This window comes from Salvelinus alpinus, chromosome 4 (genome assembly GCF_045679555.1).
Source record: "Salvelinus alpinus chromosome 4, SLU_Salpinus.1, whole genome shotgun sequence".
Taxonomy (NCBI): domain Eukaryota; kingdom Metazoa; phylum Chordata; class Actinopteri; order Salmoniformes; family Salmonidae; genus Salvelinus; species Salvelinus alpinus.
The window spans coordinates 51,017,686-51,161,864 of NC_092089.1; the positions used below are offsets into that span (position 1 = coordinate 51,017,686).

The 144,179-nt window shown below is 41.7% G+C and overlaps 3 protein-coding genes, 1 long non-coding RNA gene and 1 pseudogene across 6 annotated transcripts; all 5 read right to left on the minus strand.

The window, feature by feature from the left end:
- Nucleotides 1–6,823: 6,823 nt before the first annotated feature.
- LOC139573884 (protein OSCP1-like) lies at nt 6,824–17,626 on the minus strand. 2 transcript variants are annotated; one of them, XM_071397844.1, is made up of 10 exons: nt 17,355–17,626; nt 15,738–15,892; nt 14,892–15,029; nt 14,720–14,800; nt 14,072–14,175; nt 13,382–13,510; nt 13,073–13,142; nt 12,592–12,731; nt 10,319–10,382; nt 6,824–9,906 (listed from the first exon to the last, which is right to left on the minus strand). In XM_071397844.1, exons 1-10 carry the CDS (start codon nt 17,464–17,466, stop codon nt 9,781–9,783), a joined length of 1,119 nt encoding a protein of 372 aa, XP_071253945.1. In that variant the 5' UTR covers nt 17,467–17,626; the 3' UTR covers nt 6,824–9,780. The 2 variants fall into 2 exon arrangements, with proteins under 2 accessions (XP_071253945.1, XP_071253944.1); XM_071397843.1 differs by having other exon boundaries at nt 14,892–15,059.
- A 107-nt stretch (nt 17,627–17,733) lies between these two features.
- Nucleotides 17,734–19,847, minus strand: LOC139573887 (cornifelin-like). Its single transcript, XM_071397848.1, has 4 exons — nt 19,341–19,847; nt 18,591–18,738; nt 18,300–18,436; nt 17,734–18,043 (listed from the first exon to the last, which is right to left on the minus strand). The coding sequence occupies exons 2-4, from the start codon at nt 18,700–18,702 to the stop codon at nt 17,945–17,947; spliced, it is 348 nt and encodes a 115-aa protein (XP_071253949.1). The 5' UTR covers nt 18,703–18,738; nt 19,341–19,847; the 3' UTR covers nt 17,734–17,944.
- Nucleotides 19,848–19,867: 20 nt separating this feature from the next.
- LOC139573886 (small ribosomal subunit protein uS15m-like) lies at nt 19,868–36,532 on the minus strand. Of its 2 annotated transcripts, none has more exons than XM_071397846.1 (9): nt 36,202–36,532; nt 22,975–23,040; nt 22,849–22,894; nt 22,296–22,325; nt 22,010–22,058; nt 21,757–21,841; nt 21,590–21,648; nt 20,692–20,883; nt 19,868–20,405 (listed from the first exon to the last, which is right to left on the minus strand). In XM_071397846.1, the coding sequence occupies exons 1-9, from the start codon at nt 36,257–36,259 to the stop codon at nt 20,295–20,297; spliced, it is 696 nt and encodes a 231-aa protein (XP_071253947.1). In that variant the 5' UTR covers nt 36,260–36,532; the 3' UTR covers nt 19,868–20,294. The 2 variants fall into 2 exon arrangements, with proteins under 2 accessions (XP_071253947.1, XP_071253946.1); XM_071397845.1 differs by lacking the exon at nt 36,202–36,532 and adding an exon at nt 24,561–25,071.
- A 1,913-nt stretch (nt 36,533–38,445) lies between these two features.
- LOC139572610 (granulocyte colony-stimulating factor receptor-like) lies at nt 38,446–47,002 on the minus strand (annotated as a pseudogene).
- A 17,117-nt stretch (nt 47,003–64,119) lies between these two features.
- LOC139573888 (uncharacterized) lies at nt 64,120–65,484 on the minus strand. Its single transcript, XR_011674665.1, has 3 exons — nt 65,307–65,484; nt 65,179–65,232; nt 64,120–65,081 (listed from the first exon to the last, which is right to left on the minus strand). It is a non-coding gene; the product is annotated as an uncharacterized lncRNA (long non-coding RNA).
- Between the last annotated feature and the right edge of the window lie 78,695 nt (nt 65,485–144,179).

Here is a 144,179-nt window from a genome sequence, read left to right on the forward strand (position 1 = left end):
GTATCCATTCATAACTAATCAGTGGCAACAAAAAGTCCAGCATTACACTCCATTCACATGCTGTGATATCTTGGTGCCTTAGTGAAATTCTAACGTTATATCCTTGATTGCTAACAATTCCTCCATTCACGAGAAAGGATCTAGCAAGGGAGAGGAATGTCCCTTGAGAATGAAATAGGCTACAATAACTTTATACTCATTATCCTCATCTCTACTCAGATGGATAACAGGCTTTTGGTTTAATTCCCAAACATATCTACACCTTCATTGTAATGCATGCCTATCGTATGTATCGCACATATTGTACGAGATAATTGGAGTATTACACAGTTATACATACAGTACATGTATTTGATTGATTAGCAATCTTAGAAGCATAAATGAAAGGTGTAGATCCACTCTGAAAAAATAATAGTTCCATGAGTCTGAAATGTGCTCCCTTTCCTCCCTGACCTGTTATGCTGACTAACATGTCTTTTGGCCCCAAAAAATAATCCTTCTACAAGCAGATTCTCCCATGCTGATCCAAATTTAGCATCCCTCTTTTGGAACAATAATCCCTCCCCCATCTACTAGTTTCGATCCAGTGGGTAGGTACAGGGGGATATAAAGGGTACAAAGTGATTTGGGCTGCACTAGTCTTCCTGTGTTGACTCAGCACAGCGTATGCCCCTGGCCACATGAAACACTTGTCAGCCTGTGTGGTTAACAGTGTCCAGCCCACAGCTTTTGATGAGGAAACTGTGAATCATACCTTAAGTGAGCTTAGAGGTAGAGCGGGACATACCATATCATTCTAGTGTTCTATTTAATTCTGTGGGAAGTCACCCTGCCTTGTAAGAGTGCAATTTGCATCCATGGATATGGCACATTCTCTCTTTACATACTTTAATTAGAACATGAAACATAGGGAATGATTGGTTTAGGAATATAATGTATATTTTTCTTGGTTTGTTTGTTATTTAACCCTTGTTTAAGAAAATAAGCAGACTGAGAAGACATTCTCATTTACGTGAACAACCTGGAGATGAGTAGCAGAGGAGAGGGAGTGCTTCAGTGACTTTGTTTTCCAAAGAAACCATGCCCTTGGGTAAGGCGCTGGTCTGACGTCTCTCTCCCCAGCAGACTGTTAGGAAGGCCTCACCTGAATCCCCCACCCACAGGTCCATTCAGCACAGCCATGTCTCAGCATGTTTTGACTGCTTGGTATGCACTGATCTTGTGTCTCTCTCTCTGTGTGTGTGTGTGTGTGAGTGTGAGTGAGTGATTGAAAGAGAGAATGTGTGGGTAGTAGTTGACTGAGGGAGAGGGTTCTTCAGAGACATGCCCAGACTATCTGTTTCTCTTTGACTTGAGGAGGCACTCAATTAACCCAAACCCATGCAGGTACAGCATTGTGCTGTTTCCATTGCAATCTTAATTGTAGGTGCAGACAAGGAGGGAGTTGAGGCCAAATTTGGGATGGGTGAGATTTGGACAGTGTTTGTGTCAAATATTAGGTTTGTATGTTATGATGGCTAATCCCATAATCCTGTGATGTTTTTATAGAGACGAGTTGACTACAGTCTTTCGTGACAGATTTGTTTCTGGGTGCCAATATTATGAGTTGACTGACTTTAGATGGGCAATGTGGGTGTCTTTATGCAAAGGTAAATGAGTGATAAAGTCACAACCCAGGGAGTGGGAGTAGACTTGTCACCCCTGTAACGAGAACAACTTTTTCAGTATTGCTCGATTCAAAACTAATTAAAAAATAATGTATCAGCAGTGTGTGGGCAAGGAGGTCACAGTGTGGGCGAGAATAAACTAGATGACAAGAAATGAGGAGCAATATTCTCCTCTCTCTTGCCTTGAAAATTACATGGAGGGATTGAATGAATGTGCTGAATCATGATTTTGCCTCAAGGCAAACTGTTTGTACTCTGAAGGTAACGAAAACTCCTGATTTTTAAAAAAACTCTTTCTGCACTCGCATACTGCTAGTCAAGCAGTATAGACATGACTAAATGCAAAAAGTTATAAAGCAACAGCTCCCTCTAGCGACAGGACTCCTCTACTACAACAACAAATGTAACCTTTATTTAACTAGGCCTAACTAAGTCAGGTTAAGAACAATATTCTTATTTACAATGACGGCCAAACACGGACGACCCTGGGCCAATTGTGCGTCGCCAATAGCGGACGGTTATGATACAGCCTGGATTTGAGCCATGGTGTCTGTAGTGACGCCTCTAGCACTGAGATGCAGTGCTTTAGACCGCTGCGCCACTAGGGAGTCCCATTAGTACCCAAACAGCTGTAGAGAAGCACTCTATTGCATCATCAAGGGCACATTAAAGGGCCAATCCACAATTGAAACAATAACAAAGAAGCCACCCCACCTGCTTTGGTAAAAAGCTGAGGAATGGGCCAGGAGAAATTTAGAATCAATGGGTATATATAATCAATTTATAAGTCCAACACTGGATGTATCAACTGCAGATTGCCCCTTTAAATATACATGAACACAGTACATTAATTAAACAATGCTAATGAGAGTTTCATATTTATTTACTTTTCAATCTATGTATTATGACATTTCTCTCTCATATATACAGTGGGGAGAACAAGTATTTGAAACACTGCCGATTTTGCAGGTATTCCTACTTACAAAGCATGTAGAGGTCTGTAATTCTTATCATAGGTACACTTCAACTGTGAGAGACGGAATCTAAAACAAAAATACAGAAAATCACATTGTATGATTTTTAAGCAATTAATTTGCATTTTATTGCATGACATAAGTATTTGATCACCTACCAACCAGTAAGAATTCCGGCTCTCACAGACCTGTTAGTTTTTCTTTAAGAAGCCCTCCTGTTCTCCACTCATTACCTGTATTAACTGCACCTGTTTGAACTCGTTACCTGTATAAAAGACACCTGTCCACACACTCAATCAAACAGACTCCAACCTCTCCACAATGGCCAAGACAAGAGAGCTGTGTAAGGACATCAGGGATACAATTGTAGACCTGCACAAGGCTGGGATGGGCTACAGGACAATAGGCAAGCAGCTTGGTGAGAAGGCAACAACTGTTGGCGCAATTATTAGAAAATGGAAGAAGTTCAAGATGACGGTCAATCACCCTCGGTCTGGGGCTCCATGCAAGATCTCACCTCGTGGGGCATCAATGATCATGAGGAAGGTGAGGGATCAGCCCAGAACTACACGGCATGACCTGGTCAATGACCTTAAGAGAGCTGGGACCACAGTCTCAAAGAAAACCATTAGTAACACACTACGCCGTCATGGATTAAAATCCTGCAGCGCACGCAAGGTCCCCCTGCTCAAGCCAGCGCATGTCCAGGCCCGTCTGAAGTTTGCCAATGACCATCTGGATGATCCAGAGGAGGAATGGGAGAAGGTCATGTGGTCTGATGAGACAAAAATAGAGCTTTTTGCTCTAAACTCCACTCGCCGTGTTTGGAGGAAGAAGAAGGATGAGTACAACCCCAAGAACACCATTCCAACCGTGAAGCATAGAGGTGGAAACATCATTCTTTGGGGATGCTTTTCTGCAAAGGGGACAGGACGACTGCACCGTATTGAGGGGAGGATGGATAGGGTCACGTATCGCGAGATCTTGGCCAACAACCTCCTTCCCTCAGTAAGAGCATTGAAGATGGGTCGTGGCTGGGTCTTCCAGCATGACAACGACCCGAAACACACAGCCAGGGCAACTAAGGAGTGGCTCCGTAAGAAGCATCTCAAGGTCCTGGAGTGGCCTAGCCAGTCTCCAGACCTGAACCCAATAGAAAATCTTTGGAGGGAGCAGAAAGTCCGTATTGCCCAGCGACAGCCCCGAAACCTGAAGGATCTGGAGAAGGTCTGTATGGAGGAGTGGGACAAAATCCCTGCTGCAGTGTGTGCAAACCTGGTCAAGAACTACAGGAAATGTATGATCTCTGTAATTGCAAACAAATGTTTCTGTACCAAATATTAAGTTCTGCTTTTCTGATGTATCAAATACTTATGTCATGCAATAAAATGCAAATGAATTACTTAAAAATCATACAATGTGATTTTCTGGATTTTTGTTTTAGATTCCGTCTCTCACAGTTGAAGTGTACCTATGATAAAAATTACAGACCTCTACATGCTTTGTAAGTAGGAAAACCTGCAAAATCGGCAGTGTGTCAAATACTTGTTCTCCCCACTGTATATATTATACACACATACAGCTGAAGTCGGAAGATTATACACTTTAGCCAAATACATTTAAACTCAGTTTTTCACAATTCCTGACATTTAATCCAAGTAAATATTCCCTGTCTTAGGTCAGTTAGGATCACCACTTTATTTTAAGAATGTGAAATGTCAGAATAATAGTAGAGAGAATGATTTATTTCAGCTTTTATTTCTTTCATCACATTCCCAGGGGGTCAGAAGTTTACATACCCTCAACTAGTATTTGGTAGCATTGCCTTCAAATTGTTTAACTTGGGTCAAACGTTTCGGGTAGCCATCCACAAGCTTCCCACAATAAGTTGAGTGAATTTTGGCCCATTCCTCCTGACAGAGCTGGTGTAACTGAGTCAGGTTTGTAGGCCTCCTTGCTCGCACTCGCTTTTTCAGTTCTGCCCACAATCTTTTTATAGGATTGAGGTCTGGGCTTTGTGATTGCCACTCCAATACCTTGACTTTGTTGTCCTTAAGCCGTTTTGCCACAACTTTGGAACAATGCTTGGGGTCATTGTCCATTTGCCACCAAACTTTAACTTCCAGACTGATGTCTGGAGATGTTGCTTCAATATAGCCACACCATTTTCCTCCCTCATGTTGCCATCTATTTTGTGAAGTGCACCAGTCCCTCCTGCAGCAAAGCACCCCCACAACATGATGCTGCCACCCCCATGGGATTGTGTTCTTCGGCTTGCAAGCCTCACCCCTTTCTCCTTCAAACATAACGATGGTCATTATGGCCAAACAGTTCTATTTTTGTTTCATCAGACCAGAGGACATTTCTCCAAAAAGTACGATCTTTGTCCCCATGTGCAGTTGCAAACCGTAGTCTGACTTTTTTATGGCGGTTTTGGAGCAGTGGCTTCTTCCTTGATGAGCGGCCTTTCTGGTTATGTCGATATAGGACTCGTTTTACTGTGGATATAGATACTTTTGTACCGGTTTCCTCCAGCATCTTCACAAGGTCCTTTGCTGTTGTTCTGGGATTCATTTGCACTTTTTGCACCAAAGTACGTTAATCTCTAGGAGACAGAACGCGTCTCCTTCCTGAGCGGTATGATGGCTGCGTGGACCCATGGTGTTTATTCTTGCATACTATGTCTTGTACAGATGAACGTGGTACCTTCAGGCGTTTGAGAATTGCTCCTAAGGATGAACCAGACTTGGGGATGTTTACAATTTTTTTTCTGAGGTCTTGGCTGATTTCTTTTGATTTTCCCATGATGTCAAGCAAAGAGGCACTGAGTTTGAAGGTAGGCCTTGAAATACATCCACAGGTACACCTCCAATTATGTCAATTAGCCTATCAGAATCTTCTAAAGCCATGACAATTTTCTCGAATTTTCCAAGCTGTTTAAAGTCAAAGTCAACTTAGTGTATGTAAACTTCTGACCCACTGGAATTGTGATACAGTGAATTATAAGTGAAATAATCTGTCTGCAAACAATTGTTGGAAAAAGTACTTGTGTCATGCACAAAGTAGATGTCCTAACCAACTTGACAAAACTATAGAAATGTGTGGAGTGGTTGAAAAACGAGTCTTAATGACTCCAAACTAAGTGTATGTAAACTTCCGAATTCAACTGTATATATATTTTTTTGAATCTTTAATATTGCACCAGAAAAAAAAATACATGTACACCTCATGATAAATAAATAATTCCATAAATATACATCTTGGACCATCTGTCATATTGCATTAAAGAATCAGCTGTTTCGATACATTGTGGTTACATTAGTGTTGTGTCACACTTTCTCCATTAACCCATATCATCCCATTTGATGGTGACATATTGCAAAAATTCACATACAATATATTTACAAATAATTTGTCTTCCGTTATTTGAAGACACAAAAAGGTCACCCTAAACATACTGTATATATTTATCCCATACCAAAAAATAAAATCTAGGTACAGTAGAACTTTCAAATGACAAGTGCACTAGAGTTTCTTTCAGTTCCACCAGTCTCTTTAGGTCAGGGGTGTCAAACTAAATCCCTAGAAGGTCGTGTGTTTGCTGTTTTTTGTAATTTTCTTTCAATGTGTGTCAAGTTAAAGCCTTGAGAACTAGATGAGAGGAGCGAAAACCCGCATACACAAAGCGCTCCAGGAATTGAGTTTGACACCCTCTAGTTTAGGTCGTGTTCATTATTTAATTACTCAGTCAGACAGAGTAAATCAGATTATCAAAATTGTAAATACTGTATTACAGCAGATATGTGATAGAGAAAACAGCATTATATTAACATCACGCGGTGATAAATTAAATGTATTTTTTATTTTATTTAACTAGGCAAGTCAGTTAAGAACAAATTCTTATTTACAATGACTGCCTAGGAACAGAGGGTTAACTGCCTTGTACAGGGGCAGAACGACAGATTTTTACCTTGTAAGCTCGGGGATTCGATCTAGCAACCTTTCGGTTACTGGCCCAACACTCTAACCACTAGGCTACCTGCCGCCCCGAAGAGAAAGTTACTATTTATCTGGGAGGAAAAGTAACAAGAAATATTGTTTAACGTGACATTCACGGAATGTCAACTTTAAATACATTGATTGAAGCGGGCTCAGCAGAGCAGAAACCATTGAATGAATTGGAACAAATAGGTCCCAACGACTCCATTTGATGTTTCAGTGCGACCAAATACAACAGTTCTGTACTATCTGTAACTAAAAATAAAAAAACTTGAGATTACCACCATAAAAGCACAAAATACAAAATCAACCAGGTTATTAGGTACACCACCCAGTTCACAAAAATGGATCGCTCTTACAGACAGTGAGTCTGGTGGCCTGCTATATGAAGCAGACAGACAGGCATCGAGTTACTGTTAGATTGAACGTTAGAATGGGCAAAACGAGTGACCTAAGCGACTTTGAGCGTGGTATCATCATCGGTGCCAGGTGTGCCGTATCCAGGATCTCAGAAACGTCCGCCCTCCTGGGCATTTCATGCGCGACAGTGTCTAGGGTTTACCAAGAATGGTGCAACAAACTAAAAACAGCAGTCCTGTGGGTGAAAAACAGCAGTCCTGTGGGTGAAAAACAGCTCACTGATGAGAGGGGTCAAAGGAGAATGGCAAGAATTGTTCAAGGTAACAGGTGGGCCACAAACAGACATACAGTGAGGGAAAAAAGTATTTGATCCCCTGCTGATTTTGTACGTTTGCCCACTGACAAAGAAATGATCAGTCTATAATTTTTATGGTAGGTTTATTTGAACAGTGAGAGACAGAATATCAACAAAAAAATCCAGAAAAACGCATGTCAAAAATGTTATGAATTGATTTGCATTTTAATGAGGGAAATAAGTATTTGACCCCTCTGCAAAACATGACTTAGTACTTGGTGGCAAAACCCTTGTTGGCAATCAGAGGTCAGACGTTTCTTGTAGTTGGCCACCAGGTTTGCACACATCTCAGGAGGGATTTTGTCCCACTCCTCTTTGCAGATCTTCTTTAAGTCATTAAGGTTTTGAGGCTGACGTTTGGCAACTCGAACCTTCAGCTCCCTCCACAGATTTTCTATGGGATTAAGGTCTGGATACTGGCTAGGCCACTCCAGGACCTTAATGTGCTTCTTCTTGAGCCACTCCTTTGTTGCCTTGGCCGTGTGTTTTGGGTCATTGTCATGCTGGAATACCCATCCACGACCCATTTTCAATACCCTGGCTGAGGGAAGGAGGTTTTCACCCAAGATTTGACGGTACATGGCCCCGTCCATCGTCCCTTTGATGCGGTGAAGTTGTCCTGTCCCTTTAGCAGAAAAACACCCCCAAAGCATAATGTTTCCACCTCCATGTTTGACGGTGGGGATGGTTTCTTGGGGTCATAGGCAGCATTCCTCCTCCTCCAAACACGGCAAGTTGGGTTGATGCCAAAGAACTCCATTTTGGTCTCATCTGACCACAACACGTTCACCCAGTTGTCCTCTGAATCATTCAGATGTTCATTGGCAAACTTCAGACGGGCATGTATATGTGCTTTCTTGAGCAGGGGGACCTTGCGGGCGCTGCAGGATTTCAGTCCTTCACGGCATAGTGTGTTACCAATTGTTTTCTTGATGACTATGGTCCCAGCTGCCTTGAGATCATTGACAAGATCCTCCTGTGTAGTTCTGGGCTGATTCCTCACCGTTCTCATGATCATTGCAACTTCACGAGGTGAGATCTTGCATGGAGCCCCAGGCTGAGGGAGATTGACAGGTCTTTTGTGTTTCTTCCATTTGCGAATAATCACAGAAACTGTTGTCACCTTCTCACCAAGCTGCTTGGCGATGGTCTTGTAGCCCATTCCAGCCTTGTGTAGGTCTACAATCTTGTCCCTGACATCCTTGGAGAGCTCTTTGGTCTTGGCCATGGTGGAGAGTTTGGAATCTGATTGATTGATTGCTTCTGTGGACAGGTATCTTTTATACAGGTAAGAAACTGAGATTAGGAGCACTCCCTTTAAGAGTGTGCTCCTAATCTCCGTTTGTTACCTGTATGAAAGACACCTGGGAGCCAGAAATCTTTTTGATTGAGAAGGGGTCAAATACTTATTTCCCTCATTAAAATGCAAATCAATTTATAACGTTTTTGACATGCATTTTTCTGGATATTTTTGTTGTTATTCTGTCTCTCACTGTTCAAATAAACCTACCATTAAAATTATAGACTGATAATATCTTTGTCAGTGGGCAAACGTACAAAATCAGCAGGGGATCAAATACTTTTTTCCCTCACTGTAACAGAGCAGTACAACAGTGACGTGGCGAAGGGCATCTCTGAACGCCGAACGGCATCTCTGTGCACAACGCACAACTTGTCGATCCTTGTCACGGATGGGCTATTGCAGCAGACAACACCGGGTTCCACTCCTATAAGCTGAAAACAAAAAGAAGCGGCGGCTCCAGTGGGCACGCGATCACCAACACTGGACTACTGAGGAGTGGAAAAACATTGGCTGGTCCGACGAATCGCATTTCCTGATGCGTCATATTGATGGCAGAGTCAGGATTTGGCATAAGCAGCATGAGTCCATGGCCCCATCCTGCCTGGTGTCAACGGTACAGGGCGGTGGTGGTGTAATGGTGTGGGGAATATTTTCCTGGCACAAGTTAGGTCCTTTGATACCAGTTGATCAACATTTGAATGCCAGAGCGTATCTAAACATTGTTGCTAAACAGGTGCATCACTTCATGGCTACTGAGGGGTCCAACCCGGTACAAGATGGGTGTACCTAAAAAACTGGCCACTGAGTGTATATTCAAGCTTATGATGTTTCCCAACTCTCTCTTTTGCAAAATGCACAGTCTTGCAGAGAGTTTACAGTTGGTCCTTGCTGAACAAATTAATTGACCTGCTCACGTCACATCAGCATCGAAAAGCTCGACAGACAAACAAAGATGAGGTTTGTGTTGTGTGTGCTTTTGTTAGACAGCTGCCATATTTGCAGAGTGAGACAGACGGCACAGCACAGCAGAGCAGACAAGACACTGTCCTACAGTAGAACACACCGTTCCTAACCAACTCAGCCTTGAGCCCTGCCCTCGGATTCTGGTAACCACGGTAACTGTCACAGCCCGTCCATCATGGCCAGAAGGTCATCCCCTTTACTGCTGGCACTCAATGGGCACAGCTCGCCAGCCTCCTCCGTGAAGTCCCCCATGATCTTGACCAGCTCTGCATTGGCTTGATGGTTCTGAAAGAGAAGGCAAGCCACCAATGGCAGATCTGAAAGGTCTCGTTTGGGGAGGGGCTTATGTTTGATTACGGTACATCGTGTTCGACTGGCCCATCATGACCCTAGTGCATGTCAGATAACCTACAATCCTTAGCCTGTCAATTACAGAAGCTATTCAAACTGGGCAGCATGTCTGATCATTGGTTGTTCGTAAGTGCTAAGAGATGACTGCACGGAGGGAGTAAGTCTCCTGTGACAGGTTTTCATGGGGGACCATTTTGACGGTTACACCACAGCATGTACAGTAGGACAGTCTCAATCTATGAAATGCTTCCATATCATCCCTTCAAGTTACATAAAAGCATGTTATATGGTTGAATATTTATCTAGCCTCTGTGACAGAAAGAATACAGGTTAGAATTAACTTTACCTTAGACGCTTGGATTTTTATGACGTCATATGAAAACTCGTTTGGTCTCGATATCAAGGCCTCCCTGGAAGACAAATCGCCATTATTGTTAAAGGCCCAGTGCAGTGAAAAACATGATTTTTTCCCCTGTGTTTTAGACACTACATGACCGAAAGTACACGGACACCTGCTCATCTAACATCCCCTTCCAAAATTATGGGCAATAATATGGAGTTTGTCCCCCCTTTGCTGCTATAACAGTCTTATGGGATGGCTTTCCACTAGATGTTGGAACATTGCAGCGGGTCACTGAGGTCGGGCACTGATGTTGGGCGATTAGTCCTGGCTCGCAGCCGGCGTTCTAATTCACCACAAAGGTGTTCGATGGGGTTGACATCAGGACTCTGTGCAGGCCAGTCAAGTTCTTCCACACCGATCTCAACAAATCATTTCTGTATGGACCTCGCTTTGTGCACGGGGGCATTGTCATGCTGAAACAGGAAAGGGCCTTCCCCAAACTGTTGCCAAAGTTTGAAGCACAGAATCGTCTAGAATGTCATTGAATGCTGTAGCGTTAAGATTTCCCTTTACTGGAACTAAGGGGCCAAGCCCGAATGAAAAACAGCCCCAGACCATTATTCCCCCTCCACCAAACTTTACAGTTGGCACTATGCATTGGGGCAGGTAGCGTTCTCCTGGCATCCGCCAAACCCAAATTCGTCCGTCAGACTGCCAGATTGTGAAGCATTACTCATCAGTAAGGAACACGTTTCCACTGCTTCAGAGTCCAATGGCGGCGAGCTTTACACCACTCCAGCTGACGCTTGGCATCGCGCATGGTGAAATTAGGTTTCATGAAGAACAGTTCTTGTGCTGACGTTGCTTCCAGAAGCAGTTTGGATCTCGGTAGTGAGTGTTGCGACTGAGGACAAACTATTTTTACACACTAAGCGCTTCAGCACTTGGCGGTCCTGTTCTGTGAGATTGTGTGGCCTACTACTTCGTGGCTGAATCGTTGCTGCTCCTAAACATTTCATCTTCACAATAACAGCACTTACAGTTGACCGTGGCAGCTTTAGCAGGGCAGAAATGTGACGAACTGAGTTGTTGGAAAGGTGGCATCCAATGACGTTGCCACTTTAAAAGTCACTGAGCTCTTCAGTAAGGCCATTCTACTGCCAATGTTTGTCTATGGAGATTGCATGGCCGTGTGCTCGATTTTGTAATCCTGTCAGCCACGGTATGTGGCTGAAATAGCCAAATCCACTAATTTGAAGGGTGTCCACATACCATTTGTATACATTTCCACAGTAATATTGTAAAAATTACGATAATGCCCTTTTAGTGGAAGAGCCATTTGAAAAGACTGGCTGAAATATCAGCTTGTTTTGATGGGATGGAGTTTTGGATTGCCTGGTGACATCACCAAGCGTAAATGAGTTAATAGACCAATAAGAAAGACAGTTCATAACCTCTCTGCCAATAATAGCTAGTTTTCAGTTTCCCCTCCCCACTCAGACCACTCCCAGACAGTCCGAGAATTTGCTCTGCTAAGAAGCTCGTTTTTTTTTTTTTAAGTACTTAATTGTAAGCCAGAAACAATTTGATATTGAGATGAAAACGGCTACACTGGACCTTTAACACTGATACTGATTCTTAACAATGACAGTGATTTTTAACACTAGTCTAATTTAACATAATTCAAAAATCAGGTTCAGTTCGTTTCATCATGTTGTGAGGAGTACTGTTGTAATTCCTTTTTGAATGTTTTTTTATTTACCCCCCCCACCCCAATTTTGTGACATCCAATTGGTAGTTACAGTCTTGTCCCATTGCTGCAACTCCCATACGGAATCGGGAGAGGCGAAGGTCGAGAGCCATGCGTCCTCCAAAATAACAACTCGCCAAGCCGCACTGCTTCTTGACACGCTGCTCGCTTAACCTGGAAGCCAGCTGCACCAATGTGTCGGAGGAAACATGTCAGTGTGTGTGCGCCTGGCCCACCACAGGAGTCGCTAGAGCGCGATGGGACAAGGACAACCCGGACGGTCAAACCTTCCCCAAACGACGCTGGGCCAATTTTGCACAGCCTCATGGGTCTCCCGGTCGCGGCCGGCTGCGACACAGCCCGGTATCGAACCCGGATCTGTAGTGACACCACTAGCACTGCGATGCAGTGCCTTAGACCACTGCGTCACTTGGGAGGCCCGATACTGTTGTAATTCCATATTTAAATGTATCCACAATGACACATAAATACAACAAAACAATGCTCATAACATAAGAGGACTTACTCTTCTTCCTCATCGGTGGTAAAGAGGTTGACTCGGAAGCCACTGTCTGCATTTCCTGGTTTCTGGACTTCCATACCCCCCATTAACCTGGCCAACATGTTCAGCTCCTCTTTGGCCAGGGGGTTTGGAGCTGTGTTGATCTGTATACACAGTGAAGGTGCGCATAATCATTAACATAAACACATGAATTGCATGATTTAGCTGTTTAGGTCATTTCCCATTGAATTTAAGGCTGGTTTCCATTACATTTAAGGCTTAATTACAGATGAAGCTTAGTCCGACTTGGACAAATTGTCCTTACTATAGCCTAATCAATGATGAAATATCACAGATATCAATACTATTTTGACCCTTTGTCAAAATATTATATTGTAGGACATACAGTAACATGACATTTATGAGCAAAAATGCAAGGCCTTGCAGGATAAATGCCTGTAAGAAAATAAATACAACATAGTGATTAAGCAAAATTCCAACTCACCGACTTTTGTTGTGCAGAGTTTTTGGATGTCCCTGACATGTGTGTTTCTACCGGACGGCTTACACTGTACCTGTGGGTAAACAGAAGCCAAGCACTTGACAAGCTGAAATACAATGTACCATCACGGGGGAGGCAAATAAACCTGTCACTGTGTAAATTATTCACAAAAAAATTTGCAGTGACTTTGAGCTACCATGTTGATTTAGGCCTACAGTATTTGACCATTGACCACAGTAGAGAATTTAGTAGTCTCAGTGGGGGTAAGTGCAGAAACGTCAATGGTTGTCAATAGTGTGGAGCAGCACATACATGTTAGTGCCCAGCTTGATGACCCTCTCTCCAAACATCTCAAAGGAGCCCTCGCGGAGAACACTGGTGTAGTTCCCACCGTTACGGAACTGCAGTCTCTTCACCTCTTCGCCATTGCAGCTGAACATTCTGATGGTAACAAAAAAATACTTTTAACATCATGAGGCAACTGATCATTTCCTAAAGATAATTTCCCAGAAGACACGTCTAAAAATACAAAGAGGATACTGTTCAAGATGGACCTTGTCTCAGACGTTTAGCTAAGGGGTTGCAATGTACTTGTAACAGAGTGGTCACTAGTCTGACATCATCTGTCTACACTTTCACATTGTTCAATCTCAAAATTCGCCACGTGAGCTTAAGTTCACGTGAATTAAGCACAGCTGCACTCGATCCCTTGGCAAATAGAGCTGTGCTAAAAGCAAGCTTTTCTAAATTTAGATAGCTGCTCATTCAACACCCTCAGTAATGCAATTACCTGCAGATACGCAGGTCTAAATTAAGCCGACGTCTGCAAAAGGAAAGCAAGTAGATGCCATCAAAAAGCACAAAACACAGTAAAGAAAACAAAAACAATGGATACTGCCATATTCAACGCATCTAATAAAATTGAGATTTTGCTCTATTGCAACAAACTTGGCTTGGTTGGATTCCATGTTATTTGGGTGTGAACAATTATAGCTGTGGTACCTGATAAGTCCTGGGATGTGTGTTCCGTGGGGCACAGGACCTGAGATCGGGAGGACAAAACGTCCGTTGGAATTCTGCACTTTGTCTTTGAGGAAGATGGACACCTGCAAATGCAGGTGAGCAAAACGTAGTGATAATTGTGTAACACTTTGTATAATCTGTCATGGACAGACAACTAAAACATAAATGACACCATAGATCTGTCCTGATACAACGGGATGTGTGAGATAACGAGCAGCATTAGTTCCGGTGCTTTTGACAAATCAAGATTTTGCAGGTGTTAGCATCTGACCAATTACGCAAGAATTTAGTTCAGGGTTAACCGAGATTACACTGTGTATAATTCATTATGATGGGGTTATAATGCATTGTAAAGGGATAGTTCACCCAAATTACAAAATGAAATACTGGTTTCCTTACTTTGTAAGCAGTCTATGGACAAGTTATTACAGCAATTCATCCTTTGGTTTAGCTTCCTGGTTTAGCACTGTTTTCAAATGCTAACGTTTTAGCAGTTGACACAAAGTCATGCTACTATTAACATTTTTAATCTCTGAAACCCATCAAAAGATGCCACACTCCCCCTTCCCAACACACTCATCCTCTGTTGAAAAAGTTAGACAAACTTCTGCGAGATCATGAACTCACCCTTATGTGCATGTCTTGAAAGAAGATGAGGAGCGTTTGCCGGATGAGCTGAAATTCGCCACTAGACAAGGGTGTGTACATCTATAAATAAGAACACAAAACATGCAGTGAATAAGAGATCACACTGAACACTCAGCGGAGGTTTGAGCAATTGAAGGGAAGTTTATTGTACCTCTGTGAGCTGTCTGTATGTCTCGTCAACCTGGCTGAGAATGCTTGGGGTGTCCTTCACAAAATCCTTGATGGCATCCATATGGTTGAAGGACACAAGGAGGATATCTTTGGCCCGCGGGCAGAGGAGCACCTGGTACTTGAAGGCCATGGTCATCAAGTCATACAGCTGTGTGCATGAACAACAGTCATATGGATGATGATGGGTTACTGTTATGCTCAAAAATATCTGCTGCCAGTTCATAATGTACACCAGATGGAGCCCTCAGCATACTTGCACAAACTAGGATTATGCTCTGCAGGTGGATTTATGCAACATTTAGGTTTATAACCAGAATTAATACTTCAAAATGCTGAAGATATTATGTTTGATAGCCTATATAAAACCACTTTATAACCAACAGATAGAACTCTTCAAAAATAGTCAAGCAATGATGGTGCAATAAATGATGAAAGCTTTAAAACCCCATGTAGACCTATATTTTTTAAGTGACTTGGGCAATTTCACCAAGTACCTAGGAGTAAGACAATTAAAGTGTCACTGGGTACAGAGGATGTGATTCTGAGAATGTAATGATAAAAATTGTAATGTCGTCATGACAGCTACTCAGCTGTTAGATAAACCCCTTTCTCAGAAAGGGGATAACAACTCGATGGCCTTTCACTTCCGATAAAGGGTCCTTTAAAATCAGGGATGAAACGGACGAAAACAGACTGAAACACGGAGAGATTACACATCCTTGTCCAATAAGGAACACCTATTTTTGTTTTCTGTTGTAAAACCTTTTGAAATGTTTTGCTACAGCGTGTCCTGAACATGAACCAGGTGACACAATTCCATCCATACCTTGTCCATGCTGGCCTGGTTGAGTCTCATGATGGAGGCATGGGCCAGTCGGTCAAACACGGTCCTGAGGGTCTTCTTGGAGTACAGCTCCTGTGGCTTGAACAGCTCCTCCAAAAACGTTTTATTGAACATGGTGGTGATGATGTCATTCATAACTGGCAGAGTGAGGGCACAAGGTTGAGGTCAGGTCACAAGTAGGGAACTGGAATAATGTCGGTCTGTAAAGTTAGACTCATCAAGATGGCATCATCAACATAAACATTAGGTCTTTCCAACTTAAAGACATTAGATTTTTTTTCCCACAAACAACCAAATCTGCTAAGACTGTCATTATTGGCTCTTCCTAACGTAGGCATGCAAATTGGAAAGAGCCCATGATATAACACAGTCTTGATATAACACAGTCTTGATAGAACTGGGTCCATGTTCAACAAGTGTCTCTGAGTAAGAGTACTGATCTAGGATCAGGTCCCCCTGTCCATTAATTATAATCTAAAAGGCAAAACGGATCCTGGATCAGCACTCCTACTCAGATGTATTATGAATCCGAGCCCTGGTTTTAACTGTTGATGTTTGTAAATGTGAAGTCACCGCCTTGTTTATGATTATGACAACTGGGGTGTATTCATTACGGAAACTGTTAAACCAAACAGAAGCAAACTGAGCAAACAGAATGAAACGGGGAAGGACCTACCTGAATTTGTCCAATAGAAACTGGGTGAGTGTAATTTGTGGAACGTTTCAACAGGAATCTGTTCCAAAAACTTTGGAAAGTACATGGTTTGCCAACAAGCAAAGCATACAAAGTAGCATGATCAGTTCACCTAGCTAATTAGCTGCCGAAAAACGTAATTAAATAGCCCACTCCCTACAACTTTGTATGCTTTGTTTGTTGGCAACCTTGTTATGAAGTTTTTGGAACAGATTCCTGTTGGAACGTTCCACAAATTATACCCACCCATAGAAACTCTCGTTTGCTTTTCCCGTTAGGAGTAAGCGGTTTTGCAACAGAATCGGCGTAATGATTACACACCTGGCAGAGTCTACCTTTAAAATCAAGAAGTCCCGTGCTCAAAGGAGTCTACCTTTAAGTAAGCAGATGTGCATTCTATAGGCAAGGTTTAATGTCCACCTATTCCCAATTGCCCTAAGAAAGCAACAGCCTTTTAAACCATCAGCAGCTTGCAAAGTTATTTGATTGGGAGGTAGAAACCGGATTTCTCTGTAATAAAGCCCATGGCTGAAATCTCTACAATCTTGGGGGCAGAGTGAATGAATATCTCTGGGCAAAGATTTCATCCAGATTGTTCTACCAATGCAATACTCTGTTGGTTTCCTTGAAGGACTCAAAGCAGAGCATGTAGGTCTAGAGATGCATTGCATGTGAAACATCAAAATACCTCTCCTTCTGTCATCCTCTATCCAATCAGCTACAAGTACAATGAAGAATTTGCAGGTTAAGACAAATGAATGTACTCCAAATAATGGCAAGCAGTTTGTGAACATGACAAGGTCAGTGACTCACCTGTTGGTCAGGTAACTAGTTGAATTCTAGCCTAATACAACCAGACAGCTAAGCTAGCTAACGTTAGCTGGTTAGCTAACTATAAATGTTACCTTTCTTGGCTTTGTCAGCTGGAATATTCTGAGCTCTTAGGCGTTGATCCAAGATGTAGAGCATTTCTCCACCGAGATTAATAAAAAGCAGGGGTAGCGTCCTCGAAGACATATTTGTCGTATTGTGCTGGATAGCTAGCTAGCGAAATATCCCCTTTCTGTCTTGTTTAAGCGTATGTAAGCTTCCACTTGGTTGCCAGGTCACGAAGAAAAAGCACCAATCGGGTAGAACGTAAGCTAACGTGCAAATATTTGTTATTTTTTTGTTCACATCAGGAATTGAGACGTAACGGTTCATGATAATTTATACCTCAGTGTTATGAACGTCCCTGATACATCAGCCTGTAAATCATCCTGAAAAGGACAACATGACATTGGAAACAAGAAAAAACTGAACTTTATTGTACATATGATGTTCATACATGGTGCTATGAATTCTTTGCGCAGTACTGTTTGAGGGTAGGGGGTCAAATTTAATCAATACACAAGTTAAAATGTACATAGTATAACAATGACGATTTGTATCAACAATATGTGACATGAGGTTAATTTAACTTCCACTTGAAAATGTCTTCAATTGACTGTACAAGTCAAACGTCCCCATTCCTGATGCGAATTTCACGGGCCATCCTGCACATCTCAAAGAATCCACAGCAACAGGTCATCAACGCATCATTGCATATCGTCCCCTGTAAGAAAATATGATGAGAATGAATCAACCAAATATTTGACAGTTCAAGTTCCTCAAGCTAGGGAAAACCACTAGGCTAATTTGTCAATATGTGTACTGATGAAATGGTTCCTTCCTGTCTTTCATAATAAAAGGGTTAGACTGGCTGGGACAGGAATGAGTTGCAGTTCTCCCTATTGTGCATTAAAATGACATACTGAATGCATGAATGCCTCACCATTCCTAATTTCTTTAGGCTCCTAAGGGTAACATACCTGAATCCCATAGGTCAATCTCATGTGTGTCCTCATGGCTGTCATGCCTCCTGGAACACAGGCCAGGCATGCGTTCTCGCCATACTTGTTAGCTGTGTAGCAACTCAATGCTAGTGGGCAGATGAAGCCCAAGGCACCTGTATGACAAAATTTTACCTTATTGTAAAATCCAAAAAACAGGAAACACATTTTACTTGAAACACTTGACAACCATTAAACCCTATGGTATGGAACCAGATAGGCCTACTTAGTGATGATATTTAAGGTCTTATTATTTGTCTCAATACTCACAGACTAGGATGTCACTGCAGCAGGAGCACAGCCCAGTGCTCCACTCGCCTGTCTGCACATTTGTCCCATAAGAGCCAGCTCCTGGCTGGTGGGTGATGACTGGGTTCGACATGTCAATCAAATGGGGTCAGCTTCAGTCACCTAAAAACTAACCACATCCAACAGTGAGCACAGTGGTTGAAGTTTGATCATTTCCCCAATACAGCTATAAAACAAAACTAGCAGTATGTAAACTGTTGTGGGATGGGAAATGTTCATTGTTGTTTTTTTCCTTCCTTCGAGATAATTGCATATAGGAAGGTTCACATAAAAGTTCCATACACTGGTACTCAAGTAATTTTCTTTGGTACTCAAGTTTATACACAGGTCCATTCATACCCTGAACCACCGTCTTACTTCATATACTGCAACCCTATTATGTATTGCAATAGGTTTTAATATAATTGCATATGTAAAATGGGATATTGTTGTATTGGCATTTCAGTAAAGACTAATAATAACTGTTATATAACTTAGCTATCATCACAATTGTACAAGGACAAGACAAGGTGTTAAGACTCTGAGAAACTACTTCAAATACTTTGTATACTCTGGTGTACAAATATGCCAAATGTTATAGATGTACATCATTTTTTAGTGTTTATCAGAAAGATGTAAACCTGAACATTCTAGGTAGTTTATTGATAAGTAGTTACTCTATTGTAGCTTTTTCTATATACGTGAGAGCAGAGGAAAGAGCATGTCACTCACCTATCTTGTCTCCAGCTCTGAGCATCTCCAGATCTGAGTCGATACACTTTAACAGGAAGTTGTGATACTAAAGCTGTGAACAAGCGCTGGTTACACACTCCTACTATATTTCTCAAGACAACTCTCAACAGTAGTGCAAACACAAAAATGCACAGTAGAACAGTTAAGCTGTTTAATAACCTCACCATTCCTCAGAATTATAGGTTTCAAGGTCAATTCACAGGTGACAGATTGTGAGTATAACCTTGGTTTAACATATGAGGTCGATAAACACCCAATATCTGATGTTCTGTCAGTTCTCGTAAACACGAGCTATGTTCAGGGAAGTCATCATATGATTAATCTTGCACTTCAGTTTCAACCACAGGGCGTAATGTTCTTATTTCTCATATCTTTCATTAGTATTTTAATCAGCATCAAGTAGTGTTTTATCCCTTTCAATTGGGGTAGTTACACATCACCAAACAAGTGACTATACGTGATCAAAGTGAAACACGCAACAAACAAAAAAAGAGAGCAAACAAATCTATTGTATAATTTATTTTATTAAATTAAATGATTAATTGTGGGTTTATTTGATAGTTTCAGGTCACATATCCTGAGCACATAGATATTGCCCACACCAAAACCACATATCTGCGTCACTGCATTTATTGGGCCAAATGTGGTTTGATGATGCATCAACATGCATTGGGGACAGGAAGAATGAAGACTTAGTGTACTACAAGCAATACGTTATTAATGTTTCTTATTACAGTATAGCAATACATGGGAAAATTTATTTTACATGGCCTGGTGGCATTGGTGGGTGGAGATTTCTCTTTAGGACAAATGGAATAGTCAAAAAAGAGCAAACGCCACCCACCTGAGGCACTGTGCCATGCAAAACTAATTTGCCCATTGAGCGCAAGACTGAATGCATCGAGTAAGACAGACATTGGATATTGTAGTAGTTTATTGGGTTCCTGTAGCTGCTGTCTTGGCTGGTTCTGCCAGTTTTGGGGAGGGGGTCTGCTTAATTTTCTTCCTTTGCTCCAGTTTCTGTTTCTGCACCTCTTTGAATACCTAAGAAAGGACACAGTCATATAAACCTACGGCAAAAAGTCCAACAACAATGACAGCAAAATTATAAAAGTCTTCAACTTTGCCTTGACTTTTACATTAAGTCATGCATTAGACTATTGGTAAAAACCATGGTTCAACACCCTGTATACAGCAGAAAGATTAACAAGAAAATTGCTAGTCTGGTCCCAGATCTGTTTGTGCCGTCTTGCTAACCATACAGTACAAACCACTCTGGGACCAAGCTAGAAAATTGCACTAAATAAGAGAATGGAGTTTTGTTGTGTACCTTTATGCACAGGGCCTTCTTGGCCAGCCAGCGTCGGGTGGCATGTCTGTAGTACTCCGGGGGGAAAGTGTAGGTGATGCCCAGCTGCTGGCAGACATGTTCAAAGGCGTCGTAGCGCGTCACCCTGAGGTGCTTGAGCAGCTTCTTCCTGCGGTCAATGGCCATGAGCATCCATCGCTTGTTCGCTTTGTCCTGATACAAAGACGGGGGCCCAAAACACAGTCCGAGGTCAAATGGAGAAAAAAATATGCGTAAAGCGATAACAATATTTAAGGCTTGATTCAAACCGTGGGGCTGAAGAGCGGCACTGTAGCGCGATTGAAATGTAAAGGTAATTTCCGATTGAGCTAACTAATGCAGTGTTCACTGTGAATGACGTCTCCGCAAACACGGGAACATTGCCTTTACATTTCTATTGTGCTGTAACGCAGCTCTTCAGGACTACAGATTGAATCGAACACCTAGTCTGGGAACATGTCTTTTACATAATAGAGGAGTTGCTTTTCTTATTAAAAATAGCATAGTGATTTTGAGACTGTCAAAACCAAACTGTCTAAAAGTGAGATACAGTACAGTGACAGACTGCCAAACCTTGGCTTTAACATTTTAACATTGCTAAAGGATAGTTATATTTTGCAATATGTCTGCAAAAATGTTGGATACAATGTTACGTGTATACGTTGTGACAGTAGATTCCTAGCATGCAGCAGCACCACTACTACTCTGTCAAATGTCATGGTGGGTGTACGCACTACACAGGAAATCCTGTTGACAAACCTCACACCAGACAGGGAGGGGACCGGAAATTAAACGTGTGGAAATAATATGCATTCACGTCATGGTTACTATAGGGACTTAAAATGACACAGTCTTGCATTTAGCCTTCAACCATACACACCTTAGTATGTTTGTGCAGGTGCTCCTGGTAGTTTCGGATTTTGGAGGTCAAAATGGCCACTAAAAAGGTCAAGAAAGGGGTTAAGAAGTGAACAAACGATTGCTGAAATAAGGTGATTCCTCAGAGGAAAAGCACGGTTGTTCACTAGGTCCAAAACAGGAACCTACCCTTGACTTCTGTAGAGCTGCGGTCAGCTTCATCCCTCCGGACTTTTGCAATCAGCTGCTCCGTTTTCAATCTCAACTTTTCGCTCTGGTGACACGAAACATGGTGGTTTGATTATGCAATATCCAGCATAGGTATAGAAAAATGGTCGTATCATAATGTAAACTATAGCAACTAACAGAGGTATACACAAACTGTAGTTACTCTTATGTAGTTATTCTTATGAGCACAATGAGAAAGGTGAAAAGAACATACATGGCTTGCTAGTTCCAGTGTCAGAAGTCTTTTGACCAGGTCATCAGCTCTGTAAACACATGATAACAGATCAGCATTAGTAAGAGATGTACTGTATAGTAGAGGTATAGTACAAACGCTGAGTATGCCTATATATTGTACAAATAAAGACATAGAATAACTATTTTAAACAGCATCATCTCATTGCTGTAGTTGTTTGGACATGGGAGAGTTGAACATACATGAGCCATGTCTGCATGACATAAAATACATTTAATTTAAGTCTGGACAAATGAAATGCACATACGTTTGAGCGAGTGGAACAGCGGCATATTCCATTTTCTTCCAGTTCTTTCACGTCACCCCGCTCCTCCGCTCTCTCCACTGGCTTCCAGTTGAAGCTCGCATCCGCTACAAGACCATGGTGCTTGCCTACGGAGCTGTGAGGGGAACGGCACCTCCGTACCTTCAGGCTCTGATCAGGCCCTACACCCAAACAAGGGCACTGCGTTCATCCACCTCTGGCCTGCTCGCCTCCCTACCTCTGAGGAAGTACAGTTCCCGCTCAGCCCAGTCAAAACTGTTCGCTGCTCTGGCACCCCAATGGTGGAACAAACTCCCTCACGACGCCAGGTCAGCGGAGTCAATCACCACCTTCCGGAGACACCTGAAACCCCACCTCTTTAAGGAATACCTAGGATAGGATAAAGTAATCCTTCTAACCCCCCCCCCCTTAAAAGAGTTAGATGCACTATTGTAAAGTGGTTGTTCCACTGGATATCATAAGGTGAATGCACCAATTTGTAAGTCGCTCTGGATAAGAGCGTCTGCTAAATGACTTAAATGTAAATGTAAATGTAATTTTCAGCATTGTCGGAGGAAGATCACTCAACTGACTTTGCATCACTGATGGAAATAAACTTAGACAGTAAATATCAAACATCCAAGTGGTCTTAGATCAAATAGTTGACCTAGGTCCTCCATACCTGGCTTCTTCTTTCTTATGGCACGGGTATAGTTTCTCCCAGGCTGAATGGTGAAACTCCCAATACCTGGTAAGAATTAAACAAATGATCAAACAATACATAATTACTCTTAGTCGATTGCTTTATGAACCATAGGATGGTGCCAGATATATGCCTGCAACTACACTGAGTGCACAAAACATTAAGAACACCTGTTCTTTCCATGGCATAGACTGACCAGGTGAATGCTATGATCCCTTATTGATGTCACTTGTTAAATTCAATTCAATCAGTGTAGATGAAGGGGAGGAGACAGGTTAAAAAATGATTTGTAAGCCTTGAAACGATTGAGACATGGATTGTGTATGTGTACCATTCGGAGGGTGAATGGGCAAGACAAAATATTTAAGTGCCTTTGAACGAGGTATGGTAGTATGTGCTAGGTGCAATGGTTTGTGTCAAGAACTGCAATGCATGCTCAACAGTTTTCTGTGTGTAGAATGGTCCACCACCCCAAGAACATCCAGACAACTTGACACAACTGTGGGAAGCATTGGACTCAACATGGGCCAGCAATCCTGTGGAACGCTTTTAGACACAGTCTACGCCCCAAACGAATTGAGGCTATTCTGAGGGTAAAAGGGGCGGAGGTAGTGCAGCTCAATATTAGGAAGATGTTCTTAATGTTTTGTACACTCAGTGTATGTGCCTGCATGAGAAAGTGTCTGTAAGCATGTTCAGCAGCAACATGTTTTGCAGTAAGAGTTAGGATGTCTTACTGTAAAGGTACTTGTTTTGATGTTGGCCTACATTTTGTGAACTGTCGTGCAGAGATCATAGAAACAAGAGTGGAGTGTCATGTTCTGTATACATGATCAAGAATGGTAGAGTGAGAAAAGCTGCTGCAGACACATTGCAGGGGGCCTGTGGGGAAAATAACTCTGGTTCCCACATCCTCTTCATAAAAACCACTTACTAGCAGACTGACTGATTACATGATGAGAAACGTATTAGTCATATGTCTGGGTTAAAATGGCATTAGCTTCGCACCAGTCTGGTTACAAATGATTCCATTCATTTCAGCTGTTTAGACAGGTAGCTACTAGCTAACGTTATCACTACATTAGTATACAATAATGATCTATTTTTATGAAACCATATAGCTAGCCTAGTTAGTATACACAGGATGATAAGGACAATGGAGTAGTGATTGATGTCCCTATACAAAGCCTGTGTCACTGTATACACAAAGAGAATAACTCTTGTGTACCTGTCTATAAATGTTGTTGTTGTCCTTGTTGTGATTAGCTATCTGTACACTAGATATCCTAGATAATTGCTGCAGTGCCCTCTCCTGGCCTACCCAAGGAAGAACTGTACTCGTTACATGACTAATGGAAAAGCACTTTTTTACGAGGTGTTAAGATGATAAGTGGGTTTTCACACAAAATCTACCCATTCCGTATTTTTCAGTAATGGTTCATTGATTCTTGCTCCGCATGTGCAGCTAGCTAGTTGACATGCATGCGAGCAAGTGCAGAAAATGAACAGGCGCGCGCATCGACAAGACGTTTCATTCCGGTATATATATATATATATTTATTTACCTGTCAATACAGTCTCATTGTTGCTGTGTGAAGGCCCTGTGATGACAGAGGTTGACGTCCCATGTTTCAATGGGAGAGACGCACAGGTTCCTTTCAGCCTGGATAAAACACCACATTCTCGCAGAACGACAGATGTCGATTTAAGAGCACTTCTTAAAGCCATACTTGATAACATGGCTGATTCAGAGATTATTTGATATGTATGTCAGGTATTAATGGTCAAAATGTAACGAGTAAACAACATTTGTCCCCTACATGAGGATCGCCATTTTGATTAGACAGAACTAATCAGACGGAGAAGTCGATTCGGGAAATGAGAAGGATGCTTGAATAATCTTTCGAGGTCCTGCACACTCATCCTATTTCCCTAGTAAAAATAGCATTTGAATGACCAAAACATCACCCATAATATTTTCATGCTATTAAAATGCTCAGAATTGAAGAAATTGTACATTTTCTCTCATCTCAAACTATCAGGAAGCCCGACAGAACAGGCTGAGTGAGCAGGGTTGCCATGTCTGCAGTTTTCCCGAAAATGGGCTACTTTGAAAACTGCGGGGGGGGGGGGAAATGCATTGGTCGCGGGTTGCAGGTTTTTGGGCTACTTCTAAATTGCACCGTGGCATCTCTTTACATTTTTGTTTTTATTAATTTCACACTGCTACTGCTTACTATCATGCAATGAGGCAGGCTGCTACTGAGTCAGGGAGGGCCGAACGGTTGTGTGTTTTAAGCACATTCGTTTGTGTTGAGAGAGCGCTGCAGCAATCAGACATGACACGTGATGTGAGAACAACTAACTAATTAACTAGCTACATACTTTCCCCTCATAATTGTTGTTTGCCTCATTCGTTGTATCCTGACCGCCCCCCAGTCCTACACTCTTAGAAAAAATGGTTATTTGGGGTAACATATATAATCGTTTTGCTTCTTTGGACGACATTAAAGAACACTACTAAAAAGGTGCTATATACCAAGTGAAGGCAAAGAACCTTGAAGGTTATATCCATACCCGAGTGTAATGTGGATTTTAGCAAACAACGGCTAAGCTAACACAGTCACACCAAACTCTGAAATGACAGCGAACTAGCTCCCTTTTCATTTCTTTTAGCGGTTTTGCATTGACATTCATATCTATAATAATGATGCTGTTGCATGATTTCGCCTGGTCATTAAAGTGGCTAGTTGACGTTCGACATGTCAACTCTCTATGGCAAGAGGGAGATCGAATTCGCATTTGGCAACATTGTTGCCGAGGTCAGTGGCAAACAGCAAGGTTCATATAAACCTGTGCTCTTGCAAACTAAATGCTAGCTAGAAGCAAGAGGAAATAATGTGTTGACAAGTTTACACTCTTAGGGTGCGTTTGTAAATTCACTCTGGCTATCTACTCCGATTCAGAGCACTCTCATCTGAGTTTGCTTGAGTGCAGAATAACTGATGAATTTACGAACGCACAACACCCGTTGAATATGACCGTTATCAGTAAACGTAGTCAAAAAAACACAATTCATTTGTTGCCAGCAGCACAGTTAGTCACCAACGCTCCACATAACATGAAAATAGACCAACCAGCTCTGCTAGGGGGAGTAAAATGGTCAGAGTGAGGTGTTCTCTCGTTTGTGTATGGAAGTAGCTAGCGAGGTAGCCAACTTTAGCCAGTTAGCTTGGGTGCTTGACTACCTTTGTGAGGTCAGAACACTTGGATTAACCCTACTGTACGCCTAGCTTCCAGTGTACAGTCGTGGCCAAAAGTTAATTTTAACTGCCATTCTGTTTCAAAAATCAACTGCCATTCCAGCATGATGATGCAAGAGGATGGTGGTTGAAGTTGAAAATAGCCTACCAATAAGCAAATTCTGAAATTATAAAGGTAAGCAAAGTTTATTGTTTAATTCAAATATATGCAGTCAAAGTCATATGATAAACTATAGCTAGGCTAGATAGAAAAAGTTTATTAGAATTTGAGCACCGTTTGTACGCTACCATAGCTAGCTAGCTACACATGAAAAAGCTAGGCGACTTTAATCAGTCACTTTACAAGCTAGCTAGCCAACTCTTACAAATAAACATAATTTTTTATTATGGAATATGCCAAATAGTCAATGTCAGGCTGGGTCTGTAGCTCTATTAGCTTTTTACTTTTATTTTGGGATTTAAGTATGGAGTCAGATGAGGGGACTATGTTTCATGAAGCCATTAGAAGACTGTTGCTGACCTCTGTTGAATGTACATGATGGGCAGTGGGCTGACTGAGAGGAGGTATGCATCTAAATTATTTATAATACATTATGTATAATAAGTCTTGGTGATTCAATAGCCTACTTAATCATTGCATGACTTTTAACATGCTATCCACAGTATGTTTTGCTCAATCTGGCAGTAACCAACTATCATAGGCAGAGGATCTCTCTTTTGGCTGCTGCTGACAACACCAGCATGTAAGTTGTTCTTCTACACCATAAAAATTACAGTGCCTTCGGAAAGTATTCAGACCCCTTGACCTTTTTCAAATTTGGTTACGTTACAGCCTTATTCTAAAATGTATTCAATTGTTTTTTTCCCCTCATCAATCTACAAACAATACCCCATAATGACAAAGCAAAAACAGGTTTTTATAAATGTTTGCTAATTCATATATATACACTAACGTTCAAAAGTTTGGGGTCACTTAGAAATGTCCTTGTTTTTGAAAGAAATGTACATTTTTGTTCCATTAAAATAACATAAAATCGATCAGAAATACAGTGTAGACATTGTTAATGTTGTAAATTACTATTGTAGCTGGAAACGGGTGATTTTTTAATGGAATATCTACATAGGCCCATTATCAGCAACAATCACTCCTGTGTTACAATGGCACATTGCGTTAGCTAATCCAAGTTTATCATTTTAAAAGGCTAATTGATCATTAGAAAACCCTTTTGCAATTATGTTAGCACAGCTGAAATCTATTGTTCTGCTTAAAGAAGCAATAAAACAGCCCATATTTAGACTATTTGAGTATCTGGAGCATCAGCATTTGTGGGTTCGATTACAGGCTCAAAATGGCCACAAACAAAGCACTTTCTTCTGAAACTCGTCAGTCTATTCGTTCTGAGAAATGAAGGCTATTCCGTGCGAGAAATTGCCAAGAAACTGAAGATCTCGTACAACACTGTGTACTACTCCCTTCACAGAACAGCGCAAACTGTCTCTAACCAGAATAGAAAGAAGAGTGGGAGGCCCCGGTGCACAACTGAGCAAGAGGACAAGTACATTAGAGTGTCTAGTTTGAGAAACAGACGCCTCACAAGTCCTCAACTGGCAGCTTCATTAAATAGTACCCGCAAACACCAGTCTCAACTTCAACAGTGAAGAGGCGACTCTGGGATGCTGGCCTTCGAGGCAGAGTTGCAAAGAAAAAGCCATATCTCAGACTGGCCAAAAAAAGAAAGGATTAAGATTGGCAAAAGAACACAGACACTGGACAGAGGAATTCTGCCGAGAAGGCCAGCATCCCGGAGTCGCCTCTTCACTGTTGACGTTGTGACTCGTGTTTAGCGTGTACTATTTAATGAAGCTGCCAGTTGAGGACTTGTGAGGCATCTGCATAGCAAATGGTCTGAGGTATGTCTGTTTTTTATTTTTAATACATTTACAAAAATGTCTAAAAAACTGTTTTTACTTTGTCATTATGGGGTATACTGTGTAGATTGCGGATTATGTTTATTTATTTAATCAATTTTAGAATAAGGCTGTAACGTAACAAAATGTGGAAAAGTCAAGTGGTCTGAATGCTTTCCAAAGGCAATGTATGTCTGCATAGAATTTCGTCTTCATTTTGGAAGATTAACTCATTTTTTCTTTTTCTCAGGAACCAGCTTAAACAACAACCCACACTGTACTGTTCCATAAAGACATCAGGGTTTCCACACATGAAGCAAGCGATAGCACCCTTTGGGTTCTTTAAGGAACCTTTTTTTCTAAGAGTGTACCAATCTTTACTAGAGCCATCACAGCAAGGGAGAGAAACTGAGAAATCCCAAAGTATCCCTTTAAGGGCACCACATTGTGTCTGGTAGGGTTCAAACAGACTGGGACAGTTCTGGGAGGATAAATCCAAAATTCATACTAGGCGTACTGTACATACCATTTTCAAGCAATGAGGCTAATGCAACAGATCAGAACGTTTAGCTTAACATGTTGATAAACTATTATTTCTTTACATTATAGGCGCATTAATCGTAACAATGCGCACACGGCAGTAGGCTACGCTCAAATGTTCCAAAATGCAATTAGCGGGAACACATAATTCTAAAAAGTGCACCACACATGCTAGTGGTTTCATGTGACAGATATGAAAATATATGCTCGAAATCTAAAAAGAGGGGAGATCTAAAGATGCAGCAACTAGCATTGGTTGCTGATATGACTAGGATTGTGTCTTTGCCTGCTGGACAATGAAAGAAAGTTGATCTGAAAACCAATAGAACAATAGAAAATGCCAGTTGCAATGTCATGAGGAAGTTCCCTCAACATATGGTCTGATTTTGGCTAGGCTACTTTGAAACAAGGTAAGACATGCCTCAGAAAACAAAATAAAGCATCCAGGTTTTAAACAATTCAGTTTATGGTTAAATAGTTTCAAAATGTATGCGGTGCGCAACAGCATTGGCCTTTCTTTCGCTCTTCTGACCATTTGATCTGAAAAACCTGTGCCTCGAGTTTGTCAACAGAATCAAGCCTTTAGACTTTAATATTAGTTATCCTGCATTATAATTGTCAAACATGACTGTTGTTTAGCCTATTGATGTATCTAAAAGTATTATCAAAGTTTTGCTACATTTTCCAGCGCCTCCCTCATGTCAGTCAGCATCGGTGTGGACATGAGAGGCTGTAGCCAATATGCATATAACCTAGATTACACTTTTTTAAATGTAGACAAATTATTGATGCACATTCATGCAAAATAGATTTAAATATTATTCCATTGTTGGCTATTTTAAAGGATTAGATTTTTTTAAATGTGAATTTCTGGCTCAGTTGACAGCCCCATTTATATATTTCAGTAGTAGGCTAATCTTATTAGATTTTTACATCACTGTGAATGACCTAGGTCCTATGAGTTGACCCATGTTGGCATATCAAAGAAATACTGTATATATTTTAATGGTTGGTTCATATTCAGTTTGGGACGGTTTAAATTGCACTTCGGGACGATTCTGGGACAGTGATGTAAATAGTTAGTCTCAAGCTTTGTATGTAGCTAGCTAGCTATCTAACATTGGCCAGAAAGTTGAAGTCAGAGGAGAGAGAGCAGCGCAGAGGTGAGGACATAGAGGAACTGATTAACTCAATTACTGACTATCAAATTTTAATAGTAGTGAATGATTGATTAATAGTAGAATTAAACTCTCTTGATGTACTGGATGCATGATGGACCTCCTTTCTCTCTTTCCTTTCCTTCTTGCTCCAGAAGGATGGTTATGATTTTTTTTTTTTTTAAGAAAAGCAAACAGTTGGGGCTTTTCGATTTTTATACTCCAGTTGAAAATGCGATTATTTTAGAGTAATGTGACTTCTATTAACACTATTTCAGAATTTTTAACATTATTAACACCATTTCACAATAATGCTTTCTGAAAAAAACGTAAACATTTATTATCAATCACTTCTGTTGTTCAGATTAATAACTTAGACATGACCTGCCTCACTGAAACATTTCACAGAGAGGGTGACTTTTACCATCTTAATAAAGCAGTTCCGCCTGAATACAAAGGGTGCCAGGTAGCCTAGTGGTTAGAGCGTTGGGCCAGTAACCAAAACAATGCTGGCTTGAATACCTGAGCCAACAAGGTGAAAAATCTGTTGATGTGCCTTTGAACAAGGCCCTTACCCCTCATTTGTTTCAGGGGTGTTGTTCTACTATGGCTGACACTTTTTGAAAAGGTGCGGTGGAGGCCTTACTGTTTTATACAGAGAGTTCTTTATTTTAAACCCATTGACTATTGCTGATTTTCAGTCTTTTGAGTGCCTTGCTTTTAAACGTAAACAAACAAATCCTCTCACTGTTATTCTGTGGAAACTTAAACCATTACTCTTTCAGGAACACACCCAGTCCACCTTTGAGTCTGAGCTGCAGTGAGCTGGCCCTCGATGACATGGTCAATCTGTGTAACAGCATCCTTGCAACTGAAAAAATATGTGAAGTAACATTACAATGCTCGTCTCCTTGATTCACTGATTAACTGTGCAGACTGAAGACTCATGGAGGAAGGATGGCCTGACTGTCCACCTACTGGCCTATAAAGACCACCAGGAAACCTACTCTGCTTCCTTAAAAGCAGCTCAACCAGCTTTCTACTCTGTCACGATTGACAATAAAATGTAACCCCAGAACCATGTTTTCTACCATCAACTGCCTTTTCAACCCTGCAAACTCATGCTCTCCTGCAGCCTCATCTGAGCAGTGCAATCGCTTCTCAGATTTTTTCAAGACAAAGATTGACACTATCAGGACAAACATCATGGCCTCTAAGATGGCCTGCACCCCACACCCTGAGCCCCCAGCCCAGACTGCCCCTACTTTCAGCAACTTTACAGAAGTCACATCCACCGTTGTGCAGTCAATCTCTAAAATGAAGGTCATCACATGCTCCCTTGACCCTATCCCTACATCTCTACTCAACAGCTGCTCATCATCTTATGTTTGTCACTACCCTGATCAACAAGTCCCTGCTGACCAGAGAGGTACCATCGATCTTCAAAAAAGCTGCAGTCACCCCCTTACTGAAGAAACCCAACCTTGACCAGAACATCCTATCCAACTACAGGCCTATCTCCGACCTTCCCTTCCTATCCAATAGGAAGAACTACATCACTATTGGAGAGTCCAGATCGGAGGAGTCTGCAGTCACATGCGGCATCCTATAAGTGCTGGAGCCTATCCTGTTTTTAATTTACATGCTCCCTCTGGGACATTTCCTTCCTAACATCAACTTCCAATGCTACACTGACGATACCCAGGTCTACATTAGCACCAAACCGGACACCATCTCTGCCCTAGTAAAACTCTGCCTAGAGGACATCAGGGCAGGGATGAAAGAGAACTTCCTCCAGTTGAATAGTAGCAAGACTGAAGTTGTGCTGGAAACATCTGCCTTACAATCAACGGCCAGGCCATCCACCTGTCCTCTGTCATCTCTAACCTAGGAGTCAAGTTTGATCCCTCTCCGTCCTTCAATGCCCACATAAAACAAATATGTAAAACATTGTCCGGGTCATACCGTCACTCTCCCAGCCAGATGCAGAGAAACTCATTCACGCCTAGTGGTTAGAGCGTTGGACTAGTAACCGAAAGGTTGCAAGATCGAATCCCCGAGCTGACAAGGTAAAAATCTGTCGTTCTGCCCCTGAACAAGGCAGTTAACCCACTGTTCCTAGGCCGTCATTGAAAATAAGAATTTGTTCTCAACTGACTTGCCTAGTTAAATAAAGGTAACATATATATTTTTTAATCTTCTCTTGAAACGACTACGGCATTGAGCTTTTCGTGGGCCTCCCAGCCAAATCACTACAGAGGCTCCAACTAATCCAGAACAGTGCTGCCAGGGTCCTGACCAGGACCAAGTCAGACCACATTACCCCAATCCTGGCCCAACACCACTAACTACATAATCGACTTAAAAATGATCATGGTTGTATTTAAAGCCTTGAATGGATTGAGCTACACCTACATCAGTGATCTCATCTCAATTAGCGAGCCACCTTGCACTCTCTGCTCCAGCCACTCCCTACTGCTTAATTAAAGTCCCCAAGACACATTTCCGAACTATGGGGACCGAGCCTTCTGCTCCCTTACCCCTCGGCCTATGCAATGCTTTCACTGACCATCTGAGAGCCGCTCCATCACTCAGAACTTAAAACCAACTTCTACAGACTGTCTTTTTCTTAGTCCCAGTCTCAATCTAAAATGGATTTAGCATCTAGCCTACTATTGCTATTTTACCTGGCTTGATTCTAAATGAATGTTTTTTTTCCCTCAGTAGAGCTTTGAGATAACTCAGTAATGAAAAGCGCTATACAAATTAAATACATTTTTATTATTATTATATTCATGAGCTCGCCTCTATATTAGGCGGTGTGACTCTATACCTGGCGGTGTGAAATGACTGCACGGAAAATCGTCAAAGACCCCAACCATCCAAGCCATAGACTATTTTCTCTGCTTCCGCACGGCAAGAAATACCAGTGCATCAAGTCTGACACCCACAGGCTCTTGAACAGCTTCTATACCCAAGCAATACAACTGATAAATAGCTAACAAAATAGCTACATGGACCGAGTTTACCTTGTATCTTTATTGACCTTTTATTTCAGTGTTTGCACTGTCTCTATGCACACTCACAGGGCCGTACATACACACACTGTCACTCCAACACACACACAAACTCCATCATTTTCTCACTCACACATAATATGCACATACATTTATACTGACTCTACACACCCACAAGATGCTGCTACTCTGTTTATCTTACATCCTGTTGCCTAGTCACCTTACCTCTATACTTATCTACCTCCATGCACATGTAAATATGATATTGGAACAGACTTTTTACATTTTTCCTGTATATGGTATGCTTTCTTACTTTATTGTGTATTTCAATTATTAATATTTTTATTTTCTAGTAATACATTGTTATTAATTATTGCATTGTTGTTGTTTTGAGTTTGCAAGAAAGGCATTTCACTGTAGTTGTGCATGTGACATTAAAAATTGAAACTGGCAGCTCTTTGAACACCCTTGTGGTCGTTGCCAAGTAACAAGGTTAACAATGGGCCACATGTAATTCTGAGCCTAAATAGTATGCCTCAACCCATTTTCTCTGCAAAATGCTCTCATGGTCAACAGAGCTGATTATGGATTGTTGGACATCAGACTAACAGCAGCAATACACAATTGCATTTCTATTGTTTTGTAACTAATTACAGAATACAGTTAGTTCAATGATACACTTGTTCGCAATAATTAGTAAAGCCCGAGTCTGCTTAGAATAGGGATCAACTATATTCAGCCGCCTGCCGGTTTTCTTCTTGAGGGGATGGTGGGGGGCTGGAACATAATTACAAATCATTTGTAGACTAAAAATTGACTACAAGAAGCCCAAACTAATATATTGTTTGACTAAAACAATAATTTCAAACCTTACTTACATTTTTATACGATTACGTGTCTCTCTATTATGCATGGGCAGTGGTTTAAGAAGTTGGGGGAACTTAACTTGGCTCCTCCCCCAGAAGATTTTGGTGCATCTAACGCTAATTTCCTGCATTTCTACACAATCCAATATGGCGTCTCTATTTAGAACAAAAAGTAAGAAAAAATGCCCAGTCATCAAGCTTGGTAAGAGATCATTATTAAATATGTTTAACCCTTTGACACGTACCAACAAACAGGTGTAATCATTCTTGGTATACTCAGAGGACCATTATTAGCATGTTTTAACCACTCCTATATAAATGGTAGATTATCGGACATGCAACAAGAAGGTCTGATATCATTATTACTGAAACAGGACCCAAGTGGTATATATAACGATCCAGTCCATTTAAAAAAAATCGAAGGCCTCTTGCACTTCAGTGTTGTGATGCAAAAATCCGAGCAAAATGCTTGGCACATAGAATTAAAAAAGTATTGTCAGATATTATTCATCCTAATCAGACAGTTTTTTTTTACATGGACGATACATTGGAGGTAATATAAGACAAGTACTGGAAACAATAGAATGCTATGAAATATCGGGGACACCAGGCCTGGTTTTCATAGCTGATTTTGAAAAGGCAGTTGATAACGTACGACTGGAGTTTATATATAAATGCCTCAAATATTTCAATTTTGGGGAATCTCTTATAAAATGGGTTAAAGTTATGTATAGTAACCCTAGGTGTAAAATAGTAAATAATGGCTACATCTCAGAAAGTTGTAAACTATCTAGAAGAGTAAAACAAGGTTGTCCACTATCAGCATATCTATTTATTATTGTCATCGAAATGTTAGCTGTTAAAATTAGATCCAACAATAATATTAGGGATTAAAAATCCGTGGCTTAAAAAGGTGTCATTGTACGCTGATGATTCAGGTTTTCTTTTAAAACCACAATTAGAATCTCTCCACGGCCTCATAGAGGATGTAGATACTTTTGCTATCCTCTCTGGATTAACAAATTATGATAAGTGTACTATATTACTGTCACGTTCGTCATAAGGAGTGGACCAAAATGCAGCGTGGTATGTTTCCATCCCTTTTATTCGGAAGAGAAAACTCAAATAACAAAACAATAAAGCGAACAAACGAAATGTGAAGCTCAGATTAGTGCTCACAGGCAACTATACCTAGACAAGATCCCACAAAGCACAATGGGAAAATGGCTACCTAAATATGATCCCCAATCAGAGACAACGATAAACAGCTGCCTCTGATTGGGAACCATACTAGGCCAACAGACATATAATTCACCTAGATAACCCACCCTTAAATCACACCCCGACCAAACCAGCATAGAGAATAAAATAATAAATGGTTCACTCATCTTTCAAGTAAACTTCCCGGAAGTGAATGAAGGGAAGTGAATGATCATAGACGACACACCCCCTTCAACATGCATATGGAAAACAGACCGAACTCATCTTGTCTCCTCTTATTATCTTTGGTTGACTCAAAGAAAAAAAAACATGGTGGCTCGCACCAATTACCCATCTGCGGATTACTTATTCAATTATTTTGATCAATGGGGAGCTCACCCGTGATGTGATGAATTGTAAATAGTAATTGCTATTAGATAATTCATATTGTTGTTTCTGTCAGCTGAGAGTTAGCTAAATATGACCGCTTGTGTTACGTAAATCTTTCCTTAGTTAGCTCTAGGACTAACGTAGCCTACATTTTCCGGTTTGGATGATTGTGTTATGCTGCTGCTACTTCTGTGAACGTCTGAACGTTGCACCCAAAAATTAACTGGTTACTTTCAGGACATAACTTTTTTCTTTAGGGGTGGATCAGCTTAATATTGCGGAAAGATTGTTACTTCCATCAATGTAATTGTCTGCACCATTTCCAATCCCCCATATATTTTTTGGGTAAATATATATATTTCCATATACATACACGTACATGCACATATGCATACATATACACATATATACATACACATACCTATATAGCAGGCTGGCTGAATATGTCCCCTTTTGTGTTTTACACCTCCAGCGGAGGAATGACATGTCTTAGTGCATGTAATTCAGTTTCACTGACGTACAGTACATTCGTTATCCGCAGCAATTTATGTCTGAGATGATACGGACATGATTGGGCATTCAAACATATCTGTATCCATTCATCATCATCAATAGCTTCTACCAGGTTTTCCTCACATCTTTGTTTTACATGTTTAGTGTCATCGAGAAAAGCCTCTATTAACCCTTGATACAGTTTGGAAATCAAGGTTTTTGTAAGTCGCTCTGGATAAGAGCGTCTGCTAAATGACTTAAATGTAAATGTAAGGTTGGATGTTTGTTAGACTACCTTAAAATAGCATCTGGCTTGTCCAGTGTTTGTTGCACAGAGAGAATAAAGTGTTGTATCGGCAAAAATGTACCTCACCTCTGTCACATACTGGTCTTCCCTGGCTGCCTGACCCTGCTGAGACTCCTGTCACCATCTGATCTTCTTAAAATGAGGCATGACAAACAATGACCTTGGTGTACATTTATACATTATATTATCCAAGAATAGAATCAATGGTTCAATAATTGAAATGACCAGATCCCAGAGTGTAGCTTTAAGCTTTAAATGCTGTCCTGTAGCTGCTGTAGGTCTACACATCAATTCCAGATGGAACTTTGTATCATTCACTGATATTATTAATATCCTGCAAAATTCTCCTGAGCTTCGTAGACTGGTCTTCCCTGGCTGTCTGTTCCTGCTTAGATATGATGAGGTTAGTGTTGTGTACTGACTGCACTAGAGGGCTACATCCCGCGGGAACTGCGGTCCCGACAGAGATCATTGCGGCGCGATCTGCATTTTTCATGCTGCGGACAGGAGCGGGCGGTCAGACAGATGACTTTGGGATGAAAATATTGTTGTTGTCCCAAAGCTTATTTGGAAACGTTAGTCTACCTACTGCATTAAAAGGACATATTTTTCGCATTACTCACACACTCAGAATTCGCTGCTTCAACTTCAGTAGCCTACCTCTTCTAGTTGGGCATGAGGGTTCAAGTGCTCCTAGTACGTGTGGTCTAACTGAAATAGAATATGCTGCCTACATGGGCGGAGAATCACGTGGCAGTTAACATGAATATGAAATTAACTTAAATACGATTAGACTGTAGTCTACTACAGTGTCTGTAAATAAATATTGATAATGGAAAGGTGTGGAGGGTGCTCAACCAATGTGAGTCGAAGTACAATAAAAAAAATGTAATCATTGAAAAGGAAAGAGCACAACATGCATATAGGTTAGGCTACTATTGGGAACGAGCGTTGTGCCTTTTCATTTTCAATCCATTTTTATTACCCATTTATTTGTCTTTGCCTGCAAATCGGCCTCCTAAAAGATAGGCAATTTCCAATAGACCTATGCAAAACGTAGCAAGTGTTGCTGTCGGTCATTCTTGCTGCTTTCAGTTCAGTAGCCATACCTGCAAGATCAGGTGCGCGTGTGGTCTCAAATAGAGTAGGCTATAGCCTATGCATGGGTGGATAAGCACGGAGCAGTTATCTTTCCAAGGAAATGTACTTCCTAAATAGGCCTATGATTAGGCTATAGTTTACTCCATTTCCTAGAAATAGGCCTAAATATTTATTTCCCATATTTCTTCGTCTGAAAATCTTCCCACTCCTAAAAGGTAGGCTTTATAAATAGCTCAAGAGAAAGTGCAAGTCTCTCCAACTCTGCTCTCTTCAAACCTCATGTAGCATATTGGCTGATATAGCCCTGTAATACAATATAAGGGCCATGTGAGAACTTCTGTTAATTTAACCTCTTTCTTAAGTTATTTTTGCTCATTTGATATTGCCTATAGGGCGCAAAATTGCTGAGACCATGGCTGGGTTTGGGACCAGTTCTTCTGGTAGGGGGTGGGAATTGGACTGAAAGCCAGCAGGTGCAGGTGGGAGTGGGATGACGAGATTGTTCCACAGACCTCTACTGTGCACCATGGCAGTGAAGCATTTAATGCAAGAGCTGTTTGTTACTGTGTCAGTGTGAAAAGTAGATCATTAGCTAGGGAAACTGACAGATCAGTGACGTTTCATTGCCAAACTAAAAAAAACTCACATTGCACTGAAAAAACATGCCTTCCCACTCTTTTGTATCACATTGCAATGATAGAATTGGGGGGGGACAAAAATTATATTTCAGAATGTGGGGGGGGACATGACCCCCCTGTCCCCAGTGAAAGTTGCACCCCTGTGCATGGGAATACTTGGGAAAAGATTTTCAAATTAAAATCACATGGAGCTGATTTTTTGGTGTTTTTACAGTCTTATGTCCAACAATGAAAATGCAAAACAATGTAATAAAAAATATGTTTTTTTGCTCAGACTGGGGGAGCCAAATATAATCAACCATGGCCCAAATTTGGCACACGGGCCGCCAGTTGGGGGATCCCTGCCTTAGAAGCTTAGACAAAGGAATGTATATGAAAACAGCATACAATAACTGTACAGGACAAGTTATTGGTGCTTCTGTATTAGCATTAGAAATTACAATATGTTTAGAGTTGTATGTATTGATCAGACATTTATTTGATTTACAACAGACCAGAAGAGACAAAATATTGATCAACATGAATATCCTTCGAAGAGAAAAAGAAACATGCATCTCCTTGGTCAAACCACAGAAACATTAAATAGAATAGATGCATAAATGCCCCCAAAAATTGTAAACCTTGTACTTAGGGATTACCAACACACACTGAATACATACTTTGTCATGATAATCCTAATACTGCACCTGTATTGAATCCAATGTGGTCCACCTCTTGATGCTGCTGTTGGCAGGGTCACGGATCTTGGGCCAAAAGCACATTTTCAACCTTCAGATGGGAACAGAAACTTGTATTGTTTTTAAATAGCACAAACACACAAGTATTTACTGACATGAAGTCAATGTTGAGTTCTCACCGTTCATGTGTTGAGAAGCAGACCAGAACTGAGATAATGATGAGCAATGACAGCCCACCACCAGAGGAAATAACTCTCAAGATGATAGCAAAGGCATCTGAAAATATACTGTATGTATTTAGATTTAGGACTTATGTTTTAGACAATTTCCTGATACAGTATCTGACCTCACATAGGGTGGAGCGCCATGAGTTTGGCAAGCGAGACTAGTCCTCAAATAACACTGCATATTACTTTTATTTAAAAGCACTTTCCTCTTATTGACAAAATTCTAATACCAACCCATTGGTTCAGTTTTGAGGGTAACCTCTGATCCGTTCAGACTCCCGCCACCTGTGCTAACCATAATAAAGGCTTTGTATGAGGATGAAGGGTTGAGCTCTCTTAGAACCACCCTCCTCTTTCCCAGCTCAGCAGTCACAACTGTAAAAGAGGGACACAGCAACTGCAGTTTGAGGTTACATGTTCATTTATTTAACCAGGCGAGTCAGTTGGGAATAAACACTGGCAACACTTTATTTGGATAGTCCATCTGTAGATGCTCCACTAACTATCTAACTTTAACCCTAGCTCTAACCCTAACCTTAACCATTATCCTAACCCTAAACTTAACCCTTACCCTAACCCTTATTCTAAACCTAACCATAACCTTAGAAAGCAGTTGCTTATCAACAGCAAGTTTGTTGATAGTATGACCATCTGTAGAGCATCTAGACTATCCATATACAGTGTGACCTAAATACTTATTTACAATGACAGCCTGGCAAAATAAGGCTTTTTTATGAACTTTCAGTCATCTATAGCTGTATCATCAACAGCATCACAATAAGCATCTTTCCACCTTTGGTGTTTCCCTGCTCATCCCAGTAGAAGACCTGGTAGCTCTGCACAATCCCATTCCTCTGGCATAGTGGAATTTCCTCCCAGGTAAGCTCAATAAGAGATTTGGGGCGGCAGATGGGGCTGCCAGAAACAACAGGGAACATTGAGGACTATATGGATTAAATGGCAATAAAAGAAGTGGCGATTACCATATCAATTATATAATGTCATAAACCTAATAGTGTTCCGATTTGTTGGTATTGTCATGCTGACAAAGAGATATAATGTCGGTGTTTGATATAAATAGAATAGATTAAGCTTATTTTAATGGTGGTAGCAGTATGCGGAGGTGTCATTTGCTCTATGTCTCCAATAGAGGGAAGCATTGTACCACCTTTCATCGGTATGTTTTGCAGCCGATTCGCACCTCATTGACTCAAACAAAGCCTGCAACACCTCCTTTGATATTGTAAAGATCTTACAAAGTCCAAGGTGTAAGGGTTGGTATTTACCGACTCACCCTTTTGTCTAGAGTACGCCTCGACGGTCTGAGGAAGGCCAATCCCGTCCTTATACCTAGGATACGCAGAGATCCCATAGGGATTGTATGGCTCGATGCTCTCTGGAGACAAGGAGAAAGAGATAACAGTGGATCCAAGTGCTTAAGCTCATAGCATGTGGACAAAATCCCGCAAAGAAAAACGTCTGCACAAATCAACTCAAACAACAAACGAGAGAACACACTCACAAGCTGATACCGTAGATGCAATTCAATGAAAACGTTACTGTCCCTGCAGATAAACTAATTGTGCAGCCAGGAGAATTGTATATAAAAGAAGTACATAGTCCTCCAACAAAGTCTAACACAGAACTAGAGACACATGACAGGTGAATGAAACCACAGTATGTGTGTATACCTTATAACTGACATAAGCCATACCTGATATTAGAGTGCTGGATTGATTCCTGTCAATGTGGTCAAACAAGATGAGGGAAGGGTCCATTTTCCACAATGGCCTCCACTCCACCACATAGCCTGTGACACTGGATGCATGTATGCTTGTCCACTGGACCAGTAGTGATCTCTCATCATGAGGAAGGACATTGACGTCAGAGACTGCTGCCAGAACTGGGGACAGATGCAGATATTTACCATACAATATGTCACAGGTAAGCTTAAAGTCCCAAATGACATCACATTCCCTGAATAGTGCACATAGGACTCAAAAGTAGTGCACTGTATAGGGAATAGGGTGTTTGGGACGCTGACATAACACACAGAACACCTTCTGCTTATACATAAATTCTGATTTCTGAATTGACCCCTAGCCTAGATCAGAGGATTGCATAGGTGGAAGAAATATGGTGACATTTCCACCCAGCCAATCAGATAAAGCTATTACCATAATGCTGATATATATATGCAATCCTCTCAAATCTACAGGAGTGCCTAGGGTGTAGGGGTTGATTTGGAATTCAGCAACAGGGATATTTAGTTTACGCTCTGTACTGAAAGTGCTCCATCTTGAAAAATGTACTATTGTACTACTGACATACCATTGGGATTTTACAGTGGACAGTGGACTAATGAACAAAATGCTAAAAGATTGTGTATAAAGAGATATTTTACACAATCGAACTAATAATACAGCTTTACCCCTGTGTTGAAACACTTCCACCTCAGTAGGGCTGGATGTCCCCGCAGCGTTCCCAGCACTGAGGAACACTTTCCTTACCCCCTGGGAAGCTGGAAAACACAGTGGCTATCCAATGTGACGCACAACTGTCCCTTTTTCGTGGGTTGTCTCTGGCGCGAGACAACATAGGACAGGATCTTGCCATTGGCATGGAACTGCTTCGATGGCTACAAAAGGAAGAAAGGAGATGGATGAGGAAAGGCAAGTTGTGTACCACTATCACAGGAAATATGAACGTTTGTGATGTGTCAAATTTGAGTGTGTTCTGTGTGTTGTTCTTACCTTCCAAAACAAGTATACACTGAGATGTTTCTGCCTCTGCTCCCTAGAGACCTTCATCCAAGAGTCGAGTCATCCAGTGGGAGCTGAAGAGAAGCAGAAGTGTCCATTTTGAAACTCATCAAATGTTTGTGCCTCTCAGTTGTGTGAGGAGAAGAGGAGAGTTCTTCCAGACTAGACAGGTGTCGGCTAGAAATTCACTTCCAAAGAGCTAGTAAAATACATAGTCAATACATACATTCTACCAGAGCTGTAAAAAGTGGGATAGAAAATGTGGGACATTTCATTAGCATAGAGTGAAAAGTAAGCCCAATGAACTGAAGAATAAGAAATAGATTAAAAGATTTGTACCATGGGAGTGATAAATGACGTTACATTAAACAGAATTGATGCAGGACATACCCCTCTCAAGCGTGACTGCAGTATTGCTGTTACTCCATTCGCTCCATGGACTCTGGTGATACCTGACCCGTATCTGGATGTGGTACTCTGTCCCGTGGAGCAGACGACACACCTCCATGGGTCTCTGGCGCATTAAGCGGGGCACTGGGACCTAACACACATGCGCGCGCGCACGCACGCACACACACACAAACATACATACACACGCAAACACACACACTCACAGTAATGTAATCATTTTTAGGGTTACCTAGTACAGTTGGTATGATAATTTATTGTTAATGTTGTTAAATCATAAAAATGTTGTTCAAATGTTTGCAATATGTGGACACTTAGGAAATGGACATTCTCTTACTGGTTTGCTGTTTGCTGTTTTCAGTCGCACCTCCAAGGTCACAATGGTCACCCACGCTTGCTGTTCAGAGAGACCCCAGCTGAGCCTTAGGCAGCCATACGTGTTTGGCTCTGCTTGGACCTTCAGAACTTTTGGAGGGTCAAACTTGGCTGCAATATGAGAGTTATATTAGAACCCCTATGATGTGAATAGCTTCATCTCAATACAATGCCACAAAGTACTTGAACATACGGTTCTGTATTTTAGGTTTAAAGAATACAGTGAGCTTCAGAATAACTGTCTTTACAGTGTCTGTATTAGGACAGCTTCAGAGTCACAAGTGACACCAAGTCCGTGTGACTGAGACTGTCCTAATATGGACACCATATCCTGTAAATCACAGCCCAAATCACTACTTCCTTACCTGACTCCATTGGCTCCAGAAGCAAAGGTGTTGAGGTGGCTTGACCCAAGGCATTCACCGCCTTGACATATATTTCTATCTCTGAGAAGAGAACAAAAGCGGTACGTGGTATACTGTAGTGATGTACCCCTGGCGCCAGCACGTACGTGTCGCTCTCCGGTAAATCCCTGTTTAGATTAAGAAATAATACAACTTCTTGAGCAAATAACAGTTATGCATCTTCCACTTTAAGTTCTTTGGATAACCTCCACACCTATGCATAGTGATATTAGTAGGTTGCCACAGAAAGCATCTTGGAAGTAACATCTAAACTGGTTCTCTTTGGATAACCTCCACACCTATGCAGGCATTTATAGTACAGTGACCCTAAGGGGCAAAGTAGCTAGATTGTCCAAGAAAGCATTTAATAAATAGCATCGTAATTACAATATACATTTACATTTGACATGTAAATTAAAAAAATACAACAGATTCACTTGTTCTCCACCAATAGCCACTTGTTACCTGATCTCAGTGTAAAGAGTGTACTGTGTGGGCAGGTGGGTGTCCTGTCCTGGGTCCCATTGGCATGAGAGGGTTTCCAGTTTGGTAAGGTTAGTCAGGCAGCTAAGGTTTTGTGGTGCTGGGGGTGGAACTATAGAAAAAACAATTATTGGGGTGAGCAAAACAATGTTAAAGTTAGTTGGCGCTCACCCCTCAGAGCCTGGGGGGTTCCTGCCTTTCTAGGGAGTTTTTCTTAGCCACCGTGCTTCTACATCTTATTGCATGCTGTTTGGGGTTTTAGACTGGGTTTCTGTATAAGCACTTTGTGACATCTGCTGATTTAAAAAGAGCCTTAAAATTACATTTAATTTGATTTTGGAACAGCAAATGATAAAATCTTCAGAACTACATTACAGAACTGTTTTTATCAGTTCAGGTTTTTATTCTTTATCTGAGGTGAAGCGTATGTTTAAAACATGTAAAGGTAGACTCAGCGACATGAAGTAGATGCAGAAAGTAAACAGCATTGTGGGTCAATTTCCGTAATAACTAAGAGGCTCAACTTCACAGCTGTTTTGGTCCTGTGGCTACCACGCTGTAACAGCGTGAGGTGAACTTGTGCATATGCGCAGATACTGTGTGTGACCGTGTGAGAGCGAAGTCTTGCATCACGCTCATCTCAATATCCGCTGAGTCTACCTTTAAAAACATTTTAATTTATTCTTATTTTATGCTCAGTATACTTAGATTTCTCAGGGAGGTATGGCACTGCAAGACAGACCTGCATTTTTTCATTCCAACATTTAATTTTTTTTAATGAAATAAAGAAATGTCATTCTTTACCATGGTCCCATCTGTAATCTTTTTATGTGGGGTAAGAGATATCCCTTACTATGAATGATAATGTAGCTATGGTAAACTATACATACAGCACACCACTGAACAGGGATAAACAAACAAAGAAACAAAGAAAGAAACAAAGAAAGAAAAAATCTCTCTCACATCCAGCTCTTATCTCCACTGCTCCTACTATCTGACACGGGAAGGTGTGGAGGACACAGCACGTGATAATACCACTGGTGTCTGTGAAGCTAGGTATAAACACTGTTGAGTTCCAGCCACTCTGATTGGCCACAGAATATAAAACTGTGGAGATCCAGCCACTTTCATTGGCCGCTGCAGTGTTTCTACCACTCTCATTGGCTGCTGCAGAACTGCTGGGAATAAGGCGTTGGTTGAGGTGCCAGACAATGTGAACGGCTTGTCCCTTTATGAGGGGGCAGTCATCTCTGATGACGCAAGAGGCAGTCACCGGTGACCCCAAGGCCACCACAGGGGTGGAAGTGTGTACCCGCACAGATGGAAACGTGTGAACCTCTGTCAGGAAAGGACAGAGAGCCAAGAGCAGATCAATTCATCAGCAACATTGAGGGAGGTGGAAAAATTTCTCTTTAAGCCACCAAATAAATGACCATATTTCTTGCCTATATTCCCATGTCTCAGTGAAACTCAAATTACATCGATTTTTTCAAGATTTACATTTCAAAACAACATTTTTAAGACAATGGGATGTGAAGTGTCTATTCTATCGTCTTTGCTACTGCTGGCAAGGTGTTGCCATTTAGAGAAGGTTATTTATTACAAAGACAGCACACACCTTCTTTCGTTCCATTCACAAATGCCAGCAGCAGCGTGGCAAACATTGTAATCCAGGCTGATGCCATGGTGATACAAACCTGTGAGAGGGGAAGATGTGAAATGAGTGATTTTGAAGAAGGGTGAAAGTACATTCCATTCAATGGAATCAAAACAACATTTGAAATTCCGGTGCTTTTATTGATGGACAACAGTGTATAAATAGCAATGGAAACGATAATGACTATATTTTTTCAAACCTGAACATACTGTTTGACACTACAAGCTGACATGAGTGAAGATGCGTCATACACAACTGACACACGGAAATTACGAGGGAAAAAAATATTAGGCAGCTGTCTATAACGAACAAACAAACAAACAAACAAACACTGGGATACTCACAATTCTACAGTCATAGGAAATGTGTTAATGACTTAAAGACTTTGATTCTAAAGTCTAAAGATGAGAGTGCACCAGTCACCAATGGCAAGATGGCCATCAGCTGATTCCCTCAGGTCATGCTTGTGTCTCTATATGTTTTGTGAGGAAAAAGAGAGGATGGCTATTTCCTGTCTGTCATGTGGGACTGTCCCCTTCTGGGAGTTGACTGGGGGCTGCTGGGTTGTATTCAGGTACACTCTACATTTGGGACGCACCCTTATGTAGTGGATGCATGATGCGAGGCCATTGAAGTCTTCTTCTATTTACTGCTTATCAGCTGTCTGCATACAGGCCTCCACTTCGCTTTTCCTCCTTTGCAGTATTTCGCCTTATTATTATTGCAGGGCGCTAATTGCCTTCGGCTCTTAAATGTGCCTTGCTGCCTTGAGAGAAAGAGAAAGTGACAGAGAGAGAGAGAGAGAGTGACAGACAGAGCGTGTGTGAGAGAGAGAACGAGAGAGTGAGAGCAAGATGGACAGAAAAAAAGTTATTACATTTGAACGCAAATGAGAATGCCAATTTCCTATTTTCCATTAAAGGAAAGCAGGGTTATGATATATTTTCCTTCTATAGGCTAACTTATCAGTGTAATACAAATGTCAGAATGTTCAATAAACAAGCTTGATTTATGTAAATGTTTGAGTACCTTTAGATGCCATGGTTATAGGCATTCCATAGAATGGTTGGATTTTATAATGTCGTTTATGGGGTGGACTTTTATGCCTTAAAAGGTTGTTTCCCAAACTACCTATAATGACACATTATTCTCACAAAAGCATCTTACTGTTTCAGAGTGATTTTGACACCCTTTTGTTGTGTAATGGATGTGTGATAAAGATATAATAGAGTCAAGAACAATATTAAAATTTTGTTCTATACCTTGTTCCTCTGTCTCTCCTTAAACGGGTTATTCTCTTAAGCCATTGTGGTAAATGTTACAACAGTCCCTCTTTCTCAATTAGGCAATATTCTCTAACAGGGTAACAAAGTTAAAGCTATGACTATTTCTCTGCAAATCTTCAATTGCACTTTTAGTTAATTTGGTGAACAGATCAGAGATATGTACAAATCCTCATTTGACAATCTGTCCTTTAATTATTTTCCATTAGATGTATCTTCTTTGCTGGAACGTGATCTGAGACAGTAGACCTCTCAATCAGTAATAATTTGTCATAAAAACAAAAGAGCAGAAAGAGGAAGCAAATCTATTTCACATCGTCTTTAGCATATATTCACAGAACATAAACATATTATACCTATCCCAGAATGAGAGATATAGTTTTTTCCATTAATATTCCGAAAGAGTATAAGTAGTATGAGTGCAGATAGTGATCAGCTAGTAGTGCCAAAATTGTTGTATAATTGTTACATTAAAACTGAAGAGGTCATGACGTCAGGTTGGATTCAAAACATTTCAAGTTAGATACAAATACTGATGATATAATACACTAAATCATATTCAATTACCAATAAGTAAATCATTTGACATATCCACACAGTTGAACAGGGAGATTCAATTTCCTAATTGGAGCTTCCCAAACTCACTCACTCACCAATAAGAGATATTGTGATCTATTCCCCCCTCTCTTCTGTTAGATTCAGGTGAATCAGAAGGAAAGGCTTGGTAGGTAGAGTGATTCAGAGATAAAGAAAATCAATTAGAGAGCAACACCACTCACTACACAGCCTCAGCACCCAGAAAGACTTTCATCAGACTCTGGTGTAGATAGGATCAGATGGAACAGTGGCGGAATGGAGCTCAGGTTCCAGGGTCACTTGAGTTGAACAGCCAGCCACATCCTTATTTTGAATTCACCATATACAGGAAAGATAACATGACGTGGGGTGGTGGGGCCCATAACAGTAGAGATAGGGAAGTCAAGTTAAACGTCTTGAGATTGCTCATGAAGTTATCTTGGAAACGCAGAAGAAAAATCTCACGTAATTGAGTCAGATGCTTGATGTTACGTGCGTTTGTCCACAAGAGATTAATACATTTGTCAAACTATTTGAAATAAAGATTTTTATTATATTTTAAGTTTGAGTATTTCAGATTTTCACATTTGGAGCATCATAGGTGTCAATTGTCACTGTCCTCTTCAAAGAAAGACAAGCTAATCCAACTCTTGTGGAGGACAACATTTACATTTTAGAGCTGGAAAGTAAAGACTGTCAAATTGATATTATTGATTATTATGCTATCTACAGATATCCATGCATTACTTGAGAATGGTTTAGTTTTGAGCTCTTTCATAGAGCATTCTGTAAAATGTAGGCATAAAAAAGCACCTCTTAAAGCTTTCTCTGAAGGCAACCATTTTGGGGACCATGCAGTCTTTTTGAAGAAATGTTTGGGGTGTGGTCGAGTGTTCTGAGAAGGTATGTTTGTTCATCTGTATCACTGTTTGTTTATCTAAGTTTGGCAATATTCCAAAATGTTTGCTTTATTAAGTTATGCCACTTCAATAATGTATTTTGTTTGCAGTATATTCTGAGTGTTTGGAGAGATGTTGTTCAGGCTCCAAGCATCATATTGAACCTGCCTTCCTAAGCCTAAGGTGATTGTTTTCCGTTGTGTATTCAAATTACAAAACTATGTGCGTAATTAAATGTAGTGGCGGACTGAGAACAGAATCGTCCCCGGCATTTCTAACACACCAGACCAATTTTATTCTTGAAGGCCCCACATCAGCCCCCCCCTGGGGCACACCTCTATTAATCTCAAGAAAGCTAGACTTGTGATTGTCAGTATATACACACATTGTGTTCTGTCAAAAAGATAGTTCCTAAACCAATTTACTGCCCCTTCACTGAGACCAATGTTTCTGAGTCTAGCTAGCAACAATTCATGGTTAACTTAATCAAAGGCCTTTGTTAAATCCACAAACTTAGCAGCACAATGTTGCTTTTTATCAAGTGCATTAATGATGTTATTTGCCACTGCCGTAGCTGGAGCTGCGGTGCTGTGCCCCGATCTAAAGCCAGACTGAACCCTGCTCAGTATGTTCTTTTTAATTAAGAAGTTTAACTGTGAGATCAATAGGGATTCATCGACTTTGGCCAGGATAGGGAGTTTAGAGATAGGACAATTGTTATTAGCTTCTGAGGGATCTCCACCCTTTAGCAGTGGGAGGACATACGCTGATTTCCAAATGCTGGGTTTGGAATTGGTCAAGAGACTCAAGTTGAAAATATGAGCCACAGGTTCAGTAATAATACCAGCTGCTGTCTTTAAGAGGTAGGGGTCCAGGTTGTCTGGACCTGCAGACTTTTTAGTGTCTATAGCCTTTAGTTCTTTATAGAACTCAGTATAAGAAACAGGCTCAAAGTTAAAATGGTTCACATGAGGGCCTATGAGCCTAGGCCCCACCATTATCAAAAACTGAACCAGCAGATATGATGTGTTTTTTAAAAACCATACAATATCGGCTTTATCCTTCACTTAACTAGAATCCATCATTAAAATGGTCAGGAAGGTCAAAGGATACATTAGAACCTGACACTCATTTGATTAGCACCCAGAACTTGGTAGGGTTGTTTAGGTTCTCTGTGACTGCATTTAAATAGTACTCTGATTTGGACTTCCTGATCAATCCTGTGCCTTTGTTTATTAGCGCTCTGAAGGAGGCCCAGTCAACAGGAACATTTGTATGTCTAGCTTGAGCCTAAGAGATATCTCGTTCTAATTAATTCTGCCAAGTTATCTGAAAACCAGGGATTGTCCCTTCCATTGATTCTAAATTTCCTCACAGGGGCATGCTTATCACAAATCGACACACAATTCATATAAAAACTGTCCCAGGTAGTGTCAACATCGGGAATCAGACTTACTCTGTCAATATTATGGTACAGATCATGTAAGAACGCTTGCTCATCAAACTGTCTAAAATGTATTTTAAAAATATAACGGGGTTTGGCTTTGGTCATTTTTGTATTTCTAACAGAAGCAATTGCACAGTGATCCCTGACATCATTACAGAATATCCCAGTCGATGTGTATTTGTGAGGGGTATTCGTTAGAATAATGTCCAATAGTGTTGATTTGTTAGGTGCTCTGCGATTCAGTCTTGTAGGCTCATTAATTAATTGAGCGAGATTCAGAGAGTCACACAGTTCTTTAAAAGAGTCCGATACAGATGTAAGCATGTCCCAGTTCAAATCTCCTAAAATAATGAATTCAGAGTAATATAGCTTGTGCAGGTCATCAGAAAGAGAGTTAAGTGCTTCTCCCGAAGCCGATGGCGGTATGTAGCATCCGACTACAGTGATGTGGGCGTCCTTATATATGTTCACTTCAGCCGCAAGCAATTCAAATGTTTGGCTTTGGTAATCCAGAGAATTTCAGAGGTGTTAAACTCGAATTGCGCACACACAAGCGCATGCCCGAGCAGGCGGGAGAAGGTGAGATCAGATGGGAACATTCTAGCCAATGATCTTTTGTAGAAAGATCTCTCCTTGTTCGGGCGGCGTTCGGCGGTCGACGTCACCGGCTTTCTAGCCATCGCCGCTCCATTTTTTATTTATCCATTTGTTTTGTCTTGTTCCCTGCACACCTGGTTTTCATTCCCCAATCACACTACATGTATTTATTCCTCTGTTCCCCCTCATGTCTTTGTGTGAGATTGTTTTGTGTTACGTGTCTATTTTGACGTGATATACTGGTAAGCGTTTATTCCGTGTTTTATTTCACGAGGTATGTTTATTTGTTTGTACATATCATTAAGACTGTTTGCGCATTTGCACTTTTGCCAATTGGCTGGAGGTTTCGACGCAGTGGCGTCCGTCTGTTGGTTTCTCCTGCCTAAATGAAGTGTGCGCCTGTTCACAACTCTCTGCTCTCCTGCACCTGACTCCGCTCCCAGTACGCACATCATTGACACTTTACCAAATTTGACACTCTCTCATTGCCCCCCATACAATAACTTCTCACTTGGTCTTCTTAACGCTACAGTATAAGCTTCCTCTCGCTTTGCCTCTTCCTCTCTGGTATGGCCTGGACAAAGGCTGCTATATTTGCTCCCAAAGAGAAACATTTAAAGACAAATAGGAATGAGGTATAATAACTATTGACTGGCTATTAAAGGCATTCGCTCTTCCTCTTTGTCACATTAAGACAATATTTTTCATAAAGAAACATGGCTTCAGATTCCAGTTGTCATGATGTTGCCTGCTTGGGTACTGCAAACCCCATCCCCCTCTCCCTGCCTCTCCCTTTCCACCACAACCCATGCGGTGATCACAGAGAGATGTCGTAAATTCCTGAGAATCTCCCCACCACAAACAGTATTAGACAGAGGGTAAACTTTCAGTACAAAGGAATTCTCTTCCACCTCACAGAACTTGAGGTACGAACATATTTCATATTCCTGCAAAAGTATAAAGATCGGTGGAAGAGTCCAGCTATGAACCGGTCCATTTGTCCCCATGTGGGAAACTCAGGAGAGACGGGTTGGCCACATTACCATACCGCTGTTTATATAATAACCTCAGATATGAGGTTTACACCTGTTTGTTGTATAAAATGAATGAGTGAGTATGATACTGTTTGTATAAGTGTGTAATATGATTTTGAACTGTTTAATGAAGGAAAATACAACTCCCTGTTGTATTTGAACTAAATCCAAGGACCGCCCCTGAGCCAGTTGGGTCAGAGACCATGGGACCACCCCTCTCTGCTATCTGAATAAAAGCCAACTTTTAAGAAATTACCCCAGACCATGTTTCTCTCAATCACGAGAGGACAAAGGTTGCAGACCAGCTTACCTCGATAAAGAGAGGGCCAAGGTTTGAGACCAGACTGCTGAATCTTTTAACCATCCCACGTGGTTAAACTCTTAGACTATCGATACCGACAGAATAAGAACAAGTCTTTGATATTAATTACTAGTCTGCAGCTAGGAATTCGGTATCATTGAACGCGAAGAAAGACAACCGCCGAAACATCCATTCTATAACGAATGACACTCTGAACAATCCACAACCGAGACAGAACTTCACTCCAACCAAAACGAACTTCTCTCCAACGACCAAGGCGACACACACACTGAACGTAACTATATATATATTGATTGCAATTGTTCCCGAATGAGTGAGCGTTCATGTGTAAGGATTAGCATGTCAATTGTTATAATTATGGACTCTGTAGTGAATTCTTAGTCGAACGCAACTTTCCCTTTGTGTAACAGTCGCCATGCCGGTTTAGCCCACTAGGGCATATTTTCTCCTATCATTTCATGTAACTATTTTAAGTTTGTTTGTTTGTTTATGCATTTCTGTGAATTAATTAGTTAGTAATAAATAAATGATTTAAGACAATTGATGTATGGATGACTCATAGTGAAGACTGGGTTCGTGCAGATCAACGATTTACGACGTTTGGAATGAGACTGACGTAAGGTAGAGTAAATAAATCATTAAATAGAAGACCATTGATCAGATATGAAAATATCTGAAAGGTTATATTGGGAAATTATAACTTTGTAATCTAATAACTTTCCCTGGTGCCCTCGAATTCATAGTTAATTAATTACGTTATTACTCAAGTGATCGCGTAATCCCTAATTATAGGAATCTATGATAAAAACTAGAAGTCTTCAATTTAACGATAGCAAAGACACGACACAGTAATATTGTACAGAACACCAAAATCTCAACTCTGACAGAAACCTAAACATTTTGAAATCCGTTCATATGCAAAGTTTTATTGGAAACATTTTCCATATATAACTATTTAGCAAAAACATTAAAATGGAACGTATAGTGCATGAGACTATGTTGCATATCTACAGTTCCCTTATCTAGGAACAACATAAGAGTTCAATATGACCTCCCATTCTTGAGTTTCCTCCATTAAGTGTCAAATACACCACTGTCTTCTCCAATGTGTAGTGGCCCCTCTCTATCTGTCTAACCTTTTGTTGCTTTGCTAATAGAAACAGCTCTTAAATATGATTGTAAACTGTGCCTTGACCCTCAAGGGCACTCAGAGCAAGTCACTGTGTCACTGTTTATTAGCTTATTAAATTGTTACATTATTTTGTGTCGGTGGCCTCGGTTTCAAATATAGAGTCTTACCCACTCAACTTTTCATCTAACTACCATATCCCCACTCTCCCGCTCTCCTGCGTCCTCAGAAACCATAATGAAACCTAACTGTTAATCAGAGGGCGCCAGAGAGAGAATTGCAGGAACGCATAACCAAGTCATTGGGTGAAAATCAACAGAGAAAAGAGAAGTAGACACTAATTAAAAAATGCATTAACTGATTATCGTGCAGTTGACATATTTTGCGTGATCATTTTCTTTAATCGGTGTTAATGAACGGATTGCTCTCAATCTATTGGGTATTACATGTTACACCTCAGTGAGCAGTAAAATTAGCTCGGGGCCCCGAGTGAACACGGGCTGAGGATGAAACGTCTTCGCTTGATTGGGATTCCTGTGTATGTACTGTATTTTACTGCTCACTGACTGTCTCTCCCCTTTAGCGTCTGATGCAAATGAACAAATTAGACATTGCAGGGGAAATATTCGGCACCGTATATTTTCCAGGACCCTTTTCTGGTGAAATACATGGAGTGTACAACACATCCCTGTGTAATGCTTTCGACACCTTGTAGAGTCCATGCCCCAATGAATTGAGACTGTTCTGAGGGCAGAAGAGGGTCCAACTCAATTTTAGGACAGTGTTCCTAATGTTTTGTACACTCAGTGTATATTGGTTTTATTTATTTGTATTTATTTATTTAACCTTTACTTAACCAAGCAAGTCAGTTAAGAAAAAAATCTTATTTACGATGACAACCTACCCTGGGGCAATTGTGCGCCGCCTTATGGTACTCCCGATCGGATGTGATGCAGCCTGGATACAAACCAGGGACTGCAGTGATACCTCTTGCACTGAGATGCAGTGCCTTAGACCGCTGCGCCACTCGGGAGCCCAAATAGATACATGTACATCAAAGCTCTTATTGCAACGGGTAATGAACCCATAATGTATTCAAGATAAACCCATTCACATGTGAAGCTCCCCTCATGGATTTACCTATACATTTTTACTATACAACAACTACAATATGTGATTCACTTGTTTGACATCAAAACATATTTTGTCCCCCCGAACCCTGCTGCTTGGCTGGCATAGTGTTTTTGAACTGGCAGTAGTTAGAGGAAACAGGACTGTGGCTGCATGCACTTCGTAGGGGAGGGTGAGAGAGAGGGAGGGAGGGTCAGACAGGCTCAGACTCACGGTCCTGCTCCTTACATGCATCCAATCCACTCGTATCTAGTACCTGTCAAACGCTGGCCGCAAAATGGAATTGACTATTGATTTCCCCCTTACCACAGGTCAGTGGCGCTGGCAGCCTAGTGGGCTCACAGAGAGAGGCTGCTGTGGGAGGGAGGACAGGAGGAGGAAAGAGGGGACGAGGGAGGTAGGGAGTGAGGGATGGATAGGGGATAGAGGGGATAACCACAGTCTTATTAACCACACTGTGCCTCCTGGGATTGCGTGTTAAGAAGATAATTACGTTTGAAGAGATGTTTGAGGGTTTGTCGACATGATCCAGGAAAGGCGCATTTAAAGAGTCAACTATGTTAGAGAATGTTGCCCAAAACCAGAGCAACAATGACTGATTACAATGCAAAACTGACTTCAAATGTTCAGATAAAAAACATGGGAATAGAAACAGGCCAAATTGTATTTTTGCTGTATAGAGGAGGAGGGTGAAGAAACTAGGGGTGAACCAGATTTATACTGGGTGTGGCAAATCACACCTCCATCTCCTTGTTTCAGCATTTTTCCATCGCACAGTCTCACCTTGGCTCCCAGTTGTGTACCTATAGGTGAACAGAAAGCCTGATATAGACCACATACTGTATAAAGTAATGCTTGAACGCACACAGGGAAGGATGGTTGGACACATACATACACACACTGGAGCTTTCACCCCTAGATGAGTACACCAATGCTGACAATGTGCCAGACCTGAACTTCACTTTCCCAGCTTCAAACTGGACCGCTCTCTTCAAAATGATGTGGAGAGACCAACAACATGAAGAGGGTAGCTGGAATATAATTATATACTGAGTATACAAAAAGCTAACTCTCTCTCCTCTGCTCTCATCCTTCTAGACCTATCGGCTGCCTTCGATACTGTGAACCATCAGATCCTCCTCTCCACCCTCTCCGAGTTGGGCATCTCCGGCGCGGCCCACGCTTGGATTGCGTCCTACCTGACAGGTCGCTCCTACCAGGTGGCGTGGCGAGAATCTGTCTCCTCACCACGTGCTCTCACCACTGGTGTCCCCCAGGGCTCTGTTCTAGGCCCTCTCCTATTCTCGCTATACACCAAGTCACTTGGCTCTGTCATAACCTCACATGGTCTCTCCTATCATTGCTATGCAGACGACACACAACTAATCTTCTCCTTTCCCCCTTCTGATGACCAGGTGGCGAATCGCATCTCTGCATGTCTGGCAGACATATCAGTGTGGATGACGGATCACCACCTCAAGCTGAACCTCGGCAAGACGGAGCTGCTCTTCCTCCCGGGGAAGGACTGCCCGTTCCATGATCTCGCCATCACGGTTGACAACTCCATTGTGTCCTCCTCCCAGAGCGCTAAGAACCTTGGCGTGATCCTGGACAACACCCTGTCGTTCTCAACTAACATCAAGGCGGTGGCCCGTTCCTGTAGGTTCATGCTCTACAACATCCGCAGAGTACGACCCTGCCTCACACAGGAAGCGGCGCAGGTCCTAATCCAGGCACTTGTCATCTCCCGTCTGGATTACTGCAACTCGCTGTTGGCTGGGCTCCCTGCCTGTGCCATTAAACCCCTACAACTCATCCAGAACGCCGCAGCCCGTCTGGTGTTCAACCTTCCCAAGTTCTCTCACGTCACCCCGCTCCTCCGCTCTCTCCACTGGCTTCCAGTTGAAGCTCGCATCCGCTACAAGACCATGGTGCTTGCCTACGGAGCTGTGAGGGGAACGGCACCTCAGTACCTCCAGGCTCTGATCAGGCCCTACACCCAAACAAGGGCACTGCGTTCATCCACCTCTGGCCTGCTCGCCTCCCTACCACTGAGGAAGTACAGTTCCCACTCAGCCCAGTCAAAACTGTTCGCTGCTCTGGCCCCCCAATGGTGGAACAAACTCCCTCACGACGCCAGGACAGCGGAGTCAATCACCACCTTCCGGAGACACCTGAAACCCCACCTCTTTAAGGAATACCTAGGATAGGATAAAGTAATCCTTCTCACCCCCCCCCCCCTTAAAAGATTTAGATGCACTATTGTAAAGTGGCTGTTCCACTGGATGTCATAAGGTGAATGCACCAATTTGTAAGTCGCTCTGGATAAGAGCGTCTGCTAAATGACTTAAATGTAAATGTAAAAATTAAGAACACCTGCTCTTTCCATGACAGACTGAGCAGGTGAATCCAGGTGAAAGCTATAATCCCTTATTGATGTCACTTGTTAAATCCACTTCAATCAGTGTAGTTGAAGGAGACAGATTAAAGAAGGATTTTTAAGCCTTGAGACAATTGAGACATGGATTGTATACGTGTGCCATTAAGAGGGTGAATGGGCTGGACACAAAATGTAAGTACATTTGAATGGGGTATGGTAGTAGGTGCCAGGTGCACCAGTTTATGTCAAGAACTGCAATGCTGCTGAGTTTTTCACTCTCAACAGTTTCACGTGTGTATCAAGAATGGTCCACCACCTAAACGACATCCAGCCAACTTGACACAACTGTGGTAAATTCCGGGTTGGAGCGAGCGGTCGCATTCGCACTTTGGTCCGCAGGTAGTATAACTTTTCATTACATTTCATTACATTTCATTATAGTACAACGGTTTGATTTGTCTAATCTTAGCAATTTCTTCTTAGCTAGCTACATAGCCGTCTTTGTATCAAAGATAATTGCGTAATTATCGTATTTCGTCGTCCTAACGCAGTCTACACTGCTATCTGCCCAGCAGCTAGCCAGCTAGCAAACGTCCACCGTCTACCGAATAGCAGCACTGTAGCAACTATTACACTCAACTGAACGACTTGATTAGTGTAGTGTTAGCTAGCTACATAGTTGTCTTTGCTGTCTTCGTATCCAAGATAATTGTGTAGTTTAGAGTGTGTAGTTTTAGAGTGATTATCTTAATTTACCGAGGTTAGCTAGCCAGCTATTTGTCGTCCTTAACGTAGGAGACACTGCTAGCTAGCCAACGTCTACCGAATAGAACTTCCGCACTCAACAACCCGGTCGCACTCCGCTTCGCTCCACAGGTAGTATCACATTTTCATTTCATTTCATTACAGTACAACGGTTTGATTTGTTTGATCGTAGCTAGCTACATAGCTAGCTACATAGCCGTCTTTGTATCAAAGATAATTGTGTAGTCTAGAGCGATTTTCTAGGTTAGCTAGCCAGCTATTGTCGTTCTTTTAACGCAACGTAACGTAATCAACACTGCTAGCTAGCCAGCTAGCCCCCGAATAGCAGCACTGTAGAAACTATTACACTCAACGGAACGACTTGACTAGTGTAGTGTCAACAACGCAGCCACTGCCAGCTAGCCTACAAAGTCAACAACGCAGCCACTGCCAGCTAGCCTACTTCAGCAGTACTGTATCATCTTAATCATTTTAGTCAATAAGATTCTTGCTACGTAAGCTTAACTTTCTGAACATTCGAGACGCGTAGTCCACTTGTCATTCCAATCTCCTTTGCATTAGCGTAGTCTCTTCTGTAGCCTGTCAACTATGTGTCTGTCTATCCCTGTTCTCTCTTCTCTGCACAGACCATACAAACGCTCCACACCGCGTGGCCGCGGCCACCCTAATCTGGTGGTCCCAGCGCGCACGACCCACGTGGAGTTCCAGGTCTCCGGTAGCCTCTGGAACTGCCGATCTGCGGCCAACAAGGCAGAGTTCATCTCAGCCTATGTCTCCCTCCAGTCCCTCGACTTCTTGGCACTGACGGAAACATGGATCACCACAGATAACACTGCTACTCCTACTGCTCTCTCTTCGTCCGCCCACGTGTTCTCGCACACCCCGAGAGCTTCTGGTCAGCGGGGTGGTGGCACCGGGATCCTCATCTCTCCCAAGTGGTCATTCTCTCTTTCTCCCCTTACCCATCTGTCTATCGCCTCCTTTGAATTCCATGCTGTCACAGTTACCAGCCCTTTCAAGCTTAACATCCTTATCATTTATCGCCCTCCAGGTTCCCTCGGAGAGTTCATCAATGAGCTTGATGCCTTGATAAGCTCCTTTCCTGAGGACGGCTCACCTCTCACAGTTCTGAGCGACTTTAACCTCCCCACGTCTACCTTTGACTCATTCCTCTCTGCCTCCTTCTTTCCACTCCTCTCCTCTTTTGACCTCACCCTCTCACCTTCCCCCCCTACTCACAAGGCAGGCAATACGCTCGACCTCATCTTTACTAGATGCTGTTCTTCCACTAACCTCATTGCAACTCCCCTCCAAGTCTCCGACCACTACCTTGTATCCTTTTCCCTCTCGCTCTCATCCAACACTTCCCACACTGCCCCTACTCGGATGGTATCGCGCCGTCCCAACCTTCGCTCTCTCTCCCCCGCTACCCTCTCCTCTTCCATCCTATCATCTCTTCCCTCTGCTCAAACCTTCTCCAACCTATCTCCTGATTCTGCCTCCTCAACCCTCCTCTCCTCCCTTTCTGCATCCTTTGACTCTCTATGTCCCCTATCCTCCAGGCCGGCTCGGTCCTCCCCTCCCGCTCCGTGGCTCGACGACTCATTGCGAGCTCACAGAACAGGGCTCCGGGCAGCCGAGCGGAAATGGAGGAAAACTCGCCTCCCTGCGGACCTGGCATCCTTTCACTCCCTCCTCTCTACATTTTCCTCTTCTGTCTCTGCTGCTAAAGCCACTTTCTACCACTCTAAATTCCAAGCATCTGCCTCTAACCCTAGGAAGCTCTTTGCCACCTTCTCCTCCCTCCTGAATCCTCCTCCCCCTCCCCCCCTCCTCCCTCTCTGCAGATGACTTCGTCAACCATTTTGAAAAGAAGGTCGACGACATCCGATCCTCGTTTGCTAAGTCAAACGACACCGCTGGTTCTGCTCACACTGCCCTACCCTGTGCTCTGACCTCTTTCTCCCCTCTCTCTCCAGATGAAATCTCGCGTCTTGTGACGGCCGGCCGCCCAACAACCTGCCCGCTTGACCCTATCCCCTCCTCTCTTCTCCAGACCATTTCCGGAGACCTTCTCCCTTACCTCACCTCGCTCATCAACTCATCCCTGACCGCTGGCTACGTCCCTTCCGTCTTCAAGAGAGCGAGAGTTGCACCCCTTCTGAAAAAACCTACACTCGATCCCTCCGATGTCAACAACTACAGACCAGTATCCCTTTCTTTTCTCTCCAAAACTCTTGAACGTGCCGTCCTTGGCCAGCTCTCCCGCTATCTCTCTCAGAATGACCTTCTTGATCCAAATCAGTCAGGTTTCAAGACTAGTCATTCAACTGAGACTGCTCTTCTCTGTATCACGGAGGCGCTCCGCACTGCTAAAGCTAACTCTCTCTCCTCTGCTCTCATCCTTCTAGACCTATCGGCTGCCTTCGATACTGTGAACCATCAGATCCTCCTCTCCACCCTCTCCGAGTTGGGCATCTCCGGCGCGGCCCACGCTTGGATTGCGTCCTACCTGACAGGTCGCTCCTACCAGGTGGCGTGGCGAGAATCTGTCTCCTCACCACGTGCTCTCACCACTGGTGTCCCCCAGGGCTCTGTTCTAGGCCCTCTCCTATTCTCGCTATACACCAAGTCACTTGGCTCTGTCATAACCTCACATGGTCTCTCCTATCATTGCTATGCAGACGACACACAACTAATCTTCTCCTTTCCCCCTTCTGATGACCAGGTGGCGAATCGCATCTCTGCATGTCTGGCAGACATATCAGTGTGGATGACGGATCACCACCTCAAGCTGAACCTCGGCAAGACGGAGCTGCTCTTCCTCCCGGGGAAGGACTGCCCGTTCCATGATCTCGCCATCACGGTTGACAACTCCATTGTGTCCTCCTCCCAGAGCGCTAAGAACCTTGGCGTGATCCTGGACAACACCCTGTCGTTCTCAACTAACATCAAGGCGGTGGCCCGTTCCTGTAGGTTCATGCTCTACAACATCCGCAGAGTACGACCCTGCCTCACACAGGAAGCGGCGCAGGTCCTAATCCAGGCACTTGTCATCTCCCGTCTGGATTACTGCAACTCGCTGTTGGCTGGGCTCCCTGCCTGTGCCATTAAACCCCTACAACTCATCCAGAACGCCGCAGCCCGTCTGGTGTTCAACCTTCCCAAGTTCTCTCACGTCACCCCGCTCCTCCGCTCTCTCCACTGGCTTCCAGTTGAAGCTCGCATCCGCTACAAGACCATGGTGCTTGCCTACGGAGCTGTGAGGGGAACGGCACCTCAGTACCTCCAGGCTCTGATCAGGCCCTACACCCAAACAAGGGCACTGCGTTCATCCACCTCTGGCCTGCTCGCCTCCCTACCACTGAGGAAGTACAGTTCCCGCTCAGCCCAGTCAAAACTGTTCGCTGCTCTGGCCCCCCAATGGTGGAACAAACTCCCTCACGACGCCAGGACAGCGGAGTCAATCACCACCTTCCGGAGACACCTGAAACCCCACCTCTTTAAGGAATACCTAGGATAGGATAAAGTAATCCTTCTCACCCCCCCCCCCCCCCCCTTAAAAGATTTAGATGCACTATTGTAAAGTGGCTGTTCCACTGGATGTCATAAGGTGAATGCACCAATTTGTAAGTCGCTCTGGATAAGAGCGTCTGCTAAATGACTTAAATGTAAATGTAAGCGTTAGAGTCAAAATGGGCCATTATCCCTGTGGAATGCTTTCGACACCTTGTAGAGTCCATGCCCCGGCGAATTGAGGCTGTTCTGAGGGCAAAAGGGGGAGATGTGAGTGGGGAGGGGCTGCAACTCAATATTAGGAAGGTGTTCCTAGTGTTTGGTATACTCAGTGTATATGGCCCATATAAATTCCGCCAGCGTCCAAATGGCACCTGATTTTCGATATAACGCAGTACTTTTGACCAGGGCCCATGAGGCTCTGGTCCAAAGTATTTCACTACATAAGGAAGAGGATACCATTTGGGACTCAGCCTCCATCTCTCAGGCTATGTCCACTCATATGCCTGCCCAGAGTAAAAAAAACAACGTCCTTTACATAATAAGCTCTGTCTATAATGTTGTCCTTTCCTTTCCCTAGTTATGGGGATGAGAAGTGCTCCACTGGAGGGCTTGGAGAGCCTGTCACCTCTCTGGAAATACATACACACAAACACACACTGAAGCGAGTGTGCATGCACACACACACACACACACACACATATACTTACATACGGATGGCTCCCCTGAAGCATGAGTCACATGGTGTGTGAGAGTGAGTCACAGTACTAATAAAAGAGTGTTTGTCGTGTTTGTGAAACAAGTGTGCTTAATTAGCCTCACTCAGGTTAGGCAGAGGTTGGCTCCAACAGCACCAATGTAGTCTCTCCCTGTGCTGTACGAGGGAACCGGGTCATTAATTCATTGATCGAGAGGAAACAGAAGCATACTGGTGGTGTCATATAGTAGATACTGTGTGGCACTAATTTCGCTGTGTGATTAGACAACTAGTAGTTGACGATTCATTTTCTTTGCTTTGTCTTATGTGTTGTTTCAGGGATACTCCGTCTCTGTGACAGTTTAGCTGTTGTCACACTTCAATTAGAGGAAGTGAAGTTTATGCACCCACATGTATGATAGGTTAAGATTACATGAAAGGTACAGGTACAGAAGTTTGGTGAGATAATATTGTGAGTGACAACAAAATGACCCATCAAAATACTGTCGGTATAATTAAGAACGTAGTTTCCCATGAGAGTCTTAACATGGAGTAGCTGGCCAGCTCACAAAATATTTGTCTCTGGGTGCAGAGATGATAAAGCATGTAACTTCGAGCCAGGTGTACCTTCACCAGGTGTTTTTCACTTAGTCATCCCACCTAGTGGATGACAGGTCCCTCACCCCTTCACGCCTGCCCACACACCACCCATTTGACAAATGATGTATGACCACACTCTCCTGCGCACCCCTCCTTTAAAAACCCAGTTAATTGCTTCACTTTGTTCTGTCACTTACTTTCCTATTTGCGTTCTGGATGAGTGTTCATAGCTGGCTCTCTTTGCGCGCCTGAGATTGATTTATGGCGCGTTCAGTGTAACCTTATCTGTCTCTCCTTCTTTGCACTCCTCAAACTGCTTTTCAGGGAGAGATGAAAGCTGGGAGTGACGTGTGAGGTCCTTTCACTGAAGGCAAAGGGAATGGAAGCCTTGCTTTAATTAATCACACCAATGGCAAATTCAATTGTGTTTCTCATGCCTGCTCTCCATTCAAAAAGGCAGAAAGAAATGTTCATACTGTATATTGTCCTTAATGTCACTATACTGTCCTGGATCTACTAAACATATGGCCAGTGGGAAGTGGACTTATACCAACAGAAGTACAAATTTAAGGTCTGAAAAAAAGTGGCAAAGTTTGATTTTGGAGTGTAATGTCCCTTTAACATGTTGTATAATGCCTATGCAGTGAATCTAAACATCTTGAACTCCCATAAGATATTTCTGAAGAACTCTGTAAAGCAAATGAATGTATGCCTTTGTTCAAATGTTAAAAGTCAGAAAACAAACCTTGAGCCTTTGAAAGATCAAGTCGACTTGGTGAAATTAACATCATAATCCTGTTGGTAAAGCAAGAGACTGATGTTATGGTATTTGCCAAGGGTAATATGTTTGATTCACAGTACTGGTTGGACAGCAGTGTAATCCAATATGACACCAGCTTGCTTACACCAATAGATGGCACTCTGGTAGCATCAAGCATTCTGAGATCAGTACGGTTGGACACATTTGACAGTAGATCATGTGAGTCCTAAAGCAAATACATTTGAGGTTAATGAAGTGTAGGCAGAGAGGAAGAGGCTAAGAGAGAGGATGTACTCTGCTCAAATTCTGTCCACATTAAGCAGATCATTAATTATTAAGCAAGTGAGGAGTTTTTGTATGGGGGGCAATGAGAGTTGAATTTAGTCAAGATAAAAATATTGCTATTTTGATACGTGTCACTTATTTGATCTAATAGAAGTTTTGTACTGCTTGGCTTGCTACGAGTGTACAGATATAACTGTGATGCACATGATATCCTGGCAACTTTGGGGACAATAAGTAGACCAGAGCCAGCTGTTCCCCTCGCTCATGTGAGCATACCAGATATAGAGTACCACAGTAAGAGTCATAATAACCATAAAACCTAGCGGTCAAATAGGGAAATGGTTTCAATCGTTTTTCCAACATTCATTTTTCCCATAGGGGATTTTAGAAACACTTAAAATAAAAGCTGTGTTTGGTGTAGGCTTACCCTGGCCGTGACGTTTTGATAACCATGTAAATCTCTCTAGGTTTAGGACAAGGTGACTTCGCAATGTATTCACCTGCGTTTATCCCCCAAAAAGAAAATGTTAATTAGCTGCTAATACGTCTATCAGAAAGAACTACAAATGCAATGATGATTTACACGAGACTGCCAAATCGAGGAAAAGGTAGGAATCTCTGGATTAACTATATAAGTGGTGGAAAAAATACCCAGTTGCCATACTTGAGTAAAAGTAAAGATACCTTAATAGAAAATGACTCAAGTAAAAGTCACCCAGTAAAATACTACTTGAGTAAAAGTCAAAGTATTTTGTTTTAAATATACTTAATTATCAAAAGTAAAAATAGAAATAATTTCAAATTCCTTATATTAAGCAAACCAGACACCACAGTTTTAGATATTTTTTTAATTTATGGATAGCCAGGGGCACTCTAACACACTTCAACACAATTTACAAATGAAGCACATGTGTATAGTGAGTCTACCAGATTAGAGGAAGAAGTGCATGAATTGGACCATTTTCCAGTCCTGCTAAGCATTCAAAATATGAGTGCTTTTGAGTGCCAGGGAAAATGTATGGAGTGAAAAGTACATTATTTTCTTCAGGAATGTAATGAAATAAAATAAGTTGTCAAAAATATAAAGTACAGATTCCCCAAAACACAACTTAAGTAGTACTTTATAGTATTTTTACACCACTCTCATTTTAGCTAAATGTAGTAATGAATAAATTGGCTACTTTTCTGTAAATGGACAATTCTATGAACTGTCTTGTGCAAGTTTTAAATTGACACAATAGCTGTTAGCAAAGATGTCAGCTAGAGATGACATGCAGGAGCTTGCAGGGATTTGTAGTTTTGCATGATGTCTACTTTGATGCTAATTAGCATTTTCAAATAAGTAAATAGAGCCGAATATATTGATAAAAGTCACCTTGTCCGAGAGAGATATACATGGGTATTATGCCACCTCCACTGTGGGGCTCTAATATGGAGAAACTGTAAGCTCCCTTAGGAAAGCATGCTCACACAAGAGGGGGAACACCCACGTAGAGGAATATTTTATTTATATTTTTAAACAGCTTGAGTGAACAATCTTAATTTATCCACCATCTTTGGTGTAGATATTTAGATTGGATACAACCTCTGGTTGAGTTTCTATTGGTTTACAGGGACACACTCACTTAAGGTGATCAAAAGTTGTAGGTCAACGAGCAAACGGAACAGTTTATCAAAAGGACATCTTATTTCTGTTCAAAGTGCATATTTTAAACTACACTTCTGGTGCATCGCTTACTGCTGGATAACTTGTCTTAAACCAAAATTCTATAAATGTAGCAAATTGTTGGTCTATCAGTTGAATTTTTCCTAGTAATCAAAAGAAATCATCTCAAAACATAATGGGCATTTTATTTGAAGGATAAACACTGGACAGTGGGGGAAGAGCCATAACCAAATAGTTATTCAGAACAGTGATGTCAAGGATAAGTAAATGTACTGGAATACAAACACAGCGTACATGTTTTGCCCTTGAAAAGTGCATAATGTCACCGATTTGCTCACCAATGGTATGGTTGGCTCCTCAGACAAAGGTAGTTTGCAAAGGAAAGTTTGTCCGTTAGGATCTTAACCAACCGGATCCCTGTTTTTTCTGGCACTTCATCAAACTGCTTCATATTTCAGCTCTTTGATCACAGAATGGACAGCACCATGGCCTGTGAACAGAATTTTCTTAGCTCGGGTGCTGATGAGTACACTCTGGGATGGTGGAGCGGATTTAGAGGAAAAGCCTCTACTGTGGCCATGACCACAGGATACTTTTTCCATAGGGTACAACACCTCTGCTCTGGGGTCGTGAAACCACACTCTGGGCTGTTCTACGTCTGCCGGCGACTGGCTGAACGACAACAGGCTTATAGTAGCCTCGATTGTCCACTTTGTCTGAGTACTCAAACTGACTAGGGGCTACCATTACATTTGGTCGAGGCACAGAATTCTTGACCTGCTCAAAGTTGGGCTTGTGGCTGCTAACAAATTGTCCCTTGGGAGTGTAGACAGAATGGCTGACAGAGGAGTCAGCCAAACTGGGATCAGAAGCGTGGTAGTTTAGTGTAGACGGTTTGGGTTGAAAGCCTCTGGGGAAGACTTGTCCATAGGCCCAGTCACTTGGATATCCATCCCTTTGAATTTTACCATTGTGCAGAAGGATAGGCTCAAACTCAGTTTCTTTGGGGCCATAATTATTTTCATAGTGGGTTTCTATGGGATCAAAACTTCTATGGCGTGTTGGTCGAAGATAGTAAGGGACAAACTGGGTCCTAGGGAGGTCCAAACCCAGGGCAGCTGCTCGGGCTAAAGTGAAAAGACAGCAACAAAACAGAAATGTTAGTGTACGCATCTAAAGCCAAAATATGACATTTAGCAACAACATTTAGGACACACAGAGTACCTCTTGCCGTGTTGGCACACCAGGAACCTCCAGCAAAGACAGAGCTCATCAACACTGCAAGAGAAAGACATTCAATACAAATACATGATCTAATAAGATAAACATTTTTAAAGAGCCACAAGTTTTACCTTAGATATATGGTCAGAGCTCGATGCATTGTTTCTGTGATATGGACACCAACTACCTGATGACCAAATGATTGAAGTACCTTACAACCTCTTGACATATGTAGCCACTCTGAGCCTCAACCCTTGCTTGTCTTGATTAACTAATTACGGACAGCTGGTCATCATGGAAACCACACCCAAACATTTAATTTACTCACCCATTAGGCAAATTGCTTCATTACACCAGCTGATTGGATAGAAATGTCTGCTCAGCGACAGTACTGTGGTGGTTTAACCCATCAATATTAAACAGTGTTCTATGTATGTGGTTTAACCGTCCATTTTTGTTGCAAGCAAGTAAGCTGTAAAGCATGATTTGAATAGGTCTTTTGAATGTGGAAGGTTACAATCTTTAGGTAGATGGGAAAAAATTATAAAAAGAATCCAATAAAAATGATCATTATTACAGACTATGGCTGTTTACACAGGCAGCCCAATTCTGATATTTTTCCACTAATTGGTCTTTTGACCAATCACATCAGCTCTTTTCACATAAGATCTTTTTCAGAGCTGATCTGATTGGTCAAAATAATAATTAGTGAAACAAAATATAAGAATTGGGCTGCCTGTCTAAACACAGCCAAAGCGTCTCAGCTGAACTAGGATCAGTTTTCCTTTTTATTTCATAATGAATAATGTGAATACGGGCCCTGACTTTCATTTAAAAATTGATATGAATGAGGTAAAAAGCTGAGTAATCATAGGTGCGCACAATAATTCCCAAATATACACAATTTCACCCATTTTTTTGTTACCATGGCACTGCTTTCCTATGGTAGTACGTTGTGTAGATGCAGTAATTAAATTTTTCAATTAAATGGACAGAAAATCATGATAACAATCTGCAATTTGGAAATATTAGACTTAAAAACCCATAGTTGCCTCAGATGAAATGAACGACAGATGCGCCCCCCCCCCTTCTTGCAAGATATATTTGGTAACAGCATGTCAGTAAAAATACATTGTTTCAAATAGGAGTCACATTAAAGCCTTCCTTTGAGGTTACTTCAGAGACTTTGGAAGACTATCAAGCTAGTATGAGAAAAAACAACATGATTAATAATTTTATTTCATTAAAGGGGAAAAAATACTTTGCTTTGACTCGTGCAGTGTGGGGATGTCTGACGTTAAAGCTAAGGAGACCAGCAGAGGCATTTAATAATTCACCCAAATTATTTCTGTCAGGACTGACAAGCTAAATGGCGGCTTGATTTAATTCGGTAATTGCACTTTCACCTTTACCCTGGACCCATACTTTGGTAATTAATAGGGCTTACCATTATTTGAAAAGTGGCACCGCAGGTAATGGAATTCAAATTGAAGGTGATGTGAAACCAAGGATGTGAACTCTTACTGAGCCAAGGAGCTCACATTTCTCCTGGCCGGGTGTCACTGGGGAAGTAATGTAGCCAAATGTAATGGTGCAACCTTTGGAGGAACTAAGGACAGCCTACAGTATTGTTCCTTTATAATCAGAAAGCATATTTACATTGTCACAGGTTAGATCGAATCTACCTACATTACTCTGTGTTAATAAGCATGTGTTCTTCAACAGATTGTTCAGGATTTTGGCAAGTCAGCCCTTTATCTACTTCCCCAGTCAGATGCACTTGTGTATACCATTTTTATGTCTCTGCGTGCAGTTCAAGGAAGTTTCTTACTAGCGTTTGCACAATTGCAAACTAGCATTAGCACAATGACTGGAAGTCTATAGTAACTGCTAGCATGCAAGTAGATACCATAAACGTCCAACCATTGCGCTAACGCTAGTTAGCATTGGCTTGCGAAACTACCTCTAATTTCCTTCATAATGGATGGAGAGACATAAAAATGGTATCCATGAGTTCATCTGACTCTAGGGAAGTAGATAGATAAAGGGTTTCATTGCCAAAATCAGGAGTATCCCTTTAATTGACTTGTTCTTAATGAACTTGCCTGGTTAAATAAAGGATAAATAAATGTGTGTCCAAAAGTATAGCCCAAACCAACTTCTAATGTAAGTATCTTTGTGAAGGAGAAGAAAAAAAAGAAAGTAAAAGAGTTAAATTGTTTCACCTTCAGACTGCTTTCCCTTCTTTCCCTCAAGCCTGTGATTGGTGGACTGTGTTAACACAATTCATATACCAAGTGGAGGTATAGCGAGGGGGCTTATTTCACCGACATTCCTGCCTGAGCTTGGCTGAGCCCTTCGGGGATACAGTGTCAGCCGTGGAGGGTCGAAGCTGGTCCCTTCACTCTGGCCCCCCCTGGCCTCTGTCTCGCCTCTTGGGACCAATTTGTGGCTAGCCGGGGGTATTCGAGGTCACCTCCACAGGATTGGCCCTGGAAGACATTTAGACCCACACTTCTCTGGTTAACCACCAGTCAACAACCAACCACATCTATTATGGAAATAAACAAATAAAGGACTGTAACTGGGTTGTACAGTGCACCAAGTAAAACCTTAAACTCACAATTAGACAAATAATTACAACTCTCTACCAGAGGTTTGTTTTCGGCTAATTTTCCTAAACCCATGTTAATATGTATGAAAATCAGTTAGGCCTTATAATATGCTGTCCTCCGAGGTTTGAAACACATCAAAGCCCATAAGCACACAATCCAATTATGAGTGATTACTGTGTAGATTGAATTGCTGAACATTGCCCTCTTAAGCCCAAATCCCCAAATCAGTAAACAATATTTTCCCAGGCGTTTCTTTTGCAGTGGATTTGTGTGTGTGTGTGTGTGTGTGTAAATTGTTTTGCCTTGCTCACTCCATCGCTGCCCACTGAGGTAGAAGGCCTGAGGAAGTATTGGAGTTTTAACATTGCCTAGCCTAGTCGCCCCCCCTTACTGCCCTTGGCAACTCCACGTAACCACTGGCCTTCTGGCTGATGACTCATTATTACCCTCTTGTTTCAGAGGCAGGGTAGCCTGAATCTTGAACTTGTATTCACATCTTCGCCCCATCCTCATTCTGTTCTTCCTCCCCCCTCCTCTTCCTCTTCATCCCACTACCTGAGGTGCCTGTCGGTGTGGTCACCATCTTTATTTCAGAGGCAGGATAGCCTCTCTTGAACTCGTCTTCACATTCTCCCCTCCTCCTCCTCCCACTACCTTTGCTGCCTGACGGTATGGTCACCAGACACCAGGCTCTTGGAGGCTCTAGGGCTGAAGCTAGCCCACAGCATGAATTTCAATCAGCAGAAGGAGGGAGGGAGAATAGAGGGAGTGGAAGATGAATAGAGATAGAATAAAATAGAAATAGATGGTATTGGAGAGAGGAATGGTGGTAAAGTAAGAGAGAGCGAGAGAGAGTGTGTGTGGGTGGGTGAGTTTGAGAGAGAATAATCTATTATGTCTTTGCACTACCACATTACCAAGTCATCCAATTCATCCTGTGCTCAAACAACATTAATTAAAGTGAAAAGCAAGATATCGGGCCAGCAGAGTCTCGCACAACAATTAATTTGAAATCTTATTTTCTACCCTTCTCGTCTCTAAACCGACTGAGCAATGACTGTCGGGACACAATCTGTCGTCATCCCTGTACTCTCCAAATGAGTTGAGGCGAAGAACGGTGTTGAGACACGGCATAGCGACAACACACAGTGATAATTAACAGTGACAATGTGATGGCTCCTTTATATTCTGTCCCAATTAGGGAAGAAAACTTGTCATCAAATATCGCCAATGATATCCCAAAACAAATACCCCGCCAATGAGCCGGGGTGCAGCAGGGATGCAGTCACCTGTCAGGCCAAATTTAGATGCTGTGAATTCCACATCTGCACTGTCCTACCTTCCCCCATCCTCCTCCGCCCTCCCTCAGCATAACTTTGCATGCAGGGACTAATTAGTTATGGCTGGTCCATACAGAGGGCATGAGACTCAAGCAAGAGGCATATAAACAAATAATCATTAATGAACAACGGTGTCTTATGTTCTTTGCTGTATTACTGCCATCTAAGAAAATATCAGGATAATTCTCTAGATGCACGGCTACAGCATGCTACTGAATATTGGTAAATGCTATGAGGTTATGTAACAACTAAAATTAACTCATCATCTGTCAAAATGATGTTCAATCTATTACCTTAAAAAGTCCAGTTTAGATAATTTGGGTATATTTTTGTTCTGTGTAACATTTATTATATTTGATTTATTTAACCCTTATATTACCAGGTAAGTTGACTGAGAGGACATTCTCGTTTACAGCAACGACCCGGGGAATAGTTACAGGGGAGAGGATGGGGATGAATGAGACAATTGTAAACTGGAGATGATTAGGTGGCCATAATGGAATGAAGACCAGATTCAGAATTTAGCCAGGACACATGGATTCTTTCAAAATGTTAAAGGCCATGTTTCCCACATATGCTGAGCACTTGTTGGCTGCTTTTCCTTCACTCTGCGGTCCAACTCATCCCAAACCATCTCAATTGGGTTGAGGTCAGGTGATTGTGGAGGCCAGGTCATCTGACGCAACGGGGAAATCTGGCATCATCCCTACGGTGAAGCATGGTGGTGGCAGCATCATGCTGTGGGGATGTTTTTCTGCGGCAGGAACTGGAAGTCTAGTCAGGATCGAGGAAATGATGAACGGAGCAAAGTACAGAGAGATCCTTGATGAAAACCTCTTCCAGAGTGCTCAGGACCTCAGACTGGGACGAAGGTGCACCTTCTAACAGGACAACGACCCTAAGTACACAGCCAAGACAACGCAGGAGTGGCTTTGAGAGAAGTCTCTGAATGTCCTTGACTGGCACAGCCGTACACAAGAAGACTCGAGGCTGTATCACTGCCAAAGGTGCTTCAACAAAGTAATGAGTAAAGGGTCTGAATACTTATGTAAATGCAATATTTCAGTTTAAAAATGTTAATACATATGCAAACATTTATTGGGAATTGTGTGTAGATTGATGTGGAAAAAACGATATAATAAATTTTAGAATAAGGCTGTAACATAACAAAATGTAGAAAAGGTCAAGGGGTTTGAATACTTCCAGAATGCACTGTAGCCATGTCTTCCTCTAAAACTCATTTTTTTTTTTTTATATATTTGTGTCCAAAGGGCAGGGCCAGATGGTGTCTGCAGTTTGTTGTGTGTAGGAGGCATCTATGGAAGGGACCACCATTAATCCAGAGCAAAGACACGACAGTAGGAGGCATCTATGGAAGGGACCACCATTAATCCAGAGCAGCGGCAGCAGCCACACAGCTGTCCATCGGAGAAGATGACTGACTTGGGTATAGATGTACGAAGGTTGCCTTAGGCTGGTTAGTGGGATGGGAATTGATCGGAGGACAGTTGTCAAGACCATCATGGCAACCTGTGACATATCCAGTAGGGTAGAACTGATTTGGGCAAGGATTTTTGTTAGGAGCCCTAGGGCATGGACTACAAGTTGTTGAAAGCATTGCAAAGGGATGCTGGCCCATGTTGACTCCAATGCTTTCCACAGTTGTGTCAAGTTGGCTGGATGTCCTTTGGGTGGTGGACCATTCATGAAACACATGGGAAACTTTTGAACATGAAAACCCCAGCAGCTTTGCAGTGAATGACACACATACACAATCCATGTCTCTATTGTCTCAAGGCTTAAATATCATTCTTTAACCTGTCTCCTCCTCTTCATATACTCGGATTGAAGTGGATTTAACAAGTGAAATCAATAAGGGATCATAGCGTTCACCTATATTGTCATGGAAAGAGCAGGTGTTCCTAATGTTTTGTACACTCAGTGTCCAATGTGATATTTTCCCTCTGCTTTTCCTTTGTTGTTAAAAGTGTAATGTATTTCAATATAACATAAAATGTATGTATCTTATTCCAGATGTTTAGAGTCAACGGGTTGCATATTTCCTTTTAGGAACTGTGAACTGTTTTTCTATATAGTAAGAACTTATTGTGTACACTCATGAGCAAATTTCAGGTTATATTCCAATATTGGCATGCCATATACTAAACTCAGAGGTATGAAAAGCCAGTCTTCTTGACATTTCCTGGCTGAGCCCTCCCACACTATAATTAGTAAGCCTTGGTGAGTACTCAGACTTGATAGATTAGATCTTCGTGAGGTGTGGCCGTGCCAGTTCGATGATCTACCGCCTTGAGAAACCTAACGCAACTCTGAACTGCACCACCCGACTCACAGAGTCAGCCATCTTCTGATAGGAACTTGCTGAACCTGCATTCTGCTCACTCACAACAAACCGCTGAGCTTTTATCTCTCCTAAGGGGACCCAAACCTTCTACTGTACCCTAATGCCTTAATGCCTTAACACACTTTATCTCTTTGGACTGAACGGAGTTGACAACAAATTGAGAAAGAACAACGAGCTCCGACGAATGAAGAAGCTTCTTCGGCAGTAATTTCCAATGCCAGGAACACTGACCTTTTCCCTGTTTCATCTCTGTCATAACGGAAACCCAGCTGAACCAGACGACACTCATAAAAAATACATGTAAATACATCATTGCATTTAATTTCCCTTTGGGTGACACTGTGTTTGTATAAAAGTGGTGGCAGTAAGTGATTATTGTAAGACTTAGCCTGAATTACATATGAAAAACCAATACTATCCCGACACTGTCCACGGTGGGTGTTAACCTGATGAGGGAGCCTATAGTTTCACAACTGTGAAACTTTACTGATGTAGTTTCTCCTGTTTTCATGAACAAGAATTTCCAATTCTCCAAAGTCCTTTTAAAGTCTTGTCATATCTGCCTGTGAGTAGGCTACATAAGCCTATTCAATTGATCTGTGTAAGGGCTATTTAATCAAGAAGGAGAGTAATGGAGTGCTGCTGTCACACCATGATCTGTTTCACCTGTCTTGGTGATTGTCTCCACCCACCTCCAGGTGTCTCCTGTTTTCCCCATTAGTCCCCGGTGTATTTATCCCTGTGTTTCCTGTCTCTCTGTGCCAGTTCATCTTGCCTAGTCAACCAGCGGTTTTCCTAGCTCCTATTTTGCCTGGTCTCTGTTTTTTCCTAGCCCTCCTGGTTTTGACCCTTGCCTGTCCTGACTCCGAATCCGCCTGCCTGACCACTCTGCCTGTTCTGACCTCGAGACTGCCTATCACCTTGCACTGTTTGAACTCGGACCTGTTCACTGAACCCCTGCCTGTCCTGACCTCGAGCCGGCCTATCGCCTGGTAGTGTTTGGACTGACCTGGTTTATGAACTCTCGCTTGTCCCCGACCTACCTTTTGCCTACCCCTTTTGGTATAATAAATATCGGAGCCCAACCATCTGCCTCCTGTGTCTGCATTTGGGTCTTGCCTTGTGCCCTTATAGCTGCATCAGATGACCTGGTCTCCAATCACCCGACCTCAATCCAATTGAGATGGTTTGGGTTTAGTTGGACCGCAGATTGAAGGAAAAGCAGCCAACAGGTGCTCAGCATATGTGGGAACTCCTTCAAGACTGTTGGAAAAGCATTCTAGGTGAAGCTGGTTGAGAAAAGTGTTCAAAGCTGTGTGTTCAAAGCTGTCATCAAGGCAAAGGGTGGCTACTTTGAAAAATCTAAAATAAATGTTGATTTGTTTATCACTGTTTTGGTTACTACACGATTCCACGTGTTATTTCATAGTTTTGATGTCTTCACTGTTATTCTACAATGTAGAAAATAGTAAAAATAAAGAAAAACCCTTGAATGAGTAGGTGTGTCCACATTTTTGACAGGTACTATATATCCCACCATTATAGAAACCAACATTTAATATTGCTAATTGGAAAACAAATATTCTCATTTACCAGCGGTAAAGCAGGAAACAAGTTTTTGTACTATGACATTTTCAGCCCTGACGACCATGGAGTTGTTACGAAGTATCGAGAGAGAAATTGGTCACCCCCTCCCTCCCTTCTGTATTCTTCTTTCTGCCGACAAGGGTTGTGCATTTAATGAGCGAGTGGAAGGTGGTCAGGGTGTTCATTTGCTTTGTTAATGAGAGGTGGACAGCTGGTGTGTATAACACTACATGGAGACTATTGATGGCATCAACAGAGAAACATGCATCACAAATAAATGTTATTGGTCTCACACCACACTGTGCTCATCCGAAGGCCACAACTGGCTGTGCATGGGCCAAGAGCCAAGGAGAATTCTCAGAAGATGTTTTAGAGTTATTACAGACATCATTCAAGATTGTACTCCCTGACATGAGGGTGGCCAAAAAGTTACGACGCCACGTAAACTTTCCTGGAGCTGTAGTAGTAAAAGGACTGATGACAGTGGGAGTCTCGCAACAGCATCAGGTTACATGTTTTCTTGTGAACACGCAATATGGCTACCACAACAAAAAAAGGAAAAAATAATCTTGATGCGTCATCTCGCCTGTAGGACCAGAGAAGACCTTGAGTCTCCGTCATGGCACCAGCACCTGTTAGTCTAGGAGAGATGCAGCCAGGATGGGAGGCAAGACAAGCTGAAGAGAAGTAGGGTGTACATGATACAGTGAACATTTTAGGACACCCTAAGCCTCACAACTCACTGCTCTTTGAGTCAATCACCAACCATGAGAGGTTAGGGCCAAGGGGAAGGGGTAGAGAGGGTTACTGTCACTTGGTTGAATCAAGGAGGGGTGATGCATGTGGTTTAAGGCTGAGGATGTCCTACAATGTGCACCTTGAAGGTGTCTCACCTGCACTTCATTATGCTCTGTCGTTCTGGACTCTGGGCCGGGTGGTGGTAGCTTGTAGTGTTGGCAGCTTTCCGCTGCTGTGTCCCTCTGTTCTGGTGTCTTTTCAGCCATCTCTGTCAGACCCCACCTGCCCTGCTGCCTGGAAGGGGGAGACACCTGGCACAAGATCCTGCTATGCCACTCACACAGCAGCAGGAGCTTTTCTCCACAAGTTGAAGGAATGGAATGTGTGTTGTGTGTGGTGTGCTTGTGTGTGTGTGGTGTGTTTGTGTGTTCATTTCATATTTGCATTAAATAAAAAACAAACTGTTTCATGCTCAGTCAAGTAGAACATCTGTCTGGGCTGCATACAACATTTTTGATTGTGTGATGTTCATGATTGTGTGATGTTCATTGAGCATAAATGGCTCTATGGTGGACATATAGTATTGTATCAATTAATGTGGTTTGAAGATTAATTTACAGGTCCTTAACAGTCAGGCGTCTTGTTTACAGGTCAAAAACAGTCAACATACATTTTTGGTAACGATTTGTTCTCCATAATGCATTCATTACACATCTATAAGCATTTCATGAACACGCTATAGCAGGTCCAACCGCAAAATGAAAGGTTAATTAACCGCAACCGCAATCCACCAACCATCTGGAGTCCAAGCCCAAACTTTTCTAGAGGAAATCAAAGAAAAAGCAACACTGTTGGCTACTGCACACTGCACAGCAGTCAACATTCGATTGGTTTTGCTGAATAACACAGAATTACAGTTTTAATTGGCCGGTATCCTTGTTGGTAGAAGGATATAGTATTGCACACACAGCAGAAATTATTCCAAGAACAACTCCAGCATTGTTGGACAATGCCTTGTAACTGTGTTGACAGGCAATGTCAATGATTTTAGAGGACCGGTAGTAAAAGTTAATCTGATGGTCTGACATTCTTAAAACAAGAGAAGATAGTGTTCCGCAGTTTTTTAATTAACAAAATGTCACACCCTGACCATAGAGAGCCCTTGGTTCTCTATGATGTTTAGGTCAGAGCGTGACTAGGGGGGTGTTCTAGTCATTGTATGTCTATGTTGGTGAGTTGTATGGTTCCCAATTAGAGGCAGCTGGTAATCGTTGCCTCTAATTGGGGATCATATTTAGGTAGCCTTTTTTCCCACCTGTGTCTTGTGGGATATTGTTTTGTGTTTGTGCATCACGTAGTCACGTTTTGTTGATCGTTTATTGATTTATTGTGTTTTGCTTAAAGTTTCACTTTGAAATAAATATGTGGAACTCAACATCCGCTACGCCTTGGTCCCGTTCTTACGACAACCGTGACACAAAATAGTAAGAAGATGGTAGGACTCATGTCGTTCCAATTGGATTTCTGTTGATTATTTGGAAACGCTTATCTCCCTCACTAGCTTTAAGCACCAGCTGTCAGAGCAGCTCACAGATCACTGCACCTGTACATAGCCCATCTATAAATAGCCCAAACTACCGCTTCCCCTACTGTATTTATTTCTTTTGCTCCTTTGCACCCCAGTTGCACACTCATCTACTGTCAAATCTACCATTCCAGTGTTTTAATTGCTATATTGTATTTACTTCGCCACCATGGCCTATTTATTGCCTTTACCTCCCTTATCTCACCTCATTTGCTCACATTGTATATAGACTTATTTTTCTACTGTATTATTGACTGTATGTTTGTTTTACTCCATGTGTAACTCTGTTATGTGTTGCTTTATCTTGGCCAGGTCGCAGTTGTAAATGAGAACTTGTTCTCAACTTGCCTACCTGGTGAAATATATATTTTTTAAATAAAAACATTTAGTGCAAGATTTTTTACATGGAATGTAGCTTCCATTCTAGGAGTCCGTACTTCCTGCTGTGCACTATAGGGTGACATAAGATGTTTTTGCTTGTCACAGTATAACAAAGGATGATAGCCAAGCCTTGCATGTAAAAATGTACTTCAATCAACAATGAAATGTCATTAGATCTCTGCGTCAGCTGAGGGAATTTACTAATTGAATTATGTCCATCACACCACTCAATTCACATACTGGAATTTAAAGCCAATATTAGGCATATTCCTTAAATTTAAATTGAATAGGTTTGCATTACCATAAGGACAGGTATGGGGAAAGAGAAACATAATCCCGAAAACAACAAAAGAGAAACCTGTTCATAAACGCTCATTGATAATATCCTTCTGCAACATACAATAAGAAACTCTCTCATGCATACATAATCACATCAGACACAAACACACACACGCACACACATCCCGTAATTAAGTGAGAGTAATTTCAATGTGAATGACCCAACCATATGTTTCCATGCCAGTCCTCACACGCCAGCTCTCATCTTTAATCAGGTGTTTTGTTGTGCTAAATTACTCTGTACTAAAAAGCAACGCATTGCCACCCAACATAGAGAGAACAGGGGACAAACAATGCAGCGGACCTTGATTGCTGTATCACCTCATGTAAGCAGCAGCCTTAAAAGTGGTGCACAATCATGGCAGTAGCCACTTTAGTAGTCAGCCATTACGAAACATCCAAAATTACATAAATCAAGAGTCCAGATGTCGATTGCTTTTTGTCTACCAGAGACAGTATATAGCGAAATAGATACATCCCTCGAGATAACTTTTGATTCAACTAAAGAGAAATTGCAATGTATGGTTTGAATAGAAATGATCTAGGTTTGATAAAATGCTATGATTGAGGACAGCCAAGACAATAGCGGCTTGATGAGCAACAGGAACGTGGACTCTTTTCAAAAGCCTTTTCACAATTTCAATCGGTCCCAATTTAGACAAACTTAAAGTGGGACCATTCAATCTTCAAATCCGCCAGACAAAAATGCAGACACCCAAACACCTAGCACAATGCCAAAACCCCAAACTATGGTGTGAAAATATAAAACTTTACAGAGCCTATCATCACTGCATTTCAACAAGTATAACAATCAACAAGTAGAAGGGTGGCAGGTAGCCTAGCGGTTAAAAGAGTTTGAATAAATAACCGAAAGATCGCTGGTTTGAATCCCCAAGCCAACTTGGTGAACAATCTTTCAACGTGCTCTTGAGCAAGGCACTTAACCCTAATTGCTCCTGTAAGTCACTCTGGATGAAGATGTTACAAGTAACAACCCATAAACAAATGTGTTCTCGAATGTGCATTAAACACAGGCTCATAGGGGTTTAAAATATTCATAATTCACGTTTTCGTCCCATAGTTCTTTGCTGCGCATAATATTTCATCTTTGAGAGTGATATGCTGTCAAGGGAGATTTCTGATGTGCCTATTCTAGGCTACAGCCCGAACACACGGCCTGCTTTACCCAGCATGCATGTGTTTTCTCTTTTTTTGTGTTTCAGTAACAAGTGAATAACAACTCCAACCGAAACAATTCAAACAATGGGTTGATGTTCCAAGAGATTTCATCAAGCGAATGATGGAGAGGGAGTTTAGCATATCCAGGCATTAGTATGCTAAAGTGGAATGCGAGTGTGTAACAAGCCGTTGGATGGGAGAAACAGTGACATTGCCTTCAAGTGGAGTTAATGTTGAATATTTCAGTTCCTCTTTTTACACTGAGGAGCGGGATCCTCTAAAGAGCCGTGGTGTGCTTTGATTGTGAATGGCTCCACCTGCCCTTCTAGATCAAGGTACGTAAAGGAGGAATATCGATCAGAAGGAGGAATCAATCCTCCTCATAGCCTAGCCTAGCGCCTGTTGGTTCATTATTCATCATTCTCTCTGTCCATCTATCTATCTTCCCATCTATCCTCTATCCATCCATTGTACTTTGTGATTTCTCCTAACCATATTTGAAAATATAGAAATATAACATATTCTGTTATGTCATTCTATTTCTATGTTTGAAACCTTGTTAGATTATTTTTCATTTAGATATTGTGTACCCTGCATGGTGAACTCCTTGACGACGGTCAAGAGGTCATAGGGCAGATGAATATGACTGCGCTTCAGAAATGCGTCCCCTCATTGCTAGTCAGCAAGTTTGACCTTGCTCGAACCCAGCCTTTAGAAAAAACTGTGCCAAACTGTGGTGCCTGCGTGATGAAAAACAGGGACACCATAGAAATAGTTAGTTGCCGGAAGGCATCACAAACAATTTCAGCTGTTGTCTGTAATTGAACAGACCGGCATAGGTTTAACATTCCAGTTAAAGATATGTATTATCTGCAACAATCATTTCTGGGATTTATTATTGTGTCCCTCAAACGCCATGCCACCACCACCCACTCTCCCCAGCATGCTTCTGCACATCTTAATCAATGTCAAGCTTGGTTGCACTGTGAGTAACTGTCCCTCACTATAACATTGAGTAGACCGAGCAAAAGAGATCAAGGCACATATTCAAAAAGCATCTCAGAGTAAGAGCGCTGATCTCAGATCAGCTCCCTCCTGTCCACAAATAGTTACCCGGATGATCCGCTTTGACTCTTTTTGCACTAAAGCTGTTGCTGCTCTTTATTATTTGTCACTTTATTCCTAGTTACAGTGTTTGTACATATATACCTCAATTACCTCGTACCCCTGCACATCGACTCAGTACTTGTACCCCATGCATATAGTCAAGTTATCATAACTCCATTTGTGTTCAGGATTCATTTTATTATAACGTGTTATTACTTTTCTATTTTTTCTCTAGTTTCTTTCTCTCTGTATTGTTGGGAACGGCCTGTAAGTAAGCATTTCACTGTTAGTTTACACCTGTTGTTTAAGAAACATGTGACTAATAACATTGTATTTTATTTGATGCGTACATGTAAGCTCAACCCTAATTGATGTGCTCTCTGTCACCTGGAGCTGCGTGGCAAATGGTCCAGGAACACAAGGAAATGACAAAGGACAATGCCCAAGGACTAGTGAGCCCTTCCCTCTCTGAGGGGCAAAAATGTATCTCTGAAAAGTATCTCTGAATTACTCTATGCAAAGGGGTTCATTGTCAGGAATTCTGTCATATTTACATTGGTCTCATCCCCAACACATGCTTTTAGATGCTATGACACCCTGTGAAGATTGGGCCTTGGTGGTCAGGTTACACTGTAAACTTGGTATCATCTGATTGGTCAATGGTCATTGGTTTTGGGTTGAGACAGTTACAACTTATAAATGGAATGAAATGCCTTTCTTCTCTCTCTTATCCTGTATCCAGTCCGTGGAGGAAGGTTGTATGATCGTTTCTCATTTCCTAGGCCTCTGGCCTGTTAGGAATTTCTTTATTTGTGCTTTGTCTTCTAAGTTAACCGTAGGATCTATATGCCTAGAAGTATGCTTTGTAATGCTTGTTAATGCTTTCTAACTTAAGCTTTATGCCTGTATGTGAAACCATTAATTTGACAATGTAATTAAATTCCATTTTCACGTGTTCATTGTCTATTACTGCAACTCAACTATAGTGTTCTTGCATATTGCTGTTAGACAGATAATTCATTGAAGGGGCTAATTGCATAGTCTTATTACGAGTTGCATGTGAGGTATACACCACTGTTGGTGCTGATGCTCCAGATACTCAACTAGTCTAAAGAAGGCCAGTTTTATTGCTTCTTTAAACAGAACAACAGATTTCAGCTGTGCTAACATAATTGCAAAAGGGTTTTCTAATGATCAATTAGTCTCTTAAAATTATAAACTTGGATTAGCTAACACAACATGCCATTGGAACACAGGAGTGATGGTAGCTGATAATGGGCCTCTGTATGCCTATGCAGATATTCCATAAAAACCTGCCATTTCTAGCTACAATAGTCATTTACAACATTAACAATGTCTACACTGTATTTCTGATCAATTTGATGTTATTTTAATGGACCAAAAATGTTATTTTCTTTCAAAAACAAGGACATTTCTAAGTGACCCCAAACTTTGTACGATAGTGTACATAATATACATTATATACACATACCAAACATTACTCCACTATATGCAGTACCAGTCAAAAGTTTGGACACACCTACTCATTCAAGGGGTTTTCTTTGTTTGTACAATTTTATACATTGTAGAATAATAGTGAGGACATCAACACTTCGAGCACATGGAATCACATGGTAAAAAAAAAAGTAAAAAAGTAATAAACAAAAAAGTAATAAACAAAACAAAATATTTTTAAGATTCTTCAAAGTAGCCACCTTGATGACAGCTTTGCACAGTCTTGGCATTCTCTCAACCAGCTTCATGAGGTAGTCACCTGGAATGAATTTCAATTAACAGGTGTGCCTTGTTAAAAGTTCATTTGTGAAATTTCTTTCCTTCTTAATAATGCGTGTGGGCCAATCAGCTGTGTTGTGACAAGGTAGCAGTGGTATACAGAAGATAGCCATATTTGGTAAAATACCAAGTCTATATTATGGCAAGAACAGCTCAAAAAAGCAAAGAGAAACATCATTACTTTAAGACATGAAGGTCAGTCAATCCGGAACATTTCAAGAAGTCACAAAAACCGTCAAGTGCTACGATGAAACTGGCTCCCATGAGGACCGCCAAAGGAAAGGAAGACCGGGAGTTACCTCTGCTGCAGAGCACAAGTTCATTAGAGTTAACGGCACCTCAGATTGCAGCCCAAATAAATGCTTCACAGATTTCAAGTAACAGACACAACTCAACATCAACTGTTCAGAGAAGACTGTGTGAAGAAGGCTTTTGTGGTTGAATTGCTGCAAAGAAACCACTACTAAAGGACACCATTAAGAAGAAGAGACTTGCTTGGGCCAAGAAACACGAGCAATGGGCATTAGACTGGTGGAAATCTGTCCTTTGGTCTATGAGTCCAAATGTGAGATTTTTGGTTCCAACCGCCATGTCTTTGTGAGACATAGAGTAGGTAAATGGATGATCTCTGCATGTGTGGTTCTCACCGTGAAGCATGGAGGAGGAGGTGTGTTGGTGTGGGGATGCTTTGCTGGTGACACTGTCTGTGATTTATTTAGAATTTAAGGCACACTTAACCAGCATGGCTACCACAGTATTCTGTATCGATATGCCATCTGGTGTGCGATAAGTGGGACTATCATTTGTTTTCAACAGGACAATGACCCAAAACACACCTCCAGGTTGTGTAAAGGCTATTTGACCAAGTAGAGTGATAGAGTGCTGCATCAGATGACCTGGCCTCCACAATCAACCAACCTCAACCCAGTTGAGATGATTTGGAATGAGTTGGACCGCAGAGTGAAGGAAAAGCAGCCAACAAGTGGTCAGAATATGTGGGAACTCCTTCAAGACTGTTGAAAAAGCATTCCTCATGAAGCTGGTTAAGAGAATGCCAAGTGTGTGCAAAGCTGTCATCAACGCAAATATATTTTGATTTGTTTAACACTTTTTCGGTTACTACATGATTCCATCTGTGTTATTTAATAGTTTTGATGTCTTCACTATTATTCTACAATGTAGAAAATAGTCCAAATAAAGGAAAACCCTTGAATGAGCAGGTGTGTCCAAACCTTTGACTGGTACTGTATATAATCGTATTCATCATGATCTAAAAGTCAAAACTCCTAATTAGTGAATATGGGCCTTGCAGTTACAATAACAGCTGCAATATATATTCATTATGGCCAAACCCTAACCCTATGTCAATATGCAGAGTGGATTAAGACTAAACCAACTCTGCTCCTACACACATTTCAAATGCTCTAGCAAGGCTGCTTAAATCACACTCACTTCAATAGAGAGGTGTCATTTATTGATGTGGTGTGCTGTCACCTAGCGTATGCTTAAGCTCAGGGAACTAGGTCCCTTTGTAGTGCCTGTGATTGAATGCAAAACAACGACTGATTAAAAGCTCAGTCAGTTAGCAATCAAAGAAGAATGGGCTCTCGGGTTAAATGAATAACATATCAGGATCAATTAAAGCAAGTATGTCTTGATTAATTCACGGCAGATTAGGACTGAATATACAAAGGAAAGCAGGGTCAGAGACAGAACATATTGCACGGCAGACATGTAAAACATTGAATCTGCTAAGACATACAAAATTAACAATTACTGTAGAATTGATTCTCACACATCATCCCAAACATTCTTATTTTACAGGGAGGAGAGAGTAAACCAATTAGAATCCAGTCAGTCAATTGATTTATCTTGCTGTGTTAACTGTTAACTTTCCTTTTACAAATCATCACCTTCAAGCTGTTCATTCTGGCCCCTCTTCCAGTCGAATTCATAAAAACAAACAATACTTTGGTACAATCTTCTCACTTCCACAACAATCAGAATATACTTTGACTAAAATGAGTACTTTCCATGTACATCATTTCTATCAACAATCTTGAAACATACAGACACATAACTTCCATGCTGTGACTACACCTTTTATTTGAGACAAGGCTTATCTTCTTGCAACTATAGGGGGTGCTGTTCCGCATTAGCATATTTGTGTCTCCAAATTAAACTGCCTCGTGCTAAATTCTTGATCGTACAATATGCATATTATTGTTATTATTGGATAGAAAACACCTTCTAGTTTCTATAGAAGTTGGAATTTTGTCTCTGAGTGGTACAGAACAATTTCTACAGCACTTTTCATGACAGGGTTCAGATTTCAGAAATTTTTACCTCTGATCTGGGGTCTGTTTATAAGGCCACAGTGAATGCTATGAAGAAACCGACACTGCCTACGTCTTCCTCTGGGTGTCTGTACGTCATCACGTTTTCAATGAAATCGATGGGACGTTCACAGCCATTATAAATGACAAAAATGTACAGAGACCCCCCTTTCTCAACGTGCGCCTCAAGCGTGAAGGCCATCGGACCTGCCTCGTTCCAAATCTTTTTCTAACCAGCAATATTTCTCCGGTCATGTTTTCAGTCGTTATAGTTGTTAAAAACATCATAATGTAGTGAATTTGAACCGTTTTATATCAATTTATATCCGTTTAGTGCGATTCTGAGGAATTTATTTGTCGTGCAAACTGAAAGTTTGGACACGTTTTAGGGTGTCGGTCGTTGGTGGTGGACATTTCGAAGGACAGAGGACATCTATCGACCAAAAGACGTTTATAACATAGAAAGGATACATTGCCCAAGAATCTGATGAAAGAACAGCTCAAAGTAAGCAATATTTAATATGATAAATCGTGTTTCTGTCTAAATATTTTAAACGCATATTTCGCCATTTTGTTTGGTATAGCTTCACTTGGCCAACCCTGTATTGAAAAGTAAGGATAATTTTAAAAATGTAAATCAGCGGTTGCATTAAGAACTAATTTGTCTTTCGATTGCTGTCAACCCTGTATTTTTTAGTCAAGTATATGATTAGCTTTCAATTAAACTAGAATACTCTGATAGATGACGTCAGACATATTGAGGCTTGATTTCCTAGTATTTTTATTGTGTAACCACGGTTTTGTATGGCTAAATATGCACCTTTTCGAACAAACTGTATATGTATATTGTAAAATGATGTTACAGGAGTGTCATCGGAAGAATTCTGAGAAGGTTAGTGAAAAAATTAATATATTTTGGCGGTGATTACGTTATAGCGCTCTTTGGCTGGAATCGATGCTCTGGTAACGTTTGTTCATGTGGTATGCTAACTTATCGATTTATTGTGTTTTCGCTGAAAAACGCTTAGAAAATCTGAAATATGGTCTGAAATCACAAGAACTGGGTCTTTCCATTGCTATGCTTTGTCTATTTTTATGAAATGTTTTATGATGAGTAAATTGGTCATACACGTTGCTCTATCTAGTAATTCTAGTCGATTTGTGATGGTGGGTGCAATTGTAAACTGTGATTTCTACCTGAAATATGCACTTTTTTCTAACAAAAACTATCCTATACCATGAATATGTTATCAGACTGTCATCTGAAGAGGTTTTTTCTTGGTTAGTGGATATCAATATCTTAGTTGAGCCGAATTGGTGATAGCACCTGAAGGAGTAAGAAACTGATGGAGTTAGAATAGTGGTGTATTTTGCTAACGTGTTTAGCTAATAGATTTACATATTTTGTCTTCCCTGTAAAACATTTTAAAAATCTGAAATGGTGGCTTTATTCACAAGATCTGTATCTTTCATCTGGTGTCTTGGACTTGTGATTTAATGATATTTAGATGCTACTATCTACTTCTGAAGCTATGCTAGCTATGCTAATCAGTGTGTGGGGGGTGGGGGGTGCTCCCGGATCCGGGGTTGATACTCGTGAAAGGTTAAACTGTACATTACCTCATTATCATTTTACATTATCATTTTCAAACTTCAATGAAAGCGAGAGGCTTTCCTAATGTGGACACTGTACTTAAAGCATTTTATGTTCCTAAGCATATTCAAGATTATTTATCAACTGAATATGGAGCTGCAGATGGGTACAGAAAAAAACGGTTTCTCTTGTTCCCTCATTATCAATGCTGTCTCAGTTGAAAGTAACAGCCCAGTCAGTCTCTGTGTGCTGCCCTGGTGCTTACTCTCCCTTGGCTCTCCCTTGGCTCTCTCTCTCTCTCTCTCTCTCTCTCTCTCTCTCTCTCTCTCTCTCTCTCTCTCTCTCTCTCTCTTCGCTCTCTCTCTCTCTCTCTCTCTCTCTCTCTCTCTCTCTCTCTCTCTCTCTCTCTCTCTCTCTCTCTCATTTCATCTTTCTTTCTTTCTTTCTCTCTCTCTCTCCCTCTCCCTCTCCCTCTCCCTCTCCCTCTGTCTCTCCGCAAGGCTCTCTCCAAAGAAAGGCCTCCTGTCGTCAGCGTGCACACACCTCCATGATTTATGAGCCATCTGTCACGTCTGATATTCCTGTCGCCTCAGACAGGATGTGCAAGGCTGGCATGTGGAGACGCTCTGCGCGGGCACCGCATGGGCACAGCGTGGTTAGGTCCACTGTAATTAAATTACAACCAAATGGGCACCCAGAAGTCCCGATAATCCTAACAATCACAAAACAAAGGACATTGGTGGAGAAAATCAAATGGTTAGGAATGTTTGATGTTGTCAGAGATCCAAGATATTCAACCCAGAATTGGACTCGAATCTTTCAAAACTAATACCTCAATACCAACACAATCTCACATAAAAAAATGTATTTCAGCAGATTTCGTGCATTTTTGTGTGGATTCATTCGTGTGAAAATTGTTTTGTGACTTCATTGATAGGAAAATACATTTTTTGAGGGCAAACTTTGGAACAATCTTTTGAAAGTTATTAGAACAATGCATGATGGGCATTGGAGTTGTTCTACACTGACGTTTTTTTTGTATCCCACATTTATTTATATATACAGTACCAGTCAAAAGTTTAGACACACCTACTCATTCAAGGGTTTTTATTTATGTTTATTATTTTCTACATTGTCGAATAATAGTGAAGACATCAAAACTATGAAATAACACATATGTAATCATGTAGTAACCAAACAAGTGTTAAACAAATCAAAATATATTTTATATTTGAAATTCTTCAAAGCTTTGCACATTCTTGGCATTCTCTCAACCAGCTTCATGAGGTAGTCGCCTGGAATGCATTTCAAATAACACGTGTGTCTTGTTAAAAGTTAATTCAATGTGTTTGAGCCAATCAGTAGTGTTGTGACAAGGTAGGGTTGGTATACAGAAGATAGTTCTATTTGGATAAAGACCAAGTCCATTTTATGGCAAGAACAGCTCAAATAAGCAAAGAGAAACGACAGTCCATCATTAAATCAAATCAAATGAAACCATATTTGTCACATGCGCCAAATACAACAGGTGTAGACCTTACAATGAAATGCTTACTAACAAGCCCTCAATTTTCACCTAAAATGACATACCCAAATCTAAACCAACAATGCAGTTCAAGAAAGAGTTAAGAAAATGTTTACCAAATAAACTAAAGTAAAAAAGAATAAAAAGTAACACAATAAAATAACAATAATGAGGTTATATACAGGGGGTACCGATACCGGGTCAATGTGTGGGGTTACAGGTTGTAGGTAGGGGTAAAGTGACTATGCATACATAATAAACAGCGAGTAGTAGCAGTGTAAAAACAAATGGGGGGGTAGACTGTTCAGCAGTCTTATGGCTTGGGGGTAGAAGCTGTTAATGAGCCTTTTGGTCCTAGCCTTGGCGCTCCGGTACTACTTGCCGTGCGGTAGCAGAGTGCGGTACCTTAAGACAAAGGTCAGTCAATCCGGAAAATTTCAAGAAGTTCGAAAGTTTCTACAAGTGCAGTCGCAAGAACCATCAAGATGACAAAGCAAAAACAGGTTTTTAGAATTTTTGCAAATGTATTAAATTTCTTTTTTTGAAATATCACATTTACATAATTATTCAGACCCTTTACTCACTACTTTGTTGAAGCACCTTTGGCAGCGGTTACAGCCTTGATTCTTCTTGGGTATGACACTACAAGCTTGGCACACCTGTATTTGGTTTCTCCCATTCTTCTCTGCAGATCGTCTCAAGCTCTGTCAGGTTGGATGGGGAGTGTCGCTGCACAGATATTTCAGGTCTCTCCAGAGATGTTCTATCGGGTTCAAGTCTGGGCTCTGGCTGGGCCACTCAAGGACATTCAGAGACTTGTCCCGAAGCCGCTCCTGTTTTTTCTTGGCTGTGTGCTTAGGGTTGTTGTCCTGTTGGAAGGTGAACCTTCGACCCAGTCTGAGGTCCTGGAGCAAATTTTCATCAAGGATCTCTCTGTACTTTGCTCCGTTCATCCTTCCCTCGATCCTGACTAGACTCCCAGTCCCCGCAGCTGAAAAACATCCCCACAGCATGATGCTGCCTCCACCATGCGTCACCGTAGGGATGGTGCCAGGTTTCCTCCAGACGTGACGCTTGGCATTCATGCCAAAGAGTTCAATCTTGGTTTCATCAGTCCAGAGGATCTTGTTTCTCATGGTCTGAGAGTCCTTTAGGTGTCTTTTGGCAAACTCCAAGTGGGCTGTCATATGCCTTTTATTGAGGAGTGGCTTCCGTCTGGCCACTCTACCATAAAGGCCTGATTGGTTGAGTGCTGCGTAGATGGTTGTGCTTCTGGAAGATCTCCCATTGCCACAGATGAACTCTGGAGCTCTGTCAGAGTGACCATCATGATCTTGGTCACCTCCTCCCCTGATTGCTCAGTTTGGCCGGGTGGCGAGCTCTACGAAGTCTTGGTGGTTCCAAACTTCCATTTAAGAATGATGGAGGCCACTGTGTCCTTGGGGACCTTCAATGCTGCAGAAATGTTTTGGTACCCTTCCCCTGATCTGTCGCCTCTAAACAATCCTGTCTCAGAGCTCTACAGACAATTCCTTCGACATCATGGCTTGGATAAATAGACAGGTGTGTGCATTTCCAAATCATGTCCAATCAATTTAATTTACCACAGGTGGACTCTAACCAAGTTGTAGAAACATCTCAAGGACGATCAATGGAAACAGGGTGTACTTGAGCTCAATTTTGAGTCTCATATCAAAGGGTCTGTATACTTATGTAAATAAGGCATTTCATTTTTTTTTACTTTTATACATTTGCAAAGAATTCTAAAAACCTGTTTTCACTTTGTCGTTATGGGAAAAAGTATTTTATCCATTTTACAATAAGGCTGTAACGTAACAAAATATAGAAAAGGTCAAGGGGTCTGAATACTTTATGAATGCTAGCCGTGAAGTATAGACACATGTAATCTGCATATAATATCTGCAGCATTACAGAAGTTAATTTTCACAGAAGTTACTTTCACTGAACTGTAGACCTTTTACAGCTGTGCAGCCCAGGTGTGCCATCCTAGGTGGAGGAGGGTGACATCAGCATGCAAGACATGGCATTAGAAACTGCAGAGAGCGAGAGAAACATAAACCCCATAGCGAGCTCACTGAGAGGAAAAAGTCAAATGATACACATTGTACAGAACTGAAATAACAGTGTTCATAACAGTGTTCCCAGAGCTCCCGCCTGCATAGCACGTCCTTGTCTTACCTTGTGTAGCCACCGACAATATCATTACACTGCTGCAAGGTCACAGCTAGCATCGCTTCCACCGCCAAAATCGTTAGTGAAATGAGTGTTAGCCTTGAGGGGGTATCACAGCTAACCAGTGTAAATTGGCCCACGGGAGCACGACTCGCATTTGTTAAGTGGAGGTGCGGCAACTGCAAACTCCTCGTAGGCTTTCTCGTGGTCATGGTGTCGAACATCTGGCAGCCATGTAAACAGGCTGAGGATTGATAGGCCCACCTGTACATCGTCAAAAACAATCCTCCCGAGACTCCTTCTCTGACTCAGTTCCACGGCTCTCTGTCCACGGAATTAGCTGGCATGGTGTTTATAGTACGTTGGATTATTTCTTTTCCTCCACAAAATGCCATATGTTCGCTGTTACTCTTGCTTTTAATCCATAGTTTGGAACATTATTTCACATTGGATGAATCGGTGATTACCTGAAATACAACAACACAAAATACTGCAAACCATATGTCTTGGGAATATGTACAGGTAATTGCCAAAATAATGGAAACACTTTTGTAAACGAGGGATACAAAATATATCGAAAGCAGGTTCTTCCAGACATGTGTGGAACCTGTCAATTAAGAAATTAGCATCCTATTATGCTTAGGGTCATGTACAGTATAAAAATGCTGGTCAGGCCATTATTTTGGCTACCATGGCTATGCCACCATAAGATGACAATGCCCCCCATCCACATGGCACGAGTGGTCACTGAATAGTTTGATAAGCATGAAACGATGTAAACCATATGCCGTGGTCGTCTTATTCACCAGTTCTCAACCCAATTGAACACTTGTGGGAGATTCTGGTGCGGCGCCTGAGAAGAACGGTGTCGCATCCCTCTAACAGAGTTCAAGACACTTGTAGAATCCATGCCAAGGTGCATTGAAGCTGTTCTGGCTCGTGGTGGCCCAACACCCTATTAAGACACTTTATGTTGGTGTTTCCTTTATTTTGGCAGTTACCTGTATCTCTCCCTGTATTCAGCATTGAATGATGAAAACTATCCCCTAATATTAATCCAGAGTAAGAGTAATCCAGAGGTTATGACCACAATGCCTTCCTACAATGGAGAAACATGGAATAACTACTGACTGGCTACACGGCCAGCTGATTCCAGCCATTCAGAATCAGCAGAAGCTATTTCTGCTCTGTTTTAATGATTATTACAGCTTGTATAATGGGTTTACATCTATACTGAGTACAATACAGTGATATTCCTTTTGATTTAGTCTTCCTGGGTATAGCCCTCATGGTCTTGGTCTAAGAAACAGAATTATACTTTGCAGTGGTAGGAAACGTTGCGAACACACTAATGAACAGGCCCACGACAGAGCTCCATCTCTGGGCCCTTGTTTGAGCTGCCCGAGAGAGCACATGGGAGGTTAGCCCTTTAAAATTCAGTCAGCCTGAACCGAGCTGGTCTCCACCACCCAGTGTCGGCTTCACCTTCTCTGTTCTGGTTATTCTCTGAATGACACCCTATTGATCGAAGATCACTGAGTGCTCAGATGGAGATGCTTCATTATTTTCACCCGAAACGCCAAGCTGACTTTCTATTGATGCTATATTTATGAAGAAAGGTCGCTCGCGGGAGAGTGTGAAAAAGAATGAGGCGAACGCGGCCCTCTCGCTCGTGCTGCCTGTCTCTATCCTCTTTCCTTTCATACACACATTCACAGGTTTTTATGCTCTATTGTGAAACAGTGGTACAATATTTACAGTACTGATGTGCATCAGGCTACACAGTACACGTGAGAGGAGGGTGTGTGATGTGGAACTGGAATATTTACAATGTCTCCAGCAGCATACAGATGACAGCCATGCGTGGTGAGCGAGAGAGTTACAGTAAAAACAGGCAGCAGCTTATTAGGGTCGACCAAATCCTTGCAGGGCCTTGACAGCTCCACTCCAAGGCGATGCCTGGTCGGTAGACCCATCATCCACCCCAGCCATGATTTCAAAGAGAGGTCCCATGGCTCCAGAACTCAACTCTCTGTTAAGAGATTGTTGCCCCGGGCAAACCATCCAACTCCTCACGAACCCAGAAGTGCAATATGACCTTCAGCGATCCGCCCACACATTCATTATTCATTATTCATTCTGATTGGCGATCGACACACAGACAAGCCCTGGAAGCTCTACAATACAAGCCCAACTCTCAACAGAGGAGAGCAACTCTTAAAACTATTTTTTAAGGAATTTATTTGACAGGGACAATGCACATTAATCAACATTTCAGTGTTATATAAAAAACTATGTAAGTGTGCAGTATTTAGCGAAATAGCTACATTTTTTAAAATTTTTATCAAACACATTGATTTAGATTTAAAGTTCACTATGCATGACTGTTACTGATTTCAGCTTACCCAGATATCGGCATCTTATTATTTTTGCTGGATAGAGGTAGTAGGCTTGGGGGGAACAGTAGGCTAAACCATAGTTGTCTAGTGCAATTGTTGTTCGAGAGTAGAGAATGCTTACTTTTAGGTTGTGTGTATTGTTGTGAATTGTTAGATATTACTGCACCGTTGGAGCTATAAACACAAGCATTTCTCTACGCCCGCAATAACATCTGCTAAACATGTGTATGTAACAAATACAATTTGATTTGATTTTTAACTAATGCCACGTTCACGTGCTCGGGGTTCATTCTGATACTTTAAAAGTAGGAAACTCTTTCCAAAACGAGTTGCCAAGTTAGAAATGTAAGTGTCCTAGTTCCGACTAGCACGAGAACGCAGCAAGAATGCAATGGACTCAAGCTATTTGCTCACACGCTGGAGTACAGCAACTGCAATGTATTTAGCCTGTCAAATGCACGAGACTAGCAACTGTACTTAAATATGCTAATCTAATTTAAAAGTGCCTTCAGAAAGTATTCACACCCCTTGACTTTTACCACATTTTGTAGTGTTACAGACTACATTTAAAATGTATTCAATTTAGATTTAGTGTCACTGGCCTACACACAATACCACATCATTTCAAAGTGGAATTTTTTGATTTTTTAAAACGATTTAATAAGAAATGAAAAGGTGAAATGTCTTCAGTCAATACACTGAGTATACCAAACAGCAGGAAAACCGTCCTAATATTGAGTTGCACCTCCCCCCTTTTGCCCTCAGAACAGCCTCCATTTGTCGCGGCATGGACTCCACAAGGTGTCGAAAGCATTCCACAGGCGTGCTACAGTAGACCATGTTGACTCTAATGCTTCCCACAAGTGTGTCAAGTTGGCTGGATGTCCTTTAGGTGGTGGACCATTCTTGATACACACAGGAAACTGCTGAGCGTGAAAAACCCAGCAGAGTTACAGTTCTTGACACACTCAAACCGGGGCGCCTGGCACCTACTACCATAGTCCATTCAAAAGCACTTAAATATTTTATCTTGCCCATTCACCCTCTGAATAACACACATACACAATCCATGTCTCAATTGTCTTAAAGCTTAAAAATCATTCTTTAAACTATCTCCTCCCCTTCACCTTCACTGATTGAAGTGGATTGTGACATAAATAAGGGATCATAGATTTCACCTGGATCCACCTAGTCAGTCTGTGTCATGGAAAGAGGAGGTGTTATTTTTTTTCTTAAGTAAGTATTCAACCCCTTTGTTATGGCATGCCTAAATAAGTTCAGGAGCAAAAATGTGCTTAACAAATCACATAATAAGTTGCATGGACTCACTCACTGTGCAATAATAGCCAAATACATTTAACCTCAGTTTTTCACAATTCTTGACATTTAATCCTAGTAAAAAATCCCCTGTTTAAGGTCAGTTAGGATCACCACTTTATTTTAAGAATGTGAAATGTCAGAATAATAGTAGAGAGAATGATTTATTTCAGCTTTTATTTCTTTCATCACATTCCCAGTGGGTCAGAAGTTTACATACACTCAATTAATATTTGGTAGCATTGCCTCTAAATTGTTTAACTTGGGTCAAACGTTTTGGCTAGCCTTTCACAAGCTTCCCACAATAAGTTGTGTGAATTTTGGCCCATTCCTCCTGACAGAGCTGGTGTAACTGAGTCAGGTGTGTAGGCCTCCTTGCTCGCACACACTTTTTCAGTTCTGCCCACAGATGTTCTATAGGATTGAGGTTAGGGCTTTCTGATGGCCACTCCAATACCTTGACTTTGTTGTCCGTAAGCCATTTTGCCACAACTTTGGAAGTATGCTTGGGGTCATTGTTAATTTGGAAGACCCATTTGCGACCAAGCTTTAACTTCTTGACTGATGTCTTGAGATGTTGCTTCAATATATCCACATAATTTTACTGCCTCATGATGCCATCTATTTTGTGAAGTGCACCAGTCCCTCCTGCAGCAAAGCACCCCCACAACATGATGCTGCCACCTCCGTGCTTCACGGTCGGGGTGGTGTTCTTTGGCTTGCAAGCATCCCCCTTCCTCCTCCAAACATAACGATGGTCATTATGGCCAAACAGTTCTATTTTTGTTTCATCAGACCAGAGGACATTTCTCCAAAAAGTACGATCTTTGTCCCCATGTGCAGTTGCAAACCGTAGTCTGGCTTTTTTATGGCAGTTTTGGAGCAGTGGATTCTTCGTTGCTGAGTTACCTTTCAGGTTATTTCGATATAGGACTCGTTTTACTGTGGATGTAGGTACTTTTGTACCTGTTTCCTCCAGCATCTTCACAAGGTCCTTTGATGTTGTTCTGGGATTGATTTGCACTTTTCGCACCAAAGTACGTTAATCTCTAGGAGACAGAAAGCGTCTCCTTCCTGAGCGGTATGACGGCTGTGTGGTCCCATGGTGTTTATACTTGCATGCTATTGTTTGTACAGATGAACATGGTACCTTCAGGTATTTGGAAATTGCTCCCAAGGATGAACCAGACTTGTGGAGGTCTACAATTTTTTTTCAGAGGTCTTGGCTGATTTCTTTTGATTTTCCCATGATGTCAAGCAAAGAGTTTGAAGGTAGGCCTTGAAATACATCCACAGGTACACCTCCAATTGACTCAAATGATGTCAATTAGCCTATCAGAAGCTTCTAAAGCCATGACATCATTTTCTGGAATTTTCCAAGCTGTTTAATGGCAGAGTCAACTTAGTGTATGTAAACTTCTGACCCACGGAAATTGTGCTACAGTGAATTATAAGTGAAACAATCTGTCTGTTAATAATTGTTGGAAAAATGACTTGTGTCATGCACGAAATAGATGTCCTAACCGACATGCCAAACTATAGTTTGTTAACAAGAAATGTGTGGAGTGGTTGAAAAATGAGTTTTAATGACTCCAACCTAAGTGTATGTAAACTTCCGACTTCATCTGTACGTCTAAACCTGCTGAGGGAAACAATGACTTAAATCAAGCACAGAGTTCCTATAATACACACCTGACATGATAACAGATGGTTAATTGAACACTTAGTGTGCTAATGACACATGCCCCCATGAACAGTAAACATCAAGCTAGTCTTCAACTCTATTTCCTCTGCTCCATGGTATCATAAATAAGTTAGATCAGAGGTGATCATCCTCAGTGTTCTTATCCTGAGCTTATTGAATATGCTGCTTGAAAGGGGCTCCTGTGTACGCTTGCTTTCTGTTTGAGGGGAAGTCAAATATGAGGGATTTTCGAGATGGATCGATACTTCAAATGCTGTGTGGTGCACATTTTAGGACACTCTCAGCCTCAAGTTGGAGGGTTGATGATTGACTCAAGGAGGGGTGAAATGTGATGCTGGGGATGTCCTAAAATGTGCACCATACACTTGCCATCACAGCCACATGGGAGACAAGGGTGGGTTTGGTCCCTCAGGAGAGCTATCTACAACATGCTGTGAATGAACTTTAATCATAAATCATATTTCTGATGGAACACAGGCATGTTATGCTTTATCAAATACTCTCTAAATAAAAGCACACACACAGCACACATACGTAGAAATATGGAAAATATAACAAAACACATTGATCAATGTTCAAATGTTCACACACACACATGCCCACACACACACAAAGTGTAAATACGTGTATGTCAAACATTCTTATGAGAGCATGTTGAAGTCTGCTGGGTGCTAGTCTGCAGGGAGAGGTTCCTGTGCTGATATAATTAGCTGGCATTTCTTTGTCAATGTTGCTCATGCGTGACTAAACTAATTTCATGGGCAAAGGAAACAAATCACTCTCTCAAATGCCACCGTCACAGCAGGCGCGAACCTTTAGCATTTCCGAAGTCAAACCCTTAATTACAAATAAATCTGGAACAAATGACATTCCCTAACCCCTTACCCAAACCCCTTTCAATGTGTCTGATAGTGATGGAGGGAGCAGGGGTTCCCGCCTTGTTAGAGCATATTTGTCAAGTTCCTTTGTCACTGATGTTAAATACTTCAGGTCATACAAATTGTTAAGGGCAATAGCTGATCACCTGTTAAACACCTGGGAGATGGTTTAGCAAAGGTGCCATGAATGATGTTTGTTCTCTTACTGGAAGGCCATATAACAGATATGCTAATCTCCATGTAAAAGGACCAATGAGCACCAACATGTGAAGTTCATAGGAGCATGTCAAGTTGGGTGTCAAATGAAAGCTAAGAGTCTATATTTTTTAGAAATTAATGCATATATACATTTTTCAAAAATGTTTCATCCTAAAAATGTTTAACCAGCGAAGGCTTTGATTTCAGGTCAAACAGATAGAAATGGGGTCTTACAAAACATATACCAAAATAAGTCTTAAAAGGTACAAGAAATACATTAAAACACAGTAATGTTGAAGTAAAGACCCCTACCAACTAATACCAACACTTATATTTAGTTTTGGATACATTTTTCTGCGTTCTGTAAGTTTAAGAAACATTGCCTTGTGCATTGAAATTCCTTTACCAAAAACCCAAATATCGTAAAAATATTTTCTAATTTCTCTCCCTCATGAGGGAAGATAATAACAGTTCACAGACGTAGCAAGTAAAGGTAGACCTATCAATTTTGTTTATGATTAATTAAGTGATTAAAACTCAAAATTCTGTTAACAAATTGGTAATGGATTTCCCAAAAATCAGTAAAGGAATTTCTGCAATTGAATTGGCTACAATGGGAAATCATAAAAGTCACAGAAACAGTACAGTACAGAAAAGTATAGTTCAGTATAGTACAGTACTCTACAGTAGAGTGGAGTTCAGTACAGTACACAGTAGAACACACTGGAGTTGTGTACACTATAATGTACTGTATTGTACTGAACTCTACTGTACTCTACTGCACTGTATACTCTACTTTACTGTACTGAACTCTACAGTTATGAGCTGTACTGTACTATACTGTTCTGTACTGAGCTCTACTGTGCTGTACTTTGATGTCCAAACTTGTGAAACATTAACACCTATGATTAGTTCAGATTTGGTCCACTCAGGACCAACCAAATCTGGTCTTGTTTGGGAGCAGAGCTTATTAAACTAATAGCCAGTGTGTAGAATAATACCCAAACATTGCATATTAATATGTTTGTTTACCTATTCAGGATACATCACCATGAAGAGAAGGACATTCATATCCATAGTTATGCATTTATGTGTAGTACAGATCAGAGACCCATGATGAAATTCCATTACCGGGTGTAAATCCACTTCACTTACTGTAGTTCAATAACCAAAACGTTTTCACAGTCAATGTGTCGTGTCATAGCTGACACCCCATTCTTTCTGCAGACAACGTTGACTCTTAATTCGGAGCAGATATTTAACAGAGTTTTCAGAAAAAACATGGAAACAAAACTGAGAGAGATTTGATCAAAATTCTGTTACAAAACTTTGCATCTGCACAGTTCTTCCAGTAAATGTGTTTTTGTAAAATGTTCTGTGTAAATTGTTAAAATGTAGTCCTGGTGCATAGAGTTGCATTGTTTGTTAAACTTTTATTGTAAGAGAAAAATCTGAGTCTCAGCGCAATTCCGTAACTGTGGAATTACCCATAAGTTGAACTATGCAAATACTGGTACACTTATATTAGTGTGTATATTATGCGTCACCATTATCCAATACGTTTTTTGAGCAGATTAAGTGGGAAAAAAACCTTTAGCGACTACTCAAAATCATTACGCATGGAGTCACGAACACATTGAGACATGCACCCACAGAAGGCCTAGCAGTGTTGGACAAATATGACTGCAGGTATAACAGCTCCCAGCATGCACATGAAGCATTAAACACGTAATATTGCTTTCAGCCAAATATGAGCATAAATGACAACAGAGGAAAAGGTTGCCGAAAAAACAACGCTCAACACTGAACCCTTTTCAAACGTGACATTCTTGGCACTTCCACTGCCACACAACCTTTAGTAATTTCTATTTACTTCATATTTTCTCAGCTCTTGCTCTTGCTGACAGAATGGACCCACCCCGGAGGTGACTGTGTTCTTTCATATAGCGCACACTTTATGATTGCATCACATACAGCATTCTCATGATTCCAGAGAGGATCAGCGGGAGATTAGTATCACAGAAAGAAGCCGAATCCGCAATTAGAATGACACTTTGCCTTCTTGCCACCTGATGAGAACCTCAGCATGTGTTGATGCAGAAGTCACCTCTCGCCACCCCCAATACCCAAACGCACACCTGCAGAAAACGCGAAAGCCCTGTGACTCTTGATCTGTGGTCTCACATCTCCATACACCTGCACCCCCTTGCTGTTGCTTACATTACCTCTAGATGGCAATGTGCAGCTGTTTCTAAAATGTTGAGAAAGAAAATACGTGCAGCTTGTCAGTTTGGGTCCACTGCTGTGAGTTTGGACTGGGAGCCACACTTGAATGCCTCATTTCACTTATGCTAACCCTCTTTCAGTTATTTTTGGTTCTCATTACCAATTGTGCTGAGATAAAATGGCACGTCTGCGGTCTAAGGGGTCAATGAGAGATAAAACATTGCCCATAGTCGAATTTGGAGAGCACTCATGTCAACAGCATACCCAAAATGTTTGTCAGTGTCAACACAATGATAATCAATTTTTTACTCAACACGTGTGATGGTATATTGATGAAAGAAGATAAATAGATAGATAAATTCATGCAAGATGATGAACATAAGGTTTACCTGTGGGCATCACTCCAGTTAACCCCTAAACAACCTAAACAAGTCCTGTCAAGGTCACGTTATTTATACAGAAGGTCATATTTGGCCCTGATCCTTTTCTACTCACTAAATTCAATCTCATCCTGCTTATTATACAGATAGAGTTTAGCTATGACCCTTATGGATACATTAGTCCCTTTCTCACCCCTCTGTCCTCTCCTTTGTCCCAACTCCTCTCGCTCTGCACAGGGGACAAAGAGAAGAGGGAACTGTGGCATGAACAAAACATAATTTGCAGACCATTACAAACCAAAAAATGAGAAGTCACACAACATTTTCTTTTGCAAAACTGCCTATTTTATATCTGATTTGAGAACGCGTGTAAGCGTGTCCATAAAATAAATAACATGGCTTCACTACCCTATAAATCAGTCTGCAGATATTACAGTGCACATCATTCTGGCTTCACTTGACGAAACAGCGATTGAATAAGAGCGCTCACGAAAGGACTGAACAAAAAAGTCTCTAAAATGTTGTGGGCTAAAGTCCTTTGCTCCACTATCCCTTAAACATCCCCCCTCTCTTCAGCATGTGCTGCGGTCCACCAGTCACAGGCACCCCTCTGGCCCCTCTGTTGAAGCTGAGCTAATTCTCCAATAACAAATTCAATAGCTTACAGAGTAAGAGCTTCTCGTGGTATCAAACAGTCATGCTTCTTTACTGCAGCATCTCAGATTGCCAACTAATTAATAACATAGCGCTGTGATGTTAAACCATATTCCTTAGATTAGAGGCAGGTTTTGAGTGTGATATGGGCCTTGCCCAATGCCTAAGTGACATACAGTATCTGTCTTCATTCTAAAATAGGTGTTTGGAAAACCCTAGCAGGATAAAGCAGAAGAGACAATACAAACATGCTGCTTCATGCACATCCATCTATAGTGCCTTAAGATAGTATTCACACCCATTTACTTTTTCCACATTTTGTTGTGTTACAGCCTGTTACAGCCTTACAGCCTGAGATTTTGTGTAACTGGCCTCCACACAATACCCCATAATGTCAAAGTAGAATCATGTTTTGAGATTTAAAACCCCCCCAAATGAATTAAAAATGAAAAGCTGAAATGTCTTGATCAATAAGTATTCAACCCCTTTGTTATGACAAGCCTAAATAAGTTCAATAGTAAAAATTGTCTTAACAGGTCACATAATAAGTTGCATGGACTCACTCTGTGTGCAATAATAGTGTTAACATGATTTTTTTATGATTACCTAATTTCTCTACCCCACACATATAATTATCTGTCAGGTCCCTCAGTCGAGCAGTGATTTTCAAACACAGATTTAACCACAAAGAGAGGTTTTCCAATGCTTCGCAAAGAAGGGTTCCTTTTGGTAGATGGGTAAAAACAGACTTTGAATATCCCTTTGAGCATGGTGAAGTTATTAATTACACTTTGGATGGTATGTCAATAAACCCAGTCACTACAATGATACAGGCGTCCTTCCTTACTCAGTTGCCAGAAAGGAAATGGTGAGATGATGAAATCACTAGATTTCACCATAAGGCCAATGGTGACTTTAAAAGAGTTACACAGTTTAATGGCTGTGATAGGAGAAAACTGAGGATGGATCAACAACATTGTAGTTACTCCACAACAGTAGAGGCTACTGGCAATCAAACAAGGCAATCAAACAAGCTAAGTCCCAGTATAGACAAAGTAGAGTCGCAAATCAACAGCTCAGACACAAGAGGTATGTGGCAGGGTCTACAGTCAATCACGGATTACAAAAAGAAAACCAGCCCCGTCGCGGACCAGGATGTCTTGCTCCCAGACAGACTAAATAACTTTTTTGCTCGCTTTGAGGACAATACAGTGCCACTGACACGGCCCGCTACCAAAACCTGCGGGCTCTCCTTCACTGCAGCCGAGGTGAGTAAAACATTTAAACGTGTTAACCCTCGCAAGGCTGCAGGCCCAGACGGCATTCCCAGCCGCGTCCTCAGAGCATGCGCAGACCAGCTGGCTGGTGTGTTTAAGGACATATTCAATCAATCCTTATCCCAGTCTGCTGTTCCCACATGCTTCAAGAGGGCCACCATTGTTCCTGTTCCCAAGAAAGCTAAGGTAACTGAGCTAAACGACTACCGCCCCGTAGCACTCACTTCCGTCATCATGAAGTGCTTTGAGAGACTAGTCAAGGACCATATCACCTCCACCCTACCTGACACCCTAGACCCACTCCAATTTGCTTACCGACCCAATAGGTCCACAGACGACGCAATCACAACCACACTGCACACTGCCCTAACCCATCTGGACAAGAGGAATACCTATGTGAGAATGCTGTTCATCGACTACAGCTCAGCATTTAACACCATAGTACCCTCCAAACTCGTCATCAAGCTCGAGACCCTGGGTCTCGACCCCGCCCTGTGCAACTGGGTCCTGGACTTCCTGACGGGCCGCCCCCAGGTGGTGAGGGTAGGTAACAACATCTCCACCCCGCTGATCCTCAACACTGGGGCCCCACAAGGGTGCGTTCTGAGCCCTCTCCTGTACTCCCTGTTCACCCACGACTGCGTGGCCATGCTCCAACTCAATCATCAAGTTTGCGGACGACACTACAGTGGTAGGCTTGATTACCAACAACGACGAGACGGCCTACAGGGAGGAGGTGAGGGCCCTCGGAGTGTGGTGTCAGGAAAATAACCTCACACTCAACGTCAACAAAACAAAGGAGATGATTGTGGACTTCAGGAAACAGCAGAAGGAGCACCCCCCTATCCACATCGACGGGACAGTAGTGGAGAAGGTGGAAAGTTTTAAGTTCCTCGGTGTACACATCACGGACAAACTGAATTGGTCCACCCACACAGACAGCGTTGTGAAGAAGGCGCTGCAGCGCCTCTTCAACCTCAGGAGGCTGAAGAAATTTGGCTTGTCACCAAAAGCACTCACAAACTTCTACAGATGCACAATCGAGAGCATCCTGTCAGGCTGTATCACCGCCTGGTACGGCAACTGCTCCGCCCACAACCGTAAGGCTCTCCAGAGGGTAGTGAGGTCTGCACAACGCATCACCGGGGGCAAACTACCTGCCCTCCAGGACACCTACACCACCCGATGTCACAGGAAGGCCATAAAGATCATCAAGGACAACAACCACCCGAGCCACTGCCTGTTCACCCCGCTATCATCCAGAAGGCGAGGTCAGTACAGGTGCATCAAAGCAGGGACCGAGAGACTGAAAAACAGCTTCTATCTCAAGGCCATCAGACTGTTAAACAGCCACCACTAACATTTAGTGGCCGCTGCCAACATACTGACTCAACTCCAGCCACTTTAATAATGGGAATTGATGGAAATTATGTAAAAATGTATCACCTGACACTTTAAACAATGCCACTTAATATAATGTTTACATACCCTACATTACTCATCTCATATGTATATGTATATACTGTACTCTATATCATCTACTGCATCTTGCCATCTTTATGTAATACATGTATCACTAGCCACTTTAAACTATGCCACTTTATGTTTACATACCCTACATTACTCATCTCATATGTATAGACTGTACACTATACCATCTACTGCATCTTGCCTATGCCGTTCTGTACCATCACTCATTCATATATCTTTATGTACATATTCTTTATCCCTTTACACTTGTGTGTATAAGGTAGTAGTTGTGGAATTGTTCGGTTAGATTACTTGTTGGTTATTACTGCATTGTCGGAACTAGAAGCACAAGCATTTCGCTACACTCACATTAACATCTGCTAACCATGTGTATGTGACAAATACAATTTGATTTGATTTGATTTACTGAAGGGAGGACAGCTCATAATAATTTCTGGAACGGCTGGACTGGAATGGCATCAAGCCAAGTGGTGGTGGCAGGTAGCCTAGTGGTTAGAGCATTGGGCCAGTAACCGAAAGGTTGCTAGATCAAATCCCCGACCTGACAAGGTCAAAATCTCTCATTCTGCCCCTGAACAAGGCAGTTAACCCACTGTTCCTAAGCCGTCATTGTAAATAAGAATTTGTTCTTAACTGACTTGCCTAGTTAAATAAAAGTTCAAATTAATGTATTTGCGACCATTCCACTCCACCCATTACCACAAGTCTGTCCTCCCCAATTACAGTGCCACCAACCTCCTGTACTCCACAATACTAACCTAAATGAAATATTGAAAAGAAGAACGCCTGTACAGAATACAAATATTCCAAAACATGCATCCTGTTTGCAAGCATGGTCGTCGCAGCATCATGGGTGTGCTTGGCAAGGAAAAGGGAGTTTTTGCGGGGTATAATTGGAATAGAGCTAAGTACAGGGGAAATCCTAGTTCAGTCTTCTTTCCAACAGACACAACATTTACCTTTCAGCAGGACAATAACCTAAAACACAAGGCCAAATATACACTGGAGATGCTTACCGAGACGACATTGAATGTTCCTGAGTGGCCAAGTTACAGTTTTGTCTTAAATCAGCTTGAAAATCTATGGCAAAATCTGAAAATGGCTGTCTAGCAGTGTTCAACAACCAACTTCACTGAGCGTGAAACATTTTAACAACAATAATGTGCAAATATTGTACAATGCAGGTGTGCAAAGCTCTTAGAGACTTCACAGCTGTAATCACTGCCAAAGGTGATTCTAACACACAGTACATTGACTCAGGGTTGTGAATTATTTTGTAAATCAATAAAAACATGTTTTCACTTTGTCGTTATGGGGTATTGTGTGTAGATGGGTGAGAACAAAAAACGATTTAATCATTTGGAATTCAGGCTGTAACACAACAAATGTGGAATAAGTCAAGAAGTATGAATACTTTCTGAAGGCACTGCAAGTAACGTGAAAGTTGAGTTTCCTAAATACATGAGTTCTCTCCAACACAATGGAGGGATGATAGCATGTGATACCGGAACAAGGCTCAGCAGCTTTCACACCTTATAGATACAACACTCTGGGGTTGAAAAAAGCATGGTCCATTGTTCTTGTCAGTTTCCCCTGGTGTTGTGGCTGCGAAAGAGACAGATAAAAAGCCAGAAGAGACTCACCACCTTATCTCTCTCTCACACACTCCTTGTTCACATACAGTAGAATATTCCCCTTCTCCTTGTTTGAGCAACACAACATTGTATTTGGTATTCTTAATTCATATAATCTGCCTTTGTTAAATATTGAAAAGAATAGGAGAACTTGGTTTACATTAGAAAGAAGGAAATCCGTTTTCATGTTTACATTCTGCTGTGTTTTCTTCAATAGATAGCCCATGGACACTGTGGAGCTTTGTATCTGCATGAGGTCATCAAATATATTGTTACAGATTTATGTTGGTTGATAACAGTGCACAGTACACTGGGCTCAATTATGACAGAACAAATCATAACAAAACACTTGCCCAAGCATTCATTGTGCCATCTTAAAACTTAGACCACAACAACCTCACTTAATTTGGGAAGACTGATTTTAGTATCCCCTGAATTTTACAGCCCTGTGTTGTGGGTCATTAAGTCCACTAGAATAGAGAGCTGCGAGAGAAATGATGCCCAGCTGGGAGGGGGTCTGTAATAAATGAGTGGCTATAGCATAAATTCAAAAAACTCTCTACACACTACTGGACATTGGAGCTCTATTCATTATTGGATATTAGAGTGTTCACCATTTGATATTAGAGTGTTCACCATTTGATAGTAGAGTGTTCGCCATTTGATATTAGAGCTCTATTCACCGCTGGGTGTCAGAGGTCTATCATCGCTGGGTATCAGAGCTCTATTCACCGCTGGGTAACAGAGCTCTATTAACCACTGGAAATTGGAGCTCTATTCACCTCTGGGTATCAGAGGTCTATCATCTCTGGGTATCAGAGCTCTATTAACCACTGGAAATTGGAGCTCTATTCACCGCTGGGTATCAGAGCTCTATTCACCGCTGGGTAACAGAGCTCTATTAACCACTGGAAATTGGAGCTCTATTCACCGCTGGGTATCAGAGCTCTATTCACCGCTGGGTAACAGAGCTCTGTTAACCACTGGAAATTGGAGCTCTATTCACCTCTGGGTATCAGAGGTCTATCATCTCTGGGTATCAGAGCTCTATTAACCACTGGAAATTGGAGCTCTATTCACCGCTGGGTATCAGAGCTCTATTCACCGCTGGGTAACAGAGCTCTATTAACCACTGGAAATTGGAGCTCTATTCACTGCTGGGTATCAGAGCTCTATTCACCGCTGGGTAACAGAGCTCTATTAACCACTGGAAATTGGAGCTCTATTCACCGCTGGGTATCAGTGGTCTATCATCGCTGGGTATCAGAGCCCTATTAACTGCTAGAAATTGGAGCTCTATTCACCGCTGGGTATCAGAGGTCTATCATCGCTGGGTATCAGAGCTCTATTATCCACTGGAAATTGGAGCTCTATTCACCGGTGGGTATCAGAGTTCTATTCACCACTGAATATTAGAACTCCATTCACCACTGGGTTATTGGAACTATTTGTCTACAACGTAACTATACTGTTATCAAACATGCCAATGGTTTGAGATTCAGCATGGTTTTCGTGTTAATATAATTTTGGCCTTTAAAAGCTATGAGTCATTTGAGACATGAGCCTAAAGCAAATACTAACTATTCCTATCAGTTTGAATCTCTCAACGGGGATGACTTTTACTACGGTACACTACCAATAAGCACTCAGTTTTATTTTAAATACAACCAACTTGCTTTTCATTCATTCCCCAACAGCAATACGGTTCTGGGAATTGTTTTTCATCCCCTCAACATGCTGAACATTGCGTCAGCTACTGTCTCAGCCTCGATGATGATGAGACAAATGTAATCATGGGTATAACAATGTTTTACATGTAAATCATTCCTACTGTCGATGCTACCCTATGAACCATGTCTACTGTTGCTCTGGTTTTAGTTACAAGTACTACACTGAACAAAAATATAAACGCAACATCTAAAATGTTGGTCCAATGTTTCATGAGCTTAAAAGAAGATCCCAGAAATGTTCCATATGTAAAAAAAAAAGCTTAATTCTCAAAAATGTTCTCAAAATTATTTACATCCTTGTAAGTGAGCATTTCTCCTTTGTCAAGATAATCCATCCACCTGACTGTTGTGGTGGTTAATTTCTCTATTATCAAATCAGGAGAGACAAACTTATCACACAAGTCAGAGTTATACTTAAACGGAATCTTTATTAGTGAGAGCTTTGCAATAACGATGGCTGGTCGATGAATCACCGTTAGGTGATTAAATGAGAAAGGAGTATCCCATAGCCAGATAGCATTCGCTATAAATTATCATTCAGTTTGGCCCCTAAGACGAGGTTCCGATCTCGGTCTTGGTACTTCATAGCACAAAAACACCAACTCATCCAATGGCATAAATCAATTGTCAACTCCAGATACTCCCATCTCAAGTAAAACACCTTCTTGACCACACACCTGGACAAGCTCACTGAGGGGAGTGAGCCTCTAGGTAATACACTATCCCAGGATAAGTGCAACATCAGAGATGACATACAATGATTCCAGACACATCTGTTGTCTCTAACCTTATCTCCCCCAATGCCAAAGGAGGGAGTGACTCGCGCACAGACATTGTAGAGACAAGTAATTGCATCCCCATTAATCACACCATCCCTACACATGGTTTAAGAATAGGTAAAGACACATTCACATATGAAGACAATGCTCTCTCCTGTCCTCTTCCCTTTCTGATATTCTGCATAGCACCAGGGACATGTGAAAGACAAGCCTGACCTCTCCCCTCTCTGGGCCCCAGGTGACTGAGCCCCAGCTGAGGGAAGAAGTGCAACTACCAACACCAGAGTCCGAAGGGATACATTCTAATAAGTATATCATATAAGCATATTATGCAGATAAGACATCTTAGTTATCTATGGTACCCAACTCATTCTGAATCTTCCACCACACAGGTGTGGCATATCAAGAAGTTGAATAAACAGCATGATCATTACACAGGTGAACCTTGTGCTGGGGACAATAAAAGGCCACTCTAAAATGTGTAGTTTTGTCACACAACACAATGCCACAGATGTCTCACGTTTTGAGGGAGAGTGCAAATTGGCATGCTGACTGCAGGAATGTCCACCAGAGCTGTTTCCAGATTAATTGGATGTTCATTTCTCTACCATAGGTCCCCTCCAACGTTGTATTAGAGAATTTGGCAATATGCCCAACCAGCCTCACAACCGCAGACCACGTGTAACCACGCTAGCCCAGGAACTCCACATCCGATGTCTTCACCTGCGGGATCGTCTGAGAGCAGCCACCCAGACAGCTGATGAAACTGTGGGTTTGCACAACCAAAGAATTTCTGTACAAACTGACAGAAACCGTATCAGGGAAGCTCATCTGTATGCTCGTCGTCCTTAACAGGGTCTTGACCTGACTGCAGTATGGCATCGTAACCGACTAAAGTGGGCAAATGCTCACCTTCGGGTTGCCACTGGCACACTGGAGAAGTGTGATCTTCACAGATTAATTCTGGTTTCAACTGTACCGCGCAGATGGCAGACAGCATGCATGGCATCGTGTCGACGAGCGGTTTACTGATGTCAACTTTGTGAACAGAGTGCCCCATGGTGGCGGTGGGGATATGGTATGGGAAGGCATAAGCTACGGACAACGAATGCAATTACATTTAATCAATGGCAATGTGAATGTACTGTACAGAGATACCATGACGAGATCCATTGTCATGCCATTCATCCATTGCCATCAGATGTCTCAGCATGTAACTTTGGCCTCGCACAGATGGAAAGATTTCACAGGCTGTGTCTAGGATTGATGTCTGAATTTATTTCTTCAGTGTTACTGAGTCGAGGGAGGGGAAACATTGAACACAATTCCCACAATGCCCTGTCAATACTTGTCATTGAAACCCAGTAATTCTTGTTTTTATGAGGTGCATTATTATCAGAATATGTAGCCTACTTTATCCTATACAAATAGTAAGATATTGCCACATACCTTATGAATTTTATTAACGAAACAGACATGGGTATAAATGAACAACCTTAACTCCTCTGAACTCACCATTTTAAGAAATTATTATTGGGGACTAATTTCATAATGAAGAAGATTAATGGAGGGCCATAGGGAAGGGTTCCTAGGACGGTGTAGTGGGAACAGCAAACCCTTGTCGCGAGGACTGGTACACAATTTCTGGAAGCTGGAAATGTCTGAGTTCTTCCATGGCCTGCATACTTACCAGACATGTCACCCATTGAGCATGTTTGGGAAGCTCTGGATCAACGTGTACAACAGCGTGTTCCAGTTCCTGACAATATCCATCAGCTTCACACAGCCATTGAAGAGGAGTGGGACAACATTCCACAGGCCACAATCAACAGCCTGATCCACACTCCTACCTTTTTTAAGGTATCTGTTACCAACAGAAGCATATCTGTATTCTCAGTCACGTGAAATCCATAGATTTGGGCCTAATGAATCTATTTCAATTGACTGATTTCCTTCAATTAACTGTAACTCAGTAAAATCTTTGAAATTGTTGCATGTTGCGTTCATATTTTTTGTTCAGTGTAGTTACTAATGTTTGTTTGTCTGGAAGCTACGCTGCAGGTGAAACAGTGTATGCATGCACACACCCTGCACGTACACGTACAGCATAGGAATCTATGTCTTATTCATCTTCCACTGAATGTGGTCTCGTTTATTTGAGCCCAAACTGACATAGCAGTTAAGCTAAAGATGTCTGATGCAATGTTGTGTGACTGTTTCTACGTTATCTCTTCTCACAAAGATACCGTTGGGTAAAGGGATATCACTGTGATGGTCAAAGATGACAATTAAAACAACAACAACTGCTCTACAGGACATTTAGAGAAGCCATACTTCCACCTCTGGCAAATCCTCAACTGTCATATACATTCAGTGGCACGTTGATGGTCATGGTAGCAGCCATATGAAAAAGCTCGGGCAGACTTGAAGCTTAATGAACTAAGTGGTGATCACTTGGAAGCACACTTAAAGTGTACCCTGCGGGGTCTGAAAGGAACTCTTACTCTCTCACTAATAGATGGACAGACCTGAGATGTGATTGGCCGCGCTGGCCTGGGGGGACGTGTCTGAAATTGGGACATTCATTAGTGTCCCCGTGTCCTTATCATTAAGATCCCATTGGCTGCCCACGCCAGTATGGGGTAAAAATCCATCTTCACGTGTTGCTAGGATGGGTTGAGGAGGAGAATATGTCTCTCTCTCACTTCAGTGCAAAGAAAGCACCAGTGATACTTCTTGAAGTACTCCTGTACTACTCCTCCTCCTCTTTCAGTAATTTAGTCTAATTTGTTCACAAGCAGCTGTCATAGAGCATCTGCTCCTTACGAGGGGTTGAATTAGACATCCGTCAATCAGCCCTCTGCCACAGACAAACTCCCTGTAAAAATGCTAACACAGATATCCCAGGGCAAGCTGTAACTTTGGCCTCGCACAGATGTAAATATTTCACAGGCTGTGTCTAGGATTGATGTCTGAATTTATTTCTTCAGTGTTACTGAGTCGAGGGAGGGGAAACATTGAACACAATTCCCACAATGTCCTGTCAATACTCGTCATCGAAAACCAGTCATTCTTGTTTTTATTGTGTGCATTATTATCAGTATTTAGCCTACGTTATCCTATTCAAATAGTAATATATTGCCACATACCTTATGAACTTTATTAACAAAACAGACATGGGTATAAATGAACAACCTCAACTCCTCTGAACTCACTATTTTAAGAAATTATTATTGGGGACTAATTTTATAATCAACCAGATTAATGGAGGGCCATAGGGAAGGGTTCCTAAGATGGTGGAGTGGGAACAGCAAACCACTGTTGTTTACTGCTTCATGAATGAATGATCCCAATGAATATGAATGCATCCCAACAACTATGAATGCATCTACGGCAGGGATCATCAACTAGATTCAGCTGCGGGCCGATTTTTTTCTTGAGTGGATGGTCAGAGGGCCGGAACATAATTAAGCAATAAGGCCCGGGGGGGTCTGGTATATGGTCAATATACCACGGCTAAGGGCTGTTTTTATGCACGACGCAACGTTGGTAAACATGGTTACCTATTTTATTAGAACAGTCAAAATAAAATATTTTGTCATACCCGTGCTATATGGTCTGATATACTACGACTGTCAGCCAATCAGCTTTCAGGGCTCAAACCACCCAGTTAAGAACAAATTCTTATTTACAATGATGGCCTACCCGGCCAAACCCAGACGACGCTGGGCCAATTGTGTGCCGCCCTATGGGACGCCCAATCACGGCCGGATGTGATACAGCCTGGATTATAATTACACATTTTTTGTAGACTTCAAATTGACTGCAAGAAGCTCAAACAGATATAATGTTTGATTAAAACATAATCACTTCAAACCTTGCTTACATTTGTATATGATCACGTGTCTCTCTATTATGCTTGGGAATACTTGGGAACAGATTTCTTAAATTAAAATCACTTGGAGCTAATTTCCGGGTGTTTTTCCAGTCTTTTATGTCCAATAGTAACTAAAATGAAATTAAGTATATATATATTTTTTTGCTCATAAAACTTGGGGTACCAAATTCAACCACGCAGTCCACCAGTTGTGGAACTCTGATCTACAGTGTACATTTTAGGACATCCTCAGCCTCACATCTCGGGGTTGAAGCATGGCGCTGAGGGTGTCCTTAAATGTACACTGTTGTTCCATTTCACTATACATCCCAATCACTAGTTCTAAACTATAATGATGCTACGATAACAGCTATTACAACCTGTTATTTTTTCAATGGGTCATTCCAAACATTAAAATGTGTTAATGATAACTGTGTTAAAAACAAGTGTGAAGGGACGCCTGCACCGTCTCATCTGCCTCCCTGCAAATGAGAACTGTTGCATGTGTCGTGACTCGTGTCACATATCGTTAGCCACGGATAACTGAACTGACTGGTCATCAATGGTCATATCAAACCCTACCACATATCAGATGATGAAGGAGGTGGGAAACGGGGGTAAAGCTTCAAGGATTGAGGCCCTGATGTGAATTGCAGTCTCACAGTGACAGGGCGCTGAGGTCTCACTGTTTCCCTTCCCTGAGTTTTGAGCCGAGCCTGACACTTTATTGATCTCCCTCTGGTCTAATCAGTAGCTCTGTCACATTATAACAAAGGGGAGGCGAGACAAAATGAAAGCAATTTACTTCAGCAGGGCGAAGATTGTGGTGATATTTGTGGTGGTGGGGTTGGTGGGATTGAGTTTTGCAACCAAAACAATGCCTCAGTGCATTGAGTTCAGATGGGTGAAGTCGGGGGCAAGACAACACTCAAAATGGTTGACTGTTTTTCATTCATCCATGAGAGACGTCATAATGGACTGACACTCAAATCCTGCTTGTCAGGTTGAATGTTAACCTACTGTAAATGGATCACATAACAAGTGTTTGCAGAGGGAAAGTTTTCTCCAGACTTTTAGACATCACATATCTAAAATGTTTATATTACCTGAAACGATTTAGTACTTTGTGGTAAAAAAAAATGATGTTCATAGATGTTCACAGATGTACATCATTTCCATATCTCCTGCTAAACATAGTCAGGCTACTTACCTGGTGGAGCCCGGGTCTTCTGAGGGATTAAACATAATCATGAAGTTAACAGTTCCGCCTGTGTAGTAATGAGGATGTGCCAGTGGAGGAGTGGAGGAGCCTCCTTGCTTGGAGCCAATAAAACTGCAGCTGGAGGCCCCTGCCCCCCCAAAAAGTATCTCTATTACCATTTAGATTGCGCACCCAGACCGCAGGCTGGATTCATGCACAAATAAATAATTGAATTTGTACTCCCTCCCTCTGGAATGCGAAACCTGTCTGGAGACCATTTCTCCCCATTTCCCATTTCCACGTTGGCCTGTTGTCATGTTTTCCAGGGCCGTCAGTTTAGTCCTGCAGGCAGCTTAAATAATAATCAGGAGTCAATGCTTAGACTAAATAGGCCCTCGTTTCTCATCCCACTGCCTCTTCACCCATTTTTCATTCCAAATGAAGAGGGGCTTTCCGAATTAATGGGTATTCCTTCCCAACCAATGGACTACTTCAGGAATGCTCCTTCGATGTACAGACGTTTTTCCATCATTCTGTGGCATCCAAATCAAATCAAATCAAATTTTATTGGTCACATACACATGGTTAGCAGATGTTAATGTGACTGTAGCGAAATGCTTGTGCTTCTAGTTCCGACCGTGCAGTAATATCTAACGAGTAAACTAACAATTTCACAACAACTACCTTATACACACAAGTGTAAAGTAATGAATTAGAATATGTACATATAACTATATGGATGAGCGATGGCCGAACGGCATAGGCAAGATGCAGTAGATGGTATAGAGTACAGTATATACATATGAGATGAGTAATGTAGGGTATGTAAACATTATATAAAGTGGCATTGTTTAAAGTGACTAGTGATACATTTATTACATCCAATTTTTTATTATTAAAGTGGCTAGAGATTTGAGTCAGTATGTTGGCAGCAGCCACTCAATGTTAGTGATGGCTGTTTAACAGTCTGATGGCCTTGAGATCCTGGTGTAAGTGTTATCTTACTAATCATGTACGGTATAGATCTGTAGGTGGGCCAGGTAAAAGAGGAATTGCAGTACACTGATGAACTAATTGACATTATTTGCAGACTAGACAGTACGTCTGAGGACAGATTGGTTTCCTTTCCTCTCCTGCTAAGCTTGGGCAATGTTCGGGCAAATTCCTTAATTTTTTTTAAATTTTTTACATTGTGTGGTTATGAATACTGAAAAAATTATAGATGAAATGGTTAACTCTCTGTTTTGGGGCTTCTTTACAGTGACTTACAAAGTCATCCTGATCCTGAAAACGTTAGAGATTACATTGAAAAGCAGTCGCTACGCAACAGAGGAAATGGTGGTTTGTTTAACCTACTTGATGACATCTCCTTCTGGCTCGGTAAGCAGAAGTAAGCTGACATAGCATCTTCAAGAAACGAAAAATCCAGCACAAAATCTCCCTCTGCAACATTCCTCTGCATTTGTCTGTGTCACCCTGTGTCATACACTCTATCATTAATAGCATACCCTTGTGAAAATGTTGACCGCACATCCCATTCATCACAGGTTCCTCAAATAAAAAAACATTCTCTCTAAGACTTCTTTCCCTTCTTCAGATGTAAAAAGTAGAATCGGTTTTGATGGTTTGCCCTTTGGTTTCACTGGAGCCCCTGCTCTCTTCTCCCCCACGGGAGTGGTATCTCCTTGGACTTCAGGTTCAGAGAGCAAACGCAGTGAGACTACGGTGGAAATAGTAAAGTAAGAGAGGGGAAAGCTTTGAGTTTTGATAAAAGCTACAGGGTCCATCGGTCACACACGGCTTTGTGTGTGTTGCCGGGCTTAATGCGAACCGACGGAGGAGAGAAGCTAAGGACTAGAAACTTGAGGACATTTGGAGGGCATCGCGCCACCCCTCTCAAGGCGAATGAATTGGCCTACAGAGATATGGCTTAAATTGCTGCTGTCAAGAAAAAAGAGGTATAACTACTACATCAGGCTATGTATTGATCTGAATCTATTATTTTTTTGCATGCAAACATTTCAGTGTCTTCTTCTAATCTTGGTGCAGTCATTTATATCAGCGACTGTGCATCTGCATTACCGTTCAAAAGTTTGGGGTCACTTAGAAATGTCCTTGTTTTTGAAAGAAAAGCACATTTTTTTTGTCCATTAAAATAACATCAAATTGATCAGAACACAGTGTAGACATTGTTAATGTTGTAAATGACTATTGTAGCTGGAAATTGCAGATTTTTTAATGGAATATCTACATAGGCGTAAAGAGGCCCATTATCAGCAACCATCACTCCTGTGTTCCAACGGCACATTGTGTTAGCTAATCCAAGTTTATACTTTTTAAAGGCTAATTGATCATTAGAAAACCCTTTTGTAATTATGTCAGCACAGCGGAAAACTGTTGTTCTGATTAAAGAAGCAATACAACTGGCCTTCTTTAGACTAGTTGAGTATCTGGAGCATCGGCATTTGGGGGTTCGATTAGAGGACAAGAACATTAGTACTCGCAAAACACCAGTCTCAGCGTCAATAGTGAAGAGGCCACCCCAGGATGCTGGCCTTCTAGGCAGAGTTCCTCTCTCTAGTGTCTGTGTTCTTTTGCCAATCTTAATCTTTTCTTTTTATTGGCCAGTCTGAGATATGGCTTTTTCTTTGCAACTTTGCCTAGAAGGCCAGGATCCCGGAGTCGCCTCTTCACTGTTGCCGTTGAGACTGGTGTTTTGCGGATACTATTTAATGAAGCTGCCAGTTGAGGACTTGTGAGGCGTCTGTTTCTCAAACTAGACACTCTCATGTACTTGTCCTCTTGCTCAATTGTGCACCGGGGCCTCCCACTCCTCTTTCTTTTCTGGTTAGAGCCATTCTGCGCCATTATGAGCCTGTAATCGAACCCACAAATGCCGATGCTCCAGATACTCAACTAGTCTAAAGAAGGCCAGTTGTATTGCTTCTTTAATCAGAATAACAGTTTTCAGCTGTGGTAACATAATTGCAAAAGGGTTTTCTAATGCTCAATTAGCCTTTTAAAATGATAAACTTGTGTCATTGGAACACAAGAGTGATGGTTGCTGATAATGGGCCCCTGTACGCCTACAGTATGTAGATATTACATAAAAAATCTACCGTTTCCAGCGACAATAGTCATTTACAACATTAACAATGTCTACACTGTATTTCTGATCAATTTGATGTCATTTTAATGGACACAATTGTGCTTTTCTTTCAAAAACAAGGACATTTCTAAGTGACCCCAAACCTTTGAACGGTAATGCAGATGCACAGTAGCTGATATAAATGACTGCACCAAGATTAGAAGAAGACACTGAAAGCTTTGCATACAAAAATAATAGATTCAGATTAAGACATAGCCCAATGTGGTAGGTACAACTTTGTTTTCATGTATTTTGATATAATGTATGTAATGGATATCTAAATGAATATACCACAATAAAATGATTCCTATACTAGGAACATTTGTGTAGTATATTTCATAGACCTGGTCCACTTGTCGTCCTGCCAGATAAGATACCTTCCCAACCCCAGTGGGAATTGAAACATCTGGAGCTTTTCTCTGTCCTGAATCCATTGTGTCCTTGGTTCAGAGGGGAACATGCATCATCATCAATGTCACACACACTTTAACCATGGCAAGACTATTTCACTGGCACGGGCAAATTCAACATGTCACACTGTCTGATAGACAGAAAATAAGCAAGTTGTCATCTTCAGGAAGAGTTGACATTGTCTCTTTTTGAAAACTAGGGGATGAGAGACAGAGATTGAGATAGGGGGGAGAATAAGATAGAGGGGGGAGGGAGAGAGAGAGAAACGGAGAGACAGAGAGAGAGAATGAAGGCAACTGAACATGCTGTTCAAAGTTGGCCACATTTTTCCTTCGAAACACAGGATGATCATTTACTTTTAAGCCACTACCACTTTTCACACGGTACATTGAATTTACCCCCGAGCTTTCGGATACATTTTCATTATGACCTCCTGTGCTGAACAAGACGCTGTTGGTACTCCAATTCAATGATAATTGTTTGAAATTAGACTATTTACATATACATTTTATAATTTAGCGATAGCAGGAGGCAGCAAGAACAAAACAACATATGAATGGGATTTGTTGTGATGTTCCAGAGATGTTTCATTCACTTCCCCCGCCCCTTATGTCCATCTGTGGTCATAATCCTGGAAATGTGTGGAGAACCTAATGAAGCATCTGCTCATCTCCTTCGGGGTCAAACTTAAATGAACTTGAGCCTCTATCACCTCTTTTCTTATCACAGAGCAGTAGTAGCCACAGTACGTTGGTGCTGTGAGTGTTCACACATACGTTTCTCCACATTGTGTAAACCATGTGAGTGACGATGAAAAGATGAATACGGTCGTGTCTCAATCTATATCCATCAAGGAACACAGCAATGAACATGAGCCTCCATCACCTCTTCTCTTGTCACTAGACAGTAGCCACAGTACACTAGCACAGTGCTGTGGGTTTTCACACCTCTGTGTGACAAACCTCATGAGCATGAACAGATGAATTCATCATGTGAATGTATCTAAATCCATACAAATCAAGACAACCCAGAGTATGATACGAGTGGAATCCATCACCTAAGCTCTTATCAGACGAGTAGCCATAGTGTTGTGGGTGTTCACACATGTAGGTGGAAGACGTGAGTTTTCCCTACCTAATGTAAACCTCATGATCATGAAAAGATGAATACATTGCTGTATGGATATAAATAAAATTAATGGATATAAATGGATATTAATGGATATAAATCAAATTTACACATGGGTAGAAATAATCCATTACAATATGGATACATCTAAATCTATCTAAATCTTTAATATGAATAGTATTCTTAGGCTGGATAGCCTGTTGGATATTTCGTTGTATATTTTAAAAATATTTTTGTATGTGGAGCTCTGTGTTTTGTGTGGGTATGTTTTCCTGCACATCTGATGGTTGCAAAAGATAATTATACAATCGACGGCGCCTCTTGAATGAGAACTAGATGGATTAGAACAAACTGAGGCTCGAAAAATCCTTGGACCGTGAACAGGTTCCAAAATCAAATGGAATGGAAGACAGGCCTGGGCGCGATACAGGGATGAAGGTTACAACGAGAAAGACAACATTTTGCACCTCATTTATGTAGCGTTGGAAACAGAATGGTTGTCAGGTCAAAGCCTTTAATGAAATGTGGTGCACCTCCATACTACTATGGATTGTAGCCTTCTGCTCCAATAACTGTACATTATTACTACGGTATGTAAAACGTCAAAAATAATACCCTGACTACACCGCTCGCGTCGTGTGCGTGAGCGTTGCAAAATAAATTTAGGAATCTATGTTATTCAATTATTGCACCCACACTGCTCGCGTGCGTCAACGAGCGTCTGCGTTGCCAAGGGCTAAAATAGAAGTCATTCCGATTTCTGACGCAGATCGCGCTGCAAGTCTTGCCTTTCCCATCTCATCATTGGTTTATAGAAGCAGGTACCCACGTGCCATCTCCTCATTGGTTTTACCCACGTGGGTGATTGAAAGACGAAATGTTGCCGGTTGTCGTGGTAATACTATGAAAGTTTAGATGCCAATCACCATATAATTAAACGATGATAAAGCCTGGAAGGAGGAGAGATGACTAGAAATGATTCGGTTGATCGTTTTTATGTGTGGATTAATTGTCGGAGTGGAGGACCTTGTGCATTTCAGGTAAAATAACAACCTAATATTTATATCCCAAGACAAATTAGCTAGCAACAGCAAGCTAGCTAAATAGGACAAATTAGCTAGCAAGTGCAAGCTAATTAGCTAAATTGCCATAAATGTTTAATGCTTTTCGACCTGTCCCCAAATTAATGTCATTGGTTCAGAGTTTGTTTTGATATTTTAACCTGCGTGTCGTGATCGTGTTTGGTGTAGGGGGACAAAATACATTTATGCACGACGGCGCATGATGGCGTGCAGCCGGTTTGGGTTCCGTGTAAGAGTGAAAAGTCAATGACCTTAAGTTATTAGCGTGGTAAAGAAAAGGGACCTAAAACAAATTATATTCAGATGCTTAACTACACGTTCAGTTGGATTATATTAATGAATCAACGACTGATAGGCTTTTAAATTCTTCTTGATGAGTTTCATCAGTTTGATCTCATTAGTGGACAATGTAATGGACTGTCCATATGAAACAATTGCTCAATATTCATTCTCTGTCTGTTTCACAAATTAACCTTAATTAACTGGCATCCGCAAGCTTCTGGAACTACTCCATAAATGATAGCAATAGAGTGACTCAAGTGGAAGGAGAACGTAAAGAATAACTGTCATCGTCATAATTGGGGAATTGTAATAATGGAGAATTTGACCTACCCTAGGAAAGACATTGGTAATGATTCGGCAGTGGAGTGTACAAAACAACTGATTCAAAAGAGGTCCCTCAAAGTATTCACACCCCTTGGGCTCTATTTTCGGCTGGCGTTAAGGCGGCGCTAGTGTCAAACGCACATTAGTATGCAATTTTGTCATGTAAAAACTGCCACACTGGTATTTTCCAGCCCTAACGCCAGGTTTGGCAATTTGCCTATCTCACATCTGCATGCTTACGCTCAGATGGGAGAGGTTGGAAATATTTTAGGCGTTTCTTTATGATCCGAAGTGTTAATTTCAGGCAACGCTGGTAGGGATATGTAAGACCAAAGCAGTTGGTTATGGCATGAATTTTGACAGCGGAAACACAGCCTATCCAGCCGTGACACACTCTGCCCATATGCAGATGGAACAAGAGTAGCCTAATGTGCTTTTGGTGCCTGTACTGTATACTTCGTATTTACACTCAAAACCATAAAAATAACCCAAAGAGGCCGAGACGCTAATATAATATAACCGCAGACCACGTGTACTCATCACCAGCCCAGGACCTCCACATCCGGCTTCTTCACCTGAGGGATTGTCTGAGACCAGTCACCCAGACAGCTGATGAAACTGAGGAGCATTTCTGTCTGTAATAAAGCCCTTTTGTGGGGAAAAACTAATTCTGATTGGCTGGGCCTGGCTCGCCAGTGGGTGGGCCAATGCCCTCCCAGGCCCACCCATGGCTGCGCCCCTGCCCAGTCATGTGAAATCCATAGATTAGGGCCTAATTTATTTATTTCAAGTGACTAATTTCTTTATAAGAACTGCAACTCAGTAAAATCATTGAAATTGTTGCATGTTGGTTTATATTTTTGTTTAGTATATTTGGTTATTAAAAACCTAGCATGGCCTCCCCTCCTCTCAATGAAGGCTTAGTTTTTGTCCTGCCCAACGTAATTGCAAAGTAGTCAAGACTTTCACTAAAAGAGTTTGGCTCCTGAGACCGCTTAGAAATATATATATATATATTAATCACCAAAGCTTTATTAAAATATAAAGTTTGAGAGAAGTATAGCAGTGAGTTGACATTCACTTTTTATCAATGCAGTGTAGGAAGACCCCATTTTGGATGTGCAAAAAACCCTCCATAGTCTAAGTGTGTTAATATTATATGCCCACGGGGAGAAATGATAGTGTCTTGATTCCAAGGCAATACATAGAACACCGTAAATATACAACTTGAAGCAACCACATTTTTCGCTATGAAGCACGTTCTGATTGGCCAGTAAGGGGCCAAGCCTCGACACACCCACAAGTGCACCGATAATTGTAATAGTGAAAATATTGATGACAGATTTCTGAACTTAACACTACCACCTGTGCTTAGATGTACCATTGTGTTTGTTAAAATAGAGCACCTTGACTTATTCCACATTTTGTTGTTTTACAGCATGAATTTTAAATTGAGATATTTTCGTCCCTGGTCTACACACAATATCCCATAATGTCAAAGTGGAATTTTATTTTCGATTTTTTTTACAAATTGATTTAAAAAAGTATGTCAATAAGAATTTAACCCCTTTGTTATGGCATGCCCAAATAAGTTCAGGAATAAAAATGTGCTTAACAAATCACATAATAAATTGCATGTACTCAGTGCAATAATAGAGTTTAACATTATTTTTGAATGAATACCTCATCAATGTACCCCACACATACAATTATCTGTAAGGTCCCTCAGTCAAGCTGAGCATTTGGTACATAGATTCAACCACAAAGACCAGGGAGGTTTTCCTATGCTTTTCAAAGAAGAGCATCTATTGGTAGATCGGATAAAATATAAAATAAAAAAAACTGAGATGGAATATCCCTTTGAGCATGGTGAAGTTATTACATTTACATTTACATTTAAGTCATTTAGCAGACGCTCTTATCCAGAGCGACTTACAGTTATTAATTCCACTTTGGATGGTGTATAAATACACCCAGTCACTACAAAGATACAGGCGTCCTTCCTAACTCAGTTGCCAGAGAGGAATGAAACCACATTGACCATGAGGTCAATGGTGACTTTAAAACAGTTACAGAGTTTAATGGCCGTGATAGGAGAAAACTGATGATGGATCAACAACATTACAGTTACGACATAATAGCATAAGAACAAATTCTTATTTACAATGACTGCCTACCAAAAGGCAAAAGGCCTCCTGCGGGGACGGGGGCTGGGTTAAAAAATATATATATACAGTATATATAGGACAAAACACACATCATGACAAGAGAGACACAACACAACACTACATAAAGAGAGACCTAAGACAACAATATAGCATCGCAGCAACACATGACAACACAGCATGGTAGCGACACAACATGACAACAACATGGTAGCAACACAACATGGTAGCAGCACAACATGGTAGCAACACAAAACATGGTACAAACATTATTGGGCACAGACAACAGCACAAAGGGCAAGAAGGTAGAGACAACAATACATCACGCAAAGCAGCGACAACTGTCGGTAAGCGTGTTCATGATTGAGTCTTTGAATGAAGAGATTGAGATCAAACTGTCCAGTTTAATACTAACCTAACGGACAGAGTGAACATATGGAAGCTTGTACAGAATACAAATATTCCAAAACAAGGCACTAAAGTCAATCTGCTAAAAATGTGGCAAATCAATTAACTTTTTGTCCTGAATACAAAGGGTTATGTTTGGGGCAAATCCAATACAACACATTACTGAGTACCACTATCCATATTTTCAAGCATAGTGGTGGCTGCATCATGTTTTGCGTATGCTTTCAATTATTAGTGTCACGTTCTGACCTTAGTTCTTTTGTTATTTCTTTGTTTTAGTATGGTCAGGGGGTGAGTAGTGTGGGTTATTTATGTTCGTTTTTCTATGTTGGTTTTTGCGTTTGGCCTGGTATGATCTCAATCAGAGGCAGGTGTTGTTAGTTGTCTCTGATTGAGAATCATACTTAGGTAGCCTTTTTCCACCTGTGTTTCGTGGGTGTTTATTTCCTGTGTCTGTGTGTTCCACACGGAACTGTTTCGGGTTAGTTATTTCACGTGTCGTTTATTGTTTTGTTTGAGTGTTCGATTGTTTTAATAAAGAGCATGAACACGTACCATGCTGCGCGTTGGTCCTCAGATCCTTACTACTCCTCCTCGTCAGAGCCGTTACAATTGGAGACTGGGGAGTTTTTCAGGATGAAAAAGAAACGAAATGGAGCTAAGCACATGCAAAATCCTACAGGAAAACCTGTTTCAGTCTGCTTTCCACTAGAGATGAATCCACCTTCAGCAGGACAATAACCTAAAACACAAGGCCAAATCTACACTGAAGTTGCTTATCAAGAAGACAGTGAATGATCCTGAGTGGCAAAATGGCTTAAAGACAACAAAGTCAAGGTATTGGAGTGTCCATCACAAAGCCCTGACCTCAATCCTATAGAACATTTGTGGGCAGAACTGAAAAAGTGTGTGTGAGCAAGGAGGCCTACACACCGGACTCAGTTACACCAGCTATGTCAGGAGGAATGGGCCAAAATTCACCCAACTTATTGTGGGAAGCTTGTGAAAGGCTACCCCAAACATTTGACCCAAGTTAAACAATTTAAATGCAATGCTACCAAATACTAATTAAGTGTATGTAAACTTCTGACCCACTGGCAATGTGATGAAAGAAATAAAAGCTGAAATAAATAATTCTCTCTACTATTATTCTGACATTTCACATTCTTAAAATAAAGTGGTGATCCTAACTGACCTTAGACAGGGAATTTTTACTATGATTAAATGTCAGGAATTGTGAAAAACTGAGTTTAAATGTATTTGGCTAAGGTGTATGTAAACTTCCGACTTCAACTGTAGATGCTGTTGCATGGCAGACTGGATGCACAGAAAAAATTGAGGGAATACAGATCGGTGAGCATTCATCAGAGATATCCAAGCTTACTTTAATAAAACTATTAAAGGGAATTTTGCTATAGTAGTATGTTATACTGTTAAAAAAAACAACTTCTTGACATATTTGTTTAAAACCCATTATCTTGATTACAGTTTTAAGTTATTTTTGAGTTAATTCTTAATCTTGCTGTGGATAATCAAATGTGATTAGCAGAATACCACATTATCATTTAATTGAGTATAATTATAATGACTATAATTTACAATGAATATTATGCCATCTTTGTTTGGAAATCACTGTGACACATAATTATTACTATTATTATATGTTTTTAATGTTGGATCAACTATTACATCAACTTAATTCTATGCCTGAGATATGTACATTTCTAAATGTTTATCTATTCCATCAACTAAATAATCTAAATCTAATCTATTTTAAGCAATACAGTGCTTATGAACAAGACAGCGTCAATGCACGGCATTAGGGGAAGTTTCACTGTGCTACAATTTGACATTTCAAATTTTTTAGTTTGATAATATGGACTTGTGGAATTATACTCAGTTCAATGCTTTTTCCAATTTGAGTTCAGCTGCCTTCCTCATTTTACCCTTTTTGTAAATGTCACTTTAGTTAAAGTGACAGAAATCATTTGCAGTATTGTCAGAAAAAAAGGAAAATGCCCCCAGAGGACATTGGCAGGTTGGCTACGTTGTCAACACAGATATGCTTCTCGCGTTGTCAATTCCTCAGGAAATAATTTAACTCTGATGGTGTTCACTCTGACTATAGTGAGGTCCCGGAGGAAATGCTCAAATTCTCAAGCATATGGCATAAGATAAGAAAAAACATTGGATAATCAAGCTACCATGAAAAAGTGTCGTAGGACGATAGGCAGGGATAACGCAGGACACCAAAGGCAAAATCATGTTTATTTAACAGGACGATCTTCAAATAGATCTCAGGGGGCCACCGTGAAGCTCTTTATAGACATACATTATATAGCTTCTGGAAACAAATCCTTCCTAAGTGGACTGCCAAGACCACTGCCTTTTCTGACACACGGTCTCGGATTCAGTAATTAGGGTGACGCATAGCCCGAGACAATAGTGGCACGTTCCCTAATGTTGCCTGCGCATCTCATCGCCTGGCAGAGCCTAAAATACCAAATGAGCTGCCTGGCTGCGGCATAGTCGGCCTGAAGCGTGACCTTCCATGATTAGTCTATTGTCATCATCTATCTAAGGCTCTAAGTTCATTCTTATACCACTCCACTTTCCTATTTTCCACTCTTACCAGTGGCTCTCAGAGGGTTTGACTTTACCCCCAGTGTCTTAGTAAGGGCTGGGGTTAACACAGGGCCATTATGTGGGGGGATAATTGCACTTGGTCATGGTGCAGCTTTTCCAAATAGCGTAGCAGTGACTGTAGAGGTGGTGGTGGAGAATGTCATGCTAGGAGGGTGGAAATGCCAGAGTGAATGAAAATGCTCAGTCATAGCAAATCCTTCCCTCTTCTCTCTTCCCTCCCCAGAGCAGTACTAGTGTTTTGCATTTGAGCACCATTGTGTCCCTGAGCTGTCTCTGCATATGTAAGCATGTGACAGAGCTAGGGAAAAGAAAAGGGGAAAGGGGGGAGGTTGCTGTCGGGGGGGGGGTCATAATTGCTTGGGGTGCTCATTAAGGTTGTGTGGAGTCGGCTGGTGTGACAGGCAGTGGTTGAATGTGGTGCTGCAGGGATCAGCGAGCTGAGAGACTGAGTGACAGAGGGATGTTCCCTGAACCCTGTGGCATCTGGGGAGCTCTTAGTGCCAGTCACAGTGCATAGAATCAGTCAGCCTTCATAGGCAGGGCAGGCAGGCTAGGGTGGGTGGGTGAGAGGCTGGAAGAGTTCACTGTGGTGCTTGGCTGGTTGTAGCCGTAGGTTGCGCTCTCACTACTCAGATTCAAATACCCATTGGGTATTTTGGAAGGGTGCTCTGCCACCTTCCACCGCAGATGCGGAAGGCCGACATTGGCGGATGCGGTGGATTGAGAAGTAGCCCATGCAAAAAAACGAATATCAAATCAAATCTAATTTTATTTGTCACATACACATGGTTAGCAGATGTTAATGCGAGTGTAGCGAAATGCTTGTGCTTCTAGTTCCGACAGTGCAGTAATATCAAACAAGTAATCTAACAATTCCCCAACAACAACCTAATACACACAAATCTAAAGGGGTGAATGAGAATATGTACATATATGTCACGGTTGTCTTCGTCCTCCTCATCTGACGAGGAGAAGCGAGAAGGATCGGAGGACCAATACGCAGCGTGGTAAGTGTTCGTCATTTTAATGGAGAAACTGAACACTACAAAACAACAAAGTGACAACCGTGAAGCTAAATAACAATCGTGCTGACACAAACACTACACATAGACAATCACCCAAAACCCACAATGACAAAACAGGCTACCTAAATATGGTTCCCAATCAGAGACAACGACTAACACCTGCCTCTGATTGAGAACCATATCAGGCCAAACACAGAAACAGACAAACTAGACATACAACATAGAATACCCACTCAGATCACACCCTGACCAAACAAAACATATAAACATACAAAGCAAACTATGGTCAGGGCGTGACAATATAAGTATATGGATGAGCGATAGCCGAGTGGCATAGGCAAGGTGCAGTAGATGGTATAAATTACAGTATATACATGTGATATGAGTAATGTAAGATATGTAAACATTATTAAAGTGGCATTATTTAGAGTAGCATTGTATAAAGTGACTAGTGATCCATTTATTAAAGTGACCATTTATTAAAGTTAGTGATTGCTGTTTAGCAGTCTGATGGCCTTGAGATAGAAGCTGATTTTCGGTCACTCGGCCCCAGCTTTGATGCACCTGTACTGACCTCGCCTTCTGGGTGAACAGGCAGTGGCTCGGGTGGTTGATGTTCTTGAGGATCTTTTTGGTCTTCCTGTGACATTGGGTGCAGTAGGTGTCATGGAGGGCAGGTGATGCGTTGTGCAGACCACACCACCCTCTGGAGAGCCTTGCGGTTGAGGGCAGTGCAGTTGCCGTACCAGGCTGTGATACAGCCGGACAGGATGCTCTCGATTGTGCATCTGTAAAGGTTTGTCAGGGTTTTGGGTGACAAGCCCAATTTCTTCAGCCTCCTGAGGTTGAAGAGGCGCTGTTGCGCCTTCTTCACCATACTGTCTGTGTTGGTGGACCATTTCAGTTTTTCTGTGATGTGTACGCCTAGGAACTTAACTGTCCACCTTATCCACTGCTGTCCCTTCGATGTGGATAGGGGGTTGATCCCTCTGATGTTTCCTGAAGTCCACAATCATCTCCTTTGTTTTGTTGACGTTGAGTGAGAGGTTGTTTTCCTGACACCACTCTCTGAGTGCCCTCACCTCCTCCCTGTAAGCTGTCTTGTCTTTGTTGGTTATCATTGAGTTGGAGGCGTGCATGGCCATGCAGTCGTGGGTGAACAGGGAGTACAGGAGGGGGCTGAGCGCGCACCCTTGTGGGGCCCCAGTGTTGAGGATCAGCGAAGTGGAGATGTTGTTTCCTACCTTCACCACCTGGGGGCGGCCCATCAGAAAGTACAGGATCCAATTGCAAAGGGCAAGGTTGAGACCCAGGGCCTCCAGCTTGATGATGAGCTTGGAGGGTACTATGGTGTTGAATGCTGAGCTGTAGTCAATGAACAGCATTCTTATCAAATCAAATCAAATCAAATTTATTTATATAGCCCTTCGTACATCAGCTGATATCTCAAAGTGCTGTACAGAAACCCAGCCTAAAACCCCAAACAGCAAGCAATGCAGGTGTAGAAGCACGGTGGCTAGGAAAAACTCCCTAGAAAGGCCAAAACCTAGGAAGAAACCTAGAGAGGAACCAGGCTACGAGGGGTGGCCAGTCCTCTTCTGGCTGTGCCGGGTGGAGATTATAACAGAACATGGCCAAGATGTTCAAATGTTCATAAATGACCAGCATGGTCAAATAATAATAATCACAGTAGTTATCGAGGGTGCAGCAAGTCAGCATCTCAGGAGAAAATGTCAGTTGGCTTTTTTAGCAAGTCCGGTGAACAGGTCAGGGTTCCATATCCGCAGGCAGAACAGTTGAAACTGGAGCAGCAGCAAGGCCAGGTGGACTGGGGACAGCAAGGAGTCATCATGCCAGGTAGTCCTGACGCATGGTCCTAGGGCTCAGGTCCTCCGAGAGAGAGAAAGAAAGAGAGAAGGAGAGAATTAGAGAGAGCATACTTAAATTCACACAGGACACCGGATAAGACAGGAGAAATCCACCAGATATAACAAACTGACCCTAGCCCCCCGACACATTAACTACTGCAGCATAAATACTGGAGGCTGAGACAGGAGGGGTCAGGAGACACTGTGGCCCCATCCGATGATACCCCCAGACAGGGCCAAACAGGAAGGATATAACCCCACCCACTTTGCCAAAGCACAGCCCCCACACCACTAGAGGGATACCTTCAACCACCAACTTACCATCCTGAGACAAGGCCGAGTATAGCCCACAAAGATCTCCACCACAGCACAAACCAAGGGGGGGCGCCAACCCAGACAGGAAGATCACGTCAGTAACTCAACCCACTCAAGTGAAGCACCCCTCCTAGGGACGGCATGAAAGAGCACCAGTAAGCCAGTGACTCAGCCCCTGTAATAGGGTTAGAGGCAGAGAATCCCAGTGGAGAGAGGGGAACCGGCCAGGCAGAGACAGCAAGGGCGGTTCGTTGCTCCGGAGCCTTTCCGTTCACCTTCACACTCCTGGGCCAGACTACACTCAATCATATGACCTACTGAAGAGATAAGTCTTCAGTAAAGACTTAAAGGTTGAGACCGAGTCCGCGTCTCTCACATGGGTAGGCAGACCATTCCATAAAAATTGAGCTCTATAGGAGAAAGCCCTGCCTCCAGCTGTTTGCTTAGAAATTCTAGGGACAATTAGGAGGCCTGCGTCTTGTGACCATAGCGTACGTGTAGGTATGTACGGCAGGACCAACTCGGAAAGATAGGTAGGAGCAAGCCCATGTAATGCTTTGTAGGTTAACAGTAAAACCTTGAAATCAGCCCTTGCCTTAACAGGAAGCCAGTGTAGAGAAGCTAGCACTGGAGTAATATGATCAAATTTCTTGGTTCTAGTCAGGATTCTAGCAGCCGTATTTAGCACTAACTGAAGTTTATTTAGTGCTTTATCCGGGTAGCCGGAAAGTAGAGCATTGCAGTAGTCTAACCTAGAAGTAACAAAAGCATGGATTATTTTTTCTGCATCATTTTTGGACAGACATTTTCTGATTTTTGCAATGTTACATAGATGGAAAAAAGCTGTCCTTGAAACAGTCTTGATATGTTCGTCAAAAGAGAGATCAGGGTCCAGAGTAACGCAGAGGTCCTTCACAGTTTTATTTGAGATGACTTTACAACCATCAAGATTAATTGTCAAATTCAACAGAAGATCTCTTTGTTTCTTGGGACCTAGAACAAGCATCTCTGTTTTGTCCGAGTTTAAAAGTAGAACGTTTTCAGCCATCCACTTCCTTATGTCTGAAACACAGGCTTCTAGCGAGGGCAATTTTGGGGCTTCACCATGTTTCATTGAAATGTACAGCTGTGTGTGATCCGCATAGGAGTGAAAGTTAACATTATGTTTTCGAATGACATCCCCAAGAGGTAAAATATATAGTGAAAACAATAGTGGTCCTAAAATGGAACCTTGAGGAACACCGAAATGTACAGTTGATTTGTCAGAGGACAAACAGAGACAAACTGATATCTTTCCAACAGATAAGATCTAAACCAGGCCAGAACTTGTCCGTGTAGACCAATTTGGGTTTCCAATCTCTCCAAAAGAATGTGGTGATCGATGGTATCAAAGGCAGCACTAAGGTCTAGTAGCACGAGGACAGATGCAGAGCCTCGGTCTGACGCCATTAAAAGGTCATTTACCACCTTCACAAGTGCAGTCTCAGTGCTATGATGGGGTCTAAAACCAGACTGAAGCATTTCGTATACATTGTTTGTCTTCAGGAAGGCAGTGAGTTTCTGCGCAACAGCTTTTTTTTTTTTTTTTTAGAGGAATGGAAGATTCGATATAGGCCGATAGTTTTTTATATTTTCTGGGTCAAGGTTTGGCTTTTTCAAGAGAGGCTTTATTACTGCCACTTTTAGTGAGTTTGGTACACATCCGGTGGATAGAGAGCCGTTTATTATGTTCAACATAGGAGGGCCGAGCACAGGAAGCAGCTCTTTCAGTAGTTTAGTTGGAATAGGGTCCAGTATGCAGCTTGAAGGTTTAGAGGCCATGATTATTTTCATCATTGTGTCAAGAGATATAGTACTAAAACACTTAAGTGTCTCTCTTGATCCTAGGTCCTGGCAGAGTTGTGCAGACTCAGGACAGCTGAGCTTTGGAGGAATACGCAGATTTAAAGAGGAGTCCGTAATTTGCTTTCTAATGATCATGATCTTTTCCTCAAAGAAGTTCATGAATTTATTACTGCTGAAGTGAAAGCCATCCTCACTTGAGGAATGCTGCTTTTTAGTTAGCTTTGCGACAGTATCAAAAATAAATTTTGGATTGTTCTTATTTTCCTCACTTAAATTGGAAAAATAGGATGATCGAGCAGCAGTGAGGGCTCTTCGATACTGCACGGTACTGTCTTTCCAAGCTAGTCGGAAGACTTCCAGTTTGGTGTGGCGCCATTTCCGTTCCAATTTTCTGGAAGCTTGCTTCAGAGCTCGGGTATTTTCTGTATACCAGGGAGCTAGTTTCTTATGACAAATATTTTTAGTTTTTATGGGTGCGACTGCATCTAGGGTATTGCGCAAGGTTAAATTGAGTTCCTCAGTTAGATGGTTAACTGATTTTTGTCCTCTGACGTCCTTGGGTAGGCAGAAGGAGTCTGGAAGGGCATCAAGGAATCTTTGTGTTGTCTGAGAATTTATAGCACGACTTTTGATGCTCCTTGGTTGGGGTCTGAGCAGATTATTTGTTGCGATTGCAAACGTAATAAAATGGTGGTCCGATAGTCCAGGATTATGAGGAAAAACATTAAGATCTACAACATTTATTCCATGGGACAAAACTAGGTCCAGAGTATGACTGTGGCAGTGAGTAGGTCCAGAGACATGTTGGACAAAACCCACTGAGTCGATGATTGCTCCGAAAGCCTTTTGGAGTGGGTCTGTGGACTTTTCCATGTGAATATTAAAATCACAAAAATTTTGAATATTATCTGCTATGACTACAAGGTCCGATAAGAATTCAGGGAACTCATTGAGGAACGCTGTATATGGCCAAGGAGGCCTGTAAACAGTAGCTATAAAAAGTGATTGAGTAGGCTGCATAGATTTCATGACTAGAAGCTCAAAAGACGAAAACGTCATTTTTTTTTTTGTAAATTGAAATTTGCTATCGTAAATTTTAGCAACACCTCCGCCTTTGCGGGATGCACGGGGGATATGGTCACTAGTGTAACCAGGAGATGAGGCCTCATTTAACACAGTAAATCTATCAGGCTTAAGCCATGTTTCAGTCAGGCCAATCACATCAAGATTATGATCAGTGATTAGTTCATTGACTATAACTGCCTTTGAAGTGAGGGATCTAACATTAAGTAGCCCTATTTTGAGATGTGAAGTATCACGATCTCTTTCAATAATGGCAGGAATGGAGGAGGTCTTTATCCTAGTGAGATTGCTAAGGCGAACACCACCATGTTAAGTTTTGCCCAACCTAGGTCGAGGCACAGACACAGTCTCAATGGGGATAGCTGAGCTGACTACACTGACTATGCTAGTGGCAGACTCCACTAAGCTGTCAGGCTGGCTAACAGCCTGCTGCCTGGCCTGCACCCTATTTCATTGTAGAGCTAGAGGAGTTAGAGCCCTGTCTATGTTGGTAGATAAGATGAGAGCACCCCTCCAGCTAGGATGGAGTCCATCACTCCTCAGCAGGCCAGGCTTGGTCCTGTTTGTGGGTGAGTCCCAGAAAGAGGGCCAATTATCTACAAATTGTGTAATAAAAGTGTAATTCTGTTACTGTGGAATACCCCATTTCTTAGTTTCAGTCTCTGAGAAAAATAGTATAATCTTGGACTTCATGTAATGAAGGTTAAGTGTATTAAATCTGTCAGTTATGTTATTGTACACACTGACATTCAAAACTAGGCCACTGAGAAACTTTTTGGACGGATGTAAGCACTTTGGTTAACATCGCAAGCCTCTGTTGAGGGCATACAAAGTGGAAGAAATCCCACAAAAAAATAGCATTTGAAAAGGAGAGACCACAACTTAGTAACAACTGCATGCAGTAGTTCCCAATGTTTGAGACCTAACTTTCACTCTTATATAACATTTTTAGTTCAACTCAGCCTTTACGTTATTGAATTACAATAATAGCCTACCAAAAAACATAAATTACATCCGATGTTGTACACATTTTCCATAATGTACAGTATATTTAATGGTGGCTCATACTCTGACTGAGTTTTGCATGATGTTGAATTACTCGTCCCTCAGCTTGAGCCATTGTACGATTGAGTTTATTGATTTATAGCTCCTACATATCATGTAGAGAGCTTAACAATGTCACTTGTCACGCCTTGATCTGTTTCACCTGTCTTGTGCTTGTCTCCACCCCCCACCCCCCACCAAGTGTCTCCAATTTGTCCCCATTATCCTCTGTGTATTTATACCGGTGTTTTCTGTTTGTCTGTTGCCAGTTCATCTTGTCAAGTCCTATCAGCGTGTTTCCCGTGTTTTCAATGCTCTAGTTTTTGCTTTTTCTAGTCTTCCCAGTTCTGACCTTTCTGCCTGTCCTGACCCTGAACCTGCCTGCCGTCCTGCGCCTGCCTGACTCTGATTTGGATTATGACCCTTTGCCTGCCTTGACCTACCGATTGCCTGCCCCTCGTATTGCAATAAACTCTGAGACTCGTACTATCTGCCTCCTGTGTCTGCATCTGGGTGTTGGCCTGAGCCGTGATAGTCACTAAGATTAGTCAAATACAATACTTCATTCAGTCTGCATATAGTGACATTATGAACATTAATTAGGCATAGAGGTCTCTGGATGACCATTACTCTGTGTGAATCTGTCCTAATGGACACCATAACCATGAGTTGTCAAACACTTGACCTGCGTTTTTAAAACAACTACAGCTTTGTAATGCATAGTTATGAAGTATTATAATAAAATGCATATTTTACATATACACGAAATATATACACACAAGGATGACCTCCATTATCCTTAATTTTAGATTTGTATGTTGTTGAACAGAAGGCTTTAGATGAGAGGGAAACGGGGAGAGGAGGGGGGAAGGGATATGCTTTTACATATCCTTTCTTTCAGTTCTCCAGTGAAGAAAGACTTTAAACCTAGCAACAAAGGCACATTTCAATAAATCTCTTTCTTGTGACTGAAAGAGCGACACACTTTAATGCTAGGCTCTTTGAGGATGATATTTTTATATTTTTCTTTGAGATCAGTCATTAATCAGTCCAAATTAACAGGATGCTTGCTTTCTAATGATAGTTGAATTACGTTTTGATGCATGTTTAGGATAAACATCTCAAAGAAAAAGCATTACATTGATGATTTGTTTATCCTTTTCATTTGTCTCTGAGTCAGAGGATACTGAGCAAACATGACCCCATTAACCTCATGTGGGTATTTGGTGGACAAAGGCTAGCCCACACAAAGCCCACAACAAGCCCACACCAGTCAAACATGGGCTAGCGCAGCACAGGCTAGCCCACAGAAATCCCACATCAGCTCAACACTGTCTAGCTCAGCACGGGCTAGCCCACACCAGTCCCACAGGTTAGCCTACAACAAGCACAACGCAGGCAAGCCCACACCAAGCCCAGCACAAGCTAGCCCACACCAAGCCAAGCTACTTCATAATGTAGAGAAGGGGCTAACTTGAATATTTGGGTCGTGGTTTGCAAACACCCCAATTCATGTTGTTAAGTTAAAAAATAATACAATTTAAAAAATTGATGACACAATTCAAACCAATGAGGGTTTGGAAAGTTATTTGTGTGCATCCATTACTGAGAGAGTCATTCCAGATGAAGTGTTCTATTGTGTAATGTATCAAAACATTTATATTGTACACTACAGATGATGAAGTCTGTAAAAAGACAAATAATGAGTGCATGTGACGTAAGATAAATAGTATCTACAGTGAATACATACAGTACCAGTCAAAAGTTTGGACACATCTACTCATTCCAGGGTTTTTCTTTATTTGTACTATTTTCTACATTGTCGAATAATAGTGAAGACATCAAAACTCTAAAATAGCACATATGGAATCATGTAGTAACCAAAAAAGTGTTAAACAAATCAAAATATATTTTATATTTGAGATTCTTCAAAGTATGACAGCTTTGCACTCTTTACATTCTCTCAACCAGCTTCACGAGGTAGTCACTTGGAATGCATTTCAATTAGCAGGTGTGCCTTGGTAAAAGTTAATTTGTGGAATATCTTTAATTCTTAATGCGTTGGAGCCAATCAGTTGTGTTGTGACAAGGTAGGGGTGGTATACAGAAGATAGCCCTATTTGGTAAAAGACCAAGTCCATATTATGGCAAGAACAGCTCAAATAAGCAAAGAGAAACGTCACTCGATCATTACTTTCAGACATGAAGGTCAGTCAATCTGGAAAATTTCAAGAACTTTGAAAGTTTCTTCAAGTGGAGTCGCAAAAACCGTCAAGTGCTATGATGAAACTGGCTCTCATGAGGACCGCCACAGGAATGGAAGACCCAGAGTTACCTCTGCTGCAGAGGATAAGTTCATTAAAGTTAAAAGCCTCAGAAATCGTTACCAGCCTCAGAAATCGACAATTAACTGCACCACCTGCAGCCCAAATAAATGCTTCATAGACTTCACATCTCAAATTCAACTGTTCAGAGGAGACTGTGTGAATCAGGCCGTCATGGTCGAATTGCTGCAAAGAAACATCGAATAGTCCCTGCAATATGCAACTTTTCAGGGAAGTCAGGAATCAATACACACAGTCAGTTAGGAAAGCAAAGGCTAGTCATTGTTGCAACCCTTATTACTAGTCTGTTCAACCTCTCATTCTTACTCTCTCTCAGATTCCTAAAGACTGGAAAGCTGCCGCGGTCATCCCCCTCTCCAAAGGGGGAGACACTCTAGACCCAAACTCTTTTCTCTGTATATTTCAGTGATGTTGCTTTTGCTCCGGGTGATTCCTACGCAGACGACACCATTCTGTATACATCTGGCCCTTCTTTGGACACTGTGATAACAAACCTCCAAATGACCTTCAATGCCATACAACACTCCTTTCGTGGCCTCCAACTGCTCTTAAACGCTAGTAAAACTAAATGCATGCTCTTCAACCGATCACTGCCCGCACCCGCCCGCCCGACAAGCATCACTACTCTGGACGGTTCTGACTTAGAATATGTGGACAACTACAAATACCTAGGTGTCTGGCTATTACTGTAAACTTTCCTTCCAGATTCATATAAAGCGTCTCCAATCCAAAATTAAATCTAGAATCGGCTTCCTATTTCGCCCCAAAGCCTCCTTCACTCATGCTGCCAAATATACCCTCGTAAAACTGACTATCCTACCGATCCTCGACTTCAGCGATGTCGTTTACAAATAGCCTCCAACCCTCTACTCAGAAAACTGGATGCAGTATATCACAGTGCCATCCGTTTTGTCACCAAAGCCCCATATAACACCCACCACTGCGACCTGTATGTTCTCGTCGGCTGGCCCTCGCTACATATTCGTCGCCAGACCCACTGGCTCCAGGTCATCTATAAGTCTTTGCTAGGTAAAGCTCCGCCTTATTTCAGCTCACTGGTCACCATAACAACACCCACCCGTAGCACGCGCTCCAGCAGGTATATCTCACTGGTCATCCCCAAAGCCAACACCTCCTTTGGCCGCCTTTTCTTACAGTTCTCTGCTGCCAATGACTGGAACAAATTGCAAAAATCACTGAAGTTGGAGACTTATATCTCCCTCACTAACTTTAAGCATCAGCTATCTGGGCAGCTCACATATCACTGTAGCTGTACACAGCCCATCTGTAAATAGCCCATCCAACAACTTTATTTACTTTTTTTGTTCTTTTGCACACCAGTATTTCTACTTGCACATCATCACCTGCACATCTATCACTCCAGTGTTAATTTGATAAATTGTAATTACTTTGCTACTATGGCCTATTTATTGCCTTACCTCCTTACTCCATTTGCACACACTGTAAATATATTTTTCTATTGTTATTGACTGTACTTTTGTTTATCCCATGTGTAACTCTGTGTTGTTTTTTGTCACACTGCTTTGCTTTATCTTGGCCAGGTTGCAGTTGTAAATGAGAACTTGTTCTCAACTGGCCTACCTGGTTAAATAAAGGTTAAATATATATATATTTTTTAAACATTTTTTAAAACACCACTAAAGGACACCAATAAGAAGAAGAGACTTGCTTGGGCCAAGAAACATGAGCAATGGACATTAGACCGGTGGAAATCTATCCTTTGGTCTATTTAGTCCAAACGTAAGATTTTTGGTTCCAAACGCCGTGTCTTTGTGAGACACAGAGTAGGTGAACGGATGATCTCCGCATATGTGGTTCCCACCGTGAAGCATGGAGGAGGTGTGATGGTGTGGGGGTGCTTTGCTGAATACACTGTCTGTGATTTACACTTAACCAGCATGGCTACCACAGCATTCTGCAGCGATACGCCATCCCATCTGGTTTGCGCTTAGTGGGACCATCATTTGTTTTGCAACAGGACAATGACCCAAATCACACCTCCAGGCTGTGAAAGGGCTATTTGACCAAGAAGGAGAGTGATGGAGTGCTGCATCAGATGACCTGGCCTTCAGGAACCCCCCACCTCAACTCAATTGAGATGGTTTGCGATGAGTTGGACCGCAGAGTGAAGGAAAAGCAGCCAACAAGTGCTCAGTATATGTGGGAACTCCTTCAAGACTGTTGGAAAAGCATTCCAGGTGACTACCTCATGAAGCTGGTTGAGAGAATGCCAAGAGTATGCAAAGCTGTCATCAAGTCAAAAGTTGGCTACTTTTGAGATACACCATTGACCATGCTTTTTAGTCCAGCATTAGGATTAATCTGTGTCTTGTAACCCAGCCCTCATAGTGTAAACACAAAATGTTGTAAAATTGTTACCAGCCCTCAGAGTCTATATTCCAGCTGGTATGTACCAAGATATTTACTGAGTAACTGTATTTCAGCAAGTTTACTTTATGGCAGATTTGTCAAATAATTCAACACACTCAATCCATCCCAAGAAGACTGAAAGGTATTTGCAAATTTCTTAGTAACCCTAACCCTTTATGCTCATGTAAACAAATCATTGTGCAATAACATATAAATGTTCTCTTTTCTCTTCTATTTCGTTCCTTGAGAAACCCCAAAACTGGTATCTTATTCTTGAAAATGTGATCTCTGTTGAAATTAAATGGAGGGAGATTACACTCTGCAATCAGTCTGCAGGCCTACCATTGCCGTCCAGTCCAAATCATTGCCCACTTACTGAACGCTTTCATTGCCTACCATTCATATTCAGTTGCTACCTTGTCTCTTGCAGTGATGAAATGTGCTGATTTTCTCTACATTTCATCCACTCTCTGCCCATTCTACGCTTTTATTCATGGGAGCCAGCCGCTGCTCTGGGATCTGCCCTTTGGCATGTTGATGGCTTTTAGACTAGCATGTCATTAACTTTCCCCTCTAAAAGGGGGCATGAGAAGGCTTATGTCCATGCTTCCAGCTGTATATTTGTTTTTGAGTGCATTTTGGAATGTTCACCTCCAGTACCTACACTCTTAAATCACTGCAGATTAGTTTGTCAGCAAATAAATAAAATAGTAATGATACTATGATGAAATTTCAAGTTGTTTTTCTTTCTGCTAAGTTAACAATATAACTAACTAATTTAGTCATTTTACACAGCGAGGTTAAATCAAATCACGCTCAATGGTCCAAGAGATAGAGTTGGACCTTAAGACTCGATGTCAAGAATCTCTGGGATCATTCCAGCACCCTACTCTCCATATTACTCTATTCCATGTCTTGGCAAATCAAAATAGCCCATTGAAAACATCTCACACAGACAGCTTTCGCTCTGCGTGCCAAAAGGCACAATAAAGAGGTCAATCCATATAGTAGCAGCCTGCCGCGTAGCCGAGAGAGTGATAGCGAAAGGTGAACAAATGTCATCATTATAAATCCCAGATATCAATAACTTTCTCCTTAGGCGCAAACATTTGCTCCTTCTCCCGTACCCCTTTAACAATATTCATTAGGAGAGAGCCGAGGAGCCTGGATGAGCTGTAAGTGAAGCGTGGGCTGTGTGTGGATGGTTGGAGCAGCGGTGTGGCAACCGGCCAAGGTGCCCTCGGAGGCTCTCTGTCTTCGCTGCCCTGCACATAATCCACAGGCTAGGGCCCAGAGACCTCAGGACGGCATGCAGGAGAAGTCCAAGTAAATAGAAGCTGTCAGTCAACTACTCAGCTCAGCTTCTCACTCCACACTTTATTCTGCACATTCTCCCCAGCCTATAGGTTTACACAGGAAGACGGGACTGCTCCATCACAAAGGTGTCTGCTCCATCACAAAGTCAAGGCGCTGCTTAACCGCAAACATTGCATGCGTCTCCATGTAAGGTTGAATGCAAAGCGGTCATTACAGTAGCTGCCATTTATACTAATGAAACATGTGTCACAATGACACAACATCCTATTATATTGGCCGTTTATGATGTATAATTCAAGTGCTAGGGAAAAAAAACGAAATGTCCATGAAAGGTCAGGCATCCACATGCGGCTTTTAACCTGGCAGGTTTAGTGGTGGCGGCAGCTGCGGGTGTTTGAAACTCACATCACGCAGCTCAATAGACGACTGCATTCAGAAAAGGCAGCAGCAGATCATACCGCCGTTTCAGTAGATGATTTCCAATTTCCATCAGCCAAGTATGAAATTATTGCGCTGCCAATATCACCTGCCAACTTGGAGAGACAGAGAACACACTACAACCGAATCTTCTATTTGTAGTACAAGGAATGAAACCATCACCTCTTTACATTGCTTAATCACAGAGATTCATTTAGAAGCATATATTGTAGAGGCCCAGGTTAGATGAGAGAGCCGGGTGGGGAAAACATGCATGAGTTTTGGCAATATGAGACTCTGCACGAAATGAAGAGCCTGTGTTTTGCTATTTAAACCGAGCGGTACAACGGAGGTAAACAGGATATGTCATTCCTTTTCAAATATTATGAAAACACTTCCATGGTACAACGGGGAAGCTAATATTTCAATGGTTTGAAATATTTAGAGGGATGATGAGGGTGGCTCATATTGATGCTGTAGTACAGATTTGAACAGAATAGAATAGGAGAAATCGTGGCACAAGCAACTGTGCGTAGAAAGGCCCTGCTAAGAAATGCATAATAAATAAAACAGAATATAATTATCGCAGGGGTTCTTTCAGAAAGTCCTGAGAGAGGAAGAGAGAGACAGACAGACAGAGAAAGGCAGAATGAGTCTGTTTGTTCAGCCTTCTGCTATAGGAGATTGCAAATTAATGGTTCACCTCATCCACTCCTATCTAGTTACTGTGACATTCCAGCCCATTAAATAGAATAGATTATTGATTTTGCTCTCTTCGCTAGCTCTGAGATTTTCCATCAGAGCCCCCGTGCGGTAAGACGAGTGCTGAAGAAAAGCACTAGTCATTAGGTGCACTGCCACTCAATGATACAGCAGTTATATAGGGTGAGGGGTCATGAAGGGCAATGTCGCAACAATACTAAGCATGGGGGTACATGGGGGCATGCTGTCAAGGCATTATCAACCATGGTGATGAGCTTGCTAACCCACAGCACTGTTCAAAACACCATAGTTGAAGGTGTATCAGCAATACGAAACAGTTCACAAAAGATTCTCACATATAGGTTTAGATATTCATGTTTATAAATTTGGCCATTATCATGACACAAGGCGAGACCCAGATGCAGACACAGGAGGCAGATGGTAGGAGTCTTACAATATGTATTCATCCAATAGGGGAAGGCAAAAGAATGGTGGTGAACAGGCAAAAGGATTAAAACCAGTTCAGATTCCAAAAGGTACCAATGGGCAGGCAGAATCAAGGTCAGGGCAGGCAGGATGATCAGGCAGGTGGGAAAGTAGTCCAGAGTCAGGCAGCAGTCAAAACCAGGAGGACTATCAAAAAGAGAATGACAAAAGGCATAAGGGAAAAACACTCTGGTTGACTTGACTAACATACAAGATGAACTGGCACAGAGAGACAGGAAACACAGGGATAAATACACTGGGGAAAATAAGCGACACCTGGAGGGGGTGGAGACAATCACAGGAACAGGTGAAACAGATCAGGGTGTGACACCATGGGTATTGATGAACATCCTGTTTTACTAAAGGAGAATATCTGGGAATGTTTGACCAGGGCGAGACCACCTGTGATCCAGAAACAGATACAGATCGATAGCCGCAGTGATTATAAAGGCCCGGGAGATGTACATGTGCCGCAAGTTCATAAAAATGAATTTATTTAGAAAAAAAATATTCCAACAGTACATGGAATAGCAGTTATTCATTGTTGAATAAAACATGTAACTGCGATCCCCTAAGGCGGTCTTGCTTGCGTTCAAGGTGGGAAAATATTGATATCATGACATACATGCTGAGACATTGTGAGATTGCCAAACTAGGCCTTCCCTCAAGGTGATTATATTGACTGTACATGTCTTCAATGGGAGTTTTTGTGGCATTCAGAGCTGGATATTAACCTTGGAGTCAGGGAGGGAATGCGCTCTAGAGGCTCTCTCTCCTCTCTGTCTTCCACAGATGGCAGTAGAACTCTGGGAATGAGGGTCCAGAACACTGACTGAGGCTACATCGATGGTGTGTGAGCATCAAATACTATCTCAAATTCCAATCCCCGTTTGGAAAGTTGTGAACAATGTATACAACACTGTTTGCATTGCTACGTTTATAAGCATATTTATGCTTTAGGCTGAATTGCGCAAGTTTGGTACTCATTATTCATGATAATATTGCATTCTAGAATGCTGTAGTTATTAAACACAATACCAGATACATCCACAGTCATATATTATGGCTGTGTCTGAAAACTTTACTAACTGTTATTAAATCCTTCATTCCTCCAACCTTGTTTCCTCAGTTTCTCTCAAAGCTCATTGGAGGAGGTCTGAGGGAAGGACTTTTGATATGCTTTGAGAGTAATTGAGGAAACAAGAATGGTGAAAGCAATAATTTGGTAGCTAATATGTTTTCAGACAAACTTAGGTTGTGAAAAAATAGCAGCATATGTTTCCATTTTGTGTCCATCAGAGGGGCTATAGTGCTACCTTACACCTTACAATCACTCTGCCACCTGACAGCATAAAAAGACCCAAAGATTTCAAAGAGGAGGAGAAAATAATTCACATTTTGGGGCCAATTTATTCACTGGGGCTATTTTTTATCACAGCTGAGCATGGTGTTCAGAATGGGAAAACAACACCAGCATGTGATGAAGCTGTGGGTGGTGCTCCTCCCATCTCATTGACAGAGAGGGGATGGCAATGTTGATTACACATAATTAAAAACCAGGATGCAAATTAAAAGAGATCTCCATGGATGTCGCCTTCCCAAAATGCAATGCAGAAACTGGAATGCAGTATTAGTAAAAATGTCAAATAGGAGGGTGACTCATTTGGTTTAGCTAGGGAATAATCAATACCTCTTGGCAATGCATGTTGGGATACAAATATGTAGCCTACATGTCATATAAAAAGAAAATGAGCAACAACAAAAAAATAAGCTAACATATGTTTTGAAAGGTTGATGTGTCATACAGTCAACGGTAGACCTACAATTTAAAGAATATACTGAGGTACAAAAGACATAGCTTTTTCTTTCTGGACCATATTAACCCTGTCCTTACTATCCATAGTGTATACTGTATACCATATAAATACAATACACATATCTGGAATTGTATCTGTTAACCCTAGATTTATTCCACTTGTTAGACATAAGGTATACGCACATTTAAAATAGTCAGTATAATTTCCCCAACAAGGTGCACAGACCTTGCCACCCATACACAGGACCACATTTAAGCTTTGTGTTTTTGATTTTGTGTTTCTCTCTCTCTCTCTCTCTCTCTCTCTCTCTCTCTCTCTCTCTCTCTCTCTCTCTCTCTCTCTCTCTCTCTCTCTCTCTCTCTCTCTCTCTCTCTCTCTCTCTCTCTCTCTCTCTCTCTCTCTCTCTCTCTCTCTCTCTCTCTCTCTCTCTCTCTCTCTCTCTCTCTCTCTCTCTCTCTCTCTCTCTCTCTCTCTCTCTCTCTCTCTCTCTCTCTCTCTCTCTCTCTCTCTCTCTCTCTCTCTCTCTCTCTCACACGTCTGTTTCAGTATGCCTCCGTACTGTTGTGCCCTGAATTCTGTTCATTAACTTTCATTTTCCCTTCCTTCGCGGCTGTGACGGCCGACTCCTCTCCCTTCACTGACTTGTCTGATAGGATTTGGTCCTCTCTCGCCTGATGCAATCTCAGCAGCTCAGCAGCTGCGATCCCTGCTCGTCCCCTAGTGAAACACAACACGCTCCCTCACTGCACACAAGCCCGTCAGCATTCTGCTGCTAACACCACTTTCATTAGAGCTAGATTAAGAATTAAAACACGGGCAGTACTCGCCACATGTTGACAGAACCATAATCACATCACCTTTATTTCATTGCTTCAGGGGGGCTTTGTGTGTGTTAACGCTGGTGAAGGAAACTACAGTTGAAATTCACATTGAAAATAAATATAATTTGGGGTTCGGTGACTTACAATTTGGTTCCATGTTCCTTAATGTGTTTGTACATATGTCTGTTCATTTGTTTGTGTTTGTTACACAACAATATACTGTATGTTATCACAGGGTCACCACTAATTGGCCCTGACATGTTGGCCCTACAACTCAAGCCACTCGTATACAAACAAGTATTAAATATTGACACATGCACAAAACATTTGTACAAACAAAGGGGTTTCCAACTTCCTATAAAACCCTGTTTGCTAAAATACATTTTACAATCTTTGTGAATGTTATGTAAAAAAAATCAAGGCTATGTGATGGATTGTTTACTGCAGCTTTGGTGGGAAACCAACACAAGTCATTTTCCAGGTGCAAATCCCTCTGGGGGAAAGCCAGAGGTTTGCCTCTGGCTTAACATGGAAAATCAGCAGTGGGGAGGGCTGTAGACTCACCAACAGCTTCCAGGCTTTACAGCTACAAAGCCGTGCAAATCACGTTTGTGTTTTTGGGGGATTGAAGAAAGGACTTTAGTTATTTAGATTCAGAAGTACTAAAATGTTGCTTTTGTCAGTTTGTGTTCTTGTTGGTTGGTACAATGATGTTCAGAAATGTTTTAGGTGTAGTTATGAAGATATATCTATCATTTAGTCTTTTGAATATCCGTTTGTCGACCACACACCCACCACACATTGTTGCCACAAAGTTGACTCCAAGTTGTGGGCCTCAAAGTGCCATTACCACTTTGCAACAACCCTTTTGACAACTCTGTAAGTACCATTGGGCACTTTTGAAACTCATTTAAGCCCTAATCTTTGCCACTTTAATAGTGTTGTACTCCATCTCCTGATCATCATCCACTCTTGAGTTCACTACAGCAGTAAACAAAGGAGACCTTTATTATTTCCTGAACATTTCCTCTTCAGGTGTAATTTTCCCAGAAATTGTACATACAAACAATTCAATTCCAATCTCCATAGAATTAGCTTCTGTTTACCAGGTTATTAGGGAAATGGATTCGCTTACAATGCAGTCACTGTCAATGCAGCTGTGCTAATCCAATTCACAACACCGGGTGTCCCCTGTTGATTAAATGTCACAGCATTAATGTGTTCATATTATGTCTATTCAAATTGGAGAAAAGGAGGGAAAAGGGAGTGGCAAGTTTGGATTCTATTCAGTAGTTGCAATTGTTGCAGTGCCTTCAGGAGTACAAATGTGCTTACCAAGTCATGTGATGAGTTGCATGGACTCTGTGTGAAATAATAGTGTTTTAACATGATTTTTGAATGACTACCTCATCTCTGTACCCCACACATACAGTGGGGCAAAAAAGTATTTAGTCAGCCACCAATTGTGCAAGTTCTCCCACTTAAAAAGATGAGAGAGGCCTGTAATTTTCATCATAGGTACACTTCAACTATGACAGACAAAATGAGAAAAAAAATCCAGAAAATCACATTGTAGGATTTTTAATGAATTTATTTGCAAATTATGGTGGAAAATAAGTATTTGGTCAATAACAATATATTATATACCCTTTGTTGGCAATGACAGAGGTCAAACGTTTTCTGTAAGTCTTCACAAGGTTTTCACACACTGTTGCTGGTATTTTGGCCCATTCCTCCATGCAGATCTCCTCTAGAGCAGTGATGTTTTGGGGCTGTTGCTGGGCAACACAGACTTTCAACTCCCTCCAAAGATTTTCTATGGGGTTGAGATCTGGAGACTGGCTAGGCCACTCCAGGACCTTGAAATGCTTCTTACGAAGCCACTCCTTCGTTGCCCGGGCGGTGTGTTTGGGATCATTGTCATGCTGAAAGACCCAGCCACGTTTCATCTTCAATGCCCTTGCTGATGGTAGGCTTTGTTACTTTGGTCCCAGCTCTCTGCAGGTCAATCACTAGGTCCCCCCGTGTGGTTCTGGGATTTTTGCTCACCGTTCTTGTGATCATTTTGACCCCACGGGGTGAGATCTTGCGTGGAGCCCCAGATCGAGGGAGATTATCAGTGGTCTTGTATGTCTTCCATTTCCTAATAATTGCTCCCACAGTTGATTTCTTCAAACCAAGCTGCTTACCTATTGCAGATTCAGTCTTCCCAGCCTGGTGCAGGTCTACAATTTTGTTTCTGGTGTCCTTTGACAGCTCTTTGGTCTTGGCCATAGTGGAGTTTGGAGTGTGACTGTTTGAGGTTGTGGACAGGTGTCTTTTATACTGATAACAAGTTCAAACAGGTGCCATTAATACAGGTAACGAGTGGAGGACAGAGGAGCCTCTTAAAGAAGAAGTTACAGGTCTGTGAGAGCCAGAAATCTTGCTTGTTTGTAGGTGACCAAATACTTATTTTCCACCATAATTTGCAAATAAATTCATAAAAAATCCTACAATGTGATTTTCTGGATTTTTTTCTCTCATTTTGTCTGTCATAGTTGAAGTGTACCTATGATGAAAATTACAGGCCTCTCTCATCTTTTTAAGTGGGAGAACTTGCACAATTGGTGGCTGACTAAATACTTTTTTGCCCCACTGAACAAATTATCTGTAAGGTCCCTCAGTCGAACAGTGAATTTCAAACACAAATTCAATTACAAAGACCAGGGAAAAGGATACCTATTTGTAGATGGGTAAAAATAAAAATAAACAGACTTTGAATCCAACACATCACTGAGCACCATGGGGCGGCAGGTAGCCTGGTGGGTAGGAGCATTGGGCCAGTAACTGAAAAGTTGCTGGATCGAATCCTTGAGCTGATAAGGTAAAAATCTGTCATTCTTTACCTGAGCAAGGCAGTTCACTCCCTGTTCTCCGGGTGCTGTGGATATTGATTAAGGCAGCCCTCTGCACCTCTCTGATTCAGAGGGGTTGGGTTAAATGCATTCAGTTGTACAACTGACTAGGTATCCCCCTTTCCCACTATTCATATTCTAAACCATGGTGGTGGCTGCATCATGATATGGGTAAAACAAAATCACCTGCAGGACAATAACCCAAAACACAAGGCCAAATATACACTGGAGTTGCTTACCGAGATGACATTGAATGTTCTTGAGTGCTCTAGTTACAGTTTTGACTTAAAGCGGATTGAAAATCTATGGTAAGACTTAAAATGACTGACTAGCAATGATCAACAACCAACTTGACAGAGCTTGAAGAATTTGTAATCAAATAATGTACAAATATTGTACAATCCAGTTGTGCAAAGCTCTTAAAGGATTACCCAGAAAGAATTACAGCTGTAATCACTGCCAAATGTGGTTTCTAGCATGTATTGACTAAGAGGTGTGAATACTTAATGTAAATTAGTTATTTCTGTATTTCATTTTCAATATATTTGCAAACATTTATAGAAACATGTTTTATTTTGTTATTATGGGGTACTGTGTGTAGATGGGTGAATTATAAAAAAATATTTAATCCATTTTTAATTCAGGCTGTAACTGTGGAATAAGTCAAAGGGGTATGAATACTTTCTGAAGGTACTGTATCTCACTCAATCAGATGAGAATCCACAGGGCACTGGGCTTTTTCAATATATGCATACAATCATGCCAAGATGAAGAATCATTGATTTCCCAACCACATACAGTAGGGTCAGATAGGATGTGTACCTAATTGCTTGCCTTTTTCAATCTTCTGTTACTTTCTCATCTCACAAACTTCGGAGTGTGAACTTAATTTACACCTGTGACAAATGGGGATTTGTAATGGTAAGTCTCAACCTCCATATAGTCATCTGTCAAGCCGAATTAGACTAACAATTAATTTAACGTTTAGAGGCAGACATGCTGTCACGGCTGTTGAAAGATGAGGACCAAGGTGCAGCGTGGTGAGCGTACATGTTCCTTTATTAAACAAGACGCCGAACAAAAACAATAAACACTACAAAACCAAACCGTGAAGCTCAAAGGCTATGTGCCCTAAACAAAGTCAACTTCCCACAATGACAGGTGGAAAAAAGGCTACCTAAGTATGGTTCCCAATCAGAGACAACGATAGACAGCTGTCCCTGATTGACAACCATACCCGGCCACTGGGCCGTGGAGGCGCACTGGCGGTCTCGAGTGCAGAGCTGGCACAACCCCTTCTGGCTAGATGCCCACTTCCACCCGGCAAATGCGGGACGCTGGCACCGAGCACACCGGCCTGTGAATGCTCAACCGAGACACAGTGCGCATCACCCCATAGCACGGGGCCTGACCAGTCACATGCTCGCCACGGTGAGCACGGGGAGTTGGCTCAGGTCTCCAACCTGACTCAGCCACACTCCCCGTGTGCCCCCCCAATTTTGGGGAGGGGGGGGCTGCCTCTCGGGCTTCCTTGCCAGCCGTGTTCCCTCATAACGCTGCCGCTCCGCCTTAGCTGCCTCCAGTTCCTCCCTTGGACGGCGATACTCCCCAGCCTGCCTCCAGGGTCCCTTACCATCCAGGATCTCTTCCCATGTCCAGGAGTCCTCTCTACCACGCTGCTTGGTCCTTTGGTGGTGGGAAGTTTTGTCACGGCTGTTGAAAGATGAGGACCAAGGTGCAGCGTCGTGAGCATACATGTTCCTTTATTAAACAAGACGCCGAACAAAAACAATAAACACTACAAAACCAAACCGTGAAACTCAAAGGCTATGTGCCCTAAACAAAGTCAACTTCCCACAATGACAGGTGGAAAAAGGGCTACCTAAGGATGGTTCCCAATCAGAGACAACAATAGACAGCTGTCCCTGATTGACAACCATACCCGGCCAAAACATAGAAATAGAAAATCATAGAAAAACAAAACATAGAATGCCCACCCCAAATCACACCCTGACCAAACCAAAAAGAGACATAAAAAGGATCTCTAAGGTCAGGGCGTGACACATGCATATTTCCCATGACACCCTATCCTCATCTGCTACTGTGTAGCACATTCAAGATATTTCACCACACACAAGATCTGACCCTGGATCCCCCAGATGGTATTCGGTATCAATGTAACCTCTAAATTACATTATGCTGTAAAAAAGATCATATCACAAACTTATACTATCAGAATAAACAGCAAGGATATAACGTTTCAGTACCTGCAAATGAAAATATCTGTGCTTTCCCTTAATTGAAAGCGTAGATGGAACTGAGTGGCAGAGAAATTGAAAGAGAAATTGTGTTTGTGAGTATACAAAACATTCTAACTCTTATAAAAAGGATAGGACAAAGGGGCATACTTTACTTGTATTTAATTGTAGGGTAAGCTCCTGCCGGTACACTATGTCTCAGTGTATGGTCTATTTTTCTTTCATACCGATTGTGACTGTTGCGACAGTACTCACTGTGCCCTGACAGGTTGACAAATGTCTGGAAAACATGCTGATTTAATGAACTGTTTTGTATCTAATTATTGTTGACTGTCAAGAACTGCTTCATGGGTTC

Bases quoted from the DNA above. Each gene is read 5' to 3' on its own strand.
- LOC139573884 (XM_071397843.1), bottom strand. From the start codon at position 17,466: ATGTCTTCGAGGACGCTACCCCTGCTTTTTATTAATCTCGGTGGAGAA. The intron at 13,143-13,381 runs GTATGTGCTGCT...GTTTACCCACAG, and splicing joins ATCAAGCTGGGCACTAACAT to GTACAGTGTAAGCCGTCCGG. The intron at 10,383-12,591 runs GTAAGTCCTCTT...TTTGTCTTCCAG, and splicing joins ACCACCGATGAGGAAGAAGA to GGAGGCCTTGATATCGAGAC.
- LOC139573887 (XM_071397848.1), bottom strand. From the start codon at position 18,702: ATGTCGAACCCAGTCATCACCCACCAGCCAGGAGCTGGCTCTTATGGG. The intron at 18,437-18,590 runs GTGAGTATTGAG...TTTGTCATACAG, and splicing joins CTGCAGTGACATCCTAGTCT to GTGCCTTGGGCTTCATCTGC. The intron at 18,044-18,299 runs GTATGTTACCCT...ATTTTCTTACAG, and splicing joins GATTGACCTATGGGATTCAG to GGGACGATATGCAATGATGC.
- LOC139573886 (XM_071397845.1), bottom strand. From the start codon at position 24,735: ATGTTATCAAGTATGGCTTTAAGAAGTGCTCTTAAATCGACATCTGTC. The intron at 22,895-22,974 runs GTATGGAGGACC...TATTTCCATCAG, and splicing joins CATAAGAAAGAAGAAGCCAG to TGATGCAAAGTCAGTTGAGT. The intron at 21,842-22,009 runs GTATGTTCTTTT...TCGTGTCACCAG, and splicing joins CACTGGAACTAGCAAGCCAT to AGCGAAAAGTTGAGATTGAA.